General features: G+C 39.9%; 7 protein-coding genes across 9 annotated transcripts in view; 4 read left to right on the top strand and 3 right to left on the bottom strand.

Annotated features, from left to right (window-relative positions):
* Window positions 1–45,045: 45,045 nt before the first annotated feature.
* LOC143022255 (uncharacterized) lies at window positions 45,046–49,846 on the bottom strand. The gene is made up of 2 exons (XM_076180393.1): window positions 49,417–49,846; window positions 45,046–46,271 (listed from the first exon to the last, which is right to left on the bottom strand). The coding sequence occupies exons 1-2, from the start codon at window positions 49,810–49,812 to the stop codon at window positions 45,663–45,665; spliced, it is 1,005 nt and encodes a 334-aa protein (XP_076036508.1). The 5' UTR covers window positions 49,813–49,846; the 3' UTR covers window positions 45,046–45,662.
* Window positions 49,847–54,604: 4,758 nt separating this feature from the next.
* Window positions 54,605–55,012, top strand: LOC143022346 (protein GVQW3-like). The gene has a single exon (XM_076180497.1). It carries the CDS (start codon window positions 54,605–54,607, stop codon window positions 55,010–55,012), a length of 408 nt encoding a protein of 135 aa, XP_076036612.1.
* Window positions 55,013–55,180: 168 nt separating this feature from the next.
* Window positions 55,181–60,529, top strand: LOC143022234 (general transcription factor II-I repeat domain-containing protein 2-like). Of its 2 annotated transcripts, XM_076180356.1 has the most exons (3): window positions 55,182–55,485; window positions 56,313–57,056; window positions 59,506–60,499. In XM_076180356.1, the coding sequence occupies exons 1-3, from the start codon at window positions 55,450–55,452 to the stop codon at window positions 60,055–60,057; spliced, it is 1,332 nt and encodes a 443-aa protein (XP_076036471.1). In that variant the 5' UTR covers window positions 55,182–55,449; the 3' UTR covers window positions 60,058–60,499. The 2 variants fall into 2 exon arrangements, with proteins under 2 accessions (XP_076036469.1, XP_076036471.1); XM_076180354.1 differs by having other exon boundaries at window positions 55,181–57,056; window positions 59,506–60,529.
* Window positions 60,530–65,444: 4,915 nt separating this feature from the next.
* LOC143022412 (uncharacterized) lies at window positions 65,445–73,509 on the top strand. Its single transcript, XM_076180584.1, has 2 exons — window positions 65,445–65,655; window positions 71,948–73,509. Exons 1-2 carry the CDS (start codon window positions 65,494–65,496, stop codon window positions 72,359–72,361), a joined length of 576 nt encoding a protein of 191 aa, XP_076036699.1. The 5' UTR covers window positions 65,445–65,493; the 3' UTR covers window positions 72,362–73,509.
* Window positions 73,510–83,279: 9,770 nt separating this feature from the next.
* Window positions 83,280–88,438, top strand: LOC143022416 (uncharacterized). Of its 2 annotated transcripts, XM_076180595.1 has the most exons (3): window positions 83,280–83,473; window positions 83,627–83,729; window positions 87,303–88,437. In XM_076180595.1, the coding sequence occupies exons 1-3, from the start codon at window positions 83,361–83,363 to the stop codon at window positions 88,140–88,142; spliced, it is 1,056 nt and encodes a 351-aa protein (XP_076036710.1). In that variant the 5' UTR covers window positions 83,280–83,360; the 3' UTR covers window positions 88,143–88,437. The 2 variants fall into 2 exon arrangements, with proteins under 2 accessions (XP_076036710.1, XP_076036711.1); XM_076180596.1 differs by lacking the exons at window positions 83,280–83,473; window positions 83,627–83,729 and adding an exon at window positions 86,339–86,992 and having other exon boundaries at window positions 87,303–88,438.
* A 13,042-nt stretch (window positions 88,439–101,480) lies between these two features.
* LOC143022442 (uncharacterized) lies at window positions 101,481–108,967 on the bottom strand. Its single transcript, XM_076180669.1, has 2 exons — window positions 108,209–108,967; window positions 101,481–102,527 (listed from the first exon to the last, which is right to left on the bottom strand). The coding sequence occupies exons 1-2, from the start codon at window positions 108,662–108,664 to the stop codon at window positions 102,114–102,116; spliced, it is 870 nt and encodes a 289-aa protein (XP_076036784.1). The 5' UTR covers window positions 108,665–108,967; the 3' UTR covers window positions 101,481–102,113.
* A 17,469-nt stretch (window positions 108,968–126,436) lies between these two features.
* The window catches only part of Oseg6 (intraflagellar transport protein Oseg6), a 37,054-nt gene continuing 19,311 nt past the window's right edge, over window positions 126,437–144,179 (bottom strand). Inside the window, exons 15-27 of the mRNA XM_076180358.1 lie at window positions 142,331–142,428; window positions 140,204–140,334; window positions 139,616–139,767; window positions 139,247–139,451; window positions 138,450–138,587; window positions 136,252–136,427; window positions 134,449–134,683; window positions 134,024–134,179; window positions 133,612–133,708; window positions 132,706–132,912; window positions 130,055–130,329; window positions 129,520–129,596; window positions 126,437–128,507 (exon numbers count right to left, since the gene is read on the bottom strand). Of these exons, the coding sequence (XP_076036473.1) occupies window positions 128,396–128,507; window positions 129,520–129,596; window positions 130,055–130,329; window positions 132,706–132,912; window positions 133,612–133,708; window positions 134,024–134,179; window positions 134,449–134,683; window positions 136,252–136,427; window positions 138,450–138,587; window positions 139,247–139,451; window positions 139,616–139,767; window positions 140,204–140,334; window positions 142,331–142,428 (2,059 nt within the window). The 3' untranslated portion in view covers window positions 126,437–128,395. The remainder of the gene's footprint in view (window positions 128,508–129,519; window positions 129,597–130,054; window positions 130,330–132,705; window positions 132,913–133,611; window positions 133,709–134,023; window positions 134,180–134,448; window positions 134,684–136,251; window positions 136,428–138,449; window positions 138,588–139,246; window positions 139,452–139,615; window positions 139,768–140,203; window positions 140,335–142,330; window positions 142,429–144,179) is intronic.

The following is a 144,179-nucleotide window of genomic DNA, read 5'->3' as shown; positions in this document are numbered from 1 at the left end:
GATATCACGCAACCTTTTCATACTACATTCTCGGTTTCAGCCACCATTCATCTTCTCAAAAGAGTAGTAAATTTGACTTTATCGTTATTATACGTATGTTATTAAAGAGAAATAGATAGTAAAAAAATTACTACATCCATGATCCCTTGAATGTTGTTACAAAGCGCAGTTACAAAAAGTAACCTAAAGAGACAGTCACCTTATTTGCAGTATGCAAACGACATGACGTCACAAGTTCCAATGATATCTGACGAACATATGTATTCTGTTAATCGATTAAGTCCTCCCGTGACAAAAGTTTCTTTTTTATCTATTCTGTATGCTCCACACGATTTATTTAATTGTTTTGTGTTTCTTTGACAGGGAAGGAGTTGATGAAAATAGAGGGAAAAGATACGAGAGTAGAGAATTTGGGTAGTCGTCTCTGAGTTCGCAAGACACGTTCATGCCAATCATTTATTCATATCCGGTGTTGAAATAAAGATGCAATCTCTAGACTTGCCTGCGTCGTTATAAACACATATACGAGTGAATGTGTATATCCGAATGATGTGCATGTATACACGCAACAATGCAATGTAAAGAAATCCACATACACATATCTAAAATAAGTTAATATCACCTATGGAGATGCACAGCAATACGTACTTCGATTGTGTTTGCTTGATTCTGATCAAAGAAATATTTCTTAATGATCGCATACTATATCTCACAAAATCTGCTGAAATATCCTCAAAGGTTAAAAATCGATCAAGTTGAATTTCTTAAACCTTGTCACACCCTACCTTGACAACCCCCCTCCCCCCACCTCATGAAAAATACAAAGAAAGTTTTTGTGTGAGCATGTGGTCTAAAAATGTTGGACTGAGTTTGTATGCGCTTGTGTCCGTTTATCCAAATGTATCTTGATTTTGCCCTCGTGTACCAGTGTTTTAGTAAATCCTCTCTCTCTCTCTCTCTCTCTCTCTCTCTCTCTCTCTCTCTCTCTCTCTCTCTCTCTCTCTCTCTCTCTCTCTCTCTCTCTCTCTCTCTCTCTCTCTCTCTCTCTCTCTCTCTCTCTCTCTCTCTCTCTCTCTCTCTCTCTCTCTTGCGTGATTAAGTGTGTATGTGTGCGTGTGTGCACATACTGTATGTGCGATGCGTGTGCGCATGTATGTGTGTTTGTGTATGTATATACTTGCGTGTGTGCATGCGTGTTTGTGCGTGTATATTTGTGTGCATGTAGGTGCGTGCGTGTGTGCGGGTTTATACGAGTATGTGTGCACGTGTGTGTATGTGTGTGTGTGTGCTCATGTGTATGTTTGTGTATGCTTACCTGGGTGCATGTATGTGCGTGCGTGAAAGTGTGTGTGTGTGTGCGCGCGTGTGTCCTCTCGAGATCCGAACCCGGGTCATTTGTGCCTGATGCTGAAGCACCGACTCGCTCGCTACTCAGGAATCGAACTTCTTATGTACAAATGGCGAAGATGATAATGTTTCTCATCATTTACTCTTCTCCAGTATCCCTCCCTCCCTCTCTCTCTCCCTCTCTCCATCCCTCTCTCCATCCCTCTCACCCTCTCTCTCTCCCTCTCTCCTCCCTCTCTCCCTCTCTCCATCCCTCTCTCCCTCTCTCCCTTCCTTTTTACATTCCCCTTACCCCCTCCCTCCCTTCCTCTCCCTTCCCTTTCCCTCCCTCTCTCCCTTCCTTCTTACTTCCCACTTATCCCCTCCCTCCCTTCATCTCCCTTCCCTTTCCCTCCCTCCCTCCTTCTCTCCCTCCCTCTCTCCTTCCCTCTCTCCCTCCCTCTCTCCCTTCCTTCTTACTTCCCTCTTTCCCCCTCCCTCCCTTCATCTCCATTCCCTTTCCATCCCTCTCTCCCTCCCTCCTTCTCTCCCTCCCTCCCCTTATCCACTCTCTCTATCCTCTCCCTTCCCTTTCCCCCGCTACCCCCGTCCCTCCTTCCCTCCCTCCTTCTCCCAGACAGGAGATACTTACAATGGGTCACAAGGACAAAACTTACCTGCAGGAGACCTTTTGGCCCATAACAAGGTCGAATGGAGAAAATAAGAAATACACAAGCAAACAAACACGCAAACAAAACAGATCAAGCAAGCAAAAACAAACTACTCCACCGGCAGGCATGACAGCGTTCTCTGTTTGGGTGTGTTTGTTTACTATCCGCGCGAAGTAGAGAGAAGGAGAGAGAGAGAGAGAGACATAAAGAGAGAGTGACATAAAGAGAGAGTGACATAAGGAGAGAGAGACAGACATAAAGGGAGAGTGTCATTTAACTAGGCCCGAGAACTAGAAAGGGCCGATGTCAAAAAAATGGTTCTTTTGAGATAAGTCGTTCCAGGGAACTGGAATTACACGTTTCTATCAGTGCTATACCAGCCAAAGTCGGTGGCGCGACATGGAAACCACACCAGCACTCTGTTCTGAGCCAAAATGCAATGATCAGTCAGTCAGAAACGTGTAATTCCAGTTTCCCGGAAGACTTGTATCAAAAGGGTTATTTCTTGACATTGGCCCTTCTTTATATCCTTCCAGTTCCCTGGAAGGCTTATATCAAAAGGGTTATTTCTTGACATTGGCCCTTCTTGGCCTTCCAGTTCCCTGGAAGGCTTATATCAAAAGGGTTATTTCTTGATATTGGCCCCTCTTGACCTTCCAGTTCCCTGGAAGGCTTATATCAAAAGGGTTATTTTTTGACATTGGCCCTTCTTGACCTACTTCCAGTTCCCTGGAAGGCTTATATCAAAAGGGTTATGTCTTGACATTGGCCCTTCTTGACCTCCTTCCAGTTCCCTGGAAGGCTTCTCTCAAAAGGGTTATTTCTTGACATTGGCCCTTCTTGATATCCTTCCAGTTCCCTGGAAGGCTCCTCTCAAAAGGTTTATTTCTTGACATTAGCCCTTCTTGATCTTCCAGTTCCCTGGAAGGCTTATATCAGAAGGGCCATTTTTATACATTAGCCCTTCTTGACCTCCTTCCAGTTCCCTGAAAGGCTTATATCAAAAGGGTTATTTCTTGACATTAGCCCTTCTTGATCTTCCAGTTCCCTGGAAGGCTTGTATCAAAAGGGCCATTTTTATACATTAGCGTTTCTTGACTTCCATCCAGTTCCCTGGAAGGCTTATATCAAAAGGGTTATTTCTTGACATTGGCCCTTCTTGATCTTCCAGTTCCCTGGAAGGCTTATATCAAAAGGGCCATTTTTATACATTGGCCCTTCTAAATCTCCTTACCCTCCCCGGATGGGCAAGAATCCAGCAGGTCCAGCAGCAACGTAGGCTCCACGTCGCTTCAGGGTGTCCAGATTCTCAACCACCGTCCCTGTATTCGGGGTGTGGATGGACCTGACGGCGCCCCACATAGCGTCCACCTGAACGGGAGAGAAGTTAAGTTAGAATCAGCGGAATTGAGGGCCGTATTCTTAAACGAAAATTCAGGACCCCAAAACCACGAGCCATGGCAGTGAACATTCCTATGTTCAGAGGGAATATTTGTCGATATTTGCCACGAGTTTTGGGGTCCCTGAGTCGTTCAAATTTTAAGAATACAGTCGCGGGGGCCGTATTCTTAAACGAAAATTCGGAACCCCAAAACCACGAACCATGGCAGTGAATGTTCAGAGGGAATATTTGTCGATATTTGCCACGAGTTTTGGGGTCCGTGAATCGTTCAACTTGTAAGAATACAGTCGTGAGGCACTTGGGTAACTTCTTGGGAAACCGTCCCGAAGACAAACTAGATGCTGAAACAGTGTATACTTATACCAAAAGGCCCTTTCTACTAGTTTCCTCAACATCCATGTTCCATAATACCATTGACATTGTAGACACGCTACTGAAAACCCCCAATGTAGGACGCGGGGGTGAGGAGAGAAGAACCAAATCAATATATTGCGTCAGTAATATTCATTGATTGTGCAGAGGGCCGCTTCAGTTTGGGTGATATGACACTTCGGAGGCGAGGTTGAATAAAATCGCAAGACGGCAGCCATCAAAATATGCAAGAATGATTGTTGGCTCTACGGTGGCCTTCAGCTGAATGGAATCGCCTGAAGTTGACCAGAATGAAAACTGTGAATGGTAACACTTTAATGAAAGGCTCATCCCCTTGGTGAACAAGCGAGTCTCTCTCTCCCTCTCTCTCTCCCTCTCTCCCTTTCTCTCTCTCTCTCTCTCTCTCTCTCTCTCTCTCTCACACACACACACACACACACACACACAAACACACACTACACACACACACACACACACACACACACACACACACACACACACACACACACACACATACACACACACACACACACACACACACACATACACACATACATACACACACACATACACACAACACACACACACACATACATACATACATACATACACACACACACATACATACATACACACACACACACACACACACACACACACACACACACACACTCGCAAACATACACTCGCACACCACACCCGCACACCACACCTGCACATCACACCCGCACCCCCCCCTACACACAAACTACCCACTTGCTCAGTGGGACAGTAACGGCTTGTAGTATCAGTGAAATATTTCAATCCGGGAGCTAGGCTCGAACTTTGGACGCCAATTCTCGTATGACCCCGAAGCTCTAACCGCTGCACCAAACCATTTTTTTTTTTTTTTTTTTTTTTTTTTTTACACTTGACAGAGCCATGGGACTCGATAGACAGTCTCGTAAGACAGAATCTGACGGAACCCAACGGACAGACGAATCCGACGTAGGGGTTTTGCGACGGGAGGCCAAACAAGTAGGATATCAAGGTATAACTTCTTTACCGGGGAAGGGAACGCGGTGTCGGCAGCCTACAGTCCAGGTGGACCTCACCGAGGTGTCTGAGCACGTCAGACGATTCTATTCAGTTTAGGAAAGCCGCTGTATTGAGAGGACGGGAAAATGAGCTCTTGGCTGTAAAGGTGCACTCTATAGACTTTATTCTGGCTGACCTCACACGGTTTTCGAGATGTAGGAGTAGCATTTTTACAACGAAGACGACGCGCGCGCGCGCACACACACACACACACACACACACACACACACACACACACACACACACACAACCGAACGTTTTCTTCTATTTGAAGATGTCTTAAATAGACGAAAACGTTCGGTTACCAAATTTTCATTTTCCTAGTGGTTACTTGCATGCATATATATATATATATATATATATATATATATATGTATATATATATATATATATATATATGTGTATATGTACAGTATATATATATGCACATATTGGTTTGTGACAAAGTTTTTCAATCGACTGCCGAGGCGACGTTGCCGTGGCCACCGGGCTCAAACTTTGTCAACTAAGTTAACCTCTTCGGACGTGTCATTGCCCCCAGGCATGCATGCATACAGTACATACATACATACAATACATACATATATACATACATACACACACACATACATGCACTCATACACACATTACCCATAGATCGGTTATATACGAGATCTCTTCCGGGAGGGAAATACCTTTCGATCACGAGTCCAACACATATTCCAAGATCATGGTGAACCACATACATACACACACACACACACACACACACACACACACACACACACACACACACACACACACACACGGTCCAACACGTGATCCAAAGACCAATGTGAACACACACACACACACAAACACACATAGATAAAGGCTTCCCCCTTGTTGATGAAATAATGATTTATAGACAAAGAAACACGAAACCTCAGCCAGTAGACGCTCCGTCCGGCGCCAGGCGCCTTTATTCAGCCGAGCGGAGAACCAAACTACGGTGACGACGCCGTTATTCTATTCTATTCTGGTGAATACACAGATTTAATTCAGATGAATAATTAATGAAAATCACCTGCCCACAGTCCTGTGTTCTCCAGTTCTTCAGTTCCCCAGCCGGACCCGATTCTTCGCGGTTTCCTGGCCGGCTAGGCTATTTTCCTTCTCGCTTTCCGGGCCGGCCCGTCTCTATTTTTGATTCTTTTGATCGCCCGGCCTCCTTTCCGTTCAGCATTTCAGTTTAGCTTTCCCATCTGGCCGGCCTCCTTTCCGTCCAGCATTTCATCTCAGCTTTCCCAGCCGGCCGGCCTCCTTTCCGTCCAGCATTTCATCTCAGCTTTTCCAGCCGGCCGGCCTCCTTCCCGTCCAGCATTTCATTTCAGCTTTCCCAGCCGGCCGGCCTCCCTTCCGTCCAGCATTTCATCTCAGCTTTCCCAGCCGGCCCGCCTCCTTTCCGCCCAGCATTTCATCTCCGCTTTTCCAGCCGGCCGGCCTCCTTTCCGTCCAGCATTTCATCTCAGCTTTTCCAGCCGGCCGGCCTCCTTCCCGTCCATCATTTCATCTCAGCTTTCCCAGCCGGCCGGCCTCCTTTCCGTCCAGCATTTCATCTCAGCTTTCATAGCCGGCCGGCCTCCTTTCCGTCCAGCATTTCATCTCGGCTTTCCCAGCCGGCCGGCCTCCTTTCCGTCCATCATTTCATCTCAGCTTTCCCAGCCGGCCGGCCTCCAGTCCTTTGCTGTTTTCTCGTCGGCCGACCTCCTTAGAATCTAATTTCCATTCGTCTCGTACTTTTCTGGCTATCCCAGCCAGCCGGCCGGACCGTCCTTTCGGCCTTCGTTCTTGGGCCGGTCGGCCTCCAGTCCAGTCCAGTCTGTCTCGCGTGTCCCCCGGTCGCCGAAGAGTCCGGGAGTCTGGCGCCAGACGATTTTATTCAGCTGAAGTAAACCCTTTTCTGGCGTTTCAGGGTTAAAGCTCGTCTTGGTGAACCCGTAAAAGTCGATTTCGTAGATTCATTCCTGTTGGCACCAAGCGATCTTGTTCAGATTGGATAAGCTCCCACTCTCATTCCGCGCTTTACGGACTGGCCCCAATAGTTCAATAAACCTATAATTTTTATAACTTGTTTTTGCTTCATTACAGGTGTGTGTGTGTGTGTGTGTGTGTGTGTGTGTGTGTAGTCGGATCACCTGAAGAATTGTCACACCAGACTTCGAGAGGGTGATAATTTTTCAGGTACGCTATTCTGGGGTGACAATTTTTCAGGTGGGCTATCCTAGGGTGACGATTCCTAACCTAAATTATCCTAACCTAACCTAGCATAACCTAATCTAGCATAACCTAACTTAACCTCACCTAACCTAACCTAACCTATCCTAACCTAACCTTACCTAACCTAGCCTTAACTTACTTAACTTTACCTAACCTTATCTAACCTAACTTTATCCAACCTAACCTAACTTTACCTAACTTTATCTAACCTAACCTAACTTTACCTAACTTTATCTAACCTAACCTTATCTAACCTAACCTAACCTAACCAGGGTGACAATTCTTCAGGTGTTATTGGTTGGGGTGACAATTCTTCAAGTGGGCTATCCTGGGGTGACAATTCTTCAGGTGATCTATGTAATAATTGTGGGTGTAATTTGTATGTGCGCATGTGTATATGTGCGTATGTATCTGTTCGTAATTTATCACTGTGTATGTGTGTGTATTCACCGTGTTTGTAATTCATCATTTTATGTAATTTATCATTGTGTGTGTGTGTGTGTGTGTGTGTGTGTGTGTGTGTGTGTGTGCGTAAATATGTGTGTGAGTGCGTGCGTAAATATGTGTGCGTTTGTGTGTGCATGTGTGTGTGTGTGCGTGGGGGTGTTTGTGTGTCTATGTGCGTTTGTTTGTGTGCGTGCGTGAGTGCATGCGTATGTAAATGTGCGTGCGTGTATGGATGTGTGTGTGTTTGCGTGCGTGTGCATTTGCCTAATTGTAATATACAAGAAAGGCGCAACGCTCGTTGGGTCCCGTCGGCTGTTCTCAATTTTCTAACATACCAAGACCCAAATTTATGTACGGTTCGAGCTTAATCTATACCTTTGATTTCCAATTACCATATTTAGATTTGAACTCGTGTATTGTTTGAGTTTGGGCTATATCACCTAAGCTTTCCAAATATTTACACATTTATATAGAAAACTATATTTCTTCACATTCTTTCGACACGTGGTCTTTCTTAATCTATTTCCATGATTTCTTAAAGTGTGTGTGTGTGTGTGTGTGTGTGTGTGTGTGTGTGTGTGTATGTGTGTGTGTTCTGGTGATCATGGATGATTTGGATTGGAGGACGCCTCCTCCAGGTTTATTGACCAGGAGTCCCCAGAGAGGAGGAGGAGTGGGAAGGAGGAGGGGGGGGAGGATCCCGGCCTCTCGTGACTCCCCAGCCCCCACAGTGGCGATAAACCCCCCCCCCCTCTCTGGACGCGCAATTGACCTGATGATGGACGGGGCCGAACGCCCCAGCCCAGACTTCTGTATTCTGCCGATATATCAAAGTACAGGTGTGGGGGAGGGAGGGGGGCAACGCTGATGATATCCTTCGCAGCTAATCACCTCTCGGTGTAAGCACCCCCAACATTTCTTTCTAATCAACACAGAAACTTAAGCACACGCCTGTATTGGGTATTGATTGTATAAGTATTACGTAATCGAGGTTTTAGGTGTTTTGATGACGTCTCTACAGACCACACTCAAGTAGCATTACTCTGTGATTGGAAAATCACCACTCAATTTGTTAATTTTATTTTTATTTTACATCATTTTATCTATTTATTTCTACTGATACTGTCCTGTCCTTCCTTTACCATCTCAACGCCTTTCCCTTCCTCAATACAATATTATCACCAAGTATAGAAACGTTAGTTATTGTTTACAAAGAAGTTAATGAAATTAAACTGCTATTATTTTTGTTCACGTAGTCTTTTTAAGGGGGGACATAGTCCACACTTACGTTCACTGTTGACTCCCACATGCCCAGGCTAAGCACCTCCAGGCGTGTGCACCTCACATCGCTGTCAGACCCGAGGGGATGACACTCGGTCCCTGGACCGTAGCCGCAATCTTCGGACTTCAAGCGTTAGAGTCAGAGACCATTACCACTGTACCAGCAAGCCGTTCGTGTGTTTTGCCGAGTAAGCCATGTTCATGTATCCAGTACATGTATACTTGCCACAGAAGGAAAATTATTTTGGATGATATATTGCAAACATTGTTAACCCATCGCAGCAGCACGGAAGAGTAATATATTCGTCAGCCTGGTTGAAATAGAATAGAATATCACTCGAATCTACTTGTCATGAAAAAAGAATTGCACAGTGACAAGCTGCATCATGTTAGATTTTGTCATATTGATGCTGTATTGAAAACAGTTTACATACAGAACACAAATAGTAAATAGTTAATTCTCTTTATATTTATTTTAACAAAATTCATATGAAAGTTAAAAATGAGAATAAATATCACGCTTGCTAAGGTCGCGCTTATCCTACATAGCATACGTGGTACATATTTGTTTTTCGTTCCCGCGTGACGACCTCACTCTCTAGATATCTATTATTAGGCAGGACGAGTCCACATAAAACATTTTGGTTCATCATGGCTACGTAAACATTTCTGGAGTTTGTTTGTGTTTATTATAAGGTAGATAGTTTGAATATATATCGGATCTGAGTAGTATTTTTGTTTCCTAGGGAATTGTTTTTCTCAAACCTCATTTTCTAGCGTATATTCGAACGCAGAGGGCGGGGAGTATTTTCTAGCGTATACTCGAACGCAGAAGGCGGGGAGAGGCAGCAAATCACTCGCGTTGCCATATCCATCTCCCCAGTCTGGGGTCCCTTCCATGAATTATTGTCACTCTGCTTCTCATTAACCTCTTGGCTACGGCGACGTACGTCTCGTATATATTTGCCCTGGCTAACGGCACGCTGTCTTAACTCTGGTGAGGGTGTGCAGGTAGGTATGTTTACCAAACCGTCCGTTTTTCAAACACCATAGTATTATTTGTCGTTGAGCAGGTAGGTCTTTGCCTAGGCCATTGTCTAAACCATCACGTGTAACATGTTAACCTGGATTAGAAACTGGTTGAACAATGGTAAACACATAATTGTTCTGTGTATAAAAACTTCTAGCTAGAAAGATGTTATGAGTGGAGTTCCTCAAGGTTCCGTTCTAGGTTCTAGGAGCAAACTAGAACAGTGGTCTCAAAAGAAAAGTTCTAGAGAAATTTAACTCGAGTGTAAAGTTATGCACGCAGTAAAAATTATACTTAACTACAACTTATTTGGAGAAACTTTAACGAAAGCGGAGAATGAAAAGATGTAATTATCAACAACCTTGAAACATTGAAGTACTGTATTTCTCATTCACAGAAATCAAATAGGATACTAGAAGTGGCAGCGCAATATTTTGACTTTAAAATTCCAATTGTGACCAAAAATATAAATCACCGAACATGGAGTACGTTGTTTTGCTATACATACACATACCAAAGGTTTTCCCCCCTTACAAGGGAGGTAGTCAAAAAACAAAGGCATAGAAACCACTCCCACCTATTCCATCCCCTACATACTCCACTCCCCTCTACCCTCTTCCCTCCCTCTTATCTTGGCACCTCCCAGATTTCATCAAACATTCGTAGGTTAGAAAGAGTCCAGCGACGAGCCGCAAAGCACATACCAATTGTAAGAAACAAAGCATACGAAAACAGCTTAAAACATTTGAACCTAATCTTTATAAAAACGGAGACTCGGCGGGGAGAACTTAATTCAAATTCTTAAATGGGACTGATAACATCAAATTATGAAAACATTTTTACACTACTATCTTGGGGGAAAATAATAGCTTGAAAATGTCAAGACGTAGATTTGACATAAAAGTAGGAACAACAATTTTGCCAACCGCGTCGCCAATGAAGATAATAAACTTACAGCCGAGGCCATTCAATGAAATAAACTTCCAAGTTTTCAGCTTCAGCTGGATAGACACCTAAACAATATTTTCTTATTTATCTGACCTCGCTATGGACCGAAAGGTTTCCTGTCTGCCCATATGTGTGATCATTGTAACCTTTTGTCTTCGTGCTACGGCTGCACGGCTTTACGTGACCCCCAAGGGTCTGCCCTCCATTTATCAGATGGTGCTGCAGCTGCCCTTGTCCGCATCTAGAGGGGGGAGGGGACCTGCGCATGCGCTGTGTGGGTTCGCATCCCTCACCTGGCCCGCACGCTACCTCCTTCATTTCACACATTCGAGTGTCGTAAAAAAAAAAAAAAAAAAAAATAAAGACCTTAGCCTTGTCATAACTCCTCACGTGTGGACAAAGTTTTCTACATCCATTTCAATCCTTCCCGTCATAATGGAGATAGTTTAATAACTTTTTCCTAACTGGCACCTACTGACGCCTGTTCTTGACCTTACTCGTGGAACTGTTGCAAGTCTGACACCTAGCAAGGTGGATTGCCATCCTCTTAATGCCCGCCTCCCTTCAACCAAATGGAGTGTCTGCATGTTTTAGTGATATCTCTACGGACCAAGACACTCCGCATTCTTTTAAGACCGGAGACTATTTCCTACTCAAAAGAATGTTGATAACCACTTTGAATTTCTATTATTCCTCCATTCCTTCTACTCTATCACTCCTTCACCACCTACTGTATATATTGTCCCTAAGATAATCCTGATTATTGCTGACCTAATGCTATCCCCCCTATCCTCTGCCTTCTCCTCGGGGGACCCCTCAAAGAACTTCTGTTGGGGCTCGGTTCTGAGAGAGCCGGTCGACTTCGACTTCAGGGGTTGAAATCTACGAGAGACCCGCAGACTCTCCTCACCGTATATATGTATATATATATATATATATATAGATATATATACATATATATATATATATATATATATATATATATATATATATATATATATATATATATATTATTCAAAAAAGTCTACGGGGAAAATTAGCCGTGTTCGGAAGGGCCGAAGCACAATATCTATACAGCAGTGTTTCTTAACTTTTTCCAGTGCCCATACCCCTTGATTATATATATATATATATATATATATATATATATATATATATATATATATATATATATATCATACTAATGACCCACTTTCGGAAAAGAATGGGCGAAAGTAAAAAGATCCGTATATTTCGATCACTATCTGTGATCCTCTTCAGCAGATGTGATCACAAATAGTGATCGAAATATACGGTTCTTTTTATTTTCGCATATTCCTCTCTGAAAGTGGGCCTTTAGTATACATTCACCAATATGCTACGACATTACTTTGTGATATATATAATACATATATAATATATATATATATATAATATATATATATATATATATATATATATATGACTTATTGACCCACTGTCGGAAAATGAGATAAGATGGACAGAATTCTGTATATTTCGACCACTACCTTTGGTCCTGAAGAGGGCCACAGATAGTGGTCGAAATATACACTTTTTCTGTCCATCTTATCTAATTCTCCGACAGTGGTTCAATAAGTCTTTACAAATGTGCTACTACATTAGACCTTCCTAATATATATATATATATATATATATATATATATATATATAATATATATATATATATATATATATATATATATATATATATACATATATTTTTTTTTTTTTTTTTTTTTTTTTTTTTTTTAAGGGGGTCACCGTATTTTCCTCTGTACCAGGAACAATCTTCTTTTTCTTTCTTCGTTTTTTTTTTCACTTCAGTAGGAATGGTTCGTCAGCAGGCGAATGCGAGGACAAGGTCAAGGACTACCCATCTTGAGGAGACAACACAGTCCTAAATTTTTCGGAATGTCTCAAAGCTTAAGTCTTTGTGAAACGGCCTTCTATGGGCACAATGTTTTACTTTTCTGGGCTTTTGGCCGCTCCTTGAAACAAGTAAACAAACACATCCCCTCATTGGCACTATTGGTAGAGTCCCCGACTGTCACTACGGCGGTCCGGGTTCGAATCCTGCCCAGGGCTGAAATAATTTCAGTATCGCTGCGCTTCGAGTCGTTACTCCAACTCTCGTGGGAGGGGAGTTGGGTGTGTGGGTGTGCGTGTAAGGTCACAGCATTACCCATAGATCGGTCATACGAGCTCTGAGCTCTCTTCCGGTAGGGAAACAGCTGTCGATCACGAGACCAACACGTGATCCAAAGACCAAGGTGAATCACTGGACATCGCACAGCGACTATAATCAATTCCTGTCCTCTCGTAGATTCTTAGGTTTGTGAGATTCGGCTGTTGGAACTAAGGCATGGTGCTAATCTATATTTTTTTCAGTTACCATGATCTGTCAGGATTATCCTGCAGCAATAAAATACGCCAACTGGTCTTCTTCTTCGTTTCGGGTATCAACTGTATAAGTTTTATACAGATAATGTTTTAAAGAGTTCAGTTGCACCCCTATGAACCAGAGTCACGTAGTATTATTTGATGAATAGAAACTTATTTATATCACTTTTAACTCTGCTATCATTTAGAAGCTCGCTGGCTGAGCGGGTTAGGGCGTCGTTACTTGCGGCGAAGGTCGAGGGGATGGCGGTTCGAATCCTGCCACCGGCGAAGTTGAACCTAGGGCATAGTTCATTAAATTCCACGCTACAAAGCCCGCAATTAGGGGCACCGTCGTAGCCTTCCGATGGGAGGAGTTTGTGACGTCAAACCGTATCATCAGTAGTCCGAGTTCAACTCCCGCCCCGTCTCTCTCTGCTGCCCTCCTTAAAGGGCCATTTACACGGTCTAACTGTTTGACAAACCGGGTTTGTCAGACAAGTGTTTGAAGTGATGTTTGACTGTGTGAATAGGGTATTTGGTTGTCAAACACGTTCGACAAACGTGTTTGACGACCAAATACCCCATTCACACGGTCAAACATCACTTCAAACACTTGTCTGACAAACCGGGTTTGTCAAACTGTTTGACCGTGTAAATGGCCCTTAAGTCTCTTACAATAACGTAACCTTTGGTTAGAGATGACAACACAATTATGCTGAAAGAAATTCGTGTGACATCGTCTGGAAGTTAGTTAAGATGGTGTTTATGATAGTATACATATATAAAGACATAGTATTGCTGCGGATTCTGCGCGCGTCCCGTTTCCCCCAATCCTTCCTGCAGGAATTCTTCTCGATCGCAAAATATCCTGTAGGAGGGTGCAGCAGCTCGTAGAGATAAGGGAATGATCAGTTTGATGAATTCGGAGATGCCACGTCAACGATATGTTTGAATTCTGCGCCCACAACACTTTTGCGAGATGGAGAGATTTATTTGTGTCCATGGGCGTTCAGTAGTCCTACCGCTGTACTTGAATAAATTACAAGAATCGGCTAAGTCACTGTCACTTGTTACGTGCTAGCGGAGGTTCGAGTCCTTAGCTGTACCACGTATCAGTTTCTGCATGTGTGCTTCCTAGAGTTTCTCGGCGGTGATGGCTTAGAATTAAAGTGAATTGTGGTTGATGAATATGTATATGTATATATATATATATATATACACACACACACACAAAATACGTTGAGTTATATGCAGAAGAAAAAATAGGTGAAACCAAAAACACCAACCCACAAAGTGAGACTACAACCGTTGCAGTGTGTTTGATGAACAAGTTGTTTTTTTTGTTGTTGTTTTTTTTTTAAATCGAACGGAACTCGTGGTGGATGCCAGTTACTCCATTGATTTGATTTTTTTCTTTTCTTTTCTTTTATATCTCGGTCGATCAGGAACTTCATCATGACAAAGCACCCCCACCCCCCATCCCTATCAACTTCATAAAATCTCATAATATCAAGTACCTCATGTTAAAGGAATTTAAGGTCATATATTTAACACATTTTGCCAGCCCTGTTGAATGATTCCTACATACATACATACATATACCAAGGCTTTTTCCCCCTTCCAAGGGAGGTAGCCAAAAAGGGAAAGGCATAAAAACACTCCCACCCATTTCATCCCTAAATACACTCCACACCCCTCCCACCCTTCCTCTCATCTGAGCACCTCCTACCATTAAGAAATAGAATTTCATTAACTTCCTTAGTTGTCCTTATAAAAATTACTTCTATGTCTTATAGACAAGCCAGCAATCCAAGTGAACTTAGAAAACCTGGCAAAACTCTTCTAATGGCTAAACGGAGTGCGTCATTACTTGCGGCGAAGGTTGAGGGGATGGCGGATCGAATCCTGCCACCGGCGAAGTTGAACTAAGGGCATGGTTAATTAAATTCCACGCTACAAAGTCCGTAAGGGGCACCGTTGTAGCCTTCCGATGGGAGGAGTCTGTGACGTTAAAACATATGAATTGTTCGTCAGGGCTGTCGAAAGGTTATAAAAGTCTGTTTTAAGTCCTGGTTTCCCAATCGCCATCGCGTGTTTACACGTCTATCGGCTCGTCGAACGCGGTTCGACAGACACGCGATGTGTGAACGTGTGAACGGGGTATTTGGTTGTCGAACACATTGGTTAAACCCCAAATACCCCGTTCACAAGTTCACACATCACTTTAAACACGTGTCTGTCGAACCATTAGACCGTTTAAACCCCTTACGTACTTCCATTTCGAGAAGCTGAGTTCCTCCCTGTCCCTCGGAAGGAGTGTGACTTACCTTCGTTGTGACATGAGTCAGGAGATTGTCCAGACTTTTAACGTGGCGCGGGTTGACCACTACTGTTGTTCCGGGGTAGTATGGGTCCCCGCTCCGGTACATATGGAGACGTTTCCCCTCCGGGAGTTGATAGTTCCGGGCCATGATGGTGAATGGAATCCTACCGGACCTTTTCTTCAAAAGGATTAATTAGGGATTTGTTTCAGTAGGTTCTGCCCTATGAGGAATAGTGTTCTTTTTATATACTTCCTCTTTTCGGTTTCAGTAGGCAGCCGTTCACATCGAATTATCACCACTTCAGTCACTCGGTATGTCTTTTCAAATGAATTTCCTGGTCACGTGTAATTCACCGAGGTGGCTCTAGTTTTATGGAGTTGTGCATGTTTTAGAATAGTAAAGACGCCAACTTTGTGAAAGATTGCGTATAAGGAAGTCTTGTCCTTCCACATCTTCACTCGGAGTAGAAAACGTTATCACAGACTCTTTTCACCGTACACAGAAACGATAATTTTGTAATTTCCAGATGTTGTCAAACGCATGTGTTATAGTGTCACATTTTCCTCTTAACTTTCTCCCCCTTAGTCTGGGCGATCCACACAGAAAATTCCTTCCACTTCTTGGTCCCCGGGTTCGTGGGAGGACGTCGCCCAGAAGAACGCCATTGTGGGTTCTCCCTTGTACCACTAAAGTTCGTGAACAAGACACTTCGCTGACCTACAGGAACCACACGGAAGAAGTTCAGACGTCAAAACCAGTATCTGCAAAAGAAAGAAGTCGTGTGTCAGTGCCTCTGGCTACACAATTGACAATCAGAATTAACTGGATTTTTATACGGATAAAATATAATAGAACAGTAAAAGTGAGGGTATTTATGTACGAGCAAATATGAACATAAAGATAATGTGTATATGTAAGCTCGAAAATGTATCAAGATTAATGTAAGTACACGAGAAGTAAGAGGGGAATATTATTAAAAGTATTTAAAAAAGATACTCTTGGAATGAAAGTAACCGACAAGTTCATACCAAGTCATCATACCAGTGACCCTGCTGTTCACGTCAGCAGGAAGAGTAAATCAAACTGCAATACCGAGCATTTATCTATCTGCAAATAACACCCTCATAAGGTGTTTTAATTGTTATTTATAAACATTACCAATCGTATTGCTTTTAACAAATTTGCATTTACCATTCTACCCGAAAATGCCCTAAAATACAGACAAAACGATGTAGCAAGAGGAATGGATGTAATATTCTAATAAGAATATTTCAAATGAGGCTTAAAATAAGAAATCGAAAGTATTAAGAAAAAATATTGCTTATAGATACGATCTTGTTTAACAGAACATGTCAGCTTACCGATTTCATAATACAACAGTTCTACTTGTGCTTCGCGCTTTTAGAAAATAATACAAATTTAGAAGAGCGAGCGCGTGTCTATCAATTTCTATCCGTGGCAAGAAAGAGATGAAGGTGTATGAGCTGGTGGGAATACGTGACAATCAAGTCTTGGAACAGATCCCTCCGAGGATCAAGAAGAATTGCCGTGTGTTGCGTGTAAGGGTGTGTCGTGCTTTCTTGCTTTCTTATATTCTTTTTTTAAGTTTTATTCTTATTACGTAACATGTAGTCTCTCGCATCAGTTTGCCTGTCATGCTTGAAAATTCTTTTGGAAGGTAGATATGGTGTATACAGTTTGAATGGTCGCATTTCTGCAGATCCATCAAACGACATGACGTCAAAACGTCGCTCGTAGGGGAATTCGGTAATCTCCTTCATCCCGCCCACCTTCGTTCAGCGTGGCCAATCCCATGGTCACAGAAGTCACGAATCCTAGTGACTTTATGTCATATGCTATCAAAATCCCGGCCCCACCAGCAAGATCTTTGTTTCCATGATCTAAGTATCTCGGTAATCTTTATAAGAAACGAGCTAAGCAATACTCTAAGTTCCTGCAACCTACCATGGTCAAATTATGTACTATTTTGTATAACTTTAGTCAGGTTGAAACTTGTATATGAACTTTCTGTTGACGTTGGTTTCTATGATGGGTTATCTCTGTCCTATCCAGATAACATTTGCTGGTTTTACTGTGTCGAACCCCGCAGTGTTCCGCATTTAAAAAAAAGGTTTTACAATGTTTTTCTTGTTTAAGCAGACATTAGTTCTGACTGCATTTAGCATTGAGGAAGGTGGTAAAAGGAATAGATAGTAAAATTCTGGACCAGCATTCATTTCTGAGTACAGACTGGTCTTCCGGACAAAAATCCAATTACAACTAGAATTTTAAAAAATACTTTATTACCATTCAATATTTATTTGAAGCGTATACATGAACCCAAAGTATCAAACAGAATTTACAAATTGAATTATTAAAAGTATATATATATTGCCATCCAATATTTACTTAAAGCGTACACATGAACCCTCACTACCAAAACATCAATATTACAACTTAGATTGTTCCAAAAAACAATTTATTGCCATTTAGTATTTATAAACATTACCAATCGTTGAAGTGTATCTTACTATAATGCCTATAAACTTACATGAACCCACACTATCAAGAAATTCATTCACAGTCTTTAGGTTTTGTTGGAAATCACAACATAATTTCTTGGGTCGTTTTGTAAAGATCTTGGCATATTTGTTTTGTTGTTCAGTAAAGCGAATTCCCACATACTATCAGTGAGCATTCATGTATTTCTTTTCCACTATCATTAGACAAATTTATGGATAGGGATGACAGGTGGTGATGGATACGGAGCTGCTTAGTGTAGGCCTTATGGTCTCTTGCAGTCTCCTTTATTCTTATGTTCTTATGCATCATAATTGGACAAGACGTCACCAATCTTTCAAATGTTTTCTACTTCAAACGTAATATAGACAATCATATTATTCATGTATGTGACTTGATATCGCAAGAAAACACATATACCATATTTTTCTCATTTTATTTTCATCGTAATAATAGGCTAGATAGGATGATGTCTACATTACATTATTACAATAACCAAGAATATGTCGTGCGTGTTTAATTATACTACGTATATTTTGACGCAGCCCGAAGGGATTTCTCCCCGTCTTCTCCTTTTCTGCATGAGGGGACGGAGAGGGGGGGGGTCGCCGAATTTATGAAGCGGCCTTGCTGTGGATGTGCTGTGTCTTGCGACACTGCTTCTGACCCAGGGCAGTGGACAGGATGCAGGGATGACCCGTCATCCAGGAGGTGCCAAGATAAAAGGGAGGGAGGAGGGTGGAGGGGAGTGGAATATATAGGAAATGGAATGGGTGTGAGTGGTTTCTATGCTTTTTTCTTTTTGGCTACCCCCCATGTAGAGGGAAAAAGCCTTTGGTATATGTATGTATGTACGTATATGAAATTAGATAAGAAATCAAAAGTGCATTAGCTTATTTCACTTGTTCTCACGGAACCATTAGGGACCTTTTGCGGAACCTTAGGCTTCCGGGGAACCCTGGTTAAGAAACGCTGAAATAAACAATCGCTATGTATCTTACTTCCCCTGTTCATTTATTATAGTTCTTTGCTGGACTTCCCTCTTATAATAACATTGTGGCTTCCTTCTACACAGTTGTGTCCACAGTTGGGATTTTGTCCACTGAATATGTTGAGTTTTTTCCATACGTTTGGCAGAGTGCAGAGGAAACTATGACAAATTGATTCACCCCTTTCTTGAAATGGCGAAAATTTGATACATTCTTTCTTTTAGTGTCCTTTTTATTTTCTACTTCTATATTTTTCTTTCTCCATAAACACTGAGCATAATTTATTTGTTTATAGTATTTACATGTGCTGGGTATATTCATATTTCAATTTTTATTTTCTATTTCTATACTTTTATATATTTCTCCATAAACATTGAATATCATTTATCCTTTGTTTATAGTATTTACATGTGCTGGGTATATTTATATTTCAATTGCGATATAAACGAAGTCCTTCGTAAACATAGACATTAGAATCACGAAGAACCCACAGTCGGAATGAAAGGAAAATGGAGAGGGATGCTATTAGCCGAAATAGAGAAGTTATACTTTCTTTTAAATTTATTTTTATTCCGGCCGTGGGTTCTTTGTGAATAGAATTTACAAATGCGATACTAGAATTCAGTGAGTGTAAACCCCATATGACCTAATCCTGATATCAAGACGAAATGGTCAGATGACATTTGATCGCTATGACATTTGGCCACACGACATTTGGTCACAACTTAGCAGATACGAATCTTTACCATAGTGTGAATTCATCATACTTTAAATTGAAACTCAGATTTATTAATGGTACCCAGATATTTCATCTGTGTGTGTGTGTGTGTGTGTGTGTGTGTGTGTGTGTTTGTATGGGAGAGACAGAGACAGATGGGGAGAGAAAGAGAGAAACGGGAGAGAGAGAGAGAGAGGGGGGGGAAGTGAGAGAAAGAGAGAGCTTTGATCACAGTTGAAGAGATTATGTATATAAGAAACTAACATTAAAACTTTAACTGTCACTACTAGTAGAAACAACAATAAACTAGATCCAGAGTTCGACCAATTTTCTTTTTTATATAAACACTGGAACATCCGTGGTTCTTTGAAGCCTCAGCCGAGGCATGTCTTTGTAGCGTTGCTTTTGGCAACCCGCCCAGTCCGCTTCAATTAATTATGAACTGCGCAAGCAACACGGAAGGAGTCGATCACGTAGCATGCGACCGATTTGACACTTGGACGACGACATGAGGCAGCAGCATCACGACAACAATGATTGGCGATCTCGCGATTATATATATATATATATATATATATATATATATATATATATATATATATATATATATATATATATATATATATATATATATACACATACATATATACACCTTTGCAAAATGTCTCAAACGAAAACATTCGGTATCCGTTTTTTCAATTTCCCGGTGGTTTCTGCAAAAATAGTTTATCACGTGTGTTTTGTGATTTCTTTGCATATATATGTATACATATATATATGTGTGTGCGTGTGTATGTGTGTGTCCTTAAGATGATTTCCTCAGAGTATACCTGAGGATGTCCTCTTAAGGACAAAACGTTAGTAATAAAAACCCTACTGTTTCTTTGCGTATTCAAGGGAAGGTGGTGAGGTGTGTGATCAATGAAGGAGGATATAGAGAAATGGGAGTTGAGTAGTAAATTTGTTTTTGATGTATAACACCGCGTTGGTGGATGGGTAATCATGAGACTGAGGCAGCCACGTGAAGGTACAAAACCACTTTATAGTATTTCTTCAAACAGAGTTTACATTCAAACTCCATATACCTACTTTAACATCTCCTGATCTTAGTCTTCGTTCTTGATGTGATTACTTGCACGGGTTCAATTTATTGATGAATTTCTTTAAGGATAAAAATTTCACAAAATCCGTTTTTTTTTTTTCAAATTATAGGAATGTGTTTTTATTTTAATTTTTGGTTTAGCAAATGTCCACAAGGGTGTTAAGTACTTTACGAGTAAAAATATTAGATATTCTTCTGGTTTTGTGCGGTCAGTCATTATCAGAACATTGCGTTCTGCCGGAGTGGGAGACTTTGGTAAAACTTTGGTCATTATATGTAGTGTCTTTTATTTTACTTTCAGTTTGAGTTGTATATTAAGGGTTTCATGTTTGGTCATGATAATATATCTTGGGTCGTACATTAAGAAAAAAAAAAGGAAATTGGGGGCTTGGCATTTTTATTTGCCCCATTCAGATTTTTTGTCAATTTAATAATTGAACTTTGAATATATTTATATGGAAATCCCAAACCCCTTAATCCATTCTTCTCTTACAAAGGATTACAAAGGCGGAGCATGCCGACAGGAGACCATTTGGTCCATATCTAGGTCGGATACGAAAAAAATATCATAATAATAATAAATGAATAAATAAAAAATATAATAATGTAAAAAACAAAATACATAAATGCATATAGTTAAATAATAAACAAACAGTTAATAGTAAATAATAATAAATTGACATATAACTAATAATAAATGAGAATCAAACAGACAAATTATAAAATAAAAACAAATTATATAAAATAAATGATAATCATTTATAAAGTTGAGGTTCCGGCAGCACAACTTGGACGCAAAGGAGTAAAACGTCTTTGCAATTTAAAAACGACATGAGCGTTAATATATCTCTGCAGTGTGTTTATGTCCTCTGATACCTTGTTTTACAAAGGATTACAAAGGCGGAGCATGCCGACAGGAGACCTTTTGGTCCATAATTAGGTCGGATGCGAAAAAATCATAATAATGATAAATAAATGAAAACTATAATAATGTAAATAATAAATAAAATACATAAATGCATATGTATAGTTAAATGATAAACAAACAGGTGGATAATAGATAATAAACTGACATATAACTGATAATAGATGAGAATCAAGCAAATAATAAACAAACAGACAAATGATAACAAAACAACGTTAGCATATAAATTAACTCGTTTGGTAGGTCATTCATATAAAATGGAAACAATAGTTGAATAATAAACAAACAGGTAGATAGTAAATAATAATAAATTGACATATAACTAATGATAGATGAAAATCAAGCAAATAATAAACAAACAGACAAATGATAACAAAACAAATAATATCAAGTTTTATAATGAATTTGGCAACGTTGGCACATAAATCAACTCGTTTAGTAGCTCGTTCATATAAAAGAGAAAAAATACTTCAGAGTAATCCTTATTGTGGTAAAGCGCTGCCATTATTTATTTTAACATCTCTGCTTATACAGTATATCTCCATTTATTTTAGAACCACATATTGTTTCCACTCAAGGTAATCTTTTTTTTTTTTTAATATGTCACTTCGCTCACTTGAATTGCCTAATTTGTGGATAAGCTGATTCAATGTTTTAGAAAAGTCGGTGAAAATAACCGGTATTTCAGATTTCCTATCGCCTATGTTAGTGATCTCGTTTCAAAAACCATCAAGGTAGTCTCCAACCCCCCCTCCCTTCTCCTCCTCCTCCTCTTCCTTCCCCCCCCCTTTTCTCTCCTTTCCCCTTATTTAATCTCAAGCATTTGTATCTCAACTTGTACTTGAAAAAGCTGTAATAAGCGAAACGTCGTACAAATAAAGGCTCCGTCCTCATATGGTGTTTATCTCGTCAAGGTAGTGTTAATAGACAACCCTTTTAAGAAACTGCGTCGCTGAGATTTCAATTTGCTCCTTATATAAACTTCAAAAATTGGGGTCAAGTGTGACTTTTTTAGATATCTTGATTGTACAAGACGTAAGACTAACAGATTTCTTCTTCTTTAGTACGTTGGATATCTCATTTGGTCCAAGATTTTTGGGCGTTTTCGTCTTCCTTAATTGTTGCCATATACCACCATATATGAATTGTAGTTATGCTGAATAAGTGATTGTTGAATAGGTTGACGTACGTTTCCTTTTATTTCAATCAGTTTCTATTAATTAAGCTAAGTTCTTTTTCAATGTTACTATATATATATATATATATATATATATATATATATATATATATATATATATATATATATACACACATTTTAACAACTACAATGCACTTTAATTCTAAGCCATCAAAGGCCAGCATGCTTGAGATTGAAATGTGGTACTGCCCAGAACTCGAACCGGGCATCCTCATGTGTGTGTGTGTGTGTGTGTGTGTGTGTGTGCAAAGAATTCACAACACGTGATTGATTCACAGAATATGCAAGTAACCACTAGTCGTTTCTTCCATGCGTATATATATATATATATATATATATATATATATATATATATATATATATATATATGTATATATATATGTATGTGTGTGTGTTTTCCAATACATTGATTTATCAACCTCGCCACGACTCACAAGCATAATTCCAGTGGTTTATAATTTTCACTGAAATTGCGCATAAATACACATATTCTCTGGTCAATCGTCTTGCACGCTTTAACAAAGCAGTTTGCACTTGATAGATAAATGTCTTCTGTACCATTAATAGATTCTTTCGAGTTGAAAGAGTTCATCAATTTTGGAATTGTTTCTTTTGGATATAGTTCTTGCGGTCAGAGTTGATTATTAAAATTCGAGTATCAGTGTTTCGTGCTAACTGTTATCGATGCAGAACACGTGTCCTATAGGAGATTAAGCACAGACGGAGTTTGAATGTGGTGACGTAACGATACTAATTATCTTTAAAGCATAATAAGAATAATTTACTAGTGTGTTATCGCAGTCTGGTAGTCCCAAATCACATCAAGATTAAAGTCACCGACAATGATAATAGTGGGATATTTGCCATGCATACCATTAGTAAAATCAATAATCCCATTTGTATGTAAATATGTCCGAATTTTGAGGTCTGTAAATACACCTGACTTTCGTTGTTATATTGCAAATCTGTTTTTATCGCCCTGAAAGAGATGTTTTCTTTTATCTAAATAACCCGCCTCTAAGCAAGTTACTTTATCTAACTGGGATGTTAATCCTTGTTTACACACGTATCACGTGCAAGAAGAATGCAGTCCACTTTATTCTCGTCATAAATATTCCACTTGTATATTCCACACGTATATTATATATATATATATACATCTTAGATATTTGCATATAGGCCTGATATATATTTCACTTATTGACCAGATCAACATCACCAACACCTATTACTAAAAGTAAATGTTACTAGCAAATGTGGAAAAAAGTGAGATGGACAGGAAATGCTAGTATTGGGATATTGGAAGGGAATCGATTCAACACCAGAATCTGTGTTTGTGGAAGAGCAGGAATATCCTTCAAGGGAATAAAATGGTGGTTTTTATTTATTATTTTATTATTAATATGATTTTTTTTTTCGCATCCGACCTAGATATGGATCAAAAGGTCTCCTGTCGGCATGCTCCGCCTTTGTAATCCTTTGTATCTGCTATTGCCAGCTGGTGCATTGTTGGGAGAAATTGATGTGACCGGGCAAGATGTTTGAAGTAAAACATGTAGGAACGAATGGAGGATTACAAAGGATTTACAAAGGATTACAAAGGCGGAGCATGCCAACAGGAGACCTTTTGGTCCATATCTAGGTCGGATGTGAAAAAATCATAATAATGATAAATGAAAATATGATAATGTAATAAACAAAATACATAAATAAATGCATAGGTATAGTTAAGTAATAAACAAACAGGTAAATAGTAAATTATAATAAATTTACATATAACTAATAATAAATGAGAATCAAGCAAATAGTAATAAACAGGCACATGATAACAAAACAAATAATAGTCATTACAGCATCTTACAAAGGAGCATGCCGACAGGAGACCTTTTGGTCCATAACTAGGTCGGATGCGAAAACATAATGATAAATAAATAAAATAAAATACATAGGTATAGTTTAATAACAAACAAACAGGTAAATAGTAAAAAATAATAAATTGACAAGTAAATAATTATAAATGAAAATCAAGCAAATAATAAAACCAAACAAATAATAAGGGAACCCGGAGACAGCGGCTAGCAAGTTCGAAAACCTGGAAGGCGGCTTTTGTATAAAGGTTAGACATAACAACAACTATGTCACAGGAAACACTGTACGAAGACGACAATTTTATCACACAGTCCTCAGATGGGGGGGACATGTCCGATTTGTACGGATGGTAAAGGACTTTGGCCCACTCTGTGCAGAAGGGACAAAAATGAAATAAGATAATAAAAAGCTCAAGAGAGGTGTAATCTTGCATTTATTATTCTCAATCGTGCTGGAACAACGTATGGCATCTGTCCCTAACATAGAAACAACGATCACACGGAACACAGACATATTTCATATTGCACCTTCACTATTCCACTTATCTCCCATGATGAATAGTCTTGAAAGATCCACGCACCCTAAGTTACCTTTAATAACTATCCAGCTCCTTTCCATTACTTTTGCCTGAACTGGGCAAGTGCCCTACACGGTAATCAAAATCCCCATTGCATGCGTTTGAAAGTTTATAATATATAAATAATTCAAGTGATATCGCAAGCCTATCATTTCTGTTTTCATTTTTTTTCAACTAGAGCAAACGTTAGTCCCGACCAGTTGTCGAATGACCATTAAGCGATAACGAAACATGCATACTACTTACGTTTGTGGAGCCCCCAATCGGTTGGGGTGTGGGGGAGGGGGGTGGTGGAAATGTGGCGAGAAAGGGTCACGGTACTTGAAGTTAACAGCCTTCAGTGTCCCAGTGGCTCTGTATTATCCATTTTACTAATTTCATTCTCATAGATAGGCGACCACCGTCGCAGTACCGCTAGACGGCGATTTGTAAACAAATGCCTTTCGTATTGCCCAACACGTTGTATGATACATCGCGCACAGGGACAGATTAACACAACGGACACTAAACTCCCAACGTTGCTTACTGAACTCAAGTTTTGCGATACAATGGGACAGCTGGGCCTCTCAGCTTCAGCCAATGAGAATGCTGGCAATTTTACCTGACTGGCCAATCGGAGCAGGTAATAACTGGAAGCCACAGCTGATTGGACAGTCAGAAGGTGAGAGATATCGATGGCAAAGGTTTCACGTAGGGAATATGTCACAACCTTTAGATACACACACCTTTTTATATCCTCACATTAGACTCGAATGTGAATGCGCAAATCCGTTTTCTATCAGTTCGATATTGTTAATGTGGAAGTTTCGCTTCTAGTATCTTTGAAATATTATCTACAATTATGGAAAAAAGCTCATTTGGCAACTGTCCATAGCAACAGCTGTAAACAGTGCCACCTGAATAACGTGAATTTGAGGTTGCTATGGGTGCGAAGGACAAGTGGTTGGATAGGTGTACAGCAGGTGTCTTTGCTACACACACGAACACGTGCACCAGATGCTGCCGTCTACAGCCAGTTAGGCATCAGCGACTACAAGCACGTTAGCGTTGTGTAATCAATGAAACGTTGAGTTTTATTTTTCAAAAGGACACATGTAGTAGTCCATATATGGGAATAGATAAGGTGATATTGGACTGACAGTGTAACTCTTTACCTCTATTTATTTATCGTGACCTAGTTTGCGTGATATTTAGGTCGAGGCCTTGAATTATCAAGTTTGATTTGTTCTTCAACCTTGTTCCTTCACGCAGAATTAAGGGCAGGAAATTATTCTCAAATGGAGCATGACCTCTGTTCTTTTATTCAGTCCCTGGATTTACTGAATCTTGCGATTAATTGATTAGACCGTAAGTGTAGTGTTCGCATAAATTGAACAAGTCAATGAATTTGTCAATATTTCGTTGCTGTTGTTGTTGTTATTATTATTATTATTATTATTATTATTATTATTATTATTATTATTATTATTATTATCATTATTATCATTATTATCATTATTATCATTATTATCATTATTATCATTATTATCATTATTATCATTATTATCATTATTATCATTATTATCATTATTATTATTATTATTATTATTATTATTATTATTATTATTATTATTGTTTTTATTTATTTATTATTATTACATTTTTTCCACATCCGACCTAGTTATGGACCAAAAGGTCTCCTGTCGGTATGCTCCACCTTTGTAATCTTTTGTAATGGTACTGTAAGTGGACGAAAAGTTCTGTATGATGCGTCCTATCCTACCAAACTGATGTGTAGCACTGTCATGCCCTCATTCCACTTCGTCTGTACCCTTTCCAAACATGAAATACAATACAATACAATGCAGTTGTTTTTACCTGTGCTACTTAGCATCATCGATCATGATAGATTGATCTTCAAAACGTTGGAAATAGTTTTTCTCTATTTTTGTTTTCTCTCTGAATATTTTTATTATTTTTCCAAATCACAGAAAACGTTTGGTTTCTTTAAATATATTAAGGATATCCGTGACCTTTAAATCTACTACTTTGAACGAATATTCTTGTCCAAATATTCATAAGCCTAGGAAAGATTATGTAAATGATCTATTAAACACCCCATCTTTCTAATCAACACCTAGTATGTAATTGTTAAAAAAAACTCACCTGCTCTCAGACAAAAATACAGATTATTACTCAAAAATAACCAAAGGGAGTGGGATTTTGTATACTGGGATTCAGGAGGTACGATTTTTTGTGCGGTGGGATTTTATCTCGGTGGGATTTTGTCTTTAACAAAGTTCTGCTATGCTCATACAAAATTTCATATCGTTTTCTTTTTCATATTTCCTCTATTCTCACCTCTCCCCATCTCCTTTCTTCGCATATATTTCTTTATTAGTTATCATCTTTTCCCATTTATCTTCCATCCGTACGTCTTCCTCTTCCTCTCTTTCTTTTCCTTTTGTTCCTCTTCCAATTTCCGCTCCTTTTCACCTGCACTAATATGATAAGGTTGAGATTGCTGATGGTTATCGGAAATATGACGTCATTTCCTGTGGTGTGGAAGAGTGGAGGGAGGTGGAGTAGGAGGCGATATTTGTAGGGCAAAACTGGATCGATTATGGTTTATTTTGATGACGTACCGATTGTGGTGGGGTGATGTTTTGACGGAGAGACTGAGAATGGTATAGAACCTATGACGTCATGTGCGTTCTGGTGAGCGTAATTTACATAAGACAACCGATGTTTTTGTGTTCATTGAATTCGTTTACTATGCTAACGCTCTCTAAACTGTAAGGCAATTGAATTTATTTACAGGTTTTGTTCCATTTGATAGTATACGAGATCATAATGTAGTTAAATATTATATCCTAGTATTTTAACGACTTCCCACATGAAGATACTAAAGATGTGTAACCCAAATTTGTAATCCACAATAGCAAACTCGTAATTAATCAGACAAATATTCCATATTTGCATGCTCATTAGTCAGCCATAAAAATCGACGGAGAATAGAATTATTTTCCAATTAAATTTTTGGATGAAGGAGACTTTCCCCCATTGCAATATTTACCTGGGCAAGAAATCATGATAATTAGACAATGAAGATGGGAGACTCACAAATATTGAAGTGAAGGACAAATCTTCAACAGGTAGAAGTGTCCAACATCAGATACTCCTCCTTACCTGTATCTATGTCTCCAATTCATATAGACTTAGGTTTTAGTTAACATAATATTTTGAATAGGTATGACCAAATTGATACAACCTAATTGATTTATAGAGATAGGCTTGCAAAATTATAGCCGTACTTTAGCTTACGTTGGATATTTCGTCTTCACGTGTTAACAAAACTTTACCTGTTCCTTTTCCATCGGGGTGTCTTTTATCTGCGCAATTTTTTCTTTACCGTATATTTGTATATTGAATATGTGGTAAATGAAATGGTTCTGCGTTGTTCAATAACACATATACATGCCGAAAAACCACAAGGAAAATAACAGATATGAGACCGATCGCTTTCGTTTATTCAGATGTCTGAATAGACGAAAGCGCTCGATCTCGTGTCTGTTATTTTCCCTTGTGTTTTTTGGCATTATTAGAATCACGCGTTCAAGTTATTTCTTCTGCATACTTATACATGTAATGTGCGAAAATGTATGTTGTAGCAGCAGCAATGTTACCTACCCGCACCTTTTGGTCCATATCTTGGTCGGATGCGAAAAATTATAATAATGATAAACAAATAAATGAATGAATAAAAACAATGATAATGTAAATGATAAATTAAATAAATGCATAGGTATAGTTAGATAATAAACAGGTAAATAGTAAATAATAAATTGACATAACTAATAATAAATGAGAATCAAACAAATAGTAATAAAACAAACGGACAAATTATAACAAAACAAATAGTAATAAACAAACGGACAAATGATAACAAAACAAATAGTAATAAACAAACGGACAAATGATAATAAACAAACGGACAAATGATAACAAAACAATAAACAAACGGACAAATGATAACAAAACAATAAACAAACGGACAAATGATAACAAAACAATAAACAAACGGACAAATGATAACAAGAATATAATAATAAACAAACGGACAAATGATAACAAGAATATAATAATAAACAAACGGACAAATGATAACAAGAATATAATAAACAAACGGACAAATGATAACAAAACAAATAAACAAATAATATAAAATAAATCATAGTCATTACAGCATCTTGCTTTGGTGTTTATCTATATGCGAATCAATTTATATTTCACGTGATTGTGTGTAGAATCATGCCTGATGCAATGCCCCACACCACCAAGAAAGATCAGGACGTGACAAGGTGCAGATCGATAGATGGATCTGTTCTTGTGCCTCAAATCATCGAGGTAATGATCCTTGCATGATAGGCAAAACATTGCTAAGTCGAGACTCCTGCCACTTCCAATAAAACGTGGATGTGATTGGCTACAATTTGAAAATCATATGATTTACTGGCATTTAGGTTTGGAGATGGAAAAATGGGTCGATAATCAGAAATCCCTTTGGGTTGATTAGGCATTAAACAGAATAAGATATTTTGTACTGGGGTGTGATGGAATACTGGATATGGTGAAGTTTATGTATCCGAATAGTGACAAGTGATTGTTTTTTATTGTAATTGTATACGTATAGCGCTATACAATTACAGGTATAAGATAAAAGGTAGTGTTCTATAATTAAAATCAAAACAGTAGTCTGTTAAAGAGAGGAGTAATACTATAAGGTAAACAGACAAAGCTTCGTGTATTTAGTTTATTTAGTGACCGCTTTTGTTGTTGTTGTTGTTGTTTTCTCTTTGCCGTTTATATTACTGAAGGAGGAGCGAAATGGCTTGTGAAGGTTATGTGAACCTGGAAATTCGTTTCCTTAAGAGTGCGCTCTGTGAGAAGAGTGAATCCTCTCCAAAACCCAAAGAGCGTTCCACTTCTTCCACTGCCGTGAGCGAGTGGCGCTCCGTGGGGTCCCGTTTGTCGAGACCGCGTTCGGTAAGCGGGTGCCCTACAAAGCAACCGCTGGCTCTAGCCAATCATTTTACTCTGCTGGAAGATGAGGTGGCTGAAAATTAGGAGTTCTTTGTGATGACTATCAAAGTTATGCATTAATTCAGATAGATTAGAAAACAATAAAAACGACAATATGAAATGAATGTCGCTGATAAATCCAAGGAGAATCCCAAAAAATTATATAGTTACATTAGAGATAAAAAGGTTGTAATGAATCACATTGGCTTACTATTATCTGCTGACGGTCACCTTGAATATTCAAATGAAGGAATGTGTGATATTTTGAACGACCATTTTAGCTTATTCGTAAACAAAACACCCCAAATTGAACTCCAAACTGAAACCTGTGAAAAGTCAAGAGTAAACTTACAACGGTAAATATAACAAAAGAAAAAATCAAAAGTTGTATAAAACAAATAAAAGCTAATAAAACACCAGGGCCTGACGATTGGCATCCAAGAATCTTGAAGGAAATAAAACATGAGATTGTTGTACCATTAGAATTTTTTTCAAGAAATCCATCATATCCGGAGATGTCCCAAGAGAATGAAAGCTAGCTAGCGTTACTCCCATGTTCAAAACAGGTGACAAAAATAAACCAAATAACTACAGGCCTATAAGCTTAACTTTAATCGTAGGAAAAAATATGAAAATTATCATCAGAGATGCTATCGAACATCATTAAATAGTAACTGATAAATGATAGCCAGCATGGATTCAGACGGAAACGTTCTTGCGTGACTAACTTACTTTAATTCTACAACACAGTCATCTCGAATTATGAAAAAAGAAACATATAGATTTAATCATTCTAGACTTTGCAAAAGCTTTTGATACCGTCCCCCAGGAAAGGCTGCTTACTAAATTAGCTTCACACGGAATAAATGGTAGCCTATTAAGATGGACTAGTACGAGTAATTGGTTGAATGATCGAAAACAGAGAGTTATTTTAAATGGAAAAACTTCTAGTTGAAAAAAAAATTACAAGTGGATTTCCTTAGGGTTCCGTTCTTGGGCCACTTCTATTCATAGTATATATAAATGATATAGACCACGGACTAAAATCTATTGTTTCCAAATTTGCTGATGATACAAAACTGCGGAATGGCAAATGATCACTTAAATCTATTAGATATTCAAGAAGATTTAGATAAATTACAGCAATGGTTTGAAAAGTGGCTGATGAAATTTAACACAAGTAAATGCAAGGTAATGCACATGGGTAAAAATAACAGTAAGTTAACAAAAGTGCATAGTGAAAAGGATCTCGGCGTAATTATCAGTAACGATCTCAAATCATCTAAACAGTGTATTTCAGCCCCTGAGAAAACAAATAAGTTTTTAGGACTGATTGCGCGATCTTTTGACTTCAAAAGTCCATATCTCATTAACAAGCTATATAGTTCGTCCACATTTGGAATATGCTGTCTCCGTACGGTCACCGAATCTCATTAAAAAACATCGACAGATTAGAAAAAATACAACGGCGAGCCACAAAACTGATTCCAAATATCAAAAATAGATAATACGAAAATCGACTAAAACATATGAATCTGTTTTCCCTAAAAAAGCGTAGACTCAAAGATGACTTGATACAGGTTTTTGATATTCTAAAGGGAATTGACAACATCAAAAGTGACACAATTTTCACACTGAATGAGAATCAGAAAATTAATTTGGAAGTGGGTAGAAACAACTTCGCCAACCGTGTAGTTAATGGAATAAACTTCCTGCAGAGGCAGTGCAATGTAGTTCAGTCCGAAGCTTTAAGAATCATTTAGATAAACACCTAAGCAAGATGCTTTAATGATTGTCATTAATTTTATATTATTTGTTTTGTTATAATTTGTCTGTATTATTATTTCCTTGATTCGGATTTATTATTAGTTAAATGTCAATATATTATTTACTATTTACCTGTTTGTTTATTATTTAACCACACCCATGCATTTATTTAGTTACTTTATTCGTTGTTATTTGTATTGTGATATTTTTATTTATTTATTTACTTATTATTTTTTTTCGCATCCGACCTAGTTATGGACCAAAAGGTCTCCTGTCGGCATGCTCCGCCTTTGTAATCGTTTGTAATTTACAACACCTAGAGGTCTTTGAAAGCTGAGAGGAATGGCCCATTCGGGTGGGTCTCTCCTAGTAATGCGCAGGCGTATAGAAGAGGACAACCGCGTGGCTAACTCAAACATTCGTCACCAAACATCATGAATCGCTGCACTGTTTATAGCTCCCGGTCTACACCTCAGAAATACTCCTCGGAGTATTGTACAGACGGCACGCCCCTAAAGAAACGCAAACTAGAGGACAGCCCGGTCCCGGAAAGGAGAAGTCGGTTCCGCGCTGTGTCCTCCGTGGGGTCCCAGACGATACCTGAAGTGCAATTCCACCTTCCCTCCTCGAGTCTGTCCGCTTCTCGGAGCATCCCCGAGTGTATGAAGGTCCTGTTTCCTCCACCGGCCGTGCCCAGGGTTCCCTATTCCCCCAAACACGATCCGTTCCTCCTCTCTCTCTTTTTTGGCGAAGAGGAGGACGTCACTGTTGCTGATGACGACCACAGCCTTCTGGATGGAAGAGTGGAAGTCGAGGACGAGGACTACTACTCATCAACCCGCACCGTTTCTACGTCAACTATCCACGTTCCTTTCCGCAGGCGACGGGTCCGGAAGCGCCGATATCCGACGCACTTGCTGGTAAAACGAGCCAGTTGGGTCTTGCGGTTGTGATTGTGTGGATTTAGCAGTTCTTTTCGCGAAAATGTATGAATACAATGAAATAATAAAAAATAATAACGAGTTAAACTTTTTTCCTTCTCCCTCCACCCTAAATACTACGAGTATATGTCATAATGGCAGGCATTAAATATTTATTCTGACTGGCGTCTTCACCGGGAAAAGACCCGATTTATAACATTTACAGAAACCCCCAATTAAAAACATAGGATTCATAATTTTTAGTTGCCATCAGTTATCTTCCAAACTATCTTGTGAGTTGGTTTCACGTGAGTGATATTGAGACTGATATACGAGTTTACATAATACAAATAGAGTCATCAATTAAATTAGCATATTTAGTTCAAAGTGAGTTGGACATCAAACATATGTCCTTTCTGTTTAATATATCTCAAATTTTCTTTGAAAGGCTCCGACGAGGTAGTGGGTATATACGTCCCAATTTCATCGCAGTATTGTTCATATATGGTTACATGTATCCGAAGAAGAATATAAACAAGACGTCTATTTGATGGGAAGCTTTTCCAGGAGAAAAGCTTTAAAATGCGGTGCAGCACTGATCACGGACTTGTATACATGGCTTCAGTAGTTCTTCAGTAACTGACACGAAGGCCAGACTTCAGATGAATCAACATTTTCCTGCCACCAGAATATTGCTGACACCGTCGATGCACTTGCTGAGATTGGAAACTCTTGTCTATCAAACGCACGATTCGCAATCATAAGCGCCGTGTTTTCCCAAAGATCCCGTTTGTCTCCAAGATTTAAAACTGGACAGTTAATGGACTGACTATGATAATGTTGCTGATGCCAGTAGACTGATTATTGTCTTTGTAACTGAAGAGGCATTGCGTTTTCTTGCTCGTTCCGTTCAATGGTTTATGAACGGTACATTCAGTTCAGCTCCAAAACTCTTTCATCAGCTTTACATAATTCGTTGCTCTTTGAGCGAGTCGGCTATCACATGTGTTTCTGGCAAATCGCAGAACACATATGAAGAAATTTTCCGAGCCATTGTAGAACAGTGTGTCACATTAGGATACCTTGATATTACGACAATCATAATAGGCTTCGAACTTGCTATTGTGAATTATTCGAACTGTTTTCGGGGAACCATTCAGAGCCACTTTTTTCTTCCATTTAACACAGAGTACCTGTAGGAAGATACATGAATTGGGCCTTGTGACGTTCTACAAGACAAATGCTGAAATTAGACTATTTTGTTCAATGTCAATAATTTTTGTATTATGTTAACTTAACTCAATAAATATAGTTTTATTAAAAATAGGCCTAGTCTTATTTTCTTAATTGGGGCTTCTTCCGCCTAATTTGGGCTTTTTCATAAAATGGGGATTTTTTCCGCCTGGGCATTTTCAAGGTGGGGCTTTTTCAGCCAGTGAGTTCCCTATGTGATTTTTTTTCATCGGGGCTTTTTTTCCTATGCGTTTTGGAGGCTTTATTCCGGTGGATTTTTTCCCAACCCCTCCGACACCCATTATCCCGTCTTCCCACATGTTCTTATAATTTGACCTCTTTTAATAAGATGCAGCTCAATTAATGTTTTCTTTTCACGTGTCACTTCAGCCTTACAATGGAAGGTCGCTGGCATTGGCATTTCTGGAAATTTTTAGCGTGGGTCCTCTAATAAGCGACGAAGAAATAATAAAAAGTAGAATTTTTTTTCATTCCATAATCGAGTTAATGTTTTTTTACATGGCAATTGGTAGGTGTGTGTCGGAGCATATGTAGATTGTGCAATAAAAAGTATCAAAATTCTTTTTCATTCCATAATAAAAAAACAACAACATTTTTTAAATGTCAGTTGGCAGATATGTAACTGAGTATACGTAGATTGTGCATAGGACAAAATGTCGCTTCGTTTATATTAGTGTTCCCTCCATCAGAATCGTCCCTCCTGGTGGTGAGTAGCCGACGCCAGGATGCGTCAACCGTCACCTTGATACAAAGGCTTGGACTTTTGTGCCAAGTAACATTCATTGCATGAGTGAAAAAAAGTCACAAGACCTTTGCCTCCGAAGAGGTGATTTTGGATTCCTGAGTCCTTTCAATCTTATAATAATTTTTAAGTTTCATGCCATTCCTATCATCCCTCCCAACATAAATATATTCTATTCATGACGTTTTTACAGTTCGAATAGTAATTAGACTGACATCCCTCACCCAGTTCTTGTGATTTTCACAGTCCCTGTCTATGCTGTTTTCCATGTCTAAACTGACAATACGTTTGCTCCAAACCGCATTTGATTATATATAGACATTTGGTCTTGCACGACCATTTGTTCAATCATGGACATATGATCACTCTCTGCCATTGTGTCGTACACAGGATATATGCTGTTCATTGACATTCTGTCCGGCGCTGGCATTTTGTTCTTCACTATCATATTGCCCGACAATGCCGTCTTATCCTACACTGACGTTTTGTCCTCCTGACTTTATATCCTACAATGACATTTTGTCCTACACTTTATCTCACCAGCTTATTTTTTCTCACCTTTGGCAAATTACTGCTGCTTATTTCAATAAAAGGTTAAAATATCTAGTTTTCCGGCTGCTCCTTTGTAACTCCGATAAAAAGTAATTGAAGAAGCAATAGATTTCCGAGTTTGAGCGCGCCATGGCTAATGAACGACACGGTCATTTTCTTAGCGTCACGCGAAGTGTGTGTTAAGAAACGGGCCAATCTCCATGACTTCTGAACTTGGGCTTCATAATGGCGCAAATGGCAAACTGTCTTGGCTTCCTTCAAGCCCTTGTCACTGGAGGCAGCAACTGCCGCAGGAAACAACTGCAGAGTATGCCGAGATTTATTAGGAAGTGCACTTGGTAGCAATGACACCTGGCATCGATTTCTGATTTGTCCAGCTTATTTCCATGATCATATATAATTTTCGTAGCCGAAACCGAATTATTTCAATCAGATTATTACTTGTATAGTTCAACTTATTGTTTACACAAAATGTCAAGATTAGGCAATGGGTTGGTCCTCAGGTTCCATAGGCATAAATTCTTATAAAAGAAACAGATTATTTTCCGGTAATCGATTTATCTAAGCCAGAATTTATTTTGGGTAGTTTATTGATAATTCTAGAAAAAAAATAAATCACATGAAAATATAAAATAAAATTAATCACTCGATTACTTTTGGTTATCGCTGCCAATTCAGGAAGAGCCTCTGGTAAAACTTCTAGGAGTCCCCAAGGTCCTGTGTAAGATTTTTTCCGGCTGGTCTTCCGTATAGTTGTTAATTTCATTTGCCTGTTTATTTTACGTGCACTTTTGTCCCTCCCTCTTGTCCGTTTGTTTTTTTTCGGCCGGCCCTCCGCATCGTTATTATTTTTGTTCTTCTTTCTTTCCCGGCATTTTTTTTTTTTTTTTTTTTTTTTTTATCATGCCGGCCTTCCGTGCCGAGGGTACCTGTACTCTGCAGTTTCCGAAGTCAGTAACGTCTTGAGCGAGTTCAAGGACCTCCTTCGGCAGTTCATCACTTCAGACTTCTTCCAGTGGGGGTGGGGGGGGGTAGCCCAACCCGTTCCCCTTTACACCCGATTTTGGCAGAGTAGGACGTCCGACCCGTTGCTGCTGAGACTTCTGGATGGTAGGGTGGACGTCGAGGTCCAGGAGGAACTGTGGCATATCATAGGTATGCAGTGTATATATTGTGTAATATATTACACTATAGATTGTTGAAATTACCTCTTGCAACTGCAAACTGTTTTGTCAATTTTGTGTTGGTGGGGGGGAGAGCTGGTGGAGGGTGGGGACGAGGGGTTAGATATTTTTTTGTATAGATATGCCAAGGTTGAAGCGACACGAGACCAAAACATTAATCGTGCTGTCTGTTGTAAAAGCATGTTCAATTGTAAGTAAGATGAGACGATTGGTGTTTCATCCATGACAGCAATCCACATGTAGTATGTTGGATACATTACCTTGTATAGATAGCCACCAGAGAAGGGTAGTGGCCAAGTGACCTCATTGTCCATTGGATGTCCACTTGGGCATAATATCTGGCCACATATTGGCTCAGAGTTGTTAGTACCCTTGGCAAACTCTCTTGTAATGGGGAGGAAGCCTATTGATATATAGAAAGTTCTATACAAACACTAAGCTAAACTCACTTTTTTTCAGGTAGGGGAGGGGCAGCAGTCCGCATTTCTTAAGGTATGTAACTATGTACCCACTTGTTTCCCTTTAAAAAAAATTCAGGTCTTTATCGATGAAAGGCGATCCCTGCCTGGGTCAGGAACAATGCAGCAAGACAGCACATACATGGCAGGGCCTAGCAGACAAAACTTGTTTACACCTACCTTCCCCTTTTACAAGGCGACCCTCCTCTCTTGTCCCCTCACAAGCAAATGGAGAAGACACTGAGAAATGCCTCTGGACTACATCAGTATAGAGAAGACACTGAGAAATGCCTCTGGACTACATCAGTATAGAGAAGATACTGAGAAATGCCTCTGGACTACATCAGTATAGAGAAGATACTGAGAAATGCCTCTGGACTACATCAGTATAGAGAAGATACTGAGAAATGCCTCTGGACTACATCAGTATAGAGAAGACACTGAGAAATGCCTCTGGATTACATCAGTATAGAGAAGACACTGAGAAATGCCTCTGGACTACATAAGTATAGAGAAGACACTGAGAAATGCCTCTGGACTACATCAGTATAGAGAAGACACTGAGAAATGCCTCTGGACTACATAAGTATAGAGAAGACACTGAGAAATGCCTCTGGACTACATCAGTATAGAGAAGACACTGAGAAATGCCTCTGGACTACATCAGTATAGAGAAGACACTGAGAAATGCCTCTGGACTACATCAGTATATCATACACTTGCAAACATCCTCCACTTGTACTTATCCCCCCTCCTTTTACCCAAGGGCCCCTTCACCCTATTCCTATTTCGTCTTACCCTCATCTTCACTCTATCCTTTTTGTTAGTCTTTCTTCACTCGTTCATTCCATATGCCTAAATCATCCCAGTATTATTTCATTAACCCTGTGCCACCATACGTCTCAAACATTCCAATTTCTCCATTCTACTTCACAACATTCCAAGTATCTGCCCCATCCCTGATATCTAGATATGTACATATATACATATACCAAAGGCTTTTCCCCCCCTTAAAAGGGAGGTAGCCAAAAAACAAAGGCATAGAAACCACTCCATCTAGATATGTACATCACATAATACTTTTCATTCCACTCCGGACACCAACATGCTCTCTCAACTTTTTATTCAGTCAAAATCCCGTATTAGCACGGCAGCGAACCGTTAATTAATCGACGGTTCAATATTTACGTTGTGTGCCGAAAATCAAGCAAACCGCTTCGATTGTCGCCAGCTCACTCCCAGGACGCTAAGGAGCTCGTCGTCCTTCAATTTCATCGGGGTTTACCTACGCCATCCTGTGTCCTGGAATTTCTTGAGTGCCCTCTCCCTTTCCTGTATTATTCCCCTAACCGCCACCGGGTATCCTAGAATCCAGGGACCTCGTTCAGGGCCTGGCTCTCTCTCTCTCTCGCGGTGAACTCCTGGCTGGAACGCGTCTTGGCTTCAGTAAGGGAGTTTTTACCCGAGCTGCAACCCCAGGAGGAATGCAACCTCCAGGCTCTATTGGAAAGCTCGAGCAGAGCCTTGAAGCATCAAGCGGCCTGCCTCTCAACGTTGGTCTTGGGCCAACATCGAGTCACGCAGAGAGACACCATCCTAGGAGACCCCAGTGATCCCCTCCTCAGAGAAATTTATGCTCCATTGAAGAGGGCCCCCCTTCTAACCCGCATGCTGATTCCCCCGGACATGGTGGATTCAGCAATCACAAGAAGAAGAAGAAGAAAACAACAACAACAACTTATGCATAACAGAGCCATCGAGAGAGTAGCCGTCCCTACCTCGAGGCCAAGGCCAACCCCCCCATCAGCCCCGAGGACCCCTCAGACGCAAAGACAGCCGTTTCCTCACTCGAAGAAAGGCCACCACTCCACTCCAAGTCGAAAATGCAGACAGAAAAAGCCCCGCCTTCCGACCAGAGAACCTAGACGCAAACGTTATAGAGGCTCCGGACCCCCCCCCCCCACAGGAAATTCTAGGAATTCGCCAGCCCGTCCACACAAGATAGGGGGTTGCCTCTCCCTCTACTGGAGAGCATGGGAAGAGGCCGGGGCGGAAGACTGGACTCTACAAGACATCAAGACAGGCTATCGTCTTCCCTTTCACACTGTCCCAAACCTCTCCCCCTATCTCATCCCAGTCAGCAGCTACCACCCGGACTCGGCTCGCGGGCGGGCCTTAGCGGAGGAAATCTCCGTTCTGCTCCAGAAAGGAGCTCTAGAGGAAGTCTCGACTCTGGACCCAGGGTTCTACTTAAGGCTATTCCTAGTAGAAAAGACAACAGGGGGGGTGGAGACCAGTCATCGATTTGTCTCCACTCAACAAGTTCCTTTCCCTGACGAAGTTCCGAATGGACACCCCAGAGTCCGTAAGGGCGTTTATCAGGGAAGGGGACTTCATGGTGTCGCTGGACATCCAGGATGCCTAAACTGTGTTTCTCGCTTTATTGCAGATCGTAATTTTGGTAATAACTTGAATGATATCAACAATAAAAGTTTGAAATTTTGCTCACTGTGAGAATACTCCTAAAAAGGTAAGCCACCAAAATATTTTTAAAATCTATACGGTATTTTCTAAGTTATAGGCATTCATGTATTTTGGAGTCATATTCGCTGTTTCTCGCTTTATTGCAGGTTTGTAAAAATATAATATAAAGGTATTGAAATCCCAATTTAGCTTAACAGGTTTGTTTAATACAATAAATCAAATCATAAGTAACAAAATTAATGACATGTAAGGAAGAATTCACTAGATATATTCCACAAAATCAATTAATTTATCAGAATAACTCCCATTCCTTGAAATTACCCTCAGCAGTCTGCTATCAACAGATGAAGTCAATCTCTTGATTTGAGAAGGTTTTATGGTACTAGCAACGGCAACACTTTTATTCCAGAGGGCATCTTTTGAGGTAAACTGTTGTCCTCCCTCATAAACCTCCCTCTTCAAAATTGACCAAAGCTGCTCAATCGGGTTTAAGTCAGGAGAACAAGGCGATCAAGTCATGAGAGTCTCTCCCTTGATGCCCAGAGATGCGAGGAAGGAAGTCGTGGCCTTTGCTGCATGAGATGGAGCATTGCCGTGCATAAAAATTAGCTGACGTCGACGAAGTAAAGGCAGGTCGTACAACCAAGGGGACAAATGCTCATCCAAAAACGATATGTATGCTTGGCTTGTGAGCTTCACACCTTCTGGCACTCGGAAAGGTCCAACCAATGTATCTCCTATGATACCCGCCCAAAACATAACTCCCCCACCTCCTTGTTGGCGACGAACCCGATGTGGGATAGCAGCTCCAGTAGGACTCCAAACTTTAGCCCATCCATCCGGACCATCAAGTGTGGCTCTGGCTTCATCTGTGAATAAGACCTCTTGGAAGTTTGTTTTCATGTATTTTTCTGCCCACGCAATACGTTTTTCCTTGCGAGTTCTGTTCAAGGGAGGTCTGGAAATGGGATTCACGTTCCTAGCCATCTCATTCAAGACACTGCATCTGGTCTTTCTGGACATCGGATCAACGCCAGCTTTTGCAAAAATGGAGGCGCTGGTGCCATTGGGTTCCCTATTGACCTGCCTGCGTGTTTTTTGCATATCACGAGGGGAAATGCTTCTTCTGGTGCCCTTATCTTTCCTTGGTGTGGTGCTGGGCTTCTCCACAAAAGAAGCCAAGGTTCTCTTGTCCCTTCCCAGTTCCTTGGCTAAATCCAGAAGAGTCAGTCCTTCTGCAAGGCCTGCTACAATCCTTTGCTTTTCAGTAGCAGTCAATTGTACATTTCTGGGCATTTTCACAAACCTGCAATAAAGCGAGAAACAGTAAATATGACTCCAAAATACATAAATACCTATAACTTAGAAAATATCGTATAGATTTAAAAAATATTTTGATGGCTCACCTTTTTAGGAGTACTCTCACAGTGTGCAAAATTTCAAACTTTTATTGTTGATATCATTCAAGTTATTACCAAAATTACGATCTGCAATAAAGCGAGAAACACAGTTTATTTCCAAATACCAGTGCATCCTTCCTCCAGGAAATTCCTCAGAATCGTCCACGGGGGCAACACCTTCCAGTTCACCTGCCTATGCTTCGGACTTTCCACAGCACCCCAAGTCTTCACTAGAGTGTTCAAACTCGTTTTAGCGTGGTCCCACTCCAGGGGAATTCGCCTACTCCGTTACCTGGACGACTGGCTGATCCTTGCACATTCCACCCAGCTATGCCAAGAACACCTGAGAATGGTCCTAACCTTCGTCCGGAAATTGGGCACCGTAGTCAACCCGGAGAAGTCAGATTTCTTACCAAGACAGAGAGCCACGTACCTGGGTATGGTCCTGGACTCCTCCCTAATGAAGTCCTTCCCAGTAGAAAAGAGGATCCAGAATCTCACTTCTCTATTTGCACGGGCGAAACAATGCCAAATCCTCCTGGGCCATATGGCCTTCCTAGAGAGATTAATCCCCAGGAGCAGACAAAGAATGCGACCGCTACAGTGGCTCCTCAAGTCTCAGTGGGCCCCGCAAGAGGGAGAACCCCTACAACACATCTCCCTCACCGAAGAAGTCAAGGATTCTCTTCTCTGGTGGAAGGACCCGTGCAACCTGCTCGTGGGGATGCCCCTCGGCCCATCTCCCCCCGAAGTCCTCCTGTTCTCCGATGCCTCCAAGGAGGGCTGGGGAGCCCACCTCAACGACGATCACATCAGCGGTTCCTGGTCCACAGTCGAGCGGACAGCCCATATCAACTGGCTAGAGTTGAAAGCAGTACTCCTGGCTCTCCGTCACTTCAAGGATCAAGTCTCGGGGAAAGTAGTGGGCATAATGTCGGACAATTCCTCGGTAGTAGCCTACCTGAACAAGCAAGGGGGCACAGTCTCCCAGGAACTATGCCTTCTGACGATGGACATCCTCAACCTAGCCGAGAATCTCCAAGTGTCACTCAAAGCCCGCTACATCCCAGGGAAGAGGAATGTCTGGGCGGACCACCTCAGCAGGAAGAATCAGATAATCAGCACAGAATGGTCCCTCCATCAAGAAGTAGCGAACTTCATCCTCAGCAAATGGGGCTCCTCTCTAGTGGACCACTTCGCCATGAGATGGAATCACCAACTCCCAATATATTTCAGCCCTCTCCCGGATCCTCTGGCAGCAGGAGAAGACGCTTTTCTGCAAAGTTGGGACAACCTGGACACCTACGCTTTCCCACCGTTTCCCTTGCTCCACAAGGTACTCCAGAGAGCAAGAAACGCATCCAACCTTCGGATGACTTTGATCGCTCCTTGGTGGCCCGAAGCCCCATGGTTTCCAGACGCCCTCGATCTAGCAGTAGAAGAGCCTCTGGCCCTTCAGGGAAGACCAGATCTTCTACATCAACCCATCAACGGGGCTTGGCACAAGAACCCTTCAGCACTCAATCTTCACGCGTTCAGACTATGGTCCGGATCCTCCTAAAGAAGGGTTTTCCCAGAGAAGTGGCGGAGGACATGTCCGCTCCTATTCGCTCTTCCTCAGCTAACCTTTATCAAGGGAAATGGAATGCCTTTGCAGAATGGTGCCACTCCAGGAAGATAGTCCCAGATCAAGCCACCATTCCTGAGATCGCCTCCTTCTTCCACTTCCTCAGGAAGTCCAAGAAGATCTCCCTCTCGGCAGTACAAGGCTATAGGGCAGCTCTAAATCAGGTGTTTTCTCTGAAGTTAATGGACCTAGCCCTTTCACCAAAAATTTCCATGCTCTTCAGGCACTTCAAAATATCATGCCCCCCAGGGAAATCAGTTCTCTGTGGGATGTGGCATTAGTCCTGAACTCTCAGGGGTTCCCCTTACGAACCCCTCGGAGAGGCACATCTGAAGGACCTCACCTTGAAGACAGTTTTTCTGCTAGCCCTGACATCTTCCAAGAGAGTAGGGGAGTTACACGCCATCTCTTATAGAGAGTCGCCCATTCCAAAGGATGGAAAGAGGTCTCCTTCACTTTCATGCCTCAATTCATTGCCAAAAACCAAGATCCTGCCAAATCCGACCCTAGATTCTGGTCCTTTAGTGTTCCGTCCTTAGACGAATTTGTAGGGGGAGAACAGACTGAAACAGTACTATGCCCGGTACGAGCCATCCGGACCTACCTCAAGAGAACCGAACATCTTAGACCAGAATTAAAGAGGTTGTTCGTCTCTACTAAAGGTAAACCGAAGCCCATCACTAAGAATTCCATTTCTTACTGGATCAAGGAAGTCATCCGCAGAGCCTATGACATGAACCACACAGATTGCTCTAAGGCGAAAGCCCATGATCTGAGGGCAGTGGGGGCCTCCCTAGTCTTCAGAAAGAATCTGTCAGTCAACCAGGTTCTTCAAGCAGGTATATGGAAGAGCCAGAATACGTTCACTTCCTTTTACCTCAAAGAAGTTATGTGGGAATCTTTAGGGAACTTCTCTTTGGGCCCCATAGTGGCCGCCCAAGAAGTCCTGAAATGATATATCCCTCCCCAAGAGCACACAGCTGACCCTGACAACTCATCCAGGTTCTGGCTCAGCAACCGCAAGGATAACTTTCCAAAGTCCTTCTCATACCCGTACATTCCCTTACCTCACCCGAGGGCTTTCATGCATTCCAAGGGAATCAAGTCAAGCCCTTCAGTGGTACAAAAGAGAATATAACCTGTCTGTCTCCACTCCAGGGAAGAGAAAAGGGTGCACTTCAAAGTGAGGGGAATGTATAGGGATCTGGTCAACGTAGTCTTAGCACACTAAATTATCCTTATGGGGGTTTTCCAGGCTAGATAGCAACTTCCTTCCCTCCTAAGTCCGAGTCTCCTATTGTAAGGAGTACCAAAGAGTTTGTATTCTTCGGAACAAATGTAATTTTTGCAGGAAAATTAATTTTTCCCTGATTAAACCTGAGGTACTCCTTACCTCTAATGGCCCTCCTCAACCACCCCTCTAACATGTTCCTTCTCCTTGCCTGACAAACCTTGTGCTTAATTTCATACCTGGCTCAGAGAATGGAGTAGTGTGCGAGACTTGTGGTGGAGGGCAAGGGCCCCCTCCCCTTGCCCCAATAGGGCCCCTTACTGAGGATAAGCGTTGCCCAGACCCACAGAGTGAGGATTTTAATTTAGCGGTAGAAATATTTGCGCTACGCGAAGTATCCTATTGTAAGGAGTACCGAAGAGTTTGTATCAGGGAAAAATTAATTTTCCTCCGAAAATTACATTTTTCCTGTACTCACACTCCTCCAATCCCAGCTACATGTGCCCCTAAATACTTAAAAATATATATTTTTTCCCTCTTTTCAGATTAAATCAAACTCGCTACCCTCTCGCTCCTTATACATATCACCTACATTTACTGACATTCACTTTCAAATTTCTCATATCACATACCTTCCAAAGTTTTATCACTAACTGCTTTGGACCCTTCTCTGACCCAGCCACAAGTACTGTCATCAGCAAACAACAACTGGTTCACCTCCCACTTCCATCCACTCTCAATAGCCATCTCAAATCCCTAGACCATTACCCTTGCATTTACTACATAATGCTCTTCATTTCTTCAAACACCAAAGGAGGTATTTTTTGAGCTTGCTTTGACCGAGTTGCTCCACTTTCTAGGGAGAAAAGGCGTTTTGTTATATATGTATACACAACCTCAAGAAACTAACAACTTCAGAGTAAAGTGGCAGTATTTTTATTCTATCAGATTCTTTTTCCATTTTTGTCTCACGCACTTGGGTCAAAAAGTATCCTTTGAGAATAGGGTAACAAGAGTAAAAACAATTAACTATATTTAGTTAACTTACATAGTAAGTATATATAGATCCAATAGTCTGGTTCAATTAGTCCCCAACTACCATTGCTTTGGGTTCTTTGGTGGAACCCTGCAGCTCCATGGAAGCTGGCATTGGTCCTCGGATATCACTATTTCACACAGATGAAATAATTCCACTACCTATCTTATGGAAGTGCTACATTGTTTAGATGTCCCCAGTTAAAAAAAGAGATCATGTGCCACTTATCTATTCTCCACCAACAGCACAACTCGTTTGCTCGGGCCAGTTATCTAAGAGCTGAGGGTCTCCCACAAGAGTGACCTTGGGGAACATGACCAAATGATCTGCTCTTTTTATATGAATAGTGGCAAAAAAAACCCAGCAGAAGTCGTGTATAATGGAAGTTTTGGGCATGGCCAGGAAACTGGGTGCCAGCCTCTTGGAGCTGCATTGCCGCGTGGAGGTTGACTAGCTATTGAAACTAATGGACAGGAGACTATCTCCAAAGTCCATTCTACAATATCACTAAGCAAGTGTTCATCATTGAGCCCCATCAAATAATTCTATATCATCTATTTGATTCAATAACTTCATCAACTTGTTCTTGTTTAATAACATTAAGATTAACATCTTCAACCTCATTCTTATCTTTCACATTATCTTGGTCTTCTAAAGATTCAACAAATAGGTCTTCCTGTGAATTTTCAGTCTTTACATTATCATAATCATACTCATTATTGTTATACGTCTTCCCATCATTTACACCTGGGAACTCCTTTCCATTACTCCTATTCTTCTCAACCACTTGCTCTCCTGAAGGTTCATCAAAAAGGTATTCCTGGGAAATTTCAATCTTCACACCTACATCATCTTCGCTCTTTATATATATATACCCATCACTCACACTTACTAACTCCTCCTCATCGTCCATACAATGTTTTCTCTTTCTCAAGTCCTCATGATGTTCAGCCACATCAATGTACACTTCTGCATCAGTGCCATCCAAACATTCATCACTGGAGTTCTGTTCGGTTCTTTTTTTCTTATGTCTTAGATGTTGTCCTCTTCCATTTACTTTTTTATTTCTACCAAGTGTCTTTCCTTGAGCACTCCAAACAGGATCAGTCACTGAACTATTGATACTATCTACTCCTGCACTGCTGACTCCTGCCTCATCCTGCAATATCAAAACAATGTGACTGAATAACATGTAGCAAGATTACATACTTATGATAAAGTTACAGCAAACAACTCATCTCCTTACCAACAATAAGTTATCTTTATTAACTCTTTCAGAGTTGCTAATGGCTTGTGGTGCTCCACCAGGCGGCAGTTTTGTTCAGCAGAGTAAAACCCTCTGCACAGGAAATTAAAGCATCCATATATACATTGAAGTACAGGATAAAACAAAAAACAGGCTGGTGATGATGCCCCCTACATAAGGAGAAAATGTTGGACACTCCCGCCTACTGTACAAATTATCATGTCAACCCACAGTATTAGATTTCTCTTGCAGGAGAACCATGCCCCAGTGGAATTCAATCATCTTGATTGGCCCACTCATTCAATGAATAGACTTTCTGAAATGTCTGAAACGAGTAAATTCTGGGCAGTGTAAGATGATGTGTTTTGAGTTCTCTGCGCAATAAGCTTTTGGGGCATAGTATCTGCTACAAAATTGATTTTGTGTTGTGTTTTAGTGCTGGGTTGTGTCTTATGCCTAGCCAAGCTATTTTTGTTCTCGCATGTCTTTAAGCATGTTTCTGGGTTTATGTTTGGGAGCACTTGATTTACTACTGATTTTATTGGTCTTGAAAATAATATTGGCTTAGTAATCTGTGTAGTGCGTTTCTAAAAGAAAGTATTATAGGGGGTTAGGTGAACATCATGGAAAATTTGTGAATAGTAAACTGCAGGTGTAGGTTTCTTGTTCCATCACATGAGCTGAGGATATGTGATGGACTCTTCCACAGGATCATATAAAGGTCCTTCCCATGTGTTGTTCTATGGAGAGGATCTTTGTTTCCAAATGTTGATGACATACCGTATTAAGCTCTTCAGTATGATAACGCCTATGTAGGCTTCATGAGGCGTGAGTGGGTATAAGAGAATACCGGAGTTAGCGTTTTGAATATATTTATTTTGTAGTTGTAGCTGAGTGACCTCCATATTCTGTGAACTGGCTTGATCATATTTTCTGCAGTTATTAATATTCAGAGTGAAAGAGAATGAATACAACAGCTGTAACTTTAGGTTTTATAACGGGAGGATTGTGGTGCATCAACGAATCATCGTACATCAGGCAGCTGATGCTGCCAACAAGAATTTGACTTGTATTGAAGAGGTTAAGAGTTGTTTTAGCACTGCAGTCTTGAGCCCTAAGCTGACAATATACTGCCTAGCCTTAGACAGAACAAAATCAGTAAAAGATGCCATTGCAGCAAAGGAGTTAACGGAGGATATGGATGCTGCCCAAATCTGAAAGTAAACTGCATGGCATTAGCCAAAACAAATTCTGTAAAGGTGGATGAGTTTTGTTTGATACTGACAGGTTTCCTTCATTCTAAATTGCAGGGAACCAAGAAATGGAAGGGTTGTGTAGTGTAATTCATATCAACTGTTTATATAATGAGCCTTTCTTACTTGTATGTCTGATACACCCATTCCTCATTCCATTTCACACAAGCACAACCAACTGAATGTAATGAAGGAAAAGAATAAAAAAAAAAAAAATCTACAATAACCTGCAACAGACTGACTGTTACAGCTGTGAAAATCAAAAATATATATAATTTCCATATTAGGAAGACAAACTGGAGTCTAACATGAAAGTTAGTTCAGGGGGTCCCAGGGAGTGTAGCCCCTTCCTAGGGTCTACAACCAAACCCAGGAATTTGGGTACATTAGTACACTCCCCAACAACATCCTAAGGAATAGGTGCATATACCATACATATACCAAAGTCTCCCCCCCCCCCTTATAAGGGAGGTAGCCAAAAAACAAAGTCATAAAATGCACTCCCACCCATTCCATCCCTATCACACTCCACTCCCTTCCACCCTCTTATCTTGGCACCTCCTGGATGATGAATCATCCCTGCATCTTGCCCACTGCCCTGGGTCACAAACAGTGTCACAAGACACAGCACATCCACAGCAAGGCCACTTCATTAAATCAGCAACCCCCCTCTCCATCCCCTCATGCAGAAATGGAGATGTGTTGCGTCAAATTAGTTCTCATATATACCCCTATCACCCCCCACCCATTCCACCTAATGCATCACAACATCATCCATATACAACCATTCTCCATTCACCCCTGTCTTCTGTCCTCACCCATCCTTCAAGGACCTCAACAGACATTCCCCTCTTCCCCAAAGCCCCTTTTACCCCATCCATCCATCTCATCCTAGGTCGACCCCTCATGTTCACTCCTTCCACCTCTGTCCTCAGTATGTCTTTCACTAGTCTCTCTTCACTCATTCAATTTAGAGTGGGCCAGGAATTGGAGACGGTTAAAGAAAATGGAGAAAAGTGGGAGATACGCCAGTTGTTATTTGCAGATGATACTCATACAGCGCTTGTAGCAGGATCAGGTAGAGGGATTGAGGAAGTTAGTGACAGATTTTGGGAAGGTGTATGAAAGAATGAAGTTGAAGGTAAATGTGGGTTAATGTAATATGATGAAATGTACAAGGGGAAAAAGTGGCAACAAGCTGGAAATGAGTATTAACTTAGGGAGAGAGACTGGAGGAAGTGGATATTTTTAGATACTAGGGTGCAAATAGTCATTCTGCAGTTCTTTATCATCAGTCTATATTATTTATATGTACTATGAATAAGAGTGGCCCAAGGAGGGAACCCCGAGGAACTCCACTCGTAACATTTTTCCAGCTATTAGTTTTGCCATTTAAAACAACTCTCTGTGTACGATAATTAAACTAATTTCTAGTCCTAACTTAATGAGCTACCACTTTACTCTGTGTGAAGCTAATTTAGTAAGTAGCCTTTATTGGAACCTTTCACGTTCCAGCCCTATTACTTCCTTTTTTGTTAACATGGCAATAACTTCTTTTATCACTGCAATAACTTCCACGCCAATCACCCGTCCCGTTCAGTTTGTTTACATCGTACTCATCAGCCACAAGAACTACTTTACGCTAAGAACACGCAATTTGTTATGAATAACATGTAAATCTGCAAATATTTGCATTAACGTCTAATGCTTACCTATATAATTATTCACGGAAATTTTTATGTCAATTATGGAAATCGCAAAATTTGGGGGGAATAAGTGGTTTTGTAGCTGTCATTTTATGTTACCTTGGTTAGCTCGTCGTGCAGCTCTTTTTGTTTTGGTACGAACTTTGCTGCGACCTTCCTAAAGCCCAAATCCTCCTTCATAATGCAATGAACGGATGCACAGCTGACGCCAACCTCGTTTGCAAGTTCTTTGATCGTGATTCCACGATTCTGCATCACAAGGGTTCTCAGTTGGTTAATGACGGTCTCATTTCGGGATGTCGAGGGTCTACCAGAGCGTGTTTCGCTCTCCACAGATGTGCGTCCACCTTTGAAGCGTCTGTACCATTCCTTTATCTGTGTGATGCCCATTGCTTCGTCCCCGAAAGCCTGTTTGATCTTGCGGATCGTTTCCACTTGAGAATCGCCAAGCTTAACACAAAATTTGATGCAATAGCGTTGTTCAAGTTTTTCCATAATTTTGTCTAAAACGAAAAACCGACCGTCCCTCACTCACTAGAACTCTGCCTCCAGTGACTGCTTCTGCAGGCGGGAAAATATAAGTGTCGCGGCGACACTGTCGCTTACATACGTACACCAAATCGGTTGCCAGATGTAAACTGCCGAAAGTCGCGAGATGCAGGACTAAAAGTCGCAAATTTCTGGCTAAAGTAGCCCAATATATATGTATACATACATATATATATATATATATATATATATATATATATATATGTATACATACATATATATATATATCAGGGTTGCCAGATGTAAACTGCCGAAAGTCGCGAGATGCAGGACTAAAAGTCGCAAATTTCTAACTAAAGTAGCCCAATATAGTATACATATATATATATATATATATATACATATATATATATATGTATATATATATATATATATATATGTATATATGTATATATATGCTAATAAGAACACGGATACGTGTGTTCACTTATGCAAAGTAGACCATTTGGAAAAAAGAAACTAACGAAGCAGAGCGCTTTCGTATATTACATCTTCAGTGCAACAAGTAAATAGTGATAGGAATGCATAGAAAGTATATACATGATACAAAGGAACAAGGACAGTTTGAATAAGCGTAGCGACCAATTACCCCCTGGAGAGCGGAAGGTCATTGTCAATTATCTTAAGATGGTAGGGCGACATCAGGTCACAGTCGCCAGGGTCACTGTTTCTACTAATGATATAGGCCGACATTAGGTCAATTCGTTGGGTTACATTTTACCTGATATTATCTTACTAATTTCATGACAAATGAAATTATCAAGTTTGTACAAGCCTTTATGTAGGTTGGTATTTTGATTACTGATGGTATGAATCAAACTGCACTCTATTAAATTTCTTGCTTTCAAAAGTAGCCCAATTTGCGACTTGTAGCCCAATCTGGCAACCGTGCACCAAACCAGCAATTCCTGCGATTTTCGAAGTCAGTGGGCTTCAATTCTTGAACAACCATTATTTTGTATGGATGGAACTAAGGTCACATTTTCCGGCGTTCTTACAGTTTTTGGTCTTCCACTACCCTAGGTCTTCTTGTGGAACCAGTATCTTCCAATGCTTCAACCCAAAGCCTGATTGTCTTGCCATCAGGGATGGGACCATGACGTGGAATGTTGAAGTGCAGGCGGAAGGCGCGCTGGGTGGCGACGACAGAACGGCCATTTTCGAGATATGTGCGTACTGCAAAGCCGCGATGTTTACCCGACCAAGGCATGGCTGCTAGTGAAATCAGCGGGGTTTGGTGGTACTGCTTCCAATCGTTGGATTTCCCCTCTTCTACGGGGTGACCACAATTGGCTGCAGTAGTCTAGTGTGGGTTGGACTAGGCCAGAGGTGGGGAACCTGCGGCCTTCCGGGCCATCAAGTGCGGCCTTCTGCGGCCTTTGATATACATATTATTTTTTTTTAAAAGACCTTGAATATTTTTTAAGTCTGAAATCATTATACACCTGAAACTTATAATATACACCACACACATAGACGAAAGCAAAGTTAACCGTGTTCAGTGATGTCACTCCCTAAAAAGGGATAAAATAATTGAAAAAATATAATAATTTGTTCAGTGCGGCCTCTATGTGGGACGATGAATTGTAAGGTGGCCTTCATGCACAAAAAGGTTCCCCACCCCTGGTCTAGGGCCTTCCAGAGGGTTAGCATAACCTGTGGTTACCTTGATGTGAAAGTCCGGAGTACCCAGCTTGCCATTCCCTTGCCTTTCCTTATCGTTTCATCAATGTGGTGATGAAAGCTGGCGTCATCGCTGAGGTGGACTCCTAGGTTACATGCATCTTTGGGGGGATGACTAAGTCCCCCTCAGTGTGCAGAGCAGTTTCCCTCTTTATGTCTTGGGATGGACCACATCTCAGCATTTCGAATTTTCCCTCGTTGAATTGCATGTTGTTTTCTGCAGCCCAGGTGTACACCTTGTTGAGGTCCTCTTGTAGGTTGTTTACGTCCTCTTTCCTGGTCACTATGTGGCTGATGTTTGTATCATCAGCAAAAGAGGTGAGAACTGAGGAGCCTATGTATTTGTCGATGTCATCCAGGTGGATGAGGAATAGGAGTGGACCCAGAACTGAACCTTACGGCACTCCACTAGTTACTGCGGCCTCTTCAGATTTACGGCCATCCATTGCCACTGTTTGTGTCCTCCCAGTGAGGAAACTGGATAGCCAGTTTCCCAGTTTGCCTCCAATTCCTAGGGATCTGATTTTGTGAAGCAGGATGCCCTGATTAACCTTATCGAAGGCCTTGCCGAAGTCCAGGAACACCACATCTACGTTTCTTCCTTCCGCCAGGTTATGTAGGAGCCAGTTGTAATGGTCCAGTAGCTTTGATAGGCAGAAGCGCCCTTTTCTAAACCCATGTTGGGTTTTGTTTAGGAAGTTGTTGTCTTCCATATACTTGGTGACTTTGTCCCGCACACATTTCTCGAACACTTTGGTGATATGAGATGTAAGTGCTACTGGTCTGTAATTTTGTGGGAGGCTCCTGTCCCCTCCTTTGTAGATGGGGGTTATAGAGGCTTTTTTGAGGTGCGCCGGGACCACTTCTTTGTCCAGAGAGGATCTCCATAACATACTTATGGGTTGTGCTAGGGCTTCTCTGCATTTCAGGAGCATGATGGCTGGCACTCTATCTGGTCCGGCGGCTGAGTTTAATTTGAGCTCTTTTATGCTGTTCTTTATGTCATTCTTCGTGAACAGAAGGTCCGTGAGCTGAGGTGACTGGGGGTTGTCCGTTACAAAGAATGTTGCTGGGTTGCTGACAACTTTTGACGCTCTTTGTGTACTGAATACACTGTTGTATTGTTGCCTCAACACTTCCCATGTTTCTTCCGGATCTTTTGTTAGTGTTCCCCTGTCTGTTTTTAGGGGGCCGATCTGAGTTTTTGTCTTTATGTACCTCTTGCAATAGCTGTAGAAGTATTTTGGGTTTAGTTTAATGTTTGATATTGCCCGACTTTCTTCATTTCTCCTTTGGGCTTCATGAGATACTCTTATCTGTTGTTCAATGTCAGCTATTTTGGCCCTGATTCGGCACTCCCTTTCTTCACTTTTTCTTTTATTCAGCTGTTTATTTAAGGACCTTCGTTTCTTCATCAGGATTCTTCTGTCTCTCGGTATGGTGCTTTGTCGAGGGCTTCTCTTTCGTTTTAGTGGGATGTGGTTATTGCAGATTTCTAGTAATTTTTTATTAGGGCCTGAAACATGTCATCTGGACTATTCCCTTCCATGATCTGGTCCCAGTTTACTTCACCAAGGCTAGCATTAAGCTCTTCCCACTGTATGGATTCACTGTGGAAGTTGAAATGCCCAAGGTGAGTATCCTCCGATGGGGATGGCTTACTTTGTACATTCCCTGTTTCCATGTAGGTGGTGTTCACCGTGATGAGGTTGTGGTCAGTGAGGGTTGTTTCTTCTACGTGATAGTTGCTGAGAATATCCAGATTGTTGGTGAAGAAAAGGTCGAGGATATTATTTATCCTTGTTGGCTTGGTTATCATCTGTGTGAGAAATGCCCTGTCAGTTAGGTCCAGCAGGAGTTTGGCTTGGACTTGGTCCTCTACTGTTCCTCCTGATAGGGTACCTTCTGGCCACTGTATAAATGGTAGATTAAAATCCCCACACAGGATGATGTCAGGCATTGGTGTTTGTAGACTATCTAGTAAGAGGTCTATCTTTTCTATCCCTCTTCTGAATTTTTCAGTGTCACACTGGGGTGGGCGATAACAGTTAATAACAATAAGGTTGAGTGTGTTTATATGTAGAGCTATGAGTTCAACTTGGCTGTCTGTAAAAGCAGCAACGACTGCAACAGCTTTATAGGAAAGAGGCCAAACGCAGAGTATGGGATCCAATACTCTGCGTTTGGCTTCTTTGGCTGTCTGTGTGTGTAAGGAGGATCTTTGTGTCTGAGGTGTGGGTATTCCTTACATATATGATAACACCTCCATACGTTTTCCCTTCTCTACTCTATATGGGGTATATTGCCCCATTGGTATTTCTGCATCTTTCACCTACTTCCTCAAGTGTGTTTCAGTCAGGGCAACAAACAGGGGGTCCTCTAGCACTGTTAGTTCTTTGATGGAAGGAAGTTTACTTTGGTTAGTTTTAGGGTAGAGGCCTTGTATGTTACCCATGATGATGTTTTCTAATGTGTGTTTGTTTGTGCTGTTGTGAGCCAGGGAAATTGTTGGCTGGGTAGTATTGTTGTCTGCGGAAGCGGCTGTGGTATGTACCCTGTTGGTTTCCTCTCTTCTGTGTAATTGGTCAAGAGTGCTCCATGTGGTTTTGGTCAGTAGATCTAGGGCTGTATTCAAGCCGTTTACTAAGCCTAAAAAATCACCATGAACACTTTGTGTCTTATCAAGCCCTAGAACATTGCTTGAAGGTGCTGGGTCCGATCCACTGGGTTTGGAATGTGTTTGTGTCTGAGATTCTGTTCCTCTGTGTGTGTTGGTGTTGTTGGTATGCGTAGTCCTCTCTTGTTGTCCGTGTTATCCGGTTTCCGACTTGTGCCCCTAACATGCAGGAATTTGCAGTCTTTGGTCAAGCATTATTTGTTTCTCAGGGAGTTTCTGCACACGGTTGGGTGGAATAGGGTACAGTTTTTTCCCTAATTTGCATCCCTTTTGGTCCTTTATTCCATGGGTCAAGAGTTTGGGGGCATGGTTTTGGGTGTCTGTGGGAACAGTCTTTGCCTGTTATTCCATAGTTACAAACTCCACGTTTTAGACGTAATGATGGAAAAACTTGAACAACGCTACTGCATAAAATTTTGTGTAAATCTTGGCGATTCTCAAGAGGATATGACCCGGAAGATCAAACAGGATTTCGGGGACGAAGCAATGGGCATCACACAGATAAAGGAGTGGTACAGACGCTTTAAAGGTGAATGCACATTTGTGGAGTGTGAAGCACGCTCTGGTATGCCCTCGACATCACGAACTGAGACCGTCATTAACCAACTGAGAACCCCGGTGATGCAGAATCGTGGAATCACAATCAGAGAACTTGCAAACGAGGTTGGCCTGAGCCGTGCATCCGTTCATTCCATTATGAAGGTGGATTTGGGCTTGAAGAGATCGTTAGCGAAGTTCGTACCAAAGCAACAAGAGCTGCATGATGAGCTAACGAAGTACATTTAAAAAATGACAGCTACAAAACCACTTATTCCCATAAAGTATTTGCGATTTCCATAATTTTCATAAATTTTGCCGTGAATAATTATATAGGTGAGCATTAGACATTAATGCAAATATTTACAGATTTACATGTTATAACAAATTTCGTGTTCTTAGCGTAAAGTAATAGTTTTCGTTCCTATCGCTGTTGGCTACCATGTAAACAAATTGAAGAGGTCGAGTGTTTGGCGTGGAGGTTGTTAGTTTAGCAGTGATAAAAGAAGTTATAACCATGTTAACAAGAAAAAAATTAATAGGGATAGAACATGAAAAGTTTCAAGAAAGATGGAGATATAAATATTTCTTTGGGGAAACAAATGGGAAGCCAATTTGTTTGATATGTAAACAGCAAGTTGAAGTGGCTCAGGAAAACGTTGTTCAAACACACTACAATGTAAATCATGCAGCAAAGTTTGACAAGTATAGGCACGAAAAACGTAAGGAGAAAGCTGATCTGTTGGATAGTTCGTTAAAGAAACTACAATTTTTACAAGGAACTGCTGTCCAAGAAAGTGATGCTGCCGTGAAAGCAGGTTATATGATTGCCCATACAATAGTAACGTCTCGGATTGGAAGACCATTTTTAGATTGTAAATTTATTAAGGAATGTATGCTAATGGCAGCTGGGGTGATATGCCCCGATAAGCATCAGGATTTTGTAGACATTGACCTCTCAGTATGTACCATTGCAAAGAGAATAAGTGATTTGTCAAAAAATCTGTCTGAACAGCTCAGAGATACAGTAAAGACTTTTGTTGCATTTTCAGTGTCCATTGATGAATATTCTGTTGGAAATGAAGTGTCTCATCTTGCAGTTTTTATTCGTGGCGTTGACAACGATATGAAAGTAACAGAAGAGTTTGTGGATTTGATTCAAATTAAAGATGTAACAGCAAATGAGATTTGTAAGAGATTGATGGCAGCTTTGAATAAATTAAGTGTGGACTGGGCAAAAATAGTTAGTTTGGCAAGAGATAGTGGACCATCATCAATAAGTTCAAAAGTGGCTACTATTTTCAAAAAAGAACTACTTGTTTTGAATCCAGGGAAGTGTTTTTATGATTTACATTCAATTTGGCATTCAGAGGTACTTTTCACTGAAGTACTAAAAATTGATAATATCATTGATGTGTTCACTAAAATATTTAGAGTGATAGATACCAGAAGACCTATGCTATTTGCAAAATTTCATCCAGGGGATCATTACGGAATATTTAAGGGAAGTTTTCTGAAACGCATCCATATAATGTGTGATGATTTACAGGAATATATCAAGGGAAAGGAAGATATTCCAGAATTAGAAGATGTTGAATGGCTTCAGGATCTTGCATTTGTGGTGGATGTTAAAGAATACCTTACAAATCTTCAGGGAAAAGTAATGGGGCACAACAAGTTGGTGATGGAATCCTATGATTCCCTATGTGCTTTTGAAGAGAAACTTGATCTCATGGAAGAGCAGCTCTCGCAGAACGATTTGACACACTTTCCACGACTGGAGTCCCGGCGTGCCATGGATAGTTTGTCCCATGTTGACCACAATGAAAAGTGCAGGAGCCAAATTTTGAAGTTGAAGGAAGCATTCCAAAGTAGAATTGATAGTTTCGAGAACCTTGAAAAATTGTCTTCAATTTTTCTAAATCCGTTTACTGAAGATCCATACGAGGCTCGGAAAGATCTACAGTTAGAACTAATTGAACTGCAGTGTGACCTGTCTTTGAAAAACAAGTTTTCCAGTGTTGATTCTGGAACATTTTACAAGGATTTAGAATCAAAGTACTCAAATCTGAAGTCCTTGGCAGCAAAAATTCTATCCATGTTTGGTACCATGAATATTCATAAGAAACTTTTTAAATTTCTGAATAGTAAAACCTCAGTACACTTCTTTCGTAAAAGTGAAAAAATTTGGAAATCGGGAATAAAGATTGCCATTGCTCAGACATTATCACCAGACTTTGATATGTTGGTCCAGATTTGGAAAGAACGTCAAGCAGAAGTGCCGATTAAAAGTGTAAGTATTAGACTTAGGCACACTATTTGGACTTGAATTGTGGGACTTAACTTCCTTATATTTTAATTGGTAAAATTTCAGAAGTGCACACCTCTGTAATATAGCATCAGAAAATTAAATAATAATCTTGTAAATTATAACCCTTCAATATAATATACACTTTTCTTAGCAGAAATTAATAAAACAAGATGTTGTGCAGAGAGATGCAGAAATGAAAGAAGCCACAGTGACTCCTTGAGACACCATCTTTGTTTTAATGGATTCGGAGTTTGAAGAAAATAACGATGATCGTGATTACCTTTAGAGTTATAGGTACTGCATTACTAAATGCAGGTTGGGTTAAGTAGGTAAGGTTAGAATAGATGAAGTTATACTTTAATTTCTTTGACTCCGCATCTATCAAAACAACTATGGCATTTCAAGCCATCAACGCTCTTGTTTGTTTGTGTATCACTTTTAGCAACTTTTTCTATCATTGATTTCTGCAAAGAAAAATGTATCTTATGTTGATGTATTATAATTTACAAAATTAGTATTTAATTTTATGATGTATTACATAGGAGTGCACTTCTAAAAAATTATTGATAAATTACCCAGGTAAAGTTGTGTTGTACTAAGATGCATTTGTGAAAGGCAAATAAAATCAAGGTTAAATTTTTACAGGTACCCACCCAAGATTCATTCTGCCAAAGCCAACCTAACTTAATTTACCCTAACCACCTATTCCTTAGGATGTAGCTGGGTAGTGGACTCCTGTACCCAATTTCCTGGATGTGGTTGTAGACCCTAGCAAGGGGCCACACCCCCTAGGACCCCTTGAACTAACTTTCATGTTAGACTCCAGTTTTTCTTCCTAATAAGGAAATGATATAGATATTTATGATTTTCACAGCTGTAACAGTCTGTTGCATGTTATCGTAGATTTTTTTTTTTTCCTTCATTTTACATTCCGTTGGTTGTGCTTTTGTGATATGGAATGAGGGATGGGTGTATCAGACATACAAGTAATGAATCCCACTACACAACCCTTCCACTTCTTGGTTCCCAGCAATTTAGAATGAAGGAAACCTGTCAGTATCAAAGAAAACTCTCATCCACTGTACTGCAATAACGCCTTTACAGAATTTGTTTTGGCTAATACCATGCAGTTCCCTTTCAGATTAGGTGAGCATCCATATGCTCTGTTAACTCCTTTGTTGCAATGGCATCTTTTAATGATTTTGTTCTGTCTAAGACCAGGCAATAATATTATCAACTTAAGGCTCAAGACTGCAGTGCTAAAACAACTCTTAACCTCTTCAGTACGAGTCATTCTCCTGGCCAGCATCAGCTGCCTAATGTACAATGATTCATTGATGCACCACAATACTCACGTTATAAAACCTAAAGTTACAGCTGTATTACTCATTCTCTTTCACTCTGAATATTAATAACCACAGAAAATATGATCAAGCCCATTCACAGAATATGGAGGTCACTCAGCTACAACTACAAAATAAATATATCCGAGACGCTAATGCTGGCATTCTCGTATACCCACTCACGTCTCATGAAGCCTACATAGGCGTTATCATACTGAAGAGCTTAATATGGTATGTCATCAACAATTAGAAACAAATATCCTCTCCATAGAACAACACTTCGGAAGGACCTTTACATAGTCCTCTGCAGGTGTTCATCATATAACCTCAGCTCACATGATGGAACAAGCAACCTACACCTGGAGGTTGCTACTCACAAATTTTCCATGACTTATACCTAACCCCTATAACACTTTCTTTTACAAATACACTATACAGATTACTAAACTAATATTATTTTCAAGACCAATAAAATCAGTAGTAAATCAAGTGCTCCCAAACATAAACTTAGAAAACATGCTTAAAGACATGCCAGAACAAAAATAGCCTGGCTAGACATAAAACACAACCCAATACTAAAACACTATCAACACAAAATCAATTTAGTAGCAGATAATATTGCACAGAAAACACAAAACGCATCATCTTACACTGCCCAGCATTTACTTGTTTCAGACATTTCAGAAAGTCTACTCATTGAATGAGTGAGCCAGTCAAGATGATTGAATTCCACTGGGGCATGGTTCTCCTGCAAGAGAAATCTAATGCTGAAGGTTGACATGATAATTTGGACAGTAGGTGGGAGTGACCAACATTTTCTCCTTATGTAGGGGGCATCATCACCAGCCTGTTTTTTTGTTTTCTCCTGTACTTAAATGTATATATGAATGCTTTAATTTCCTGTGCAGAGGGTTTCACTCTGCTGAACAAAACTGCCGTCTGGTGGAACACCACAAGTCATTAGTAACTCTGAAAGAGTCAATAAAGATAACTTCTTGTTGGTAAGGAGATGAGTTGTTTGCTGTAACTTTATCATAAGTATGTAATCTTGCTACATGTTATTCAAGCACTTTGTTTTGATTTTATAGGATGAGGGAGGAGGTAGCAGTTCAGTGACAGATCCTGTTTGGAGTGCTCAAGGAAAGAGACTTGGTAGAAATAAAAAAGTAAATGGAAGAGGACAACATCTAAGACGTAAGAAAAAAAGAACCGAACAGAACTCCAGTGATGAATGTTTGGATGGCACTGATGCAGAAGTGTACATTGATGTGGCTGAACATCATGAGGATTCGAGAAAGAGAAAACATTCTATGGACGATGATGAGGAGTTAGTCAGTGTGAGTGATGGGATTAAATATATAAAGAGCGAAGATGATGTAGGTGTGAAGATTGAAATTTCCCAGGAATACCTTTTTGATGAACCTTCAGGAGAGCAAGAGGTTGAGAAGAATAGGAGTGATGGAAATGAGTTTCCAAGTGTAAATGATGGGAAGACGTATAACAATAGTGAGTATGATTATGATAATGTAGAGACTGAAAATTCACAGGAATACCTATTTGTTGAATCTTTAGGGGACCAAGATAAGAATGAAGTTGAAGATGTTGAACAAAGAATGAAGTTGAAGACGTTGAACAAGTAGTAGAACAAGTAGTTGAACAAGTAGTAGAGAGACCTTCGACTTCAACAGGATGTTCGCATTTCACACCAGGACATTTTCCAATGGAAGTCCCAGCAACAGAAAAGAAAAAAAATCCGACAAGAAAATGTGTCGTATGTTGCCTGAAGTGTGACCAGACAGGAAAACCAGTCAGGAAGGAGTCACAATATATGTGTAAACACTGTAATGTAGCTTTATGTATAGTACCGTGTTTTGAAAAATATCATACCAATAATCATACGTAAAATGCAAGTGAAAGATGTATTTTATTTCTATTATTATATGTATATATATTTTTATATGTGTATGTATATATATATACAGTGGCCGGGAAAAGTTTGGGCGCAAAATTATAGGCGCCCCAACTTTCCCCTAAACTCAAAACATGCAAAAAATACAACTTTCCACCCAAACTTTTCGCTATTTTTCAATGGTAGCGTTTGTGCCCGTATTTAGCCGAGACAATACACACTATTTGGCAACTCTGTTTAGGCGCACTCGATGTCACATGGAGTCAGTTTCTAAACATCTCTCACGGAGAGTAGTCTTTTGCGGTGGTCTCTGTTTTTGTGCCTTGATATCTCCGTAATGGGAAGTGGTAAAGAGCTGGAAAGAGACACAGTTGTTACAATCATAACCCTCTATAAGGAGGGTTATAAGTGTAAAGATATTGCTACTCGTGTGGGAATTGGAGTGCGTTAAGTGCAAAAGTGGACCAAGAAATTTCGAGACGAAGGAAGTGACATCATTCCTACTCCAAAGCATCGCTCTGGTCGGCCAAGGAAGATATCAAATCGTACTTCTACGGTTCTAACTGCCTCCTAATAACCGTAGGAGGCAGTTAGAACTGTAGAAGTACGATTTGATATCTTGGAGTAGGAATGATGTCACTTCCTTCGTCTCGAAATTTCTTGGTCCACTTTTGCACTTAACGCACTCCAATTCCCACACGAGTAGCAATATCTTTACACTTATAACCCTCCTTATAGAGGGTTATGATTGTAACAACTGTGTCTCTTTCCAGCTCTTTACCACTTCCCATTACGGAGATATCAAGGCACAAATACAGAGACCACCGCAAAAAAAAGACTACTCTCCGTGAGAGATGTTTAGAAACTGACTCCATGTGACATCGAGTGCGCCTAAACAGAGTTGCCAAATAGTGTGTATTGTCTCGGCTAAATTAGGGTACAAACGCTAGCATTGAAAAAAAGCAAAAAGTTTGGGTGGAAAGTTGTATTTTTTGCATGTTTTGAGTTTAGGGGAAAGTTGGGGCGCCTATAATTTTGCGCCCAAAATTTTCGCGGCCACTGTATGTGTATCTTTTTTCTGCATCTGACCTAGTTATGGACCAAATGGTCATCTGTCAGTGTTCCTTCCCATTATCCTTTGTAGTATTTTTAAGGAAAGATGAGGTAAAATAAAACAAATATAACTGTATTCCCATATACTTTTGGTTTTGAATTGTACCTTGTTTTGGAAAATATATCAAATAATCATTAATAAAATGCCAGAGAAAGTAAGATGTATTTTATTTCTATTATAATATGTACATATATTTTTATATATACATATATGTATATGAATATCACGAGGCCAAGACGCTAGCGACCATGCTACATGGTGATGGTTCAAAAGGACTGTACTAGTCCCCGACCACGCTTCACGTAACATTGGAAGATCTAGTCTCATTTTCATCTAATCCCGTATTAGGCGAGCCCTCCGACAAGTTGTGTATGTTTTAAGACAGATTGAACATTTTTAGAAGCTCCGCCATGGGATACGAACCCTGACCCGTGCGTCGATAATCACGAGGCCAAGACGCTAGCGACCATGCTACATGGTGATGGTTCAAAAGGACTGTACTAGTCCCCGACCACGCTTCACGTAACATTGGAAGATCTAGTCTCATTTTCATCTAATCCCGTATTAGGCGAGCCCTCCGACAAGTTGTGTACATACACAACTAGTCGGAGGGCTCGCCTAATACGGGATTAGATGAAAATGAGACTAGATCTTCCAATGTTACGTGAAGCGTGGTCGGGGACTAGTACAGTCCTTTTGAACCATCACCATGTAGTATATGAATATATATGTGTATTTTTTTCTGCATCTGAATTATGGACCGAAAGGTCTCCTGTTGGCATGCTTTCCCTTTGTATGGGAAGACGAGGTAAGATAAGTATAATGTTCTATTCACATCTACTTTTGGTTTTGAAAATTGTAAAATAAAACAAATATAAAAAAGAGTAAAGAAGTGTAAAAGAGTAAAATATTTCCATTTTCTATTGATTCTAATTTTGGAACTATTCAGGCACTCCTTCAGTCCTCCAGCACTCTACCCTCTCTCCAGCAAACATTGAATAACCTCACCAGCCAGTCCACCATAACTGTACCTCCTTTTTTCAGACATTCTACATGGCATCCATCCAACCCAGGTGCCTTACTTGCTCTCATCATCTTAACAGCTGCTTTCACTTCATCTTTCCTTATTTCTCCTCCATTTTCCTCACTCATCACAGTCATTTTCTTAATGCTTCCCACTGCAACTACCTTTCCCTCCCTATCCTACTTCACATTTAGCAACTCCCAAAAATAATCAGCCCACCTTCCTCTCACTGCCTTCTCTTCATTATCATTTCTCCATCTGCAGCTTTTACCTTTTTCTTCTCTACTTGATTCACCTCCTCTTCCTCTTTTCTCCAAAACATTTTTTATTACTTTTAAAATTTTCTATCATACTCTTACCCCATTTCACATCTGCTCTCCTCTTTGCCTCTTTATCTTACAAAGGATTACAAAGGCGGAGCATGCCGACAGGAGACCTTTTGGTCCATATCTAGGTCGGATGCGAAAAAAAATCATAATAAAAAAACAATAAATAAAAACTATGATAATGTAAATAACAAATAAAATACATAAATAAATGCATAGGCATAGTTAAACAAACAAACAGGTAAATAGTAAATAATAATAAATTGACATATTACTAATAATAAATGAAAATCAGACAGACAAATGATAAAAAAGAAATAATAAAATAAAATTTATAATCATTACAGCATCTTAGGTATTAATCTAAATGATTCTTAAAGCTTCCAACTGAACTACATTGCACTACCTGTGCAGGAAGTTTATTCCATTCATTCACTACACGGTTGGCTAAGTTTTACCTACTTCCAAATTGAATCTGTTTCCGGACAGTTTGAGACCATTGTTTCTTGTCTGATTCTCATTCAATGTGAAAATTTTATCACTTTTGATGTCAATTCCCTTTAAAATCTTAAAGATCTGTATCAAGTCACCTCTGAGTCTACGCTTTTTTAGGGAAAACAGATTCATGTGTTTTAGTTGATTTTCGTATGATTTATTTTTACTTTGTGCCTCCCATACGATTTCCTCATCCGAATTTGTAACCAATCTATGAAAACCTTCTCTTCTACACCCTTCTTTGCTTCTTCATCCCACCACTCGCTCCCCTTCTTTCTATTTCATCCCGTCCTCCTTGTTCCACACACCATCTTTGCACACTTTATGACTGCCTCCTTGAACCATCCCCATTCCTCCTCTTCTAGTTCTACTCTATCCTTCACTCCCACTCCTATCTCAGCTTCTTATACTCCTCCCTTTCTCATTTAAGCAATTCATTCTAAGTGCCTGCCTACCTTCTGCCCTTTTCCTCTTTCTCCATCTATTCTCCACTCTCCACCAAAAAAATGATCTGATATTCCCCCCACTCTCTTCCCTTAGAACATGTACATCCTTAACTCTTCATATTATGCTCCTGGTTACCACTATATAGTCCATTAATGCTCTATCTGCTACCCTTCCATCCACCACCCTCTCCCATGTATACTTATGCTTGACTTCCTAAACACTGTATTTGCTATCGTCAACTCTCTTTCGAGACACATCTCTACCATCAGCTCTCCACTACAATTTTTTCCTGGAACTCCATACTTCCCAATCACTCTGTCTATTGGTTCATTTCCTACCATAGCATTAAGGTCTCCCAATACAACTACATTGACATTTCTCCCTAATCCCTTTATGCACTTATTTAAATCCATCAAAAAATCCTACCTTTCCTCTACGCTCTTCTCACTACCAGGCCCATACGCACTTGAAAATACCCACATCTCCCCAGCTTCACCTTCACCCACATTAATCTTGAAGAAACCTTCCACTCTACCACACATTTACCTATCTCTTCACTTACTAGTATAGCCATCCCTTCTCTCCCTCGTCCTCCTTCACTCCTGAGAACTTCCAACCTACACTCCCAAACTCACACTTGCCCCTCCCTTTCAATTTAGTTTCACTCAGTGCCAACACATCCACCTTTCTCACAAACATACTGCCTATCTCTTCCCTTTTACATCTGTACCACATCCACACACATTAAAAGACTCAAACCACCTTAGGGCACTGGTTGGAAAACTCCTAGACCCTCTTTGCATTTATATATATATATATATATATATATATATATATATATATATATATATATATTCTTTTTATTCTTTTTTTTTAAGGATTGTCCCATGTGGGGCTACAGGTAACATGATTCCTTGTCCTATCCCCCGTTTCGTTTTTTGTCGCCTCGTATGACTCAAGTGGGAAGACTTGGTGGGAGCATAATTCTTTTTCCCCACCAGAGGGTAGGCGAAAAAGGTAAATTAATATTCAGAGAAATGGTACAGGACAGTAACAAGGGGTTGGGGGACAGCACAACGGAGGGACACTCGCAGTATAATAAAAGTATCATCGTTTCTCTATGCACAGTCCTACTTTATCATACACAAAATTATGTGTGACTCTGGTCCGTAGGGGCGCCCCATATTGACCCTAAAGTACCAAGTGCATGATACTTTGCCACAATAACATGCAGCCAATACCCCCATGGTGGGGGCACGGACCTGAAGGTTCTTTCTACGATTTTAAGGCGTTTATAGTGTGGCTTTAATTCTTCAATTTCTGCCAAGGAACTCGAGAACAGGATCACAAGAACCTCGGAAGCGTCGCAATTAGGACAATTCAATAGAATATCAAGAAAAGGTTGAAATATTTGAAGGTAAAAGCTCGGGTCAAACCCCTTATAATTGCTAACACGATTTATTAGTAAAATCCAAAATGTAATCAAACATAAATGTATTGCGACATATTGCGAACGCTTACATGGAAAATACACTTGGCAAAATTACGCAAACCCAAAGATCCCTTACATTTTTTTTTTCATATACACATAAGGCTTTTTTTATTATTTCTGGACATCACTTCCTTTTATAGAATTTTTTTAAGCTACTATGTGCTCATGGACGCTACTGAACGTTGTTTAAGACCCTGATCACTAATCCTGCAACGTTTGCCCGTGGAATTTCGGCCTTGCTGTCATTCCGTTTTCACTCAGTTCACAAGATGGCATCATCGGAGGAAGATGACGTTATTGTTGCTTTAATTGCTGTAGTCGCCCGAAGAAAAAGAAAAATGAAGAGGCGCTGGATACATCCGTATCGTAGAGAGAATGCTTATGAAGTTGCAAAGCAACTAGAGCTGCATGACGAGCTAATCAATGTGAATGTATGTATATATGAAATGAGTGGCAGCCACAAACCCGTGAATATTCACTACTTTGCCAAATATATTAGCTATATATATATATTTAATTTTCATAGTGGTCACAAGTATAGCCTTGAGTGATAAATATAACAGGCAATAGACGTTAATGCAAATATTTGCAGTATTACATGTTGATTTTAACAAATTGCGTGTTCAGTGCGTAAAGTAGACAACATTTATATTCAGGTTGATGTATGCTATGTAAACAAACCATAGACTAGAGCCGGGTGGTAGAAGTAGGAATTATTAAAGTTTAACAGCGGTAGAAGAAGTTATAATCATGTTAACAAGAAAAAAAAAATGGAGATAGAACGTGAAAGGTATTAAGAAATTAGAAAGGTGATATAAATATTTCTTTGGAGAAGCAAACTGGAAGCAGATTTGTTTGACATAGCAAGTTGGAAATTGCACGGAAAGATGTTCAAGCACATTACAGTGTAAATAATGCAGTAAAGTTTGACCATTACAGGCGCGGAAAACGTAAGGGGAAAGCTGTTCTATTGTAATTACATGGTTCATTGAAGAAATTAAAATTTTTTACATTATGGAATTTCTTTCAAAGAAAGGGTACATTTTTAGTTTCATTGCCGCCTACAAAATTGCATATTACGTTGATACATTTTGATTTACAAAATTCATAATTTCCTATTGCTATATTGCACCCATGGTCGAAAATAAAAAAAAAATACCAAAGAAAGTGATGCAATAGTGAAGGCAGGTTATATGATTCCCCATACACGAGTCGGACAGGAAAATAATTTTCATATTATACATTTATTTAGGATTTTTCTAATGACAGTAGGGGTGATATGCCCAGATAAATATCAGGTTTTTGCAGACAATGACCTCAGTATATACTATTGCTAAAAGAATAGCTGACTTTGTCAAGGACTTTGAACAGCTCATAGCTAAAGTAAAGACTTGTAATGCATTTTCAACATCAGTTAATGAATATTCTATCGGATTTGAAGTGTTTCATCTTGCACTTTGTATTTGTGGCATTGGCAACAATATGGAAGTAACAATTTGTGGATTTTATTCAAATTAAAGGGGTAATTACAGTTGATTACAGTTGAATTTTACTGAAAGAGGCCTTATTTATATGGCCTGTGACTCCAGTGTGGCAGCCTGATTTCTAGTATGGTGTTGACCGCATGTAGTGTTAATTTGTGCTCTGTAGTTAGATATTTGCTCTTGTTCCTCCCAGAATTTGTCTAGCCTTGCCTCAAACTTTTTGACTGAGTCTGCATTTACCCCCCACTCTGGCAGTTCATTCCAATTATTAATGACTCTATTGTTAAAGGAGTACGAACCGTGCTCTTGGCTTAAATATTTTCCAACTACAGGTAAACGTCGACTTACGATGGCCGCGACTTACGATTGTTCGACTTTACGATGACGACGACGACGACGACGATATGATAATTTAACCCCTTCCATACGGTGCCGCACACGTATGCGTCATGAGGAGCAAGTGGATTCGCGACGCTGCCATATCGGCGTCTTGATTATATTTATTGTAGTCGCCCCTGTGTTTTTACATTCTCTCAAATGATTCATTCTCTGTGGTTTTCAAAATTCGCGGGTGAAAGAGAGAACGATCGATATAAGCGGTGACTATATTTTATGATGCGAGTATTATTACGTCACGTCGTACGGCTGGCATTGGCTGCTGCCCGCGAGATTTAAGTCCCGTACTGAAAATACATATTATAGTGTTTGAATATGGTAAAAAGGATAAAAATGATTAAATAAACTACTGTACATGTTTAATAGGCTATATTCAGTATCTCTGGTGGTTAATATACAGGTAGGCTAGGTACAGTGACCACGGAACAGAGTGGGGATCGACTTACGATGAGATCGTCTTACGATGGCTCTATCGAAACCTAATGCCATCGTAAGTCGACGTTTACCTGTATTTCCCCTTGTACTGGACCCCTTTCTAAATTCAAAGAGACCCTCAGTGTAGTCCCTATCATATACTCCAGTGACGATTTTGTAGGTCTCAATTTGGTCCCCTCAGGATCTCCTGTACGCCAAGGTGAGCAAGTTCAACTTCCTCAGTCTCTCTTCGAAAGATAACTCCTTGAGGGATGACATTAATTTAGTAGCTCTCTGCTGTACATTCTCCATAGCCTCCAAATCCCTCACCAGATGGGGACACCATATCGGGTTGGCATACTCCAAGTGTGGCCTTACTAAAGCCGTGTACAGAGGCTTGAGAATGTTTGGTTCTAGATGTTGGAAGGCCCTTCTGATTAGCCCTACTATCATATTGGCTTTGTTGATCTTTTCTGCCAAGTGACTAGAGAAACTTAGTTTATCATTTATGATCACCCCTATATCTTTTTCATTTCTTGCCTTGCTGATGTTACCGTACAAGCTAACCCCTCTCTTCCACCGTGGTCCTCCCTATCCTCATAAACTTGCTCTTCTCAGGATGAAAACTTAGGAGCTACCTCTCTGTCCATTCTTTGAGTTCGTCCAGGTCCCACTGTAACCTATCACTGTCTTCAATGCCTTGTATTGTCCTGTATTTCTTAGTGTCATCTGCATATAGAAACACTACTTCCATTCACTGCTGCTTCTGTAGGTTATTGTTGAGATTTGTAAAAGATTGATTATAGCTCAAAATGAATTATGCGTGGACTGGACAAAATTAGTTTGGGAAGAGGTAATGGTCTATCATCAATAATTTCAAAAATGGGTACCATTTTCAAAAAGGAACTATTTGTTTTTATGATTTACATTGAACTTTGCATTCCAAGGTATTCTACACTGAAGTACTAAAGACTGATGATATCATTGATGGCTTCACTAAAATATTTTGAGTAGTAAATACTGGAAGACCTATGCTATTAGCAAAATTTTATCCAATGGATCATTATGGAAGGGGAATTTTCTGAAGTGCATCTATACAATGTGTGATGATTTACAGGACATGTAAAGAAAAAGGGAGATGGTCCAGAATTAGATGTTAGATGGCTTCAGGTTCTTGCAATTGTGGTGGGTGTTAAAGAACACCTTACAAATCTTCAGGGAAAAGTAATGGGGCACAACAAGTTGGTGATGGATTCATGACTCCCTGTGTGCTTTTGAAGAGAAACTTGATCTCATGGAAGAGCAGCTCTCACAGAATGATTTGACACACTTTCCAAGACTGGAGTCCCGGCGTGGCATGGATAGTTTGCCCAGTGTTTACCACAATGAAAAGTGCAGGAGCCAAATTTTGAAGTTAAAGGAATACTCCCAAGTAGAATTGATAGTTTCGAGAACCTTGAAAAATTGTCTTCAATATTCCTAAATCCGTTTACTGTACATCCATATGAGGCTCCAGAAGATCTACAGTTAGAACTAGTTGAACTGCAGTGTAACCTTTTTTTTTTTTTTTTTTTTTTTTTTTTTTTTTTTTTTTTTTTTTTTTTTTTTTTTTTTTTTTTTTTTTTTTTTTTTTTTTTTTTTTTTTTTTTTTTTTTTTTTTTTTTTTTTTTTTTTTTTTTTTTTTTTTTTTTTTTAAATAAATTTTCTAGTGTGTCTGGAACATTTTACAAAGATTTAGAATCAAAGTACTCCAATCTAAAGTCCTTGACAGCAAAAATTCTGTCCATTTTTTGTTCCATGAATGCACATAAAAACTAACTTTTTCAATTTATAAATAGTAACACATCTGTACACACTTTCATAAAAGTGAAAAAATTTGGAAATCAGGGATGAAGATTGCCACTGCTCAGGCATTGTCAGCAGACAAATATGTTGGTACAGATTTGGATTTGTCAAGCAGAAGCACCAATTGGAAGTGTATTAGACTTGGGTACACTGTTTTGACTTCAAATTGCTTATGTTTTGCATTTGAATACAAACATACATATACCAAGGCTTTTTCCCCCTTACAAGGGAGGTAGCCAAAAAGAAAAAGCCATAAAAACCATTCCCACCCATTCCATCCCTAAATACACTCCACTCCCCTCCACCTTCCCTCTTATCTTGGCACCTCCTAGATGACGGGTCATCCCTGCACCTTATCCACTGCCCTGGGTCAGAGGCAGTGTCGCAAGACACAGCAAGGCTGCATCATTAAATCAGCAACCCCCCCTCTCCGTCCCCTCCATGTAGAAAAGAAGACGGGGAGAAATCCCTTCAGGCTGCATCAAATTTTTCTCACACATACTACCTCACCCCCCATCCCCCCACCCAAATAGAGTTGTGTAAGTGCATTTGTGAAAGGCAAATTAAATCTGGTTAAATTTTTACAGGTACCCAGCCAAGATTTATTCTGCTAAACCCAACCTAACTTAACTGAAACTTAATGAATATAACCTATTCCTTGAACTCTAGCTGGGGAGTATACACCTGGACCCACTTTCCTCGGTTTGTAGACCCTGGTAAGGGACTGCATCTCCTAGAACCCCCTGAACTAATTTTCATGTTAGACCCGTTTGTTTTCTATATGATATGTAAGTATGTACATAAATACATACATATACCAAAGGCTTTTTTCCCCTTACACAGGAGGTAGCGAAAAAGAAAAAGGCATAGAAACCACTCCCACCAATTCCATCCCCTACATACTCCACTCCTGTCCACCCTCTTCCCTCCCTCACATGTTGGCACCTCCTTAATATGTGATATATAGATATAGATTGCCAGAGCACTGGAGAAGTGCCTGTATAGCTCAGTTTTACAAAGGAAAAGGGGACAAGTGTGATTATAGCAGTTTCAGAGGGATCAGTTTATTGAGTGTTGTTGGGAAGGCTTATTGGGAGGGTTTTAATTGAGAGGATTAGGAGAAGAACTGGGAAATGAATGGCGAGGAACAGCGTGGGTTTAGGAAAGATAGACATTTTGTGAATCAGATTTTTGTGGTAAAACAGATACGTGAAAAAGCTTTAGGAAAAGGTATGGATATTTTTTGGGGTCTTATGGATTTGGAAAAGACTTATGACAGGGTAAGGAAGGCACTATGGGAGGTTTTGCAGATATATGGTATGGGGGGAAAGCTGGTAAGGGCAATCGGGAGTTCTTGGGAGAGTAGTAGAGCCTGTGTTAGAATTAGAAATGGAGAGAGTGAGTAGTTTGAGGTAAAGGTAGGGCTGTATCAGGAATGTGTTATGTTGCCATGACTGAACAATATGTACATGGATGGGATGGTGCAGGAGATAAAGGTGAGGGTAATGGGCAGGGGACTGGAGATAGAGAAAATGGAGAAAAGAGGGAGGTAAGCCAGTTGTTGTTTGCTGATGACACTGCTTGTGGTAGGATCAGAGGAGGGATTAAGGGAGTTAGCAACAGGGTTTGGAAAGGCATGTGATAGAACAAAGAGGACAACTGTCAGTATCAAACGAAACTCTCAAACACTACTACAGAATTTTCTTTGGCCAATGCTGTACAGCTTACTTTTATATCAGAGCAGCCTCCATATGCTCAGTTAACTCCTTTGCTATGGTGACATCTTTTACTGATTTTGTTATGTCTAAGGCCAGACAATATATTTTCAGCCAAGGGCTCAAGACTCCAGTGCCAAAACAACTCTTAATATGGTATGTCTTCTACAATTAGAAACAAAAATCCTCTCAATAGAACGGCACGTGGAAAGGACTGTTACACAATCCTGTGCAAGAATCCTCAAAACTACTTAACCATCACATAACAGCTCACAAAATGGAACAAAAAACCTACACCTGCAACTTATTACTCACAAATTTTACATGGATTATACTTGACCCCCTGTAACACTTCCTCTCTGAAATACACCACAATACTAAACCAACATTTTTTTTCAAGACCAATAAAATCAGTAGTAAATCAAGTGCTGTCAGACATAATCCAAGGAAGTGCATTTAAAGACAAGCTATAACAACAGTAACCTGGCACTAAAACAATATTAAGACAAAATCAGCCTAGTAGCAGATACCGTGCCCCAAATGCAGTTACCATGCAGAATGCATCATCTTACATTGCCCAGCATTCAAGTATTTCAGACATTTCAGTAGAGAGCCTATTCACTGAATGACTATGGGCCACTCAGGAGCTGATTGAGTTCCAGTGGCCCATGGTCCTCCTGCAAGAGAAATCTGATAGTATAAATTGTTAAGATAATTTGTACAGTAGGTAGGAGTGTCCAGCATTTGCTCCTATTGTATGGGTTGATTAAAATATTTTGTTATTGATGAAAAGATCAGTTGTTCACTCTAAGTTTATTAGAAGTGTGTAATCTTGCTACATATTATTCTAGCACTTTTTTATATTACAGGATGAGGCAGGAGTTTGCAGTGCAGGACCAGATAGTGCCAGTAGTTCAGAGAGAGATCTTAGTTGGAATGGATGCTTAAGAAATAGAATAAAAACTGAACAGAACTCTAGTGATGAATGTTTGCATGGCAATGAACCAGAAGTGTACATTGATGTGGCTGAACATCCAGAGGATTCAAGAAATAGAAAACATTCTATGGTTGATGATGAGGAATCTGAAAGTGTGAGTGATGGGAGGATATATATTAAGAGCGAAGATAGTATTGGTGTAAAGATTGAAATTTCCCAAGAATACCTTTTTGATGAGTCTTTAGGAGACCAAGATACTATGAAGTGTAGGAATGAAGTTGAAGATATTAATCTTACTAATATTAAACAAGAACCAAATGATGGAGGTATTGAATCAAATAGATGACATAATGTTATTTTAATGGTGCTCAGTAATGAACACTTACATAATGATACTGTAGAATGGACTTAGGACCCTTCTGTCCATTAGTATCAGTAACTAGTCAACTTCCAGTCGGCAGTGCAGCTCCAAGAGGCTGGCACCCAGTTTCCTGGTCATGCCCAATACTTTCATTATACAGGACTTCTGCTGTTCTCCGAGGCCATTCTTGTGGGAATCCCTCACCTCCCAGAGAACAGGCAACAGCCAACAAATTTCCCCAGAAGTCACTTATGGAAGAAATATTGTGTTGTTGAAGGAGAATAGATAAGTCTCACATGATCTCTTATAACTGAGGACATATAAACAATATTACACTTCCATAAGACATGTAGTAGAACGGTTTCATCTCGGAGACATAGTACAGGGTGGGGCATAGGAACTTCCTTATTGGAAAGGAGGCATGTTTAAGGATGGTCACAGTGGATTGGGGAAGGCCTTAATGGAAGGGGCTGGGTGGAAGCTTTGTGTCCACACCCACTTCAGTCACAAACATGCTGTGGTTGAGGGAGTAGTGTTTTTTTGACATTGAGGTGCATTTTTCTAATGGCCACTCTGTGATAGAGGTGCAACATGCCTTTTGTTGTCACTTTGAAATTCCCCCCAATGCCATGTTCTTGATCATGAATTTTATTGTGGGTGGATCCCCTCAGAGAAACAGGGAAGGTGTCCAAAAAATAGGACCTACGAGGAATGTTACAACAGCTGAATATGTCGAACGAGTTTGTCAGTCTATGCTGTTGTCTCCCAATTGTTATGCATATAAACATCCAGTTACCCTCAGCATATTGGGACATTCTCGTCATTGAATTCCTCATGATGAACTCTATCTTCACCCATCATCATATGAGCAGCTGGTTGACACCTTACCAAACAGTGCACTTGTGTTATTCTCCAAGACACATTTTCACCTTAGTGGTTGTGTTAAGAAACAGAATATGTGGTACTGGAGTGTAACAAATCCCAGGAAACTTCATGAGAGGCCCATTCATTTGGATTGTGTCATGGTATAGTGTGTAATTTCAAGAGTAGGGATCATTAGCCTTTTTTCAAAACAGTCATGCTTTAACCGTGAATTTAGACTTGTTTGACAATGGTCCAGGATTTTTTTTTTCTTTTTTTTTTCTTTTTTTTTTTCCTCCCTCCTCTCTCTCCCTCTCTCTCTCTCTCTCTCTCTCTCTCTCTCTCTCTCGCTCTCTCTCTCTCTCGCTCTCTCTCTCTCTCTCTCGTCTCTCTCTCTCTCTCTCTCTCGTCTCTCTCTCGTCTCTCTCTCTCGTCTCTTTCTCTCTCTCTCTCTCAAAGAAATGGAATGGGACAATGAGGGGCTACAGCGCACACTGCCACTTGTGGTATTCTCCAAGACACATATTCACCTGTATGTAAACTGGCCTTCACAGTCATCTGATTTCCCCTGAGATTATTTCCTGTGAGGTTATCTCAAATCCCTGATTTGTAACAATCATCCACGGACTCTGGAAGACCTACAGAATAACATCTGAACTAAAATTGCCAATACACCAGTCAACTTGCTGAAAAGAGTGGACCAAAACTTCCAAATTCTTCTGAATTAGTGGATTGACAATGGAGGCTGGCATTTGAATTATATTTATTCTTTTTATACTGTAAAATTAAATCTATGTTGTGTGGCAGGCAAAAAATAAAAAGTTTTGAAATGTGTATTGTTTTATTTTATTTAATTTTTAAAAAAGGACATTCCCATGCCCCACCCTGTGTTAACTGAGGACCAGTGGCAGCCACCATGAAGCTGCAGTGTTCCATCAAAGAACCTAAGGCATGGTCGTGGGGAACTAGTTGAACAAGACTTGGATATATACAGTGTAGGTCGAAATTCAGTTACACAACTGTTTTTACTCTTATTACCCTACTTGTGGAACTATTACAGTCAAACCTTGGTGTTTGTACACACAATGTGGTTTGTGACAACTTTTTTTCACCAAAACCTTGTCTCAGTTTTCATACACTGATGGATCTATGACATTAATATCATATATCAGCAAAACCTCCCACAGTGTCTTCCTGTCAACCCTGTTATAAGCCTTTTCTAAATCCATAAAGGCCCAAAGAAACATCCTTATATTTTGCTAAAGCTTTCTCACATATATGTCTTTCCACAAAAATATAATCCATGTCACCCCTACCTTACTAAATCCACACCTAATCATCTGAAAAGCCTTCCCAACCACACTGAACAAACTGAACCATCTTAAACTTATACTCACATTTGTTTCCTTTTACAATGTGAAGCTGAACTATACAGGCAGTCTCCCAGCACTATACCCTCCCATAGACACATTAAATTTCATTAGCCAGTTCCCTATTACTGTACCTTCCCTCTGCACACTCCAAATGACACCCATCTAATCTAAGTGCCATACCTGATCTCATTATTTTAATAACTACTTTTCATCAAAATTAATTTGAAATTTGCATTTAAAATTTCTATAGTATTTTCTAATAAATGCTGTATTTTATCTGACATTGGGTGGGGGATTATGCACTGTATTCTTAATTTTGTTGTACATTGCTTTAAACATGCAAACTGTTCTGTATGTGCCAACACATGAAAGTAGTCTTAAACTGCTTTTTCAATATTAGCTACAAAGTTTATTAAATGAAAATCCATGTGAACAAGTTGTATAGACACGGTAAAGGAAACATGGACTGGAGGTGAAGCTTTTATTCCTGACGTTTCGTGTATCATTCCTTTGAGAAAGTCGATAGATGAAACGTCAGGAATAAAAGCTTCACCTCCAGTCCATGTTTCCTTTACCGTGTCTATACAAAGTTTATCAAAGTTTTTGAACACAGATACTTTGGAAGCAAAAAGAAAAAAGCATTCCTGCCATAAAGCCATCATATTTTTTTACAGTCTTTTCCACCCTGCTGATTCTGTACATAATGCTACATCACTTTTTTTTTTTTAATAAAATATGGTCCACTGTGTCAAATGCCTTTTGTAGATCCAACAAATCTAAACCCGTGTAGTTACCTCTGTCACATTCCTGTTTTATCAGATCGTAAAGGTATATTAAGCTGGTGTCTGTTGAATAATTCGATCCAAAACCAGATTGCATGGCGTACAGTAGATTACGTTCCCTGAGGTAGGTATCTAATTGTATATGATACTTTCCAAAACTTTGGAAATAATACCCAGAATTGAAACAGGCTTGTAGTTTCCTGCCTCAGTTTTTGCATTTTTTTTTTTTAAAGATGTGTTATCCAAGCCCTTTTCATGTCACTCGGGATAAATCCTGAACTGATAGACAAATTTATTATGTGAGTCATTGGAGAAGTTAGAATTGTGGTCCCATCCTTAACAAACCTTGCAGGAATATCGTCTAACTCTGTAGCCTTATTGGCACATATGTTAGCCAGTAATTTAAAAACTTCTTCTTGAGTGGTCTTGTGTAGTTGGAAGTACTTTGTGGACTTATCTTTACAGTACTCCTGAATGTACCCCAGCCCAAACTTCCCAGAACCCATTGGGATGAATTTTAATAGTTTAGTGGCTATGGTTGTGAAAAAGGAGTTAGAGTGGTTAGCTATGGTGTTCTTTTCAGAGTTATGCTCGCCGTTTATCATGAGTCCTATCCTGTCTGCTTTGTTACTTGCTTTAGTGTGAACTTCTAGGGTCTTCAGAGTTTGCCAAAGCTGCTTTGGATCATGTTTGCTCTGGTTCACCATGTTAGTACAATAATCAGCTTTGGCTTTTTCCTTCCAATATTTCACCTGATTCCTATAGTACAGAAAGCCATTATAGTCCTCCTGTTTTCTACTTTTCCTAAATCTTGCAATAAATCTGTATCTCTAATCAAACCCAGTACTCCGTTTGTCACCCATGGTTCCGTCCTATTTTATTCGTATTTCTTTAAGAGGCGCTACATTGTCAATAATAGTAAGTAATGTGTACTTAAAATTAGACCAGGCCACATCGGTACAGTTTCAGAGAAAAAAAAAAAAATACACGGGAGCAACGTGCGATTTCGCTCGGGAAAGTTCCAATGTCGCTCTCGCAAATCCAATAGCGGGAGCGATAACCCCCCCCCCCCCAAAAAAAAAAAATCACTCCCACGGCAAGATTCAAAGTTTTTCATGCATTATCCATCATTTGGCTCGTCTGGGGTATTGGCTGCTTGTTATTGTGGCAAAGTAGCATGCAGTTGCTACTTTAGGGTCTATATGGGGCACCCCTACGGACCAGAGCCACACATAATTTTGTGTATGATAGAGAAAAACTCTGTTCATAGAGAAATGATGACACTTTAAAACTACGACTCCCACATTTTTAGTGCTAATTCATGATTTTGATTATATTTGTGAATTATACATGATTTTACGAGCAAAACAGACTTAGGTTTCTGGACCAATCTCCAAGCCAACAGCATTATTCTTGGGGTTAAAATATCGGCGTATTTCAAGTATCGGTTATCGGTTCGCCCCCCCCCCCCCCAATAACATTCCTGGATCCTCGCCTGCATTAACAAGGTTATTGTACTTGGCAGACTCGCATTAAAATCACCCAGGATAATAATAATTTATTGGCCATGCATTTGACCCGATTGAAACGGATAGATTCTAATGCACTATAGAAAAACATCTGCTTCGGTGGCTTGTAACAGACCTCACATAAGATAGGATGCGATTTAAGTAACGGTATTTCTATCCACACAGCTTCGAGGCTCTCGTTACTCATAAGGTCTGAACGGGGGTTGAATGCTAAATCATTGCAAATGAAAGTACATATCCCCTCCTCCGGTCCTCTTTCTATCATTACGCACAACATTATGACCCGGAATCGCAATTTCTGAGTCGGAGATGGTACTGTCTAGCTTAGACGGCGATGAAATATTATAAAAACTATTATCACCAGAAACCTTTTATTTACCATATTTTGCATGACGCCAGGTTCACCGAAGGCCGTGACGACCCAGCGAGGAGAATAACGGTGGTATTCTTTAAAAGGAAAAAATCTTTCCTTATACAAATCTTATATAAATCCGGGGAAGGGAAAGATTTATATAATATTTTTGAAGACTCTTACGGTGATATTATTAAAACATCTCCCCTTATACAATTCTTTCCCTTCCAAAGATTTATATAGAATTTATGTAAGGAATTTTTTTAAGAATACCACCATAAGAGTCTCACGGTGGTATTCTTATTTTTTTTCCTTTTATAAATCTTTCCCTTCCAAGGATTTATGAGATTTATATGAGGAAGTTTTTTTTTTTTTTTTTTTTTTTTTTAAGAATACCACCGCAAGAATTCTGTCTAACCCTTTCAGTCTTGCGACGCTATTCACAAAGAACCAAATGTCTTTGTCATCCTCAAAAAATCTCAGTCAAGAGTTACAAAGAGCTAATGTGAATTGCAGTGGTAAAACACGAAGGTCAATAGGAGATCTTTCTGCCCATAATAAGGTCGGATGAGAAAAAAATACAAAGTATCTCTCCATCTCTCCCACTCTCTCTGCACATCTCTCTTCATCTCTTCATCTTTCTCTTCATATCTCTCGCTCACACACACGATCGTCGAATTAACGGCGAAGATTGGAACTCCGAAAAAACGCAATTTTCGTGGATTTCAACGACGAGGGAGTACCTGTGTTGTATTAGCAGGGAAGGGGAAAACTCGTGGTGTAGTGGGCAGGTGAAGAAAAAGGAGAAGGGGAGGGATTATTGAGGGAAATGGAAGAAAATGAGGAAGGGGACGACACAGGTGAAGTAGAAGAAAACAGTAAAGGCATTAAACTTAGAAATATAGACAAGAGCAGCGCAATATAAAGTGGAAATGATTACTTCTATGGATTCAATGAGGGAGGAGACGACAACCTCCCCCGATTAGAAAGTCTAGAGGAAAAACTACCAAAAATTAACAAATCATGGGAGGTTAGATTTAGCCAACTTGCACTGATTACATAAAGAGTTGATCAATTGGAAGAACTAAAGAACCAGAACCTAAATAAAGAAATAGAAGAATTAAAAAGACAGTTAAAAGAAGTAAAGGGTGAAAATGAGGAATTGAAGAGAAATAATAAAGATAATGAAGAGTCCATAGCAAAAGAGGTAAGTGGATGGAAAAAGGTTCAGGAGAATAGCAAAATTTAATTTAGAGATATAGTGAAACAACAGATGAAGGAACACACAAAGGACACAGATAGTAAAGTGAGCGAGAAGGAGAATATAGTAAGAGACTTAGCAGATAAAAAATGTATATATTAGGAATAGAAGAGAAATAATAATCATAATAGGACTACAAGAGTAAGAGATGAGAAAGAAAGAGTGACCAAGGTACTAAAAATATTTCAAGAAGGTGAACAGGAAATAGGAAAAAAAAAGATATATATATGTAGGCTAGGAAAATACAGTATAGACAAGACCAGACCAATTAAGGTTAAATTCAAGTCACAAACAACAGCAGAGAATGTCTTATCAAAAGCAGGAAAACTAGCAGAAAGTGATCAGTACAAACAGGTATGGATAAAAAGAGAGGTGAATAAAGAGAAAAGAGAGGAAGAAAAAACAAGAAGAATCGAAGTTAAGGGAAAAATGAGAACAGAGACAAAGAGAAATTCTATTGGAGAGTAGTGGATATGAAAGTGAGGAAATGGTTCATAGGAGAGAAAAACAGAAGGGAAACAGAAAACAGGATGGAGGTAACAGAAAATTAAAAGTATCCTTCACAAATATAGATGGATTAATAACAGGCTTGAATGAACTGAATGATTACCTGATGGAAAAGGAACCTGACATAATGGGAATTGTGGAGACAAAATTGAAAGGTCCATTACCACCCAACAGTGTAGGACATGGTGTATATAATTATTGGATTAGAAACAGAGAAGTAAAACAAGGTGGTGGAGTTATGTTCCTGACTAAGAAGGATATAAATGTGAGGAATGTTACGCATGGAAAGAATAGAGTGGAGATGATTATGATGGAAATAGAGGACAGGGACAAGAAGACCAGGAAGTTTGTGACAAATTATGTGCCTCCTAAATCGGCTGGAGACGACCTATGGGGAAATGTACTACTTGATATGATTATAGAACATACAGTGACACAGAGGATACAAGAGAATACAGGTATAGAAATGAGGAAGAGCCATCGAGACTAGACCTAATAATCACATCAGAACCTGAAATAGTGGACAAGATTGAATATAAGACACCACTAAGTAAAAGTGACCACATATTAGTAGAACTGGAAGTAAATGAAGAAAAATACATGAGAAAAAACAAACAATATAGAAAAGGAAGAATGATGTATGGGAAAAAAATTGATCAAATCATTATTACTATTATTATTATTATTATTTCAAAAGGCAAACTGGGAAAGGATATACAAAGAGGAAACAACAGTAGAAAAGAAATTTAATTTTTTTAACAAAAAATGTATAAGGAAGGAGTGGAAAAGTATGTTCCAAGACAAAAACAAGAAAAGGGATATGTAAAATGTTGGTACAACAAAAGGTGTAGGGAGTTAAAAGATAAAAGGGATAAAACTTGGATAAAATTGAGTAAAGACAAAAAATCCGAAAAATGGAAAATATATACTGGTTATAGAAATAAATATGTACAAGTGCGCAGAGAAGAAAAGAGAAAATACGAAAAGGATGTCATAGAAAAATGTAAAGATCAACCAAAACTATTTTATAGATTTGTAAACAAACTGAAAAACAAGAATTGGTGAAACTACGGCAATGAGGAATAGAATACACAGAGGAAATGGAAATGGCAGAAATTATGAATAAGCATTTTAAATCAGTGTTTACGATGGAGAACATACAACTTAGAGATGTCGAGTGGGAGGGGAAAGTCCCCCTCCCCCTATGAAAGAGATAGAAGTAACAAGGAATGAAACAATGAATCACTTGAGTAATCTCAATGTTAGAAAATCGCATGGTCCAGATCAAATGGCAAACTGGATTTTGAGAGAATGCAGAAACGAACTAACAGACAAAATACATAGTCTAATAAGCAGTTCATTGAAGGAAGGAAAAGTTCCAGAAGATTGGAAAAGATCAAATATAGTACCAATATATAAAGGGGAAACAAAGAAGACCCTACAAACTATAGACCAGTCTCTCTTGCAAGTACGGTTGCAAAAATCTGTGAAAGAATGATCAAAATTAGATGGGTAAAGTATTTGGAAAAATGTACAAAATCCGAGGCAGCTTGGGTTTAGACAAGGAAGATCATGTGTCACAAACTTGATGTGTTTATATTCAAGACTAATAGATATAATACAGGAAAGAAATGGATGGGCCAATTGTGCCTTTCTAGACCTGAAAAAAAAAAACTTTTGATATGGTGCCACATAAGAAATTGCTAAAGAAATTAGAAACTGCAGGAGAAATATAGGGCAAACTACTCAAGTGGATGGAAGACTTCTTGCATGATAAGAAAATGAGAGTGGTGATAAGAGATAAATATTCCAATTGGGATGAGGTGATTAGTGGAGTTCCACAAGAAACACCGAAGATTGTGAGTCGCTGCAGAGTGATCTCAATAAAGTATGGGAATGGAGTAGGAAGTGGGAGATGGAATTCAACATTAATAAATGTAGTATAATGGAATTCGGAGAAGCAAAAAAGAATAGTGGGATCATATACACTGGGAGGGAAAGAAATTAAAAAGTGGAAAAAGAGAAGGACCTAGGAGTCATTATTATGAATAATATGTCCCCTGAGAAACATATAAAAAAATAAATTGAGAAACTTATAATATATTAAGAGCAATAAAAGTGCCGTTTGAATACCTGGACGAAGAAATTGCGAAGAAAATACTCTCTCTCTCTCTCTCTTCTGTTAAATTCTTCTGATTCCTAATTCACTTTTGTAGCCCCTTTTCGTAGCCCTTGTTAGAAAAAATATCAATCAAATCAGCCATCCTCTCTCTCTCTCTTCTGTTAAATTCCTCTGATTCCTAATTCACTTTTGTAGCCCTTGTTAGAAAAAATATCAATCAAATCAGCCATCCTCTCTCTCTCTCTCTCTTCTGTTAAATTCTTCTGATTCCTAATTCACTTTTGTAGCCCTTGTTAGAAAAAATATCAATCAAATCAGCCATCCTGAGTCCACTGCTGACAATCCTCCTTCATAGCCTCCCATGATTCACACGACCGTGCCATCCTCTGCCACGTCACTCCTGCAAACCTCTCGATCTCTTCTCTCCACCTTCTGTCTGGTCTCCCTCTTCCACGCTTCCTATCTCGCGGCGTCCATTCAGTAACACACTTGCTCTATCACTCATCAGTCGTTCGCACTAACTTACCTGCCCAATTCCACTTCCTCTCTTTTACTGCCTCCACAATAGCTTTCACACTAGTCTGCTCTCTCACCCAACTTGCTCTCTTTCGGTCTCACACTGCTAACACGTCCCTGATGGCAAACAGGGAAATTCCTCATAGAAAAAATATACCGTCCACTATTTACATTTCTAAAAATACATACATACATACATATATATATATATATATATATATATATATATATATATAAGTTTTTTTTTTTTTTTTTTTTTTTTGCATGTTACAAAAATGGCCATGTTGTTGCGGTACATTAAGATATTTCTGTGAATCCCAAATGACTCCCCCACCTTATTCATGTACTCTCTCATTTCACCTCTGGAGGTGAGCAAGCATCTGAATATCTGACACCTCCCTTTCTCAACTTCATCGAAACGATTTCCCTAACAATAATTTGTATATACATTTACATGCGGGTGGGCTTTCTCATTCTTCTTTCTTTCTCTAATCAATTTCCTTTGGTAAAATATTGAATCTGCCTGAATGTAGCACTTCTGTGTGCAGTGTGGCTTTTGTAAATGAACATTTTATTCATGTTGTCATGACAGGACTTTATTCCTATGTGGAATTATTTTTTGCCTGTCTTGATTAATCTCTTAGGTTGTCCTTAAGCAATCTTATTTAGTCGAAGGACGCCAATATAGATGTCGAGTCATTCCAATTATTTTAGCAATTAGTTTAATCTTTATATGATTTGAATGCGTGTCTGTGCGTGCGTGCGTGCGCGCGCACGTGTGTGTATGTGTGCATTTACCTATTTGTATTTTACGGGAAGGGAAGCTACGCTCGTGGTGTCCCGCCTTTGTATCTCGCAGTGTCTAGTATACTCTTTAATTCGTGAATGGTTTTTGCACACACTATTACCCCGCCAATGGTGAAGAAGAGACTTGCGTTTGCACGCAAATACAAAGACTGGACTGCTGGACAGTGGTGGAAGGTACTGTTCAGTGACGAAAGTAGCAGCTCTGTTCATAACTAATTGTAGCTTCTTCAATAGCTAATTAGGAAGTCCATAATAACGCAAATTAAAACAGTCCAATTTGCTGATTACATGATTGTGAGCAAGCATTTTCATTGTATTTGCATCCAAATATTTCTTGAGAAACGAAATATTCCGTAGATGATATCCTGTTGTTCTTACCGCTCAATTGATTTGATCCTTGAAAGATAGAATACAGTCTATGGTCACACCTAAGCCTTTTCTTTTTCTAGTCATTAAGGTTCCATTAATCTGAAGAGTGTAGAGATGTCTACTAAGTATTTCAGCGGCTTTGACCCATCGTTTTTCGCTCATATTTCCGAAATAACCATTCACATCAGTATGATATATCAACACAGCCTGATTCACACCCTGCCCTAATTTTTGACGTAATAGTGCATTCACAAGTGTAATTACGGCGTTTACTCTTGATATTAAGTGTGTCGTAGCCGACACCCGTGAAGTAAATCGAACAAGTGAAGCTGTGACGTCATCACCACAAACTACCTCGTGTATCCCCTCCTCCTCCCCTCCCACTATTGCTCTCGTTTCCTACCCCCCCCCCCCCCATATGGTTTGCGTTATCCTGGTGAGCCGGGGCAGCAGGCAATATTACTCTCATTCTCCCATCGTTTAAGGCGAGTGGCGCATCGCTGTCATGTCCAACATGCCACGTTGCAGGTGTGGTTGTAAAACCGCAATTGCATTGCGACTTTTACACTATTTTAATCGAGAGAAAGCAGCCAAGAAAGTACGGATTAGTTTGGACAGGTAAGAAACATTTATTTCCTATTGGTGGCAATGAAGTTTTCAATGTCATCCCTGTAATGTCTGCATTGAAAACGATAACTTGATAATTGGGCCTATATATGAAGTATTACATCATGCACAAATATAATGTAAAGGTTTGCCTTCACCACACAGGCCTTATTATCGTGTCGCAGAGGCCATGGGAATGACCGTTAATGCTGTGAGGATGATGGTGAAGAACAGTACGAACTCTTGTTCTGGATCACCAACACTGCCCGTAACTAACAATATTACTCTTCCCAACAATTAGACATTCTGTTTTATCTTCTTTTAACTTAAATTGCTTGGAGTTCATCCATTTCCCCACATCTTTCATTATCATACCTATCTTAACTTCAGTATTCACTACTTCATTCAATATAAAATAAAACTGTGTATCATCAGTGTACAGTTTAAAGTCAGCTACAAGTATACGTAAGAGTTCACTTGTGTACACACACAAGAGAATGGGGATCAGTTCACTCCCCTGAGCGACTCCTCTATGTATATGTCTAGTGTCAAAAAATTATGTTCCTATTTGTACACAATAAGATCTGTTTTCAAGATAACTCCTCAAACATTTAAGTGTATCACCTTCAATCCCAATGTTCTTACAGTCTTGAAGTAATAGTGTGCCACAGTATCAAATGCAGCACTCGGGTCAAGTAAAATAAAAACACTGCACTTGCCTTCATACATGTAAACAAGCAGATTGTTTACAACAGAACAAAGAGTATCTGTTGAATAAAGATGTGTATAGGCCAACTGATTATCAAGTAATACATTCACTAATTGGAGATGCTCCATTAACTGATTAAGAATTACTTTTTCAAGAATCTTTGACAGAAATGTCAGATTAGATATTGGTCTAAAAGAACTTAAACTCTGAGGATCTAGTTTACCCTTAACAGTAGATTTTACAATTGCCCTTTTTTTCACTCCAGAAAAATATTCTTATCAATGCTTCTATTAACCATATCAGTCGAAGTCTTAATCACTAAAATTCTCACTTCGATCTCTTGATATCATTCATCAGTAATGGGTCATTTACACTATGTGAATTTCACCCTGTGATATATTTTACTACACATCTTGATGGAAACATGATGACTTGATTTCAGGAATTGTACACTCCACTTCAGGCTTCTGACTCTCACTGACATTATATTTCCTAATGATATCTTCAGTTTTCTTTTAAAAGAAATCAAGAAACATATTTGCCAGTTCAGCATCAGCAAATCCATCAGGCAATCTCATAAATTTTTTATTTCTAGACAGACTATCCAGCACAGTATACAGTTTGTTAATGTTTAATCCTGTCTCCAACACCTTATTTCAATAGTATTCCCTTTTTCTTTTCATCACCAGATTGTTTTCTATGTTCTTTGCTACTTGATATGCTCTCCTTGCCTCCTCATTTTTATATCTACACTATAGTTTTTCTTTCCTCTCTTTCTCTCTCTCTTTTTTTCCCTAAGTATTTCAGTATTAAACCAAGGTGCATGATCCTTTGTCACTATTTCCTTCTCAGCTTAAGGGCACATGGTGTTATACTCTTCTCTTGTAATCCTGTTATATAACATAACAGGTTACACATTGTCTAAATTCCACTAACCCATGGTCACATATTAGTGAAAGAATTCACTAATAGTTTTGGTTGATACTGACAGGTTTCTATTTTGTTCTATATTAAAAGGAACCAAGATGTGGAGGCATAGTGCAGTGTGATCCTTATCAACTGTTTATACACAGAGATTTTCTTTTTGTTACTTGCATGTCTGATACACCCATCACTCACTCTGTATCACACAAGTACAAACAAATGAATGTAAAATAAAAATAAAAATAAAAAATTTACATTAACCTGGAACTTGTACTCTAGAACAAGTCCCAACAAAATCACAAACACACCTAGATCACAAAACTAACAATCTTTGACAAACCCTCAAATTCCATACACAAACACTCCCAAGTATCAACCCAACTAATCCCCTCCAAGACAAGTACAAACCACACTGGCATGCATGCATTCAAGCCATCATACTACAATGAAACAATAGAAACATAAAATAGGTCTAGCCACAAGCTTAAGTTGTCAATTCCCCCCAGATGCAACCACCATACACAAGTTAGAACACCTCATAATACAATGCATACTTTAACCCTACACAAAATCCTTCTTAATGTGACTTATCTGCCAATCCAGTGGTTATTACTGGTTACTTGGGAGTTATTAGTATCCCATAAGAAGACCTAGTGCAAAAGACTGACTGATACAGCTGTGAAGATAATAAATAAATATATAATTTTAATGTTATGTAGAAGATAAATTGGGGAGAGGAGACACTCAAAATCTATTAAAAGCTAACATGAAAGTTAGTTCACAGGGTTCTATGGGGGTAGCCCCTGCCAGGATCTACAACTAAACCCAGGAAGCTGGGTCCAGGAGTATACTCCCCAGCTATCTGATGAAATATGTGGTTAGGTTAGTTTAGGTTATGTTGTGTTTGGCAGAATAAACCTTGGGTGGGTACCTGCAAAAATTTAACCATGATTTGGTATGCCTTTCATAAAAGCACCTTAGTAACGACACAACTTTATTTGGGTAATTGAATAAAATACAAAAATATAAGCAACATAAAACTTGGAGAAGTTAAGTCCCACAACTTAAGTCCAAATAGTGTACCCAAGTCTTATAGACTGGTACACGCTCTGATCTCAAAATGGACTGGATCGACCCACTGAAAATTCATGGTTGCCATCTTGTTGGGACCACTTTTGAGATCTCAAGACATTGTGTACATCAAGGTTTGAAAAAGGTGGGTGAACTTTTAATGAGCAGCTTCATGAACCAATACGAGATATCACATACAATAATTGACAAAAGTTTAGGCCGGGTGTGTGTCAGACAAGTTGTAGCATGATAAAAGTTTTATAAAAAATATTAATCTTACCCTTAATACTTTGTTGGGCATCCTTTGCATTTCTTGACATCCCTCAGGTGTTGTGGCACGGACATAGCAAGGTCATGTAGCTTTTGGGTAGGTATAGCATCCCAACAACCCCTAATTTCCTTCTCCAGCTTGGGGAGAGTGCTGACGTCCTTTCCTTGTAACCCGTGTTTAACCACCTGCCAAAGATTTTCAATCAGGTTTAAATCTTTAAGAAATGCACTATACAGATTACTAAGCCAATATTATTTTCAAGACCAATAAAATCAGTAGTAAATCAAGTGCTCCCAAATATAAACCCAGAAAACATACTTAAAGACATGTCAGACCAAAATTAGCCTGGATAGACATAAAATACTATCAGTACAAAATCAGCTTAGTAGCAGATAATATGCCCCAAATGCTTATTGCACAGAAAACACAGAACACTTCATCTTACACTGCCCAGCATTTCCTTATTTCAGAAAGTCTAGTCACTGAATGACAGTGGGCCAATCAAAATGATTGAATTCCACTGGCCATGGTTCTCCTGCAAGAGAAATCTAATGCTGTAGGTTGACATGATAATTTGGACAGTAGGTGGGAGTGACCAACATTTTCTCCTTATGTAGGGGGAGGCATCACCAGCCTGTTTTTTTATTTTATCCTGTACTTAAATGTATATATGAATGCATTTATATCGTGTGCAGAGGGTTTCACTCTGCTGAATAAAACTGCCTGGTGGAACACCACAAGTCATTAGTAACTGAAAGGATTTAGATAACTTCTTGTTGGTAAGGAGACGAGTTGTTTGCCGTAACTTTATCATAAGTGTGTAATCTTGCTACATGTTATTCAAGCACTTTGTTTTGATTTTATAGGATGAGGCAGGAGCCAACAGTGCAGGAGCAGATAGTACCAATAGTTCAGTGACTGATCCTGTTTGGAGTGGTCAAGGAAAAACACTTAGTAGAAATAGAAATAGAAATGGAAGAAGACAACATTTAAGATGTAAGAAGAAAAGAACTGAACAGTACTCAAGTAATGAATGTTTGGATGGCACTGAAGCAGAAGTGTACATTGATGTGGCTGAACATCATGAGGACTCGAGAAAGAGAAAACAGTCTATGGATGATGATGAGTTGGTAAGTGTGAGTGATGGGATTAGATATATAAAGAGAGAAGACAATGTAGGTGTAAAGATTGAAATTTCCCAGGAATACCTTTTTGATGAACCTTCAGGAGAGCAAGAGGTTGAGAAGAATAGGAGTGATGGAAAGGAGTACCCAACTGTAAATGATGGGAAGATGTATAAGAATAGTGAGTATGATTATGATAATGTAAAGACTGAAAATTCACAGGAATACCTATTTGTTGAATCTTTTGGACACCAAGATAATGTGAAAGATAAGAATGAATTTGAAGATGTTGAACAAGATATCATCACAAAATATGGGTCAGATTTACAATCTACTAAAGTAGTAGAGAGACCTTCGACTTCACCAGGATGTTCGAGTTTCACACCAGGTCATTTTCCAATGGAAGTCCCAGCAACAGAAAAGAAAAAAAATCCGACAAGAAAATGTGTTGTGTGTTGTCTTAAGTGTGACCAGACAGGAAAACCAGTGAGGAAGGAGTCACGATATATGTGTAAACACTGTAATGTAGCTTTATGTATAGTACCGTGTTTTGAAAAATATCATATCAATAATCATTCATAAAAAAACAGAGAAAGGTATATTTTATTTCTAATATTATATGTATGTATATTTATATATACATGTATGTATATGTATATATATGTGTGTATTTGTTTCTGCATCTGAATTATGGGAAGATAAGGTAAGATGAAATGAGTATACTGTTCTATTCACATTTACTTTTGGTTTTGAAAATTGTAAAATAAAACAAATATAAAGAATAGTAAAAAAGTGTAAAAGTAAAATATTTCCTTTTCTTTTGACTATAAAGTTGGAAAAAAGGCAATAAATAAAAAAGGGGAAGACAACTTATCTCATTTTTGCCAGAAATGATATCTTCAAAATAAATTTTCAAGCAAAATATTGGAAATAGATAAGAATAAAAGTTATTTCTATAATCAACATAAAAAAAAACAATAATTTTTTTTTTAAATGAAACATCCTCAAAAAAAAAAAAAAAAAAAGTTGCAGGGTAAGGGGTTAAAATTATGTTTGGAAAATATAGAAAGCACAATAACATTGTGAGAGTTGTTGAACTCCATAAAGTGGAAAGAAAAACAAAGAAATAGCTGAAATTACCGGTGTGAACGAGAAGACAGTGTCTCGGCTCCTTCAGAAATGGCATCAGGGTGGAGGGGGAAATATGTACATACATATACCAAAGACTTTTTTCCCCCTTACACAGGAGGTAGCCAAAAGACAAAGGTATAGAAACCACTCCCACCCATTCCATCCCCTACATACTCCACTCCCCATTACTCTTTTCCCTCCCTCTTATCTTGGCACCTCCTGGATGACTGGTCATCCCAGCATCTTGTCCACTGGCCTGGGTCAGAAGCAGTGTCGCAAGACACAGTACATCCACAGCAAGGCCACTTCATTAATTCGACGACCATCCCTCTCTGTCCCCTCGTGCAGAAAAGGAGAAGACAGGGAGAAATTCCTTCAGGCTGTGTCAATTTATTTCTCATACATACTCGATCCCTCACCCCCATCCCCCACCCACTTCCCCTCATGCATCACAGCATCATCCATCCACAACCCTTCTCCATTCACCCCTATCTTCTGTCCTTTCCCGTCCTTCCTCAACAGACATTCCTCTCTTTTGTAATGCCTCTTTTACCCCATCCATCCATCTCATCCTAGGATGCCCCCTCATGTTCACTCCTTCCACACCTCTTTTACTAATCTTTCTTCACTCATTCTCTCCATGTGTCCAAACCATCCTAATACTCTTTCATCAACCCTATCTCCCAACTCCCTTTCCACCCCTGTTCTCCTCCTCACCTCCTCATTTCTCACTCTATCCAGCCTAGTAACCCCTATCATACTTCTCAGGCATTTCATTTCAAACACATTCAAATTTCTCTCTTCCTCTCTTATGTTCCATGTTTCTGCCCCCATACAGTGCTGTCAGCACAATCACTCCTTCATATAATCTCCTCTTAGCATCCATTCCCAAATGTCTATTTCTCATTACACTTTTTAATCCCCCAAGGCATTTAATTGCTTCTCTCAATCTACATTCTACCTCCACCCCCACTCATCCCTTTCCTGCCACATTCACACCCAAGTATCTAAAACTATCCACTTCCTTCAGTCTCCCTTAATACTCACTTCTTGCCTGCTGCCACTCTCTCCCCTTGTACATTTCATCACCTTTTACCCATATTCATCTTCAACTTCCTTCTTTCACACACCGTCCCAAACTCTGTCACTAACTTTCTCCATCCCTCCTCTGATCCTGCTAAAAGCACAGTGTCGTCAGCAAAGAACAGCTTGCTTATCTCCCACTTTTCCCCATTTTCTTTAACCCTCTCCAACCCCCAACCCACTACCCTTGCATTCACCTCTTGCACCACCCCATCAATGCATAGATTGAACAGCCAGGGCGACATAACACATCCCTGACAAAGTCCCACTTTTACCTCAAATCACTCTCTCCATTTCTAATCCTAACACAAGCTCTACTACTCTCATAAAAACTCTTGACTGCCCGTAACAGCTTTCCTCTTGTCCCATATATCTGCAAAACCTCCCACAGTTCTTTTCTGTCTACCCTGTCAAAAGTCTTTTCCAAATCCATAAAAGCCCAAAAAAAAACATCTTTACCTTTTCCTATATCTTTTTCACATATCTATCTTGCCACAAAAATCTGATCTACGCAAGCCCTACCTGTCCTAAACCCACTGTTCCTCACCAATTACTCCCTCTGTTCCTTTCCTAATCCTCTCAATCAAGAACCTCACATAAGCCTTCCCAACTACCATTAACAAGCTGATCCCTCTGAAAATACTACACCCACACTTGTCCCCATTTCCCTTGTGAAGTGGAACTATACAGGCACTCCTCCAGTCCTCTGGCACTCTACCCTCTCTTAAACAAACATTAAATAACCTCACCAGCTAGTCCACCAACAGTGTACCTCCTTTTTTCAGACATTCTGCATGACATCCTTTCAGCCCAGGTGCCTTACCTGCTCTCATCATCTTAGCAACTACCTTCACTTCATCTTTCCTTATTTATCATACATTTCCTTCACTCATCACTGTCATTTTCTTAGTGCTTCCCACAACAACTACCTTTCCTTCCCTATCCTCCTTCACATTTAGCAACCCCCTACAACACTCAGCCCATCTTCCTCTTACTGCTTTCTCTTCCATCACCATCTCTCCCTCTGCACCTTTTACCTTTTCTTTATTTGATTTGCTTCCTCTTCCTCTTTTAATTAAAAAAAAAAAAATTATATTACTTTCAAAATTTTCTGCCGTACTCTTACCCCATTTTGCATCTGCTCTCCTCTTTGCCTCCTATATCTTATGCTTTACTTCTCTTTACTTTGTACCTCTCATACAATTCCCTCATCCTAATTTGTAACCAATCTATGAAAGCCTTCTTTGCTTCCCCACCCCACCACTTGCTACCCTTTTATTTCCTCCCATCCTCCTTGTTCCACATACCATCTTTGAACCATCCCCATTCCTCATCCACTCTTAGTTTTACTCTATACTTCACTCCCTCCCACTTCTTATACTCCTTCTCCCTTTCTTTCTCATTTAAGCAGTTCACTCTAAGCAACTCCCTACCTTCTGCCCTTTTCCTCTTTCTCCACTCTCAGCTTACCTTCCACCAGAAAATGATCTGATATTCCCCCACTCTCTCCCTTTAGAACATGTACATCCTTAACTCTTCCTACGATACTCCTGGTTACCAATATATAGTCCATCAACGCTCTGCCACCCTTCCATCCACCACCCTCTCCCATGTGTATTTATGCTTGACTTTCTTCCTAAGCACGGTATTTGCTATCATCAACTCTCTTTCGAGACGCATCTCCACCATCAACTCTCCACTATGCTTTTTTCCTGGAACTCCATACTTCCCAATCACTCTGTCTATTTCTTCATTTCCTACCTTAGTATTAAGGTCTCCCAAAACCACTACATTGACATTTCTCCCTAATCCCTCTATGCACTCATTTAAATCCATCCAAAATGCCTCCCTTTCCTCCAATACCACTACATTGACATTTCTCTCTAATCCCTCTATGCACCCATTTAAATCCATCTCAAAAGCCTCCCTTTCCTCTACACTCTTCTCACTACCAGGACCATACGCACTTACAAAAACCCACATCTCCCTTCCCAGCTTCACCTTCATCAACATTACCCATGAAGAAACCTCCTTCCACTCCACCACACGCTTACCTATCTCTTCACTTACTAGTATAGCCATCCCTTCTCTCCCTTTTCCTCTCTTCACTCCTGAGAACCTCCCAATAACACTCCCAAACTCACACTCGCACCTCCCTTTCAACTTAGTTTCACTCAATGCCAACATATCCATCTTCTCACAAACATACTGCCTGTCTCTTCCCTTTTACTCTCATTTGTACTACATCCATGCACATTAAAAGACCCAGAGCTTATGGTACTGTTTGGAAAACTCGTAGACCATTTTTTTTTTTTTTTTTAGGAACGTCCCGTGTGGAGCTACAAGCAGGTTTCCTACTCCTATCCCCCGTCGCGAAGGTATTTCTCCCCGTCTTCTTTTCTGCATGGGGGGACGGAGAGGGGGTGTGGTCGCTGATTTAATGAAGTGGCCTTGCTGTGAGTGTGCCGTGTCTTGCGACACTGCCTCTGAACCAGGGTAATGGACAAGGTGCTGGGAGGTGCGAAGATAAGAGGGAGGGTGGAGGGGAGTGGAGTGTATTTTAGGGATAGAATGGGTGTGAATGGTTTTTATGCCTTTTTCTTTTTTGGCTACCTCCCTTGTAAGGGGAAAAAGCCTTGGTATATGTACGTATGTATATGTATGAAGACCCCCCAAAAACATCGTTACCTTTTACTAAAGCTTTCTCACATATCTGTATTACCACAAAAATCTTATCCACGGAACCTCTACCTAAACCTAAACCCACACTGTTCCCCACCAACTACTTCATCAATTCCTCTCCTAATCCTCTCAAAACCCTTCCATAAGCCTTCCCAACCACACTGAACAAAATTATCCATCTGAAACTGTTACACTCACATTTGTCTCCTTTTCCAATGTGAAGCTGAACTATACAGGCAGCCCCCCCCCCCAGCAGTATTCTCCCATAGACACACATTAAACCTCATTAGCCAGTCCGCTATTGCTGTGCATTCCTTCTTCAGACACTCCACATGACACCCATCTAACCCAGGTGCCTTACCTGATCTCATTATTTTAATAACTACTTTTAATCAAAATTAATTTGAAACATGTACTTAAAGAAATTCTATAGTATTTTCTAAGAAATTACAGTATTGTATCTTACATTGTATGGGATTTTGGGTGGGGGATTATGCACTGTATTCTTAATGTTGTTGTACACTGCTTTAAACATGCAAACTGTTCTGTATGTGTCATTGCATGAAAATAGTCATAAAGTGCTTTTTCAATAATAGCCACAAAGTTTATCAATGATTTTGAACAGAGATTTACTTAGAAACCATTGAATGAGGGTTGGTACATGTGGTGCGTGTAAGATGAGAGAGACTATGGAAAGTGTGAAGTGAGGTGGATAATCCATAGAAAAAGCTTTGCACTTTATTTAAATTTTTCGAGTGTGAAACTTCACATTATATAAAACTTTCTATCATGTAACCAGAATATCATTGTTGGCAGTATAATTTGTAAGAAATATATTTCTACAACACCTGATCTTAATTCATCCACACTACTGTCACTTTACAAACAAAATATTTTTTTCCGCTGACTGAATTTTATTCACCTACATTTTATGTATCGCCGTTTTCGTGGGAAATGATAGAATATGAGAATTACCATAAACAATATTATAAAATAAGAAGTAAGGAACACAGTTAATTTAACATTACTAATGATTATAAACTGCAAAATTCACAAAATTCCGGGTTAGATAATAAAGAGCCATAGTGGTCGGGGGCATTTGATATACGAGAGGGTCTTCTCAAGGCTAATGAAGGTTGACTGTTTTGATTTGAATCGGTGGGGAAAGATATCGGGCTGACCGGTGTTTCGGTGTGAACTTTGTCTTTCATTGGGTTATAGGTAATTTCAGTATTAACCGTATTTCGTTCGTCAGTGGAAGGTTGCAGTTGATTTAGGCCATTGTGTCTGAGAGACATCGTTAACTTACATCCATCGGGATATTTAATGTGGACATACGTTGGGTTTGTCTCTGTTAGTTTGACCTGATCTACTAAGGGTTCGTTTTTGCTCTGCCTAACGAACCTGATTAGTACTGGCCCACGAGTTATCAACCACGACGGTAAGGATTTGCCAGAAATCGAACGTCGCTGGAACCTGAAGAATCGTTCGTTCGGGGTTGTGTTAGTATAGACGTCAACACAAGTGATAGATTGCAAGGCATCAGTGAGTACGATATCCCAACACTGATCTGGAATATTGTGTGACTTTAGAGCAAGTCTGACAGTCTTCCAAATTATAGCATTATACCTCTCTACTTGTACAATGCCAATTGATTGTTGCTATCCCCTTTTAAGAGAGATAGGTCTTGAGTTCTTAAGACATATATGAAAGACCCCGATCAGTGAATGAAATTTGCTATACCACAGAAAGCAAATGTACGTTCTAAGAGATTTATTACAATTGTTGTATGCATATCAGGACAGTAACCACGAATATATACTTGTTTTGTGGAGAGGGTGGCAATGGTCCTTTGAAATCCATGCTCAATCGTTCCTTGCCAATTTTCCTTAGTTCTTGCAGGTACTTGCCAAGTGCTTCACCAGGTTGCTGACGTCGGTGCACGGACATAAATTCCCAAGACAAAACTTCACCGGAAATAAGCTCACAAGACAAAAACTCACATTACATAATCTCATAAGACAAAATCTCACATGACATAAGCTCATGAGACAAAACCTCACATGTACAAGACATAGGCTCACACGACAAAAGTTCACACATTTAATATAAAAAAACTACAAAAACACACATTTCTATATTAAACTACTTTTTATATACATACGTCCTTAATGGAAAAAGATAAACCCTTTTGTATTTGCTATATCAAATTATTTAAAATATTCCATCACACGGTACCAATATACAATTAGAGACTGGAAATATTCTCTCCAATCTGATGCAGTGGCCTACAGCATTTCAAATGGTCATATAATTTCGTTGATTTTTGAAGCTATAGGATGCTGGTGTATGACTGACTAGTCAAATCGTAAACCATGTAAATAGCATTTGTACATGCATGCATATGCGGCCAATTTGAAGTGAGTATATTGATCCCTATACTATTAACCATATATGTATAATATATTCATTTTTGCCTTCCTCTCCCTATTAAAATTTCTGCGCCTATTCATAGTATATAAATATGAAAATGAGACATTTTAGGTCATGATCATTCAGCCTGGCAACAGTGGTAAAGATACAAAATTGTAATGATGATTAACCTTTATGATGATAATGATGTTGATTTTTAGCCATTTTTTAAACGTCCATGTGGCACCGCCGAAAAAGTGAAGCGTCTAAAAGAAACTAACACCGTAAGCTTGACTTGTGAACTTTTGTCGTTTTTTTCCGTTAGAGTGCAAGGCTGTAAGCTTATGTTGTGGAACCGCTGACGTCGCGTCGGTAGCAGATGTCGGGCAAATATCTCATAAATAATTATCACATTAAGCTTTTGGAGAGTATAAGGTATTTGTGAACTTTCATTGCGCCCACTTACATAGCATTTTGTGTATTCTTTGCAAGTAGGAGAAGTACAACAAGTTTTCTTTGTAACGTTTATTTTGGAAAATGATGGTCTAGAAAAACGTCACCCGCCCTCAGTAACCCCGCCGTTACCTAATCACAATGTTAGGAGGTAATAACTGGTCATGGATAAATTGTCATAAGTCAAACAAAATATCAACTTGGTGCAGCGCATATCTGTCCAATAAATTGGATCAAGCTTTCACGTAAGATGTGAAAGAAGACACTAGTCGTACAGAACTTTGTAAAAGCAAGAGATTGGAAGTAATCTTGCGAAATAACGAAGGTCAAGAACAACGGAACCGGGATACAAATGGAGAGGGTGACGTCCCAGAGACCTCGTCGCATAGGGTCACTCCACCTGCCAACAGAGCTCATCTGCAGTGCCAGGTTGTGCAACATATATATCCATGCATTGACTGTTATTACTCGTACTAAACACATTCCACATTCGATAACGCAGTACCTGCGTAGGAGGATAAATAAAGAAAACGAGTATTTACTCTTGTCAAATTTATTGCTGGAAAATAACGGGGCCTCGTTTGACCTAGACCAGAGGGTCCCTAATCTAAGACCCAACTGGCTCGTTTAACCATCAAGTGCATCGGATAGCGGCGTTTCCGGACACTCCGCCTCCGGAAGGGGACGTGGAGGGTCGACGTCGAAACGGTTCGGGTCGACGAGCAGGAGCTCTGGTCCTGGTCCTCGACTTCCACCCTGCCTTCTAGAAAGTTCTGGTCAGCAGCAATGGGGCGGACGTTCTCCTCTTCGCCAAAATCGGGGGTGAGGAGGAACGGGTCGGACTGGGGGGAGCCCCCGCCCTCCCCCTCCTGGAGAAACTCTGAAGTGATGAACTGGCGGAAGAGATCCTTGAACTCACCCAGAACTTTGCTGATCTCCGGATCCTCGGAGCGCGCCGGCAGAGTGCAGGGCACCCTCGGCACGACGGGGGAGGGGAACTGGTCCTTCATACACTCGGGGATGCTCCGGGAGAAGGAGAGGCTCGAGGCGGGAAGGTGGAATCGCACTTGCGGGACGGTCTGGGAGCCCACGGAGGACACCGCCCGGAATCGACTTCTCCTTTGCTTCTTGTGTGGCCTGACCGGTGTATTATCACCCTCCTCTTGAAGTCTGCGTTTCTTTAGGACGAGGGGCTGAAGAGACTTCCTCATGGTAAGATGCCTCTGGGCGGTCAGGAGATGCAGATCGGAAACGATAAAGAGTGCGGCGACTCATGGTGCTTGGTGATGAATGATTGAGCTCGGGACGCATCGTCCCCTTTTATACAATGTGTATGACTAGGATAGGCCACTCGACCGTTGGGTCGGTTGCCATTAGGATAAGTCACAACAGGCGATCTATCAAGCCAGGACATGGGTATACTATTTATGTCCATCTCAACTTGTTTTTTCCTTCTTGTATAGCTTCATAGTAACCACTATGGCACTCCCCAGGAGGGACGGAGGACGACACTGATATACATGGAGTGAGATTTTGTCCCCCACACCATCTACGTATTGTTTATTCAGTAACATTTCTTGATATTACAGATATATGCTTTTGCTTATCGAAAGATCCATTACATGTTCGAAAGGGCGTTTATTTTGACATTTTTCATTTATTATGTACTTTATTGGAATTAAAAAGTTCCCCCAATAGAATAAATAGCATATCACAAGATCTCTTGTTTATGGGTAGAAGCACTGCATGTTGAAGAATAGAACAAGTTCTAGAGTTCAGAGACTAGTAGACCCCTGTTCATAATATTTTGGATAGGTTCCTGAAAATTTGGATTCTTTTGTTTAGAATCCACGCGAACCCCAACGACCTTCAGATGAATGATTGAAAGAGCCCACGAACCAACAACACCCCTTAAAAAACAAAGCACAATTTACATTCTTCCATTTTCTTTTTCATTCATTTTTTTCCCCTGGAAAGGTAACGGCTAATGCTGCACCTACGCGACTCCTCACACCACTAGTTACTCTATCGATATTTCCTAAAATTCCAGATGACTTTTTGTTTATCGAACGAAAAATAAACTGTTCGCTGACATTGTTCTGGACGCTGCTTATTTGAAGTCAATCCAGGTTATGTGCTAATTTTCACTGGAAAAAGAGGTCAGATTACAAGCAAGTGAATGTGGTACACAATACATAATCTTGTATAGTTACCTGCGGAAAGTATTTGTCAGGTAAAATCATTGCTGATGGGCGACCCACACCACCTGCCAACATGACTTATTTTTATTGTTACTAGTCTTGGAGGAAAAAAAAAGTATGTATCTATCATTATTTTATTTATGTGTACCAAGACATGTCGAGAAACAACAACACCCTGCCATTCAGACGACTCTGGTCAGCAGCAACGGGGCGGACGTTGTCCTCTTCGCCAAAATCGGGGATGAGGAGGAACGGATCGGGCCGGGGGGAGCTCCCGTCCTCTGGAGAATGTCTGAAGTGATGAACTGACGGAGGTTCTTGAAGTCGCCGAGAACGGTGCTGATCACCGGATCCCCGGAGTGCGCCGGCAGAGTCCAGGGCACCCTAGGCACGGCGGGGGAGAGGAACAGGTCCCTCATACACTCGGGGATGTTCCGGGAGATGGAGAAGCTCAAGGCGGGAAGGTGGAATTGCATTACAGTGACGGCCCGGGAGCCCACGGAGGACAGAGCGCGAAAGTGACTTCTCATTTGCAGTTTCAGTTTCTTTGGGGCGAGGGTCGCACTGTCTACCTTATACTTCGAGGAACGTTCTTCTTGCCGGACACAAGATCGGAAACGATAACGAGTGCAGAGACTCGAGGTGCTTATTGACAAGTGACTGGGCTCACCACGCGGTCCCTCCCCACAAACATTTTTGCACGTATGCATAGTAAATGAATATGAAAATGAGACATTTTAGGCCATGTTCAATCATCACATGATCACGGCAACAGTAGAAAAAATACAAAATTATAATGATGATAAACCTTTATGATGATAATGATATTGATTTTAGCACAATTTTTTAAAGGTGTCCATTTGGTACCGCCGAAAAAATTGAAGCGTTCATATGGAAAATGTCTAGACTCTAGATGAAACAACACCGTAAGCTTGACTTGTGTGTTTTTCTTTGAGGATGTGCGTTTATGTCGTGTGATCTTTTGTCTTGTGAGCTTATGTCATGTGATCTTTTGTTTCGTGAGCTTATGTCGTATGATCTTTTGTTTTGTGAGCTTATATCATGTGATCTTTTGTCTTGTGAGTTTCTGTCGTGTGATATTTTGTCTTGTGAGCTTAGGCCGTGTGATCTTTTGTGAGTTTGTCATGGAACCGATGACGTCGCTAGCATATGTCGGGCAAATATTTCCTAAGGAATTCTCACATAAAGGTTTTGGAGATTATCCAGTATGTGTGAACTTTCGCCCGCCCTCAGTACCTCCCGTTGCCTGTGATTTAATCACAATGCCAGGTGGCGTAATAACTGGTCATGGATAAATTGTCGTAAATCAATCTAAAGGTAGCAGGTCCATCTGCCCCAGTGACGATGCGCACCAAGTCCATTCACACCAGAAGCTGGGCCACATCTACTCGTGGGGAAGTCGACGCGCCCCACTGCGGTCGCAAACGAAGCAAATTGTGACATTTTGTCAATAGTGGTAGAGTCGTGGAGATCCGGTGGAATCCTATACATCCGTTTGTCCTGTATTTCCGGTAGAATCGTGTAGATCCGGTGAGGTCCTATAGATCCGTTGGAGTCCTGCATATGCACCGGATTCCTGTAGATCCGGTGGAGCCCTGTAGATCCGGCGGAATCCTGTAGGTCCGGTGTGAGTTTATGTAGTCTGATATTTTGTCTCGTGAGTTTGTGTCCTGTGAGGTTTTATCTTGCAAATTTATGTTCTTTGGGGTTATTCTTGTGATGTTTTGTCTTGCAAGTTTATGTCCTTTGAGATTTTTCTTGTGAGGAGTCACTTTTTCTCTGTGGACTCCGTGGACTCCCGGACCGTCCCTGTAATGCAATTCCACCTTCCCACTTCGAGCTTCATCTACCGGAACATCTCCGAGTGTATGAAGGCCCTGTTCCCCCTCCCCCGCCGTGCCGAAGGTGCCCTAGACTCTGCCGACGCACTCTGGGGATCCAGAGATCAACACCGTTCTGGACGACTTCAAGAACCTTCGTCAGTTCATCACTTCCGAGTTTCTCTAGGAGGAGGAGGACGAGGGCTACACCCAAGCCCGATCCGTTCCTCCTCATCCCCGATTTTGGCGAAGAGGACAACGTCCGCCCCGTTGCTGCTGACCAGAGTCGTCTGAATGGCTGGGTGTTGTTGTTTTTCGACATGGCTAGGCACACATAGATAGAATAATGATAGATAAATACTTTATTTTCACCAACACGAGTACAATGAAAATATGTCATGTTGTCATGTGAGTCTCCCATCGGCAACGATGTTACCTGGCAAATACTCTCCCCAGGTATCTATATGAGATTATGACTTGTGTACCACATTCACACTTGCTTGTAATCTGACATCTTTTTACAATGACAATCAACACATAAAATGGATTGACTCTTCAAATAAGCAGCGCCCAGAACAATGCCAGCGAACAGTTTCTTTTTCAATCGATAACCCAAAAGTCATCTGGAATTTTATGAAATCTCAATGGAGTAACTGGTGGTGTGAGGAGTCACGTAGCTGCAGCATTAGCCATTACCTTTCCAGGTAAAAAGAAAATGTAAGTAGTGCTTTGGTTTTAAGGGGTGTTATTGGTTCATGGGTTCTTTCAATCATGCATCTGAAGGTCGGGGTTCGCGTGGATTCTAAACAAAAGAATCCAAGTTTTCAGGGATCGATCCAAAATATTATGAACAGGGGTCCACTAGTCTCTGAACTCTAGAACTTTTTCTATTTTTCAACATGCAGTGCTTCTACCCATAAACAAAAGATCTTGTGATATGCTATTTATTCTATTGGGGAAACTTTTTAACTCCAATTTGACGCAGCCCGAAGGGATTTCTCCCCGTCTTCTCCTTTTATGCATGGGGGGACGGAGAGGGGGGGGGTCGCCGATTTAATGAAGTGGCCTTGCTGTGGATGTGCTGTGTCTTGCGACACTGCTTCTGACCCAGGGCAGTGGACAAGGTGCAGGGATGACCCGTCATCTGGGAGGTGCTAAGATAAGAGGGAGGGTGGAGGGATGTGGAGTGTATTCAGGGATGGAATGGGTGGGAATGATTTTATGCCTTTTCCTTTTTGGCTACCTCCCTTGTAAGGGGGAAAAAGCCTTGGTATATGTACTGTATGTATGTTCAAATGAATTTTGATGAAAAGTAGTTATTAAAATAATGAGATCAGGTAAGGCACCTGGCTTAGATGGGTGTCATGTGGAGTGTCTGAAGAAGGAAGGTACAATAATAGCGGACTGGCTAATGAGGTTTTAATATGTGTCTATGGGAGGTACATACTGCTCAGGGACTGCCTCCATAGTTCCACTTTACATAGGAAAAGGGGACAAATGTAAGTGTAATAGTTTCAGATGGATCAGTTTGTTCAGTGTAGTTGGGGAGGATTAGGAGAGGAATAGAGGAAGTAACTGGTGAGGAAGTGTGGGTTTAGGAAAGGTGGAAGTTCTGTGGACCAGATTTTTGTGGTAATACAGATATGTGAGAAAGCTTGAGTAAAAGGTAAGGATGTTTTTTGGGCCTTCATGGATTTAGAAAAGCCAGGAAGACACTGGGAGGTTTTGCAGACAAATGGTATTAGATGAGAGCTCTTAATGTCTTACATCCATCAATGTATACAAAACTGGGACAAACTTTTATCGAAAAAGTTGTCCCAAACCATATTGTGTGAAAAACAGGGTGTGCAAAAACCAAGGTTTGACTGTAATGGTTCTGCTAGTAGGGTAATAAGAGTAGAAACAGTTGTGTAACTGAATTTCGACCTACATTGTAAGTATATTTTCAAGTCTTGTTCAACTAGTTCCCCACGACCATGCCTTATGTTCTTTGGTGGAACACTGCATTGGCATTGGTCCTCAGATAAAACAGGGTGGGGCATGGGAATGTCATTTTTTGAAAATTAGATAAAAAATAATACACATTTCAAAAATATTTATTTTTATTTTTTGCCTGTCACACAGATTTAATTTTACAGTTTAAAAAAGAATAAATATAATTTAAATGTCAGCCTCCATTGTCAACCCACCAATTCATATGAATTTGGAAGTTTTGGTCCGCTTTTTTCAGCAAGTTGACTGTTATACTGACAATTTTAGTTTGGATGTTATTCTGTAGGTCTTCCAGAGTCTGTGGATGATCGTTATAATCCAGGGATTTGAGATAACCCCACAGGAAATAATCACAGGGGGCTAAATCAGATGACTGTGCAGCCCATATTACATCCCCACTCAGGGAGATCTGTCACCCGGGGAAGGTTCCTCTAAAAAAATCTACTGACAATCCTGGCAGTGTGCACTGAGGCCCCATTTTGCTGAAACCATGCATTATCCAGTTCTATTTCTTTGAGAGCAGGGAAAGAAAAAAAAAGCTCTTTATATGAGCAGTGACAAAAAACAGCAGAAGTCATGTATGATGGAAGTTTTGGACATGTCCAGGAAACTGGGTGCCAGCCTCTTGGAGCTGCATTGCCGAGTGGAGGTTGACTAGCTATTGAAACTAATGGACAGGAGACTATTTCCAAAGTCCATTCTACAGTATCACTAAGTAAGTGTTCATTATTGAGTGTCATTAAAATAACAACATTATGTCATCTACTTGATTCAATCCCTCCATCATCTGGTTCTTGTTTAATATTAACAATATTAACATCTTCAACTTCATTCCAATATTTCATAGTATCTTGATCTCCTAAACATTCATCAAAAAGGTATTCTTGGGAAATTTCAATCTTTACACCAATATTATCTTCATTCTTAATATATTTCCTCCCATCACTCACACTTTTGGATTCCTCATCATCAACCATAGAATGTTTTCTATTTCTTGAATCCTCTGGATGTTCAGCCACATCAATGTATACTTCTGGTTCATTGCCATGCAAACATTCATCACTAGAGTTCTGTCCAATTTTTTCTCTATTTCTTAAGCATCCACTCCAACTAGGATCTCTCGCTGAACTACTGGCACTATCTGGTCCTGCACTGCAAACTCCTGGTTCATCCTGTAATACAAAATGTGCTAGAATAATATGTAGCAAGATTACACACTTCTAATAAATTTAGAGTGAACAACTGATCTCTTTATCAATATCAAGTTATTTTAATTAACCCATACAATAGGAGCAAATGCTGGACACTCTTACCTACTGTACAAATTACCTTAACAATTTATAGCATCAGATTTCTTTTGCAGGAGGACCATGGGCCACTGGAATTCAATCACTTCCTGAGTGGCTCACTGTCATTCAGTGAATAGGCTCTCCACTGAAATGTCTGAAATACTTGATTGCTAGGCAGTGTAAGATGATGTGTTCTGCATGGTAACTGCATTTGGGGCATATTATCTGCTACTAGGCTGATTTTGTCTTGATATTTTTCTAAGTGCTGCATTATGATTTGTTTAATCAGGTTGTTCTTGTTCTGGTATGTCTAAGCATGTTTCCTGGGTTTATGTCTGAGAGCACTTGATTTACTACTGATTTTATTGGCCTTGAAAATTATATTGGTTTAGTATTGTGGTGTATTTCAGAGAGGAAGTGTTACAGGGAGTCAGGTGTGAGTCATGTAAAATTTGTGAGTTAAGCTGCAGGTGTAGATTTCTTGTTCCTTCTCGTGAGATGTTATTTGATGGTTAAGTAGTTTTGAGAATTCTTGCACAGGATTATGTAACAGTCCTTCCCATGTGTTGTTCTATGGAGAGGATTTTTGTTTCTAATTGCAGACAACATATCATATTATGAGCTGTTTTGGCACTGGGGTCTTGAGATCTAGGCTGAAAATGTATTGCCTGGCCTTAGAACAAAATCAGTAAAAGATGCCATCATAGCAAAAGAATTAACTGAGCATAAGAAGGCTGCTCTGATCTGAAAGTAAGCTGTGCGGCATTAGCCAAAGCAAATTCTGTAGTAGTGTTTGAGAGTTTTGCTTGATATTGACAGGTGTCCTCTTTGTTCAATCACATACCTTTCCAGACTCTGTTGCTAACTTCCTTAATCCCCCCTCTGATCCTACCACAAGCACAGTTTCATCAGCAAACAAGAACTGGCTTACCTCCCACTTTCCTCCATTTTCTTTAACTATCTCCAGTCCCCTGCCCATTACCCTCACCTTTATCTCCTGCACAATCCCATCCATGTACACATTGAACAGCCATGGCAACATAACACATTTCTGATACAGCCCTACCTTTACCTGAAACCACTCACTCTCTCCATTTCTAATTCTAACACAGGCTCTACTACTCTCCCAAGAACTCCTGATTGGCCTTACCAGCTTTCCCCCCATCCCATATATCTGCAAAACCTCCCATAAGTGCCTGCCTGTCTACCCTGGCATAAGCCTTCTCCAAATCCATAAGAGCCCAAAAAATATCCATACCTTTTCCTAAAGCTTTTTCACATATGTCGTACCACAAAAATCTGATCCACAAAACTTCTACCTTTCCTAACCCCACACTGTTCCTCACCAATTATTTCCGTTCCTCTCCTAATCCTCTCAACTAAAACCCTCCCAATAATCCTTCTCAACTACACTCAACAAACTGATCCCTCTGAAACTGCTATACTCATTTGTCCCCCTTTCCTTTATAAAGCTGAGCCATACATGCACTTCTTCTCCAGTGCTCTGGTTCTCTACACTCTCTTAGACACATTAAATAACCTCACTAGCCAGTCCACTATTACTGTATCTTCCTTCTTCAGACATGCCATCATACTACACTGAAACAACACATACAATAGGCCTATCTTCAGGCTCAACTTGTCAATTCCACCAGATAAAACCATCATACACAAGTCATAGCACTTCAGACTACAATGCCACACTCTCACCCTACACAAAATCTCTTCTTTAAGTGACATGTTAGCTAATCCAGTGGCTATCACTGATTACTTCAGAGCTATGGGCATCCTGTAAAAAGACCAAATGCAACAGACTGACTGATACAGCTGTGAAAATCATAAATATATATAATTTTCATATTATATAGAAAATAAACTGGGGTCTAATATGAAAACTAGTTCAGGGGGTTCTAGGGATGCAGTCCCATACCAGGGTCTACAAACCCAGGAAAGTGGGTCCAGGTGTATACACCCCAGCTAGAGTTCAAGGAATAGGTGGTTATATTATTTAAGTTTCAGTTGAACTAAGATAGGTTGGGTTTGGCAGAATGAACCTTGGCTGGGCACCTGTAAGAATTTAACCAGATTTAATTTGCCTTTCACAAATACACCTTAGTTCCAACACAGTTCTATTTTGGTGATTCAGTCAAATGCAAATCGTAAGCAATTTAAAATTTGGAGAAGCCAAATCCCACAATTAAAGTCCAAATAATATACCTAAGTGTAATACACTTCCAATTGGTGCTTCTGGTTGACAAATCCAAATCTGTACCAACACGTCAATCTGGTGACAATGCCTGAGCAGTGGCAATCTTCATCCCTGATTTCCAAATTTTGTCACTTCTACGAAAATGTGTACTAAGGTGTTACTATTTATAAATTGAAGAAGTTTTTTACGTACATTCCTGGAACAAAAAATGGACAGAATTTTTGCTGCCAAGGACTTTAGATTGGAATACTTTGATTCTAAATCCTTGTAAAATGTTCCAGAATCAACACTGGAGAACTTATTTTCAAAAAAAGGTAACACTGTAGTTCAACTAGTTCTAACTGTATATCTTCTGGAGCCTCATATGATTATACAGTAAATAGATTTGGGAAAATTGTAAACAATTCTTCAAGGTTTTTGAAACTATCAATTCTACTTGGGAGTATTCCTTTAACTTCAAAATTTGGCTCCTGCACTTTTCATTGTGGTAAACAATGGGCAAACTATCCATGGCACACTGGGATTCCAGTCTTGGAAACTGTCAAATTGTTCTGTGAGAGCTGCTCTTCCATAAGATCAAGTTTCTCTTCAAAAGCACAAAGGGAGTCATGAATCCATCACCACCTTGTTGTGCCCCATTATGTTTCCCTGAAGATTTATAAGGAGTTCTTTAATATCCACCACAATCGCAAGAACCTGAAGCCATCTAATATCTTCTAATTCTGGGCCATCTCCCTTTTTCTTCACATGTCCAGTAAATCATCACGTATTGTATGGATGCACTTCAGAAAATTCCCCTTAAATATTCCATAATGATCCATTGGATTTAATTTTGCTAATAGCATAGGTCTTCCAGTATTTACTACTCTAAATATTTTAGTGAAGCCATCAATGATATCATCAATCTTTAATACTTCAGTGTGGAATACCTTGGGGTGTAAAGTTCAATGCAAACCATAAAGATATTTCCCTAGATTCAAAACAAATAATTCCTTTTTGAAAATGGTAGCTACTTTTGAAATTATTAACCCATTCAACTCCGATGACAAGATGTCTTGTCATTTGGTCAAATAAAACAAAAAATCATAAAACACCAAAATGTTTGATCAAACACCAGAAAAATATGACGTCAGTCCTCGCTTCGCTCGCAGCGAAGCGAGGACTGATGTCATATTTTTCTGGTGTTTGATCAAACATTTTGGTGTTTTATGATTTTTTGTTTTATTTGACCAAATGACAAGACATCTTGTCATCGGAGTTGAATGGGTTAATGATGGTCCATTACCTCTTCCTAAACTAATTTTGTCCAGTCCACACATAATCTATTTAGAGCTATCATCAGTCTTTTACATACTCAATTGTCATTACCTCTTTAATTTGAATCAAATCCACAAAGTATTACTTCCATAATGTTGTCAATACCACAAATAAAAACTGCACGATCACACTTTAATTCCGATAGGATTTTCATTAACTGATGTTGAAAATGCAATAGAAGTCTCTATTTTATCTATGAGCTATTCACCTATTCTCTTGGCAATGGTACCAGAGCCGTACCCACGGGGGGTTATGCCCCCCAAAAAATCCAATTAACCTCCCCTGTTTCATTTTACAGAAAAGTATTATAAATCCACTCCACTGGAAAACAAAAAATAAGCGATGTTTATGGTGAATTTGTGATGCAAGATGTATATACATAAAATATAAAATTGTAGCTATCATTACAGGCATATGAAATATTATCAATGATTATATTCACCTTGGTCTTCGGATCACGTGTTGGACTCATGATCGACAGCTGTTTCTCTCCCAGAGAGCTTTTGATAATGTCGAAGTTTCTTTGAATTAATACTACTTCATCAAAAAGTTCATCCATCTTTAATTTAAGCTTTCCTTCTAACTTCAAATATTCTACTACCTCTACAAATTTCTGAAACTTTGGAAATGAAAGGCCTAAGAAACTTAGGTTTGATAATTAGCCGAATGTTGAATTTTCATCGAAATCTATTCTGTTTTTCCAAATATCTGATAATAACATGAAATGTTGGCACTACTATTACAAGTTTTCTCACATAAATTTCACTGTTCTTCTGGTATTTATAACAAATTACGGCTCGATTTTGTGAAGGGCTTCATCACTACCTTGTATAATGAGCCATATTTGTTTTGGCTCTTAGTGAGTTCAGTTGATAGACGGAGGTATTGCCTTTCCAAACGTCCAATGGCACCTCCTTTCTTCCTTCCTTTATTTATTTATTCATTTTTTTCTTTTTTCTTTTTGAGGTGATTCTCAGATTTAGGAACATCGTTTATGATTTTCTGGTTTTCCCTAAATGAACGCATTTTTTTAATGGAGAATTGAGTTATACATAAAATGAGGCTATGCGGTATGCGGTCTGCTGCTCTGTGCTTCTGGTATTGTGCGGACTAGAGTTGACAGAGTCTGCACCCTTACAAGATATAAACACTTTTGCAATCACGTCTTGAAAGCAGGAAATTGAACTACCAGTCAAAACGATTTCAAAATAAAGGGCAGTGTAATTTCAAATGTCAATAAAGGACAAGGACAAAGAGAGCTGAATAAAGGACTGTCCTTTGAAATAAAGGCCGGTTGGCAACCCTAGCTATGCTCTTAGTGACCCGCAGTTGTATCTTTCCGTATCCAGTTCTTTCTTAAAATCATGTATAGTTTTGGCACTCACTGTTTCCTTTTTCAGTTTATTCCATGTGTGTGCGTGCGCGCGTGCACAGTAATGCGGCAGTCCCCCCCCCTTAAAGTATGATCAGCCCCCCAAAAATTTAATTCCTGGTTACGGCCCAGAATGGTACATACTGAGGTCAATGCCTGCAAAATCCTAACATTTATCAGGGCATTCATTTAATATTATTCTTTTTGTTTTTTTATTGTTATTTGCTTGATTTTCATTCATTATGATGTCAAATTATTAGTATTTACTATTTACATGTTTGTTTATTTAACTATATTTATTATTATATGTTATACTTTTTATTTATTTATTATCATTATATATTTTTTTCGCATCCGAACTAGTTATGGACCAAAAGGTCTCCTGTCGGCATGCTCCTTTGTAATATCACCCCAGCTGTCATTAGAACAAATAAATAAATAAATGTACACTATGAAAATCGTTTTCATGTCCAAGACGTTACTATTGTTATAATTGTATGAGCAATCATATAACCTGCCTTCACTGTTGCATCAATTTCTTCGAGAGCAATTCCTTGTAGAAACTGTAGTTTCTTCAACGAAACATACAGTAGAGCAGCTTTCTCCATACGTTTTTCGCGCCTGTAATAGTCAAACTTTACTGCATTGTTTACACTACTACATCACCTTCTGCCACTGCTCTGATGTCCAGTCTTTGGATTTCTTACAGAAATCAATCCGTTTCTTCTTCATGGCCTCTGTGAGTAGGGGCTTCTTGGCGGCACGTCGAGCTGGCATTTTGAGGTCCTTCTGCAGCCGATGTTGGACCGTTCTTACAGCAACGTTTTTAAGGAGAGCAGGATGTTTTTGCTTCAGACTAACAGCTGTTATACATGGATCTGACATCACTTCTCGTTTTAGGATCTTGTCAGTGCGAGTAGATGTCTTCTTAGGGGCTCCAGAGCCTGGCTTAATTCTTTGTGGTACCGTACCAGGAGGGTGTGTGGCGGCAGCTTTCTTCAGGCTGTAAATGACCCTTCTTGTCACCTGCAGGTCTGCGGCAATACGTATCGCAGACATTCCCTGCTCTAACAGAGCCAGGGCGCGGGCCTTTTCTTGCATTGAAAGCTTGGAACGACCCATTTTGATCACCAGAAGGAGAGTTAGAGGGCACCAAAGTCAGTGAAAAAGTGAACAAAAGGGAACTAAAGAGCAGCATGCATTGTCTCCTCCCTCATCTAGCGTTGGCAATGCACTGAACCGTGAAGTGCATGTGTTGGCGAAGTGTAAAAAGACGCGCTCTAGACACCCACGTCTTCAGTAACTCCGTCCACTTTTTATTATGGCGGGAAATCAAGTGAAATCTATTCATAAAATCCCGTGTATAGATTTTTTTTGCGGAAAAAATGTATAGATTTTTTTTTGCGGCGACTGTATATTACCCGAGCACTACAAGCAATGCATTATTTATACTAGTAAATTACCCGAATCCATCCTTGATTCATTTGACGTACTCTTCTGTGCCGTGCTGCATCCTGTCGTTGCATCCTCTCACGTTGTACTCCAGACCGCCGTTCCCTTGCAATGCGATGTCGAATTGCATCTTTCGTCAATATCTGTCTTCGACGTTCCTGTGACTGCGCAAGGCGAAGCTCACGACGTCTTTCAGTGTTTTTCCTACGCTGTTCTTCCCTCTGCTCTTCGGTTTGCCTGGCTCGCCTCAACTGTTGAGCCAATCTCCTATTTAATCTTCTCTTCTCTTCCATAGTAATCAAATTTCAAGTAGTGAAATATTAGAAAGATAGCGAGTGTATTTGATAGGTGTTTACCAGACAAATGCTGGTTACAGACTGACAATAAGGGTTGGACGGGATCCGAGTACTGGACCCGAATCCCACGGATCCAAGGAGAACTTCGAATCCGATTACCGACGCTGGTGCTCGAATCCACTGGCGAATGCACTCGATGAGAAGAATACTCATACGATTACTCAGATTTTTTTCCTCTTTAACTTCGATATTCAATATGAACATAATACTGATCATCATATTTATTACGAACTCGATTTTACCATTCATGAGTAAAAAAGTTTGTTATACGTAAAAAATATATATTGGCTAGCGACGTATAGCAGAAATTAGTGTTGCCATATGCATGTCTTTTTTTACGAACGCTGATTGGCTGGGCATGTGTGACGTCGAAGACTAGGCAGCAGGGATTCGCGAGCGGGCTGGGATTCAATTACCGCCGGGATCCGCGAACGGAATGGGATTCGATTATCAGTCGGGATTCAAGTACCGCGCGGATCGCTCTGGCTAATCTCCCCGCGCTTTGCAGGTGGATTCGAAGCCCACGAATCCTAAAATTTCTGCTCCTGCCCAGCACTACTGACAACCGACGAATCACTCAGTAAAATTATTCAAGTGCAAAGACATGCTTGAGTTAATGCTTTGGTGAGTTGATTGAGTAATTGAAAATAGATATTCGCGTGCAAAGTTCTCTTGAGAATATGTGTGTACTGAACAATTTTGGAAGGCTTCGGACAGACAGATAGGTATAACAATCTCAAAAACAACATTCTATGTTCCTCATTTTTTATTACGATATTTCCACTTAAGCCATGCTTAAGCTTTTGAATAAATGCCTTTTTAATATTTCTCAATATTTCATTTATCGAAAGGATATACTAATTAGGTGGATAAAATTGTGTCTAGCCAGAATAAAACTACTTCGATTCCTTTACAACGTGACGTCATGTCAGACGCGCTGAAACGTGATGTCATGTCGTGTTCATCCAATGCAATAATAACGTTTTCGTGAATATAAACAATCCACTCGCGTTCAAACGCTCTATGTCATGTTTTTTTGTTAGGCCATCACCTGTGAATCAGGAACATGCTATTCAATCTGTTTGAAATAGTGACGGAGTTTTCTTAATTTATTAGTATTTTCCTGCATACGACGTAGATATTCGCGTGCACTGTTCTCTTGAGAACCTCTATGTGTACTGAGCAATTTTGGAAGCCCTCGGACAGAGACAGCTCTCTTAATATAGTAAGAGATTGTGGTGTGTTTGAATTAAACATCTTTCTGTGCAACTTCCAACTTGTGTCAAACAAATCCGCTTCCAATTTGCTTCCCCAAAGAAATGTGTCACCTTTCTTAAAATCTTTCACTTTCTTTCTTGTTAGCATGATTATAGCTTCTATCGCTGTTAACCGTTAATAATTCCTACACCAACCACCCTTTATAGCTTGCATGGCATACAACAGCCAGAACATAAAAGTTGACTATTTTACGCACAGAAAACGCACTTTTTTTTATAATTAATATTTATTTGCATTAACGTCTATTGCCTATTATAATAATCACTCACGCAAGACTTGTGACCACTATGAAAATTAAATTTATAGCTAATATATTTGACAAGATGCAGGGATGACCCGTCATCCAGGAAGTGCCAAGATAAGAGGGGGGGGGGGTAGAGGGTGGAGGGGAGTGGAGCGTATTAGGGATGAAATGGGTGGGAATGGTTTTTATGCCTTTTTCTTTTTGGCTACCTCCCTTGTAAGGGGGGAAAAGCCTTTGGTATATGTATGTAGTAAATATTTAAGGTTTTGTGACTCGATTACGAGTGGAAAAGGTCAAAGTCTACGCCTAGGGCCTGACGATACAAGCTGTGAGGCGGTAGAGGACCATTGATGGTCGGAGGTATAGGGCTGCCGAGAGGCCTGATGACCCTCGGGGGCGGCACCCTCCGTCCCACCAGACCCGTCCCCCTGGCCTCCGAGCGACCCGGGTTCGTACCTCGGCCGCCCCGACGACGTTTGGGGAACGGATTTCGAGTGGAAAAGGTCAAAGTCTACGCCTAGGGCCTGACGAAGCAAGCCTTAAGGCGTTAGAGGATCATTGATGGTCGGAGGTATGGGGGCTGCCGAGAGGCCTGATGACCCTGGGGGGCGCCACCCTCCGTACCATAAGACACGTCCCCCTGTCCTCCGAGAGGACCGGGTTTGTTTACCAGGCACGACTCGGAGACGGGGACGGATGGTGAGCGTATAAAGTCAAAGTCTACGCCTAGGGCCTGACGATACAAGCCGTGAGGCGTTAGAGGACCATTGATGGTCGGTGGTAAATGGCTGCAGAGAGGCCTGATGACAGTGGGGGGCGCCACCCTCCGTACCATAAGACACGCCCCCCTATCCTCCGAGAGGACCCGGGTTGTTTACCAGGGATGACTCGTAGACGGGGACAGATTGCGAGCGTACTAGGTCAAAGTCTACGCCTAGAGCCTGACGATGCAAGCCGTGAGGCGTTAGAGGACCATTGATGGTCGGAGGTATGGGGCTGCCGAGAGGCCTGATGACCCAGGGGGGCGCCACACTCCGTACCATAAGACACGTACCCCTGTCCTCCGAGAGGACCCAGGTTGTTTACCAGGGACGACTCGGAGACGGGGACGGATTACGAGCGTATAAAGTCAAAGTCTACGCCTAGGGCCTGACGATGCAAGCCGTGAGGCGTTAGAAGACCATTGATCGTAGGAGGTATGGGGCCGCCGAGACCAGACGCCCCCCTCCGCACCACCAGACTCGCAGCAAAGGACACAAACCGGAGCACATGGATTTAAGAAGGCAACAACTTGATGACAACCATGCAGAAAGCGCTGAAACCATCAGTCGATTAACAAGCAGGAAACAATCTATCAGCCTTTGAACAGATTTGTTACCTAGGGGCGTGATACTTTATAAGCAAATGCAAAGCTTTGAACAGTCGTGTCTATTCAGGATGTGTTAAATGGGATTTGGAAAGTGAGAAATGAAGCATGATGATCCATAAACACTTATCATGTAAGCCTTATACTTAATTCAATACATTGAAACCCCAGTTTTTTAAATATCACATATAAACCTCTATTACATTATAAGAATATTATTGTTGAGAGCTCATTGCAAATGTAAAAAAAGATGCACAGCAAAATGTAATTAAAACTGCATTATGATATATACAATGAAATCCATAACTCATTAGTATACTTTTGTATGAATTGTGAGCATTTGTATATTTTCACTGAAGGTTAAGAATTTTGTCTTGAGAGTATTTATCATTTAGTTGTTTGTTTTTTCCGAACATATGGCGAAAAAAAGTCCAAAAGACTATAAACCAACCGAGCAAATGGGTCTGCCCCACATCTATCATAACTCTTACTTCCTTCCATTTCATTCTTTCCTTCCACTAAAACCCCAATTCCCCCCTCCCTCCCTCCCTCTCCCCCATCTTATCTATCCTGCCCTCTAACTAAAACATATGGCGTGTGAGCATTTGTCGCCCTCTCTTTAGTAGGTTTATCGACGTTTGGGAACAAAACAGTAAATGAGATATTTAGTTACATTGTGAAATCTTTACATTTAAATAATCGGTTTCTTCATCAACACTACTGTGTTACTTTGCGGTGTCCGGAAATAATCCCTCCTGGATACAATCCCCCAGGACAAAATCCCTCCGGAAAATATCCCTCCTGGACAGAATCCCCCCAAGACAATATACCCCCTGGACAGAATCCCTCCTAGAGTATATGTTTATTTATGTATTTTAATATATTAATGTATTTATATACTAATGTATTTTAATATATATTCTCATATAGTATTTGACTGTATATGTGAGTATATGTTTATTTATGGATTTTAAGGTATATAATATTTCCATATATATTTGTAAGGTGTAGTAGTGTAGCAAAAAAGTTTTTTTCATAAATGATTTATTTAAACAAGTATATAAATGTCTACTGTATGCATTAGCACCTCGGTAATGTGAGGTAAGATAGTTGCTTGGCATGTGATAGTATATAATAGGAGAGCTGGTAATCTGAATGATGTGGGGGATTTTGTCCAGCCCGCTCACTTTTGTGGAGGGATTCTGTCCAGGAGGGATATTGTCCGGAGGTATTTTGTCCGGGGGGATTATGTCCCGGATCCTACTTTGCAATTTGTATTTTACGTCGGCTTCTGAGATGTGAAGAGGAACTTGCGTGTGAGCATTTGTCGCCCTCTCTTTAGTAGGTTTATCGACGTTTGGGAACAAAACAGTAAATGAGATATTTAGTTACATTGTGAAATCTTTACATTCAAATAATCGGTTTCTTCAGCAGCACTACTGTGTTACTTTGCAGTTTGTATTTTACGTCTGCTTCTGAGATGTGAAGAGGAACCTGCAAATCCAATCTATCAAATAATCTAGTGGCAATCCAGATGACCTATGGGAATTTTTTTTAATATGTAGATACGGTCACATTGAGTAGTTAGTTAGTTTATTATTTAACATTAGTACATGAATATATACACAATCACATACACGTATGTATATATACTCGTGCATACATATACTTATAACTATATACATATACATATAAAAATGCGCGGGCCACAAGCCCGCCGCTGGGGCTTACGCCCCGATATTTTGCTACCATGTTTCAGCGAGGGGGCGGAATGTCTCGCATGATGGTTAGCAATTTGCTAGGTGTGTTAAGAGCCCGCCTGACCAAATGGGCGGCCAAAGCTTCCTCATCCTGTGGGCCCTCGATGGGTTGCTGTCTTAGTTGAGCTGTGGCGGGGCAGTGAACCAGGTAGTGTATCAGCGGTCGACGGCTCTGGAGGCCGCAGTGTTCGCACTCCTGACCACTGAACTCGGGCCGTAGCTGCTCCAGCGTGCCGTACCCGAGCCGGAGCCTGTGCAACCGAACTTGGTCGGCTCTAGTTAGCGGACGGCCGCATTGTAGCGGCTGGTAATTTGTGGTGGCAGCGTACCATGCTGCCTGCCGCGAGGTTCTCTCCATGGTGCGATGGTGGTGATGAGCGGAGTGCCAGGTGCTCCGCTTAGCCTGCGTCTTGATCTGCTGCAGGCTGGGGAGGACGTAGCAGGATACTGCGGGCATGGTGCTAGCTGCTCGGGCTGCTGCATCCGCCAACTCGTTCCCTCGGAGCCCCACGTGACTGGGTACCCAGTTCATCCGTAGGTGCCGGCCTTCACCGGCAAGTCTCTGCGCGCTGAGGTGAATGGATGTTACCAGCTGGATGTTGTCGGTGGGGCTGGCTTGCTGGAGTGTCTGGAGGGAAGATTTGGAGTCTGTGTGTATAATTACCGCACCTTCACGATGGTGAAGGGCGTGCTCCAGGGCTTGCTGTATGGCAACTAACTCCGTCTGCAGGGTAGAACAGTGGTCGGGGGTCCTCCATGACAGCGTCTCCCCGCCGGTGACTGCCGCCGCTCCGGTCGTGCCTCGAACAGGGTCCACAGATCCGTCTGTGTAGTACACGGCTCCCCCTGGGATGCTGGCCTGTGTCAAGGTCTAAGTAAAGAGGTCTAATCGCTGGAGTAGTTCTGCGCAGCTTCTGACGTCATTTAGATGCGTCCATTTTCTCTTTGTGATACATTGAAGAAAACTGTGAAACGCCAAGGATGACAGGAACTATAATATTTTATATATTATATATATATATATTATATATCATATATATTATATATTCATATATATAGACAGGAACTATAATATTTTATATATATATTTTATATAATATTTGTCAGAATATAGATAATTGAGTGGAGCGGTGCGAGCGAAGGCGACGTCATTTTCGAACGACGGACCAACTTCAACTGACAGCTATAGGACCCGCTAACCCCACTTTGAACAGCCAAGTGACGTTCACGGGCTCGCTGCGCCAACTCCCTCGAAATTCGGTCGGAAGTGGTTTAGACCTTATATTCTTAGATCTTGGCCTGTGTCACAGATGCCAGCGCGTGTAACCGCAGCTCGTGTTGTGTGCACTGTGCCTTCCTTGCTGAGGATGAGACTGGGGTACAAATATTACTGGCAGATAATTGGAAGGAATGGGAAGAGCTGTTAACTATGTCAGGAGAGAAATGCGCACACATTAGAACACTATATTTTGGAATGTGAACTTACGACCTTATAGAAACAACTCTCTAACATTTGTAAAAGAATATATATGTTGAATATTGAATAATGATGTAGTAAAGAAGATTGTTAAGCGCTATAAAATTTGCACCACGATTGCAATGCTGTTTGAGCAACAATATACTGTGTAAAATACAAATAGCTGTGGTTGAGGGTGATTTCGGCCCAGCGAAAATAACCTTTTAAGCTTGAAGGCTTGGTGCCCTGTATGATTTCAATTTAGATTTTTTTTCTCATAAATTTCATTTCGTTTTCACACAGTATGTGCAAAAAATATTTTTACTTGAAATTATATACAAATAATTTTTTTTTTAATTCTTTTGATAATATATTTTCTTTCAATAATAAGTAAATAATAGTAGCAACATTTAGAGGACTGGCCGAAACGGCCGAGCCTGCAGAGTTCTGGCCGAAACGTCAGTGGCCGAAACATCCTACATTCGATGCGCTCCCCACCTGCATGCTCACTAATGATGTTGAACTTCTGGACTAGGTTGTTTAAAAAAATGCACTATCTTGGCGTTAAATCTTTCTTGACATTAAACATCATGGTAACACAGAGCGTTACCATGACATTTAACATCAAGATAAACTAACGCCAGAATTAATTTTTTAACAACCCAACCCTAGACCCCTTGTTATATTATGTTATCAAAGTTAGGCAACTTTTTGTTCAACAATAACACCTTTTACCTTAGTCCACACATGAAAGTTGTATAATTTCAATTTAGATAATTTGTTTCATAAATTTCATTTCATTTTCACACAGTATGTGCAAAAAATATTGTTACTTGAAATGATATATAAGTAATTTTTTTTAAATTATTTTAATAATATATTTTCTTTCAATTATGAATAATGATAGCAACATTTGGAGGACTGCTATCATTATATATTTATTATTGAAAGAAAATATATTATAAAAAGAATGATATATCACCGAAATCACCTTGGGCCGAAATCACCCGAAGCCAGTGTGAAGAACAGTATACTGCCTACATCCTTTTGGTGTAAATTATAAATATTTTTTCAATTCAATTCAATTCGGCGATGCAGACCCTCCTTGACATTGCCAAGTAACATTTTTCTTAGTCTCCTGAAATTGAACTATCTTCGTCAGTGGCGTTCACTCAAATGGTGCGCGGACATAAACTTACCGGATATAAGCTCACTCCTGAAAATAAAAAGAGGATACAATCACACTCTTAGAGCATTTGAATTCTATACAGGAAAAAACGGTGTCCGGACATAATCCCTCCTGAACACAATCCCCCCCGGACAAAATCCCTCCTAGACAGAATCCCTCCTAGAGTATATGTTTATTTATGTATTCTAATATATTGTATTTATATACTAATGTATTTTGGTATATATTATCATATAGTATTTGACTGTATATGTGAGTATATGTTTATTTATGTATTTCAAGGTATATAATATTTCCATATATATTTGTAAGGTGTAGTAGTGTAGCAAAAAAGTTTTTTTCATAAATGATTTATTTAAACAAGTATATAAATGTCTACTGTATGCATTAGCACCTCGGTAATGTGAGGTAAGATAGTTGCTTTGCATGTGATAGTATATAATAGGAGAGCTGCTAATCTGAATGATGTGGGGGGATTTTGTCCAGCCCGCTCACTTTTGTGGAGGGATTCTGTCCAGGAGGGACATTGTCCGGAGGTATTTTGTCTGGGGGGATTATGTCCCGGATCCGAAAAAAACAACAACGACCGCTTGATGTGAAGTGCTAATTGCATGTCCATAGACAGATTTACTGATCACCCTTTCTATGATTTCTATTTTCAATCTTAACAGCAAGAAAAATAGCCGATTAACACAGACCGTAAGCTGTGAAGTGAATAGCCATGTTAACTCACCACCCATTCTATCATACCATCTATGTAAATTCCCTACAGTATGAACGAACAGCCGATTAATTCTCATTTACAAATACCCAGATTAACTCATCACACTTTCTATGATCTCTATCTTAATTCCTAAGTAACAACGAAGAGCCGATTAATACAGAACACAAACTGTGAAGTCCTGACTGCATGAACATAGCCAGATGAGATTAACTCATCATAGTTTCTATGGTATCCTCTATTTGATTGCCTATCAGCAAGAAAAAGTAATTAATTAACATAGACTGTCACATTTTCTATGATCTCAACTAACATTCCTAACAGCACTAAATAAGCGAAGGAGTCACATATTCATTTTCTTTGTTTTGTCCTGGTGAATGCATGCAAGCCGTCGTAACCTTGGGTGGCATGTTTGATTTGTATATACGTGTATGTATATTGTTCTACATACATATACGGGCTGCATATGACAATTAGGCCGAAGTCAGTTCGAGTTGCTTGGAACGATTAGTACTAACGTACAATTAACTCGCTAGCAAACGGCCATTGTTATTTTCATTCTAAAAATAGTGTTAAATCAGTTCAGGCTGCATAGACCGACTAGACCTAACGGACAGCTAACTGGTTAGCTACTATTGTTACTTCCCTAAAAAAATGTTGGGTGCGATTTTGTCCCCTTTTTCTTATTAGGGATTATATTTTATTCTACATCCCACTCAAATGTTTTCGCTGGCATCCCTTAGGGGTAAATTTTTCTTGGATCCGGGACATAATCCCTCCCGGACAATATCCCTCCTGGACAGAATCCCTCCACAAAAGTGAGCGGGCTGGACAAAATCCCCCCACATTATTCAGATTAGCAGCTCTCCTATTATATACTATCACATGCAAAGCAACTATCTTACCTCACATTACCGAGGTGCTAATGCATACAGTACAGACATTTATATACTTGTTTGAATAAATCATTTATGAAAAAAGTTTTTTGCTTCACTACTACACCTTACAAATATATATGAAAATATTATATACCTTAAAATACATAAATAAACATATACTCACATATACAGTCAAATACTATATGAGAATATATATTAAAATACATTAGTATATAAATACATTAATATATTAAAATACATTAGTATATAAATACATTAATATATTAAAATACATTAGTATATAAATACATTAATATATTAAAATACATTAGTATATAAATACATTAGTATATAAATACATTAGTATATAAATACATTAGTATATTAAAAATACATTATATAAATACATTAATATATTAAAATACATTGGTATATAAATACATTAATATATTAGAATATATAGATAAACATATACTCTAAGAGGGATTCTGTCCAGGGGGGATATAGTCTTTGGGGGATTCTGTCCAGGAGGGATACTGTCCGGAGGGATTTTGTCCAGGGGGATTGTGTCCAGAAGGGATTATGTCCGGACACCATTTTTCTTATATGACCATACCAACTCAGTTGGTTTCTGCTAATTATGTTATTTATGTTTTCAATGTTTAATATCGTTTGACTGCCTCATTTCGAATTTAGTCACGTCGGCTGACCCCTTACATACCTTAAAGTTATCATGTCAGTAGCTTGAAACATTGGAATCCAGGACATTTTCCAACATTGCAAATTTACATTATTCAAGTATATGGTTAATTAAATTTAATTAAAAATACTATATCCTAAAAAACTGTTATTTTAATGTATTCGATAAAATACTTCAATATGAATTGAAAATTGAGGCTTATTATGAAACTAAAAACCAACACTATGCATACACTTCTTGCAGTCCAGTTGGAAAATGTCCGTGTGGAAAAATGTCCGTACACCGAAACATTGGTCTAGTTCTCGTACTTGTCCATGGATCCACGACATTTAGGCACAAGACATTTGGGCACAGTGTCAGGTACGACATTTGGGCACAATATGAAATCATCATAGTAATAATCAAGCAAATTAGTCTTTTTTCAACTACTGAGCTTTATTAATTTACACTGCTGTTTCACTTGCGTACAGCAAAAATAGTTGAAATTGTAAATTAATAGCCAAGTTTGTCACGATGTCTTTATAAATCTATGTTATGCCTATCAATAGAATAATGTATTTGTCTATCAAGAAAGTACTAAGTTGGGCACTAAAATGAGTACTTTTTTCAAACTAAAGTTTATTCATCACTGTCATGTCTTTATAAATGCATGCTATGCCAATCAATACAATAACATTTTGTATCAAGAAAGCTACTAAGTCTAGCAATAAAATGAGTATTTTATTTCAAACAATACTTTATTCATCCATGAGGATTTGGAGACCACAGATATCTGGTTCATGAAGAAGCATAAAGTTGGGTGAAACTCTTCTGATAAGATACCTCACCAAAAGATGAAGTCCCTACACACACCTATGGAAAAACATAAAGTTAGGGTGAAACCCTTCTGTGTGCCCTTTATAATTGTAAAACTGATAGAAGTCCTTCATTGCTCTTTGTCTTGGTTATGTGAAACTATCCAAAAATAAATTTATATTCGTATAAAATCATTGATTCTTTGCTCACTCACCCATAACATTTTTGCAACATTTTAGTTATTTGGATTATTTTTATTTCATTATTATATATTTTTCAGTTTTTTTCCTTTCTTATTCATAGAGAATCAGAAACAATGCATGTCTCTGATGCTCTGTGATTCTCATATATATGTCTGAAAGTTTATGGCAGGAAACTAAGTAATTTATCATCTTTTTGTATTCGTCACGTGGCATAGTAAAACCCAACTAATATAAATTATTCATGCCTAATTTAAATTGTTCATTCCTGTTGTTCAAAAGAATCATCTTTGATTATTTTTTATTTGTTTGGGATCGTAATATACATCACGAATTATGCTGTGCCCAAATATCGCACCCAGTACTCTGTGACCAAATGTCCTGTGCCCAAATGTCTTGTGCCTTTTTTAACATAAAAGATTATACAAATTTTCTGAAGCCAGCAAAAAGCCAAGGCAAATATAGTTTTAAAGATTAGAATCCTTAGATCAAGGTCAAATAAATGCCGTCTTATTCTTGTTTTTGAATATTCATTCAGGTAAGAGAAATATTATTTGGAACTGCATTTAATATTGGCATCTATTATGATCTATAGCCACTTAAATAAATATCAATAAATTTTTATATGTCCTTTATTGTAGCTTAGCAGAGTTGGCAACCCTAGTTAAGGTGGAATGTTAGTAGAGCAAAAAGTTTCTCATACAGTGTGAAATCTTCACATTTGAAAAATCAGTTTCCTCAACCACTGATATTTGTTTATCCACACAACTGTCACTTTACAGTGAATTAAAAAAATAACTACTTTTCACCAGCTCAATTTTATTCATGGACGTTTTAGTTATCCACGTTATGATAATACAAATTATGGAAAATGTAACGCTATAGCCATATGTGTTGCTATATATGAATTTATACGAAGATAAAATGTTCCTGCTACCCAGCGCCGTATGAACGAATGTCTCCTGACCAATGTCGTCGACTCCTACGGTTGCGCATGGAAACTATATGTATTGGAGTTTATGGATTTTTGTTTTGTTTTGTTTTTACATTGGGATTTTATGCATGGATTAAAATTTCTAGAAAAAAAAATGATAATAGGATTTATCTATCAGCGCCCTGAATGTTAGGTAAACGTGAATTACCTCTCCTAGGGTTAAGTGATCCAACGGCGGGTAGTATAACCGCTGATCTATCCCAGTTATTTTCACAAAATAAAAGGACACAACCGACATTTTAAATCTCAATAATTCGTCACCAAGTACCATGAGTCGCTGCGAAGTTTACTGCGTCCGTCACCGTCAGGATTGCTCCAGCAGGTCTTGCAAAGACGGCGCGCATAAGAAACGCAGACTGCATGACGGGGAGTTAGAGGTGGACCCCTCAGTCAGGCAGCACAAGAGGCAAAGGAAGAACAGCCGACGCTTCCGTGTCGTGTCCTCCGTGGGCTCCCAGACTGTTCCCGAGGTAGCTTTCCATCTTCCCGAATCGAGCCTCTCCTTCTCACGGAGCATCCCCGAGTGCATGAGGGACCAGTTCCCTTCGCCTGCCGTGCCGAAGGTGCCCTGCACTCTTCCGGAGCCCTCCTGGGATCCAGAGGTCGGTTCTATCCTAGACGAGTTCAAGAATCTCTTCAACCAGTTCCTCTCGTCCGACTTCCTCAAGGATGAGGACGGGCTCGATCCAGAGCTCGACCCGTTTCCACTCATCCCCGACTTTCTCGAATATGATGATGAGAAGAAGGAGGAGGAGGAACAGCCGGAGGGCGCCTTACACATGGCTGCTGACCAAAGTCAATTGGAAGGCATGGTGGAGGTCGTATCACTGGATCTGGACTATCCGTCCTCATTATCGAGGCGTACAGTGTCCACATCAACCCTTCACGTCCCCTTCCGTCAGTCAAGGGTCCGACAGCCCAGGTATCCGACTCACCTTCTGGTCCAACGGGCCAGTCTGGTCTAAGGACCCAGTGACCTTGGACAAATTCATTGTCTTAGAAATATGTTACAATTGAGAAATTGATGTCATGTGCCTTAATAAAGGTGGAAATTTGTTCCTTGTGGTTTTATCCTTGAAACAGCCTAGTTCAATTCCTAGGGAAAGTTAAGGAGAAGGTGGCCCAAATGCCTGGGAACAGGATAAGCTTTAACAATGGGTTGGGTGAAGAACATTAGGTTACACCCGAGGAACGAAAGAAAACAATGAGAAGCGTGATCAATCCTCCATAAAGATTATGGAGGGCAACCTAAAATCCTGTTTGAATCAGGTGGTGGTGGGATATTATTTTATTTCCGTTATGTTGGTTCTTTATATGGTGGATGTTTCCGTCCATTTTCTACCGATCTTGTCTGGCTCACGTACCAGAGGTTCTGCATTCTCTCTGTTTGAAGAGAGCCAGCCATGTCAAGGAAGTTTGAAGCCCACGTTCAGAAATCAAGAAGATAGATCAGTACCTAACCAGCTCGCTGGACCAGCAAATACCCATAAAAGGGACAATCGAAATTGTGCATCTCGACGGAGTAGCAGATGTCCTCACTGCCCTCCTCAAAATTGGGTCAATCCTGTCACCTTCATCTACTTCCTCCTGGAAGTAAGAAGTGAGGGACTGGGGAAAAAGGCGCGTACTTCTGGGGTTCCGGAGGCGGTAGTAGAAACTCCGCAATGCCACCAGCAGAGTGCACTGCGTCCTTGGGATGACGAGCGAGGGGAACAGTTCCCTTCATGAACTCAGGGATGTCAGGCAGATGGGTTCATGTCAGGCAGATGGGAAGCCACATGCGGGTAGGGTTGCCAACCGTCCTTTATTTCAAAGGACAGTCCTTTATTCAGTTATATTTGTCCTTGTCCTTTATTGTGATTTGAAATTACATTATTTGTCCTTTATTTTGAAATCGTTTTGACTGGTAGTTAAATTTCCTGCTCTCAAGACGTGATGATTACAAGAGCGTTTACTGCAAACTCTGCATTCTGCACAGTACCAGAGTATACTCAAAGGCAAGGTAGAAACCATGTCCCATCTTCGTCGAGATGCACAATTTCTACGTCCCTTTCCATGGGCATTTGCTGGTCCAGCGAGCTGGTTAGGTGGTGGGGACTTCAGACTCCAGTGTGTTATAATCACAACGGCACGGAACTGAACTATCTTCTTGATTTCTAAACCTGGGCTTCAAACTTCCTTGACATAGCTGGCTCTCTTCAAACAAACCGAGAGAATGCATCCACCATATAAAGAACCAACATAACGGAAATAAAATAATACCCCACCACCACCTGATTCCAACAGGATTTTAGGTTATCTCTAGTGTCCATAATCTTTATGGACACTTGTCCATACTCTTCTTATTGTTTTCTTTCGTTCCTCGGGTGTAACCTAATGCCCTTCACCCAACCCGTTGTTCAAGCTTATCCTGTTCCAGGCATTTGGACCACCTTCTCATTAACTTTCCCTAGGAATTGAACTAGGCTGTTTCAAGGATAAAACCACAAGGAACAAATTTCTCAATTGTAACATTTCTAAGACAATGAATTGTCCAAGGTCACTGGGTCCTTAGACCAGACTGGCCCGTTGGACCAGAAGGTGAGCCGGATACCTGGGCTGTCGGACCCTTGACCGACGGAAGGGGACTCTGAGAGTCCAGATCCAGTGATACGACCTCCACCATGCCTTCTTCTCATCATCATCATATTCGAGAAACTCGGGGATGAGTGGAAACGGGTCGAGCGTTTACTGCAAACTCCTCATCCTAGGATATTTGGGTCACGGAACTACAAACTGGGTTGGATTTTTGAAACGATTTTTTGTTCCCTTTTTATATAAATGAGAGTTTGTGTTTTGTTACCGATTTATGCCTTTTTGCAAGTATCTGTCCTGAGAGGTGGAACATGCACCAAACCAGCCCAGAACCAACAAGTTCTTCAGCCTGGCGGGACACTCAAACCCCACTGTCTGGAAGGTAATTGAGTACCTGCAGGCACCAACGTCGGTGCGTGTGAAGATGGTGTACCGGGGACTTCAGGTCCGCCTCCACAACCTCGTGCTTGACCTCTCAAGACAGGCAAGAAGACCATCCCTGCCTTCCCTCGTGGCATAAGCCACAACCTCCGCGAAGGACAGCCCAACTTGTAGATTATTGTGCTGTTTTGTGCTTGTATTTTGTACATTCTACTGTGATTTTTTCATATTAAATAAAATATTGTAGTCACTTTTTATCCCATGTCCCAAATATCCTAGTCACCATGGCCCAAATGTCCTAGGTTGCAGTTTCGTGGCCCAAATATCCGTTCAGCAACGCACAGAGCGGCATACAGCAGACCAGGGTGTAAAATTAGGCTACTTTTATGTACACCTGCATTTTCCGTTAAAAAGGCACTCATTTTGGGAAACTTACTAAATATGAGAACCACTATCAAGATAAAAGAAAATAGAAACCATAGAGAAAGAAAGGAGGTGTTGGACGCTTGGAAAGGCAATACTTCCGCCTATCAACTGAACTCACGAAGAACCATAACAAATATGGCGTATTATACAACAATGAGACATTTCACAAAATCAAACCATAATTTGTTATAAATACCGGAAAAACAGTGTGAGAAAACTTGTAATGGTAGTGCCAATATATATATATATGGAAGAACAGAATATATTTCGATGAAATTCAACATTCGACAAATTAATTATCAAACCTAAGCTTAAAAAGCTTAAGTTTCAGAAATTTGCAGTAGTAGAACATCAATTCCTGGAACATCATCTTATTGTGAAAGTTTTTAGTTTAATGTCGTCTAAATGGCGAGATGAAAGGAAGTGATGCTCTGTTGAATTAATTAAGAATGAACTTCTCATACATTTTAACATAAAAGATAGTTGTTTGCTATACAATTTTTCTGAAGCCAGCAGAAAGCCAGGGCAAATGTAGTTTTAAAGATTAGAATCCTTAGATCAAGGTAAAATAAATGCCGTTTCATTCTTCATTCGTTTTTGAATTTTCATTTAGGTAAGAGAAATGTTATTTTGAACTGCATTTAATATTGGCATCTATTATGATCTATAGCCACTTGAATATCAATAAAGTTTCTATGTCCTTTATTGTAGCTTAACAGAGTTGGCAACCTGTCTCGCATGTAAATAAAACCTTAACCCTAGATTGGTAGACGTCGCGCAAGATGGCGATTTCGGTGAAGTGCCACTCGATGTAAACAATGGGCATTGTTCCACGTCAGGAGACATTTCCACCCACTTCCAAGGACGAGCAATTCAGTAGCATTTTAAGACTGTCTGGTGTCCTTTGTCCCCAGCACCGTTTTTTTATCGTCCTCCAGTACCATCATTATTTCCCTCTGAAACTTCCAGCGGAAGTACACGTCGTGTCCTCAATCGGGTACGGACAGTTGCTCACCGGAGAAGTGACAAATAGGACATTTGCTCACCAAAGGATTTTTTTAGTTATATTGAAGTTTATTACAGCAATAATATACAAACAATATATAACCAAAATACCATATAATAATACCGGATTTTTTGTTATATTGAAATTTATTACAGCAATAATACACAATATACAAACTTTCATATCTGTAAAATTCAATACTAATTTCTTTCATCAATATATAGTGATTACAGTTTTACCACTGGTGCAGTACTGAAGTGGGTTTATTGTCCTTTGTGGTTTAAATGCAGTTGGCCACACCATTAGACTGGACTTGTAAACCCCAAAGGGCAATGAACCCACTTCAATACTGGACCAGTAAAAGATCATTACTATATATTGATGGAAGAAATTTGTATTGGATTTTTTATAATTATCAAAAATTAATATGTGAAACTTTGGATGTTGTTTGTGTATTGTTGTTGTAATAAATATCAATATAACTAAAAAATCCTGTATATTGTTTGTTATTAAGTTCAAGAAAAGTAAAAAATAATCCTTTGGTGAGCAAATGTCCTATTTGTCACTTCTCCGGTGAGCAACTGTCCTACACCCGTCCTCAATGATACCTTTGACCATAGTCTGCAGGATCAGTCTTGTTTGGCGAATGAAAAAATACCGGATATAACTATGGTCAACCAGCGGCCGTTTGTTTCCCCATAAAAAAATCTCCTATTTCCATGTGAATGAAGGACCATTTATCTTACAATAGTTCCTTTATGGATGAATATTCATCCCTGTCACTTGACCATTGTTTGGGTAAGAGGCAAAACAAGACAGTGCATCCACTGAAAAGGACTAACATCCATAGCTGGTTTATCCCCACATCTTTATTAATGTGGGGGGTCATCCCCTTTCATCCACTCTAGAATTTACAGAGCAGACAAGGAGAAATCTCCTTGGGCTGCATCAGTTTCTCATGTATTCATAATATCTCTTGCCCTTGTTTGATGGAAATTCCTTTTTCACTCAGCACTCAATTTCCCTATATGCCCCCCCCCAAAATATACATATAAATATACCTGCACATGTATACCCAAAGAATGGACAATGAAAAACAAGTTATTTAGTTTTGTTTTATATACAAATAAAACTATTATATGATTACATATAAATTTGACATTTAATTCAGGGACAGTGGTGTTTTAGTATCAAACTTCTATTTCAATAAACACACATCATTTAATGTGTTTTATAATACAATGACTAGTTTCAAAGTTGACTAGTTTAAGCAATGCAGACCCCATTGCATTCCTGGCTGAGGTATGCATGATACAGAACAGAGGTACTTGTACGGTTCCAAAATTAAGTGTTACATAGCAGATTACCGAAATCAGTGTGGTGCTAGGACAGATTTAAGACAAAGCTGACAGGACTGGGGTCATATGCTTTACAGGGGTTTTATATTATCTCAAATTTTGCTACTTACCCCCTTTAAGCGTATCTCAGCTCTAGCATACTAGATTTGAACTGTGAGTACTTACAAAAGAATGTGATGTGCACTGATTCACTGTACTTATGTGGATGATTTTAGGTAGCAGATAAATGTTAAAAAGATTCAGTGTGCTGCCACCCCAGCAGGGATGACAAGGCTCATAACATAAATTACAAAGCCATTCAATCACAGAATGGTGTGGTGCAGTTCTCTTGCCCCACATGTTTTGAGATGAGAGGTTCACCGTGCAGTTTGTGCAAATTACTTATCATATTACTTTATCTATTCTATTTATTTATTTCTATCTTGTGGTCCCATGTGAGACTGAGGTAAATGGTGCAGCTGTCACCAAACTCTCATAACAAAAAATTGTACAGTACAAAGGCAATAAAGGTTGCTATGAACACGTGAAGGTCATCATGAATGACAGCCAAGGTAGATTTAACACATCCATGATACTGCTTTCCCTGTAAGATTTCACTAACACAATACCCAATGATCAGTAGCAGTGCTTAACACCCTTATCCTAATCACCCTTTTCACAGTTATAATTGCATCAATGGGCTGTCACAGAGACTAATGACACTAACATCAATCCTTGCACAAGGCAATATAGACTGGTTCTTCCTGAGACACTGGGAATGGGCATAACTACAAATTTACTGTGAAACTGGCTACTGCTGTGATGGCCTGCTTGGAGCTTTTGCCAAATGACCAAAAATTCTCCAGAATCAAGTAGTCTAGTGGCCTCCAACTACTTGGGAGAGAGAATGAAGCTTTTTGATTCTATGGCCAAGCTTCAATGTGCCCTAGTCTTGAAGGGTCAATGAAAGTGGAGGGGATTTAAACTATTTTTGTTCCATGTTACTGGAATACTATTGGTTCACACAACAGTTGCATTGGGTGCAATTTACCTATCAGTTGTATTTCACATACATACATATACCAAGGGCTTTTTCCCTCTTGGAGGTGGCCAAAGTCGCCATTTCATCCACTCCCATTTACCACCCCTCCCTCACCCTTTTCTTGACTTCTCCTAGATGGTCATCACTGCATCTCACCCCCTGCCCTTGGTCAAAAGCAATGCAGCAAGACACAGCAGTCTACAGCAAGCCCACTTCATTTAATCGGCGACTGCCCCCTCTCTGTTCCCTCATGCAGAAAAAGAGAAGATGGGGAGAAATCCTTTCAGGCTGTGTCAAATTTCACATGAGAAAGATAAATTCAAATGGAATGATCATGTCATACCCATGGGGAAGTGAAATTATTCTTGTTCAAAGATTGCAAATACCAACAGTTTTGGCAGCAATAACACATCTGAGGATGAAGTCTTTACCGATTGTAATATAGCAAAATGTTGTTCATACAACAAAAATGTTGTTCATACAACAAAAACTTTGTCCTCAATTGGTCTTTTTTCTATCAAAAGAGCTTCTTTCCTTGAAAGGCCAAATACACCAATTGAGCTGAGCATCTGGTTTGCAGCTACATTACAAGACTGATCATATGTCTGTACAATTCAGTTCTGTCCATCACAATATATATCTCAGTTGATTAAGTCACCTAGCATCCATACAAATATATAAACATAACTGTCATGCCATTAATCTTGAGATGTTGTGTTGACAACTGACTTCCAGTCAGCAACAAGGGAGAGATTGTCACTTTGGAGTGCTGCACTGCACATGGGGCATCCTTCACCATCTTCAACCAATCTGCAAGACATAAAGAGATTTCTTTATATCAATAGTTACACCACTCACAGCAATTCCCTGGGTAACACAAATGACTTGCTGCTCCAGTAGAACTTAGAAGGTAGTGTGTGCCACTGCAGAATATGTAAATTCATTGCCACAGTTAAAGATACATAGGAGACTGCTGGCAGGTGTTTGTAGATAGAATGGACCAACAAAATCTCCATTGCTGGACTTCAAAGCCCATTTATTTCCTCATTCCAACTTATTGGTGTGATCCCACATTGTTGTAAGTAGGTTTCTAGACAAGAGGTCACGATCTCAATCATAAATCTATTCTACTTTTTTCATATAAGTGATGAAACTGGTGACTACTCCCCTCCTCCCACATGTTTGTGATTGTCCCACACTCATGCATATAAGAAGTGGAGGCCCCACTTAATTACAAGCCAGGTCAACACTGGTAACCAGTATACTATACAAACGTGCTGGGAAATTGGTGAGAGAAAAATAAACAGAATATCTAGGAAAAAACTCTTAATATTAGTGTAAGAGTAGTAATTTGAATTCAAAACATTATGAATTTATGATCATTATGATCCATCATGATTATGTGCTGTATGTGTTGGATAAATGCGAGACAATTTTTGTGTCATTGGCTTACACATGTACGAGAGGAGCTATCATTAATTGTCCATTCTCATTATGCGAAAAAGTGGAGAAATTCAGTCAAACTTGATATGAGAGATATCTTGGACACACTCTGGAGTGTTAGGTCCCTTTAGGTGGAACAGGGGAGCAGTCACCAAGTTTCAGTTCTTAAAAGAATAGGTGGAGGAAATACACAGTTGGGCTCATTATGGAGAACAAGCATCAGCCCCTCAGGACTTCACCTGCAGACAGAGATGAGGGTGTTGACATATTTTGAAGATGTGTGGCAGGAAGGAGATCACCACTGATGTCAGTCTCACATGACTATCACTTGTAAGTACCCATTATTGGTCCCTCTGATATAAATCACAAGACAACTTACTTGAGGAGTTCTGATCGGATTGCCAAGAAATTGCAGCTGGGGCAAACTGTGACATCACCAGATACAATATGTCGACCCTGTGAACATAACAAATGTGAATATCACATATACACACAACAAAGTAATGTCATAGCACATTGGTAAAATTATACTAATGACCCACTTTTGGAGTAGAATAGGTGAAAGTAAAAAGATCTTATGTTTAGGTCAATATCTGTGATCCTCTTCAGCAGATGAAGAGGATCACAGATAGCAATCGAAATGTACGGATCTTTTTATTTTTGCCTATCCTTCTCCAAAAGTGAGTCATTAGTATAGTGTATACATACAAACACACACATATATGACTAAAGCTAGCATACATACATATACATATACCAAAGGCTTTTTCCCCCTACAGAGAGGGTAGCCCAAAAGAAAAAGGCATAGAAACCACTCCCACCCATTCCATTTCCTATATATTCCACTGAGGTGATAACCCTATATATAGGCCACTGAGGTGATACCCCAAGAAGAACATCTATTTGCAACTTACAGTTGCAATGCAGTAGGGCAGTGTGTTCTGGCACTGGTCACACTCCAAAATTGTCTCCGGGATAGCAGTGGCACAGTAAGGGCATGGGGAAGTTTGTTCTTCTTCTTCACTCTTGGATGGCTTACGCACAATCGCCTCAATCTTTTTCTTGTACTTCTCATCAATCTGGTTGCGTGTCTCAGGTCTCATGAGCATCGCCGCAAAGTTGAAGGAAGAGTTTTTGAGACCTGACCGGTGGCATTCAATCACTGCTGAGGTCAGGATGGGCACCACATCTATGAACCAAAAAGAACAGAATATATACATACATACATATACCAAAGGCTTTTTCCCCCTTACAAGGGAGGTAGCCAAAACACAAAGGCATAAAAACCATACCCACCCATTCCATAATACACTCCACTCCCCTCCACCCTCTACCCTCCCTCTTATCATCGCACCTCCTGGATGACGGGTCATCCCTGCATCTCGTCCACTGCCCTGGGTCAGAAGCAGTGTTGCAAGACACAGCACATCCACAGCAAGGCTGCTTCATTAAATCAGTGACCCCCCCCACTCCATCCCCTCATGCAGAAAAGGAGAAGATGGGGAGAAATCCCTTCGGACTGCGCCAAATTTTTCTCATACATTTATACAGTGCGACCACTCATTAACAGACATTAATTAGCTGCATTTGTGGTGTTTTCACTGTGTTTTCAGTGTTTTGGAGTGGTTTTTGGGTGGCATAGTGATTGCACGCACTAAACAACAGCACCAAAAACACAGCGAAAACACCGCAAACACAGCTAATTAATGTCCGTTAATGAGAGGTCTCACTGTGTATATATATATACCAAAAGACCTCTTTTCCTTTATATGGGAGGTAGCCACCCTTTACCCATCCCACATCATTCTAACAACCATTTGTTTTCCTTTTATCTTAGTTCTTTATGGACGAAGGCACCCCAAACCACCCTACTACTCCATCTTTTGGCTAATCTCCTACTTAAGCACTGAGGCCTCCCAACACCACTAGATTTACATACTCCTCCAAAGTCCCTATTCACTCATTTAAATGAATCCAAAAAGCCTCCCTTTCCTCTTCACTTTTCTCATTACCAGGACTGTATACACTCACAAGAACCCACATCTCCTATCCCACTTTCACCTTTGCCCACATTGTCCTCAAAAATACTTCCCTACACTCTTTTACACTTTCCTATTTCATCATTTACTACTCGCCCACTCATCACTCCTGACACCTTCCCCACCACATTCCCAAACTCGAACTCCCCTATCTCCTTCAACTTCTGTTTATATACCAGGAGGCTTCTTCCCCCTTAACCCCTTCCATACGGGGCCGCACACGTAGGCGTCATGGGGAGCGAGTGTATTCGCAAGGCTGCCATATCGGCGTCTTGATTATATTTATTGTAGTCGCCCCTCCATAATGACATTCTTTCTAATTCTTTTGTAATCGCATTTTCTATGGTTATCAAAATTCACGGGTGAAGAGAGAACGATCGATATAAGCGGTGACTATATTTTATGATGCGAGTATTATTACGACACGTCGTACGGCTGGCATTGGTTGCTGCCACCGAGATCTAAGTCCATGACGCCTACGTGTGCGGCACCGTATGGAAGGGGTTAAAAGGGAGGTAGCCAACCCAGGCATGCACCCACCTCCACCCATCCCATCTGTTTCCCTTTTGTCTTAGCTCCTTGTGGATAAAGAGTCATCCATGTCCCTCACCCAGTGCATGGGTTAAAAGCAATACACTATGTTATCATGCTTAACTTAACTTACACTTTCTGGAAAGACGCAGAGTGCGGGGTGATCTAATAGAGGTGTTCAAGTGGGTCAAAGGCTTTAACAAGGGTGATGCAAACAAGGTCATCATATTAAAACAACAGGGTACGACTTGCAGTTATGGTTATAAACTGGACACATTTAGATTTACATACATACATATACCAAGGCTTTTTCCCCCTTACAAGGGAGGTAGCCAAAAAGAAAAAGGCATGAAATCATTCCTACCCATTCCATCCCTGAATACACTCCATACCCCTCCACCCTACCTCTTATAGCACCTCCTGGATGACGGGTCATCCTTGCACCTTGTCCACTGCCCTGGGTCAGAAGCAGTGTCGCAAGACACAGCACATCCACAGCAAGGCTGCTTCATTAAATTGGCGACCCCCCCTCTCCGTCCCCCCATGCGTAAAGGAGAAGACGGGGAGAAATCCCTTCGGGCTGCGTCAAATTTTGCTCACACATACTACCTCACCCCCATCCCCCCACCCATTAAAAAAAAAAAAAAAAAGCAAAGGCATTTAGATTTAAAAAGGAAATAAGCAAGAATTGGTTTACTAATAGGGTCCAATTGTCTGAATAGCTATGCTGACACACATTCAAAGGATTTTTTTTCTTCAGTACAACAATGGCAGCTAATGCCTCTACAGAACAAAGCCTCTGTTACAAGTTTGGTCAAATATCATTATCAAACATGGATGAAACTTGCAAATATTTGATATTCCAAATTCAGCAATAAACATTCATATACACATGATATAAAATACCACACAAATTCCATTACCTCAGACATATTGTGACTCTTGCTAATACGCTAGTACACTGACCAACACCCCAGGAATGGTTGGGTACTCACGGGCAGGGAACTTGGATATGTGGTTGGAGACTCTAATGAGCATGCGTGCAGCCTTGAGATGGTCACCCCTCCTGACGTGAAGTCTTGCCAAGGTATAGGAATGCAAAAGCAGAAGCGCCATATTCATGTCAGCTGGCACGTTGAGTTTCTGTCGGTGTAGCTCTGCATACATGCCCAGAAGCACATCATGTGCATGGCGATAATTACCTGTGAAGGTGCATGGAAGTATGAGAAGGGAGCAAATGTTAACAAGTAACAAAATAAACTAGTAGGATTAAGAATCTTGTCATGAACCTCTGGTTGACTTCGGACAGTCTTTACCCCTTCAGCCTAATTTTTGTTTTTTTGTTTTTTAATTACTTTCTGCTTGATGATGATGATAATGATTTGATCTAGCTGGGGAGTAGACTAGAAGAAAATAAGTCTCAGTCACAGATCCCATTTTCTACTGAGGTTATTCCTCAGCTGAATAGAATTGCTGAGCATTATGCTGATAGGCAAAACAAAATCTGCAAATAGCATCATTGAATAAAGAAGGTAAGTTAGACAATGGCGTTATACACTAGTTATGAAAAATCTTGGATACAGAACATAATACTTCTCTACTTCCTCCCTAAATATGATCGTGATTTGTATCCCCTCCAAGCTTTATTGTTTCTTAACCAAATTCTACAAGCAACCTTAAGCAAGACACTAATTAAAAGTTATCTTTACTCTGAGCATTTATATTTCAAAATAAACTACTGTTTGTGTTTGATACATGGGAAACATGAGACATGTGTTTGTCTAGCCATATGGAGTCATGAGTTCAGGCTGCCACCCAGAATGTATTTTGTAAAGAATTTAAGTCTGTGCCAGGCTGCCCATGTATTCAATTGTTGCTCAAAAGACCCAAAAAAGGCTTACCAGAGTTTTGTTCTTCTCTGGCTATAATGATAGCAGTTTTGGCTGCCTCTCTGTACTGTTGCTTGGCCATGTATAGCCGAAAGAGGTACTTAGCATCCTAGAAGAAATGAAGCATTTGATTCTTATCATATCTGTTCTTTATATTGCCATATGTCATCCTAGCATTCATAAAAAAAAAGAGTATATAGTTGTGTATGCCATTTCAACTATAGATGCTTATTAGATCAGTGTTACTTAGCATCCTCAGATGTACTTAGCATCCTAGAAGGAATGAAGCATTTGATTCTTATATCTATTCTTTGCATGGCCATATATATCCAAACATTTATGAAAAAAGAGTATATAGTTGTGTATGCCATTTCAACTATAGATGCTTGTTAGATCAGTGTTACTGAGATAACTCTTTACCAACCTTGGGTACTCCATCCACTTCTCCCATCAAGAAGTCAATCAGCTGTCTGGTGAGGTTGTCATCATCGGCCATAGCAACCAGGTCAATGCAGAGCTGAATGGGTTCTGAGTCTTCACCACTTGAGCTTTGGGCAGCTCGGAGGAGGTGCTTCAATCCCTATAGGGCAGGACCCCCACAGATACAGATAAATTATTATGGATCATCATTTCTGTCTCAGCTCTTTTTACTGATAATTCACAACTTTGAAGAAGCTGGCAATAGTATCTGGATTCCACAAAAATCTTTTCCCTGAGTGGCCTATGGGTAAAACCAGTGTATGCAGCCAGATTCATTGGGACCACATGTTTCATGCAAGAAATGTGGCACAATCGAATGTTTGACTTAGACTGTCATCTAGAATCTAGCTTTCCCTCCCCAAGTCTTACCTTGGTATGATTGCCTGCAAGATGATAAAACTTCCCTGCAAGGAAACTGTTTTTCTCATTGTCAAAGTGGAGGGCAACACTTTTGTAGTCTTCTGGATTGGCATCAGCGCCCAAAATATCAGCATAAAGCTCCATTTTGCCATGTGCCCGGGCCAGTTGAAAGGCTTCATCATTGCAGCGTGACATCACCAAGAACTGAATTGCTGAGCCATAGTCATTGAGGCGCTGGAAGAACCTGCAACATGTATGAATATATGTATATGTCTATATATTCCTGAATTTCCTCCTGTTTCTATGAGAGAGCCAAGAAAAGAGGAAGGGAGGGGTAATGAATGGGAACTGAGTTTATGAAGATGAAATGGGTGGGAGTGGATTTATGCCTTTGTCTTTGGCTACCTCCCTTGTAGAATGTAGATTGAAAGAAGCGAGTAAATGCCTTGGTGGATTAAAAAGTGTAATGAGGAATAGACATTTGGGAATGGATGCTAAGAGGAGACTGTATGAAGGAGTGATTGTGCCAACAGCACTGTATGGGGCAGAAACATGGAACATAAGAGAGGAAGAGAGAAGGAGTTTGAATGTGTTTGAGATGAGGTGTCTGAGAAGTATGATGGGGGTTACTAGGCTGGATAGAGTGAGAAATGAGGAGGTGAGGAGGAGAACAGGGGTGGAAAGGGGGTTGGGAGATAGGGTTGATGAAAGAGTATTAGGATGGTTTGGACACATGGAAAGAATGAGTGAAGAAAGACTAGTAAAAGAGGTATGGAAGACAGATGTGGAGGGAGTGAACATGAAGGGACATCCTAGGATGAGGTGGATGGATGGGGTGAAGGGGCTTTGGGGAAGAGGGGAATGTCTGTTGAGGAAAGATGGGAGAGGACAGAAGACAGGGGTGAATGGGGAATGTTTGTATATGGATGATGTTGTGAAGCATGAGGTGGAATGGGCGGGGGGGATGGGGGTGAGGTAGTATGTGCGAGAAAATTTTTATGCAGCCCGAAGGGATTTCTCCCTGTCTTCTCCTTTATGCATGGTGGGATGGAGAGGGGGGGGGTCGCTGATTTAATGAAGCAGCCTTGCTGTGGATGTGCTGTGTCTTGCGACACTGCTTCTGACCCAGGGCAGTGGACAAGGTGCAGGGATGACCCGTCATCCAGGAGGTGCTAAGATGAGAGGGAGGGTGGAGGGGTGTGGAGTGTATTCAGGGATGGAATGGGTGGGAGTGATTTTATGCCTTTTCCTTTTTGGCTACCTCCCTTGTAAGGGGAAAAAAGCCTTGGTATATGTATGTATGTATGTATGTATATATATATATATATATATATATATATATATATATATATATATATATATATATATATTTATCAACCACAATGCACTTTAATTTTAAGCCATCAACATTGGAAGAACCGTGGAGGCACATGCAGAAATTGAAATGTGGTACGCCCGAGGACTCGAACCAACAGCGGCAAGCACGTGACCAGTGCCATAGTGACTTAGGCCAATACACCATCAAGAGAGGTATAAGTTGAGCGCAGTTTTTCTTACAACCCAGAGCAGTCAGAGGGATACAGGGATCTATCATCTATGAGGAGCTAAGATGAGAGGGAGGAAGGGGTTGTGGAGGAGAGTGGAATGGGTGGGAGTAGGTATAAGCCTTTAACTTGTAAAGGGGGAAAAAGCTATTGGTATATAGACAGATAGAATAATATTTAATATATAGAAGTCCTCATTTCTTTGCATCTCTCTTAGGTTAACATGATCACCTGGAAATAAATGTTCTCACTTTGTTTTGTGACATACTTGGCAATCATCTTGGCTCCCTCAGTACTCTTCGTCTCTTGCACAATTCTAACAGCCTCCTCAGGTGCATCAAGATGCTGCAGCATGATACGAACCACAGCGTCAAAATCACGAGCTGACTCGTAGGCCCGAGCAGCTTCTGCATACTGACCATCTGACTCCTTGGCTTTAGCATACTGAAGGGTGCAGGAAAACAAGGAAAGAATGTTAGTTTTTGCATATTTCACAATGTAAAATGATATTCAAGTATCCAACAAAATTAATAGATTAAGTGAAACAAGGGAATTTCGATACTATCACCAACACAAATTTATGTGTACATATATATATACATGCATGAAGTGTTAGCCCCTCAGGGCTGCACCTCTTGGTGAAAGTGGAGGCAGGGGGGTTGACATGTTTTCAAAATGGACAGATCTCTATATTGCAGGATGACCACAAGCAAGTACCTGTCATAGTCCCTCTCCCCACGTGGGTCCACAAGTCACTTAGGGAAGATATGTTGTGTTATTGTCTAAGGATTGTAGGTGTGGAGCATTGTAGCATGAGATGTTCTGTGTTTTTTGTGTGGTGGTTGCATATGGGGCAGTTTGAATCTGTGGCCAGGCCTATTCTGTGCTTGTATTGTCTTAATCACTTCAGTACGATGACACCCATGTAGGTGTCATGAGGCGCAAGTAGGTACAGTACTACCTCTCATTAACGGACTAAAAGGGGGGTAACGGTGTCCGTTGATGTGAATAATCTGTTGATTTGGAGTGGTTTTTGGGTGGCATAGTGATTGCACAGCACTAAACAACAGCACCAAAAACACCGCAAACACAGCTAATTAACGTCCGTTAATGAGAAGTAGTACTGTACATTAGGATGCCAGCATAGGCATCTTGATTATATATACAGTACTACCTCTCATTAACGGACGTTAATTAGCTGTGTTAATTAGACGTTAATTAGCGGTGTTTTGTTGTTTAGTGCTGTGCAATCACTATGCCACCCAAAAACCACTCCAAATCAACGGATTATTCACATCAACAGACACCGTTACCGCCCTTTTAGTCCGTTAATGAGAGGTCAATCTGTACTTTTTTGCAGTTGTGCATGAGTTACTTCTATACTCTGTGAACTGGTTTGAACACATTTTCTGTGTTTATTATTACTCAGAGTAAAAGAGAATGAGTAATACAGCAGTGACTTTATATTTTATAATGTGAGTAGTGTGATGCATCGTACGTTTGGCAGTCGTACTGAAGTGGTTAATACTGGATGGTGTCCAGAGTGCAAGCATGCCAGTGTGGTTCTTACCAGATGTGGTAGGATAAACAATAAATTGTTGTGTGTGTTCTATCAGTGTGGGTCTGTTTCTTTGCCACTGGCTGGTAGGAGGAAGCGGAGAGGAAAATTAACCAGATGTCAGCGTGCCTAAGTAAAACAAAGTGGAGGAAGGATTGTCCAAGCTGATAGAGCAAGCTCATTGAGTATTAGCCCCTCTGCTCTTCCAAATAAAGGTAAGGGTGTCAACAGGTTTAGGGAAGGGGGAGGGTGGAGGGGTGTGGAGTGTATTCAGGGATGGAATGGGTGGGAATGATTTTATGCCTTTTCCTTTTTGGCTACCTCCCTTGTAAGGGGGAAAAAAGCCTTGGTATATGTATGTATGTGTCAACAGGTTTTGAAGATGGCTATCAAGAAGACAATTCTCTCTCATGTCTGTCTTACAGGACCATCATTTGCAGGTGCCCATTATTGACCCCACTTGTTCCGTAAAAAGGGTGCATTAGGAATGAACTGGTAGTACTGTTGGGAAAGTGATGAGATATAATTTTTGTATGGTTTTAGTGGGAAGAAGTGAATGGGGTGAGGATTTTCCTCCCCAATACCAAGCTAACTCAATCTGCTGGTAATGAACGACTGGATGGAGAAGGAAAAAGAGAAGTATGTAATATTTGTCACCAGTTAGTGACAAAGTGGTGAAAAAATGGTGGAAACCAACTGAGGGAAAGATTTTAGGCATGTTTGGAGACCAAGTGTCAGTTCCTCAATGCAGCACTTCTACATGACAATGAGGGTCTTGTTAGGCCTCACAAGTCCAAAGACTGATGTCGTTTAAGAAAAATTAGTCATATAAAACTGTTAATAGGTACATATATATACCATAGGCTTTTTCCCCCTACACGGGGCAGTAGCCTATTAATAGGTAATACCTGTAAATGAATCTTTGGTGAGTTGATGTTGGGCAGCAAAGTTCCGACTTTCGCCCAGTTTTTGAGCCGGATGTAAAGAGCAGCTGCCTTTTCATGAAACTGTCCACTCTCATATAGCGTTGCTGCCTCTGCATATTGCTGAAGCAAAGAAATGGTCAAATTATAATAAAATAGATAATTAAACACACTGATCTAATGGCCACAAAACAATAATGTTGTATCAACAGCACATTCAGTAATGCCAACCCAAACCATTTATACAAGATTGCCAAATATGTTTGGTAGTCATGAAGAAATATCCACAACAGAAAAACATAAGCTTTATGCATTTTTCCACCTTATATGGGAGGTGGCCAGCAAAGGCAAACATGCACCTTTCACCAATCCCACAATCACCCAATACCCATTTCTTTTCCCATTTATTTTTGCTCCTTGTGAATGAAGGGTCATTATATTACAAAACCAATCTCTCAATTTTGTAAATGCATAAATTGAAATAATCTCATAGTAACTAAGGCCAACCCCCCTTACATGGGTGAAAGGACCTTTTGGTATATGTATGAATGTATGTATATTATCCTCTTTAGCCTTCAACCTCATTTATCTACAAGAATATATATACATATATATATATATATATATATATTATATATGTGTGTGTATATATATGTATGTATAATAACTAACAATATATACCAGTAATTTATCAAGAATCTGTTTGATAGTTGGCATTACTTAAAATTAAGGAGGATATAAGACAATGACGTTGTCAGAGAGGTGATGAGGTAGTCTATCACCTTCTTGCTTTCAAGGATCTCTGCACACTCCCTCTTGAGGGAGCGGCTGTTCATCTCAGCTGCTATGTTGACACCCCTGCGTATGTCACCACAGCGTAGGGCCATTCGTGCAATGCCAGCCTTGCATGCAGCATTATGTTCCTCAGAAGTGTCCGTGTTGACCACACCACGCTCATAATGTGTTAGAGCTCCTGGGTAGTCACCCCTTGAGGAAAGACAAAAATAATTACAGAAGACATCAATGGTGATCAGCATTGAAAATATTAACATTAATCACAGGATCCTTGTCAAGAATTGGTCACATATTGGATCTCCCTTGCTTGAGAGGTAGAGAGTTAACAGAGGTGGACATTTCCCTTGAACACTTACGTGAACTCTAGCTGCTGTGCATACTCCCGGGAGATATAAGGGATCTGCTCTGGAGCAAGTTTCTTGGCCAGGTGCAGAGCTTGGTCCCAGTGCAGGAGGTCCCGTCTCATCTCCAGTGCTGCAACTGGACTGCTTGACCGTAAATACAGGTCCTATGGCATCATCATACCAGATAGAGAATAAATAAATAAATATCAAACAAAACTGACTATTCAGTTAAAACTACATCATCTATCTATCTACATACTGAAAGGTTTCTTCCCCTTATTCTTAGAGTATCTTAGATTATTCTTAGATTATCTTAGATTATCTTAGATTATTCATAGATTATCTTAATATCAGATTACTTTTACTTGAAATAAAAATTAAATGTGCTGATTTGCAGGCATAGTTTGTGATTTGCATATGCATTTCTACATGACTAAAACTAATTTTTCCTGAAAATTATTTAATTTCAAAATTGCAATTGAAATGGCTATTCTGCAATTGCTAAATTAGTAGTTTGTGGAACTGACAGCAGAAGTGCCCAACTCAGCATAAAACCCACGAGAATACATTTTACAAGTTATGATTCTCTTAAATGCTTACCTGAGCTACATTAAACTCATTAAGGAACATGGCCAAGTGTCCTGCAAGCAAGAGTGGGTCCTCAATGTTGCTAAGGTGCTGTACAGACCATACCATGCCCACGTCACCTAGCTGCCGATACACACGGACGGCTGCGGGTGAAACCACCTGGATCAGCAGTAGCTCTAAAGTAAAGCCAACAGAATACTGGCAACCCTATTAATTTACGTTCGTCCCTAAGACAACAGCATGTAATGTTGTCAATCACCATTAATGTTACACTGAAACATGTGAATCTTTTTTTAATCAAATCTTATTCTGTATTTGGTTTCTGATTACATGTGTTTGGGGTGTGGCATCCCTACAGATCACAGTAATACAACATTCCTTTATGTTTAGAAAGAAATCTTCACTCATGAAAGGAATGATGAGCCACTTATTAAATTTTAGTATCCCCTACTTTCTGCCAATACTAACTCTTTTACTATGCCTAAGACTCCAAATCATCCTTTCCCTACACTCTTGTGGTTCACCTTGGTCTTTAGATCATGTGTTGGACTTGCGATCGACAGCTATTTCCCTACCAGAGGAGACCTCAGAGCTCGTATGACCGATCTATGGGTTGTGGTGGGGAAACACAAATGCTGTCACCACATTCCACTGCATGTTGTAAAAGGCAACTAGACAAAATGGGATACAGAGACTGTGAATTCCCCTTTCAAATCTTTCTCCCATAAAGACTCAATGCAATAAAGGCAGTACTGGAAGGATACCATAATTCCAATCAGAATCCTAGTATTGGGGTCCTTTATGGCTTACATAGGTTTGGAGAACCAGCCCCCCTACAAATTGGGAAAACCAATGAACATATGCAGCTAATATATACAGTACATAGAGAAGTAGAAGATGAATAGGTATGTTTCAAGGAGAAAATTATAAAAAGTGGAAAGACAATTAATGGGACAAGGAGGATAGGTGGGTGCAGATGGAGAGTCGGCAAACAGTGGAATGAAAAAGTGAAGGCAGTGGTGGAAGAGAAGAACTAAGCATATAAGAATTGGTTCCAGGATAGAACTAGGGAAGCATATGAGGTACAAGAAGAGAGGAGAAACAAAAGTCATGGTGAGGGAAGCAAAGAGGAGGGCAGATGTAAAAAGGGTAGGAGTTTAACAGAATTTCGAAGGTTATATAATGATGTTTTGGAAGGAAGTGAAGAGAGTGAAGGGTGAGTCAGGTAAAGAGAAGAACATAAAGGGTGCAGATGGTCAGTTGCTAATGGAAGTATAAGTGGTAAAGGGAAAATAGTTACAGTATTTCAGAGAATTGCTGATTGTGGATGAAGTTAGGAAAGGACTGATAGCAATAGTTGGAGGTGTTAGGAAAATAGTTATAATACATACATACATATACCAAAGGTTTTTTCCGCCTACACAGGGGGTAGCCAAAAAGAAAAAGGTTATAATAGGAGAAGAAAAAGGCAAAGATGTAGGAAAAGAGAGATACAAAGAACAATGAAAGTGATGAAAGTAGGTAAGGTCCCTGGATTGGATGGGTGTCATGTGGAGTGTCTGATGAAAGGAGGAAATATTGTAGTGAATTGGACTGTGAGGTTGTTTAATGTGTGCCTGAGGGAGAAGAATGTGCCAGGACTGGAAGAGTGCTTGTATAGTTCTGCTTTACAAGGAAAAGGGAACAAATATGAATGCAGTAGTTTTAAAAGGGTCACTCAGTTGAATGTAGTTGCAAAGGTATATGGGACAGTATTGAGTAGATTAGAAGGGGTACAAAGGGAGCAACTGATGAGGAACAGTGTAGGTTTAGGAAATGTATAGGATGCATGAACCAAATATTTATAGTAAAACAGATATGCAAGAATTTTTTGTCAAAAGTTGAGGATATCTTTATGGCTTCTGTGGATTTGGAGAAGGATAATGACAGAGTTGATGGAAAGGCATTATGGGAGGATGGGATAGAGGAAAAGTTAATAAAGGTGGTCAACTTTTTTTTTTGTGTTAGGGTTGGAAATCCATTTGCTGCAGTTCACAATTTACATGCCTATTTAGTTTAGAAAAACCCTCCTACAGTCAATGGGTTAATGATTGTTGAAGTTCTGCTTGTCAAATTCAATGTAACGCTGAAACTGCTTACCAAGTTCAATGTTGAGAGAAGAAAGACATGCCTTGCCTAGTAATTCCCAGTCTGGGTCACTGTTGAGCACCTGACATATGGCACTTGCATCCTTAAACCTGGGTATATCATACAGGAACTTTATTAACACAAAACAAGTTATGACAATCTGAAGGCAGGGCATCTTCATACTTGCATGAATGTTACAAGAAAATAGAGAAAATAATTAACGAGATGTTACTTATAAATGATACACATAGTTTTCAGGTAAATTATTAAAAAATAAATGTATACCAATCAATTTAGGAAGGAAAATTAAGACTATTAGAGCCATTAGGTAGTGTCTATTATATCTGGTAACACTGAAAGAGGTGATTTGTTGACCATTTACAGAATTATGAAAGGGATGGAAATTCTCGACAGAAGAGAAACAAAAGGACACAAAAAAAGCTAAAGAAGGACATTTACAGAAAAGACCTGTAAAAGAATAGCTTCCCACATAGAATGATTGATGTCTGGAACAAACTAAATGGAGAAACAGTGAGTGCCAAAACTATACACAATTTTAAGAATAAACTGGATGCGGAGAGATACGAGAAAGGATCACTACGAGCATAGCTCTTGTCCTGTACAATTCAACCAGGTAAATACAGTACTGCAACATTTCCACATCCTTCTATGTTTATAGCTATTCGGAAATAAAGATCTTGACTAAAGGCTTAAAAAGTCTACTAATCAATAGGTACATCTCTTTTGTAGGTACCTGCCACTTGTCCATATTCATTAGAAGGTGTAATATCAAGGAATTAGAAAAGGGGATAATGTGGTATTACTTCATAAAGAAAGTGTGGAGAAACTCCTAATTTACAGACCACTCTCTCTGACCAGCATGCTAATTAAACTATGTGAAAAGACTGTGAAGGATAGGTGGATAAGATATCTGGAAAAAAGGAACATTTTTGCAAATGATCAATTTTGTTAGGAAAAGAAAAAAGAAAATTACATGTACTAAGCTTTTCTCAAGATCAGTTGATGTGCTTGAAAAGAGAGAGGGCTTGGTGGAGTCTTTGATGAGGCACCTCTCAAATAACTAATATAAGTGAAGCATATCGGGGAACTTAAAGGAATCCCCCCTGGAATGGATGAGACTTCTTAGGTGGTAGATACAGTACTACCTCTCATTAACGGACTAAACGGGGGGTAACGGTGTTTGTTGATGTGAATAATCCGTTGATTTGGAGTGGTTTTTGGGTGGCACAGTGATTGCACGCACTAAACAACAGCACCAAAAACACAGTGAAGACACAGCAAACACAGCTAATTAACGTTCGTTAATAAGAGGTCTCACTGTACATGCGAATAATGGTCAAGGTCAAAACTTCAGTATGGAGAGAAGTAACTAGTAGTTCCACAAGGATCATTACAGATAACTATAATATTTTTGATTTACATAACATGATGAAAGATACAAGCTACACTAACATGCTTATGAATAATGCAAAGATCTTGAGAATAAGATATTAGGTAATGATGATGATGATATGGTTTAATGTCACAAAGTCCTCCCTATTAGAAGGCTAGGACGGTGCCCCTCACAGAGGGCTTTGTAGCGTGGAATTTAATGAACCATTCCCTTGGTTCAACTTCACCAGTGGCAGGATTCGAACCGCCATCCCCTCGACCTTCTCCGCAAGTAACAACCCCCTAATCCACCCAGCCAGCAAGCTTCCTATGATATTAGGAAGACTACAAATTGTTACGAGAGATTTATACAGGACATGACTTGAACTACATGCATACATATACCAAAAGGCCCTTTCCTCCTCATAATGGGGGTGGCTAACCAAGGTACGGTATACATGCACTCTTC

This window comes from Oratosquilla oratoria, chromosome 44 (genome assembly GCF_046742065.1).
Source record: "Oratosquilla oratoria isolate Oo_2021 chromosome 44, ASM4674206v1, whole genome shotgun sequence".
NCBI classification, from domain to species: domain Eukaryota; kingdom Metazoa; phylum Arthropoda; class Malacostraca; order Stomatopoda; family Squillidae; genus Oratosquilla; species Oratosquilla oratoria.
This window is presented reverse-complemented; position numbering and strand designations above follow the sequence as displayed.

What these genes read in the sequence shown, in the direction of transcription:
- LOC143022255 (XM_076180393.1), bottom strand. Translation starts at nt 49,812, where the DNA reads ATGGAAAAACTTGAACAACGCTATTGCATCAAATTTTGTGTTAAGCTT. An exon ending in TGCACGACGAGCTAACCAAG is followed by an intron (nt 46,272 to 49,416) that starts GTAACATAAAAT and finishes TTGATATTGCAG; the next exon opens with GATGAGGCAGGAGTCAGCAG.
- LOC143022346 (XM_076180497.1), top strand. Translation starts at nt 54,605, where the DNA reads ATGATGGAAAAACTTGAACAACGCTACTGCATAAAATTTTGTGTAAAT.
- LOC143022234 (XM_076180354.1), top strand. Translation starts at nt 55,281, where the DNA reads ATGTTAACAAGAAAAAAATTAATAGGGATAGAACATGAAAAGTTTCAA. An exon ending in CAGAAGTGCCGATTAAAAGT is followed by an intron (nt 57,057 to 59,505) that starts GTAAGTATTAGA and finishes TTGATTTTATAG; the next exon opens with GATGAGGGAGGAGGTAGCAG.
- LOC143022412 (XM_076180584.1), top strand. Translation starts at nt 65,494, where the DNA reads ATGGCATCATCGGAGGAAGATGACGTTATTGTTGCTTTAATTGCTGTA. An exon ending in ACGAGCTAATCAATGTGAAT is followed by an intron (nt 65,656 to 71,947) that starts GTATGTATATAT and finishes TTTATATTACAG; the next exon opens with GATGAGGCAGGAGTTTGCAG.
- LOC143022416 (XM_076180595.1), top strand. Translation starts at nt 83,361, where the DNA reads ATGTCCAACATGCCACGTTGCAGGTGTGGTTGTAAAACCGCAATTGCA. An exon ending in GTACGGATTAGTTTGGACAG is followed by an intron (nt 83,474 to 83,626) that starts GTAAGAAACATT and finishes TTCACCACACAG; the next exon opens with GCCTTATTATCGTGTCGCAG. An exon ending in CTGGATCACCAACACTGCCC is followed by an intron (nt 83,730 to 87,302) that starts GTAACTAACAAT and finishes TTGATTTTATAG; the next exon opens with GATGAGGCAGGAGCCAACAG.
- LOC143022442 (XM_076180669.1), bottom strand. Translation starts at nt 108,664, where the DNA reads ATGGGTCGTTCCAAGCTTTCAATGCAAGAAAAGGCCCGCGCCCTGGCT. An exon ending in CATCAGAGCAGTGGCAGAAG is followed by an intron (nt 102,528 to 108,208) that starts GTGATGTAGTAG and finishes TTTGTATTACAG; the next exon opens with GATGAACCAGGAGTTTGCAG.